The sequence below is a fragment of the Aulonocara sp. 'chitande type north' Nkhata Bay genome, linkage group LG23 (genome assembly GCF_057382095.1).
Source record: "Aulonocara sp. 'chitande type north' Nkhata Bay isolate Kocher_YH1m ecotype deep benthic linkage group LG23, A_spYH_male_GT1.1, whole genome shotgun sequence".
Classification (NCBI taxonomy): Eukaryota; Metazoa; Chordata; class Actinopteri; order Cichliformes; family Cichlidae; genus Aulonocara; species Aulonocara sp. 'chitande type north' Nkhata Bay.
This window is the reverse complement of record NC_141365.1, coordinates 23,355,577-23,461,372: the sequence shown is the minus strand read 5'-3', so window position 1 is coordinate 23,461,372 and position 105,796 is coordinate 23,355,577. Positions and strand designations below refer to the sequence as shown.

The 105,796-nt window shown below is 42.4% G+C and overlaps 3 protein-coding genes and 74 non-coding genes across 79 annotated transcripts; 3 read left to right on the top strand and 74 right to left on the bottom strand.

Moving 5' to 3' along the window:
- Positions 1 to 13,868: 13,868 nt before the first annotated feature.
- trnai-aau (transfer RNA isoleucine (anticodon AAU)) lies at positions 13,869 to 13,942 on the bottom strand. The gene has a single exon. It is a non-coding gene; the product is annotated as a tRNA-Ile (tRNA).
- Positions 13,943 to 14,437: 495 nt separating this feature from the next.
- On the bottom strand, positions 14,438 to 14,511 carry trnai-aau (transfer RNA isoleucine (anticodon AAU)). Its single transcript has one exon. It is a non-coding gene; the product is annotated as a tRNA-Ile (tRNA).
- A 464-nt stretch (positions 14,512 to 14,975) lies between these two features.
- On the bottom strand, positions 14,976 to 15,048 carry trnar-ucg (transfer RNA arginine (anticodon UCG)). Its single transcript has one exon. It is a non-coding gene; the product is annotated as a tRNA-Arg (tRNA).
- A 360-nt stretch (positions 15,049 to 15,408) lies between these two features.
- trnai-aau (transfer RNA isoleucine (anticodon AAU)) lies at positions 15,409 to 15,482 on the bottom strand. Its single transcript has one exon. It is a non-coding gene; the product is annotated as a tRNA-Ile (tRNA).
- Positions 15,483 to 15,975: 493 nt separating this feature from the next.
- On the bottom strand, positions 15,976 to 16,049 carry trnai-aau (transfer RNA isoleucine (anticodon AAU)). Its single transcript has one exon. It is a non-coding gene; the product is annotated as a tRNA-Ile (tRNA).
- Positions 16,050 to 16,513: 464 nt separating this feature from the next.
- trnar-ucg (transfer RNA arginine (anticodon UCG)) lies at positions 16,514 to 16,586 on the bottom strand. The gene has a single exon. It is a non-coding gene; the product is annotated as a tRNA-Arg (tRNA).
- Positions 16,587 to 16,946: 360 nt separating this feature from the next.
- Positions 16,947 to 17,020, bottom strand: trnai-aau (transfer RNA isoleucine (anticodon AAU)). The gene has a single exon. It is a non-coding gene; the product is annotated as a tRNA-Ile (tRNA).
- Positions 17,021 to 17,515: 495 nt separating this feature from the next.
- Positions 17,516 to 17,589, bottom strand: trnai-aau (transfer RNA isoleucine (anticodon AAU)). The gene has a single exon. It is a non-coding gene; the product is annotated as a tRNA-Ile (tRNA).
- Positions 17,590 to 18,053: 464 nt separating this feature from the next.
- On the bottom strand, positions 18,054 to 18,126 carry trnar-ucg (transfer RNA arginine (anticodon UCG)). The gene has a single exon. It is a non-coding gene; the product is annotated as a tRNA-Arg (tRNA).
- Positions 18,127 to 18,485: 359 nt separating this feature from the next.
- trnai-aau (transfer RNA isoleucine (anticodon AAU)) lies at positions 18,486 to 18,559 on the bottom strand. Its single transcript has one exon. It is a non-coding gene; the product is annotated as a tRNA-Ile (tRNA).
- Positions 18,560 to 19,052: 493 nt separating this feature from the next.
- trnai-aau (transfer RNA isoleucine (anticodon AAU)) lies at positions 19,053 to 19,126 on the bottom strand. The gene has a single exon. It is a non-coding gene; the product is annotated as a tRNA-Ile (tRNA).
- A 464-nt stretch (positions 19,127 to 19,590) lies between these two features.
- On the bottom strand, positions 19,591 to 19,663 carry trnar-ucg (transfer RNA arginine (anticodon UCG)). The gene has a single exon. It is a non-coding gene; the product is annotated as a tRNA-Arg (tRNA).
- A 340-nt stretch (positions 19,664 to 20,003) lies between these two features.
- On the bottom strand, positions 20,004 to 20,077 carry trnai-aau (transfer RNA isoleucine (anticodon AAU)). The gene has a single exon. It is a non-coding gene; the product is annotated as a tRNA-Ile (tRNA).
- A 495-nt stretch (positions 20,078 to 20,572) lies between these two features.
- Positions 20,573 to 20,646, bottom strand: trnai-aau (transfer RNA isoleucine (anticodon AAU)). The gene has a single exon. It is a non-coding gene; the product is annotated as a tRNA-Ile (tRNA).
- Positions 20,647 to 21,110: 464 nt separating this feature from the next.
- trnar-ucg (transfer RNA arginine (anticodon UCG)) lies at positions 21,111 to 21,183 on the bottom strand. Its single transcript has one exon. It is a non-coding gene; the product is annotated as a tRNA-Arg (tRNA).
- Positions 21,184 to 21,542: 359 nt separating this feature from the next.
- On the bottom strand, positions 21,543 to 21,616 carry trnai-aau (transfer RNA isoleucine (anticodon AAU)). The gene has a single exon. It is a non-coding gene; the product is annotated as a tRNA-Ile (tRNA).
- A 493-nt stretch (positions 21,617 to 22,109) lies between these two features.
- trnai-aau (transfer RNA isoleucine (anticodon AAU)) lies at positions 22,110 to 22,183 on the bottom strand. The gene has a single exon. It is a non-coding gene; the product is annotated as a tRNA-Ile (tRNA).
- A 464-nt stretch (positions 22,184 to 22,647) lies between these two features.
- trnar-ucg (transfer RNA arginine (anticodon UCG)) lies at positions 22,648 to 22,720 on the bottom strand. The gene has a single exon. It is a non-coding gene; the product is annotated as a tRNA-Arg (tRNA).
- Positions 22,721 to 23,079: 359 nt separating this feature from the next.
- On the bottom strand, positions 23,080 to 23,153 carry trnai-aau (transfer RNA isoleucine (anticodon AAU)). Its single transcript has one exon. It is a non-coding gene; the product is annotated as a tRNA-Ile (tRNA).
- A 495-nt stretch (positions 23,154 to 23,648) lies between these two features.
- trnai-aau (transfer RNA isoleucine (anticodon AAU)) lies at positions 23,649 to 23,722 on the bottom strand. Its single transcript has one exon. It is a non-coding gene; the product is annotated as a tRNA-Ile (tRNA).
- Positions 23,723 to 24,186: 464 nt separating this feature from the next.
- Positions 24,187 to 24,259, bottom strand: trnar-ucg (transfer RNA arginine (anticodon UCG)). Its single transcript has one exon. It is a non-coding gene; the product is annotated as a tRNA-Arg (tRNA).
- A 359-nt stretch (positions 24,260 to 24,618) lies between these two features.
- Positions 24,619 to 24,692, bottom strand: trnai-aau (transfer RNA isoleucine (anticodon AAU)). Its single transcript has one exon. It is a non-coding gene; the product is annotated as a tRNA-Ile (tRNA).
- Positions 24,693 to 25,172: 480 nt separating this feature from the next.
- Positions 25,173 to 25,245, bottom strand: trnar-ucg (transfer RNA arginine (anticodon UCG)). Its single transcript has one exon. It is a non-coding gene; the product is annotated as a tRNA-Arg (tRNA).
- A 359-nt stretch (positions 25,246 to 25,604) lies between these two features.
- On the bottom strand, positions 25,605 to 25,678 carry trnai-aau (transfer RNA isoleucine (anticodon AAU)). Its single transcript has one exon. It is a non-coding gene; the product is annotated as a tRNA-Ile (tRNA).
- Positions 25,679 to 26,171: 493 nt separating this feature from the next.
- On the bottom strand, positions 26,172 to 26,245 carry trnai-aau (transfer RNA isoleucine (anticodon AAU)). Its single transcript has one exon. It is a non-coding gene; the product is annotated as a tRNA-Ile (tRNA).
- Positions 26,246 to 26,709: 464 nt separating this feature from the next.
- Positions 26,710 to 26,782, bottom strand: trnar-ucg (transfer RNA arginine (anticodon UCG)). Its single transcript has one exon. It is a non-coding gene; the product is annotated as a tRNA-Arg (tRNA).
- A 359-nt stretch (positions 26,783 to 27,141) lies between these two features.
- trnai-aau (transfer RNA isoleucine (anticodon AAU)) lies at positions 27,142 to 27,215 on the bottom strand. Its single transcript has one exon. It is a non-coding gene; the product is annotated as a tRNA-Ile (tRNA).
- Positions 27,216 to 27,710: 495 nt separating this feature from the next.
- On the bottom strand, positions 27,711 to 27,784 carry trnai-aau (transfer RNA isoleucine (anticodon AAU)). Its single transcript has one exon. It is a non-coding gene; the product is annotated as a tRNA-Ile (tRNA).
- A 464-nt stretch (positions 27,785 to 28,248) lies between these two features.
- On the bottom strand, positions 28,249 to 28,321 carry trnar-ucg (transfer RNA arginine (anticodon UCG)). The gene has a single exon. It is a non-coding gene; the product is annotated as a tRNA-Arg (tRNA).
- A 359-nt stretch (positions 28,322 to 28,680) lies between these two features.
- Positions 28,681 to 28,754, bottom strand: trnai-aau (transfer RNA isoleucine (anticodon AAU)). Its single transcript has one exon. It is a non-coding gene; the product is annotated as a tRNA-Ile (tRNA).
- Positions 28,755 to 29,785: 1,031 nt separating this feature from the next.
- Positions 29,786 to 29,858, bottom strand: trnar-ucg (transfer RNA arginine (anticodon UCG)). Its single transcript has one exon. It is a non-coding gene; the product is annotated as a tRNA-Arg (tRNA).
- Positions 29,859 to 30,217: 359 nt separating this feature from the next.
- On the bottom strand, positions 30,218 to 30,291 carry trnai-aau (transfer RNA isoleucine (anticodon AAU)). Its single transcript has one exon. It is a non-coding gene; the product is annotated as a tRNA-Ile (tRNA).
- Positions 30,292 to 30,786: 495 nt separating this feature from the next.
- On the bottom strand, positions 30,787 to 30,860 carry trnai-aau (transfer RNA isoleucine (anticodon AAU)). Its single transcript has one exon. It is a non-coding gene; the product is annotated as a tRNA-Ile (tRNA).
- Positions 30,861 to 31,324: 464 nt separating this feature from the next.
- trnar-ucg (transfer RNA arginine (anticodon UCG)) lies at positions 31,325 to 31,397 on the bottom strand. Its single transcript has one exon. It is a non-coding gene; the product is annotated as a tRNA-Arg (tRNA).
- A 359-nt stretch (positions 31,398 to 31,756) lies between these two features.
- trnai-aau (transfer RNA isoleucine (anticodon AAU)) lies at positions 31,757 to 31,830 on the bottom strand. The gene has a single exon. It is a non-coding gene; the product is annotated as a tRNA-Ile (tRNA).
- Positions 31,831 to 32,323: 493 nt separating this feature from the next.
- trnai-aau (transfer RNA isoleucine (anticodon AAU)) lies at positions 32,324 to 32,397 on the bottom strand. The gene has a single exon. It is a non-coding gene; the product is annotated as a tRNA-Ile (tRNA).
- A 464-nt stretch (positions 32,398 to 32,861) lies between these two features.
- trnar-ucg (transfer RNA arginine (anticodon UCG)) lies at positions 32,862 to 32,934 on the bottom strand. The gene has a single exon. It is a non-coding gene; the product is annotated as a tRNA-Arg (tRNA).
- Positions 32,935 to 33,293: 359 nt separating this feature from the next.
- trnai-aau (transfer RNA isoleucine (anticodon AAU)) lies at positions 33,294 to 33,367 on the bottom strand. Its single transcript has one exon. It is a non-coding gene; the product is annotated as a tRNA-Ile (tRNA).
- Positions 33,368 to 33,862: 495 nt separating this feature from the next.
- On the bottom strand, positions 33,863 to 33,936 carry trnai-aau (transfer RNA isoleucine (anticodon AAU)). Its single transcript has one exon. It is a non-coding gene; the product is annotated as a tRNA-Ile (tRNA).
- A 464-nt stretch (positions 33,937 to 34,400) lies between these two features.
- trnar-ucg (transfer RNA arginine (anticodon UCG)) lies at positions 34,401 to 34,473 on the bottom strand. The gene has a single exon. It is a non-coding gene; the product is annotated as a tRNA-Arg (tRNA).
- A 359-nt stretch (positions 34,474 to 34,832) lies between these two features.
- Positions 34,833 to 34,906, bottom strand: trnai-aau (transfer RNA isoleucine (anticodon AAU)). Its single transcript has one exon. It is a non-coding gene; the product is annotated as a tRNA-Ile (tRNA).
- Positions 34,907 to 35,937: 1,031 nt separating this feature from the next.
- Positions 35,938 to 36,010, bottom strand: trnar-ucg (transfer RNA arginine (anticodon UCG)). The gene has a single exon. It is a non-coding gene; the product is annotated as a tRNA-Arg (tRNA).
- A 359-nt stretch (positions 36,011 to 36,369) lies between these two features.
- trnai-aau (transfer RNA isoleucine (anticodon AAU)) lies at positions 36,370 to 36,443 on the bottom strand. Its single transcript has one exon. It is a non-coding gene; the product is annotated as a tRNA-Ile (tRNA).
- A 480-nt stretch (positions 36,444 to 36,923) lies between these two features.
- trnar-ucg (transfer RNA arginine (anticodon UCG)) lies at positions 36,924 to 36,996 on the bottom strand. The gene has a single exon. It is a non-coding gene; the product is annotated as a tRNA-Arg (tRNA).
- Positions 36,997 to 37,355: 359 nt separating this feature from the next.
- trnai-aau (transfer RNA isoleucine (anticodon AAU)) lies at positions 37,356 to 37,429 on the bottom strand. Its single transcript has one exon. It is a non-coding gene; the product is annotated as a tRNA-Ile (tRNA).
- Positions 37,430 to 37,922: 493 nt separating this feature from the next.
- trnai-aau (transfer RNA isoleucine (anticodon AAU)) lies at positions 37,923 to 37,996 on the bottom strand. The gene has a single exon. It is a non-coding gene; the product is annotated as a tRNA-Ile (tRNA).
- Positions 37,997 to 38,460: 464 nt separating this feature from the next.
- Positions 38,461 to 38,533, bottom strand: trnar-ucg (transfer RNA arginine (anticodon UCG)). The gene has a single exon. It is a non-coding gene; the product is annotated as a tRNA-Arg (tRNA).
- Positions 38,534 to 38,892: 359 nt separating this feature from the next.
- Positions 38,893 to 38,966, bottom strand: trnai-aau (transfer RNA isoleucine (anticodon AAU)). Its single transcript has one exon. It is a non-coding gene; the product is annotated as a tRNA-Ile (tRNA).
- Positions 38,967 to 39,461: 495 nt separating this feature from the next.
- On the bottom strand, positions 39,462 to 39,535 carry trnai-aau (transfer RNA isoleucine (anticodon AAU)). The gene has a single exon. It is a non-coding gene; the product is annotated as a tRNA-Ile (tRNA).
- Positions 39,536 to 39,999: 464 nt separating this feature from the next.
- trnar-ucg (transfer RNA arginine (anticodon UCG)) lies at positions 40,000 to 40,072 on the bottom strand. The gene has a single exon. It is a non-coding gene; the product is annotated as a tRNA-Arg (tRNA).
- A 359-nt stretch (positions 40,073 to 40,431) lies between these two features.
- trnai-aau (transfer RNA isoleucine (anticodon AAU)) lies at positions 40,432 to 40,505 on the bottom strand. The gene has a single exon. It is a non-coding gene; the product is annotated as a tRNA-Ile (tRNA).
- Positions 40,506 to 41,536: 1,031 nt separating this feature from the next.
- trnar-ucg (transfer RNA arginine (anticodon UCG)) lies at positions 41,537 to 41,609 on the bottom strand. Its single transcript has one exon. It is a non-coding gene; the product is annotated as a tRNA-Arg (tRNA).
- Positions 41,610 to 41,968: 359 nt separating this feature from the next.
- Positions 41,969 to 42,042, bottom strand: trnai-aau (transfer RNA isoleucine (anticodon AAU)). The gene has a single exon. It is a non-coding gene; the product is annotated as a tRNA-Ile (tRNA).
- Positions 42,043 to 42,537: 495 nt separating this feature from the next.
- On the bottom strand, positions 42,538 to 42,611 carry trnai-aau (transfer RNA isoleucine (anticodon AAU)). The gene has a single exon. It is a non-coding gene; the product is annotated as a tRNA-Ile (tRNA).
- A 464-nt stretch (positions 42,612 to 43,075) lies between these two features.
- On the bottom strand, positions 43,076 to 43,148 carry trnar-ucg (transfer RNA arginine (anticodon UCG)). The gene has a single exon. It is a non-coding gene; the product is annotated as a tRNA-Arg (tRNA).
- A 359-nt stretch (positions 43,149 to 43,507) lies between these two features.
- On the bottom strand, positions 43,508 to 43,581 carry trnai-aau (transfer RNA isoleucine (anticodon AAU)). The gene has a single exon. It is a non-coding gene; the product is annotated as a tRNA-Ile (tRNA).
- A 1,031-nt stretch (positions 43,582 to 44,612) lies between these two features.
- trnar-ucg (transfer RNA arginine (anticodon UCG)) lies at positions 44,613 to 44,685 on the bottom strand. Its single transcript has one exon. It is a non-coding gene; the product is annotated as a tRNA-Arg (tRNA).
- A 359-nt stretch (positions 44,686 to 45,044) lies between these two features.
- trnai-aau (transfer RNA isoleucine (anticodon AAU)) lies at positions 45,045 to 45,118 on the bottom strand. The gene has a single exon. It is a non-coding gene; the product is annotated as a tRNA-Ile (tRNA).
- A 495-nt stretch (positions 45,119 to 45,613) lies between these two features.
- Positions 45,614 to 45,687, bottom strand: trnai-aau (transfer RNA isoleucine (anticodon AAU)). The gene has a single exon. It is a non-coding gene; the product is annotated as a tRNA-Ile (tRNA).
- A 464-nt stretch (positions 45,688 to 46,151) lies between these two features.
- On the bottom strand, positions 46,152 to 46,224 carry trnar-ucg (transfer RNA arginine (anticodon UCG)). Its single transcript has one exon. It is a non-coding gene; the product is annotated as a tRNA-Arg (tRNA).
- Positions 46,225 to 46,583: 359 nt separating this feature from the next.
- trnai-aau (transfer RNA isoleucine (anticodon AAU)) lies at positions 46,584 to 46,657 on the bottom strand. Its single transcript has one exon. It is a non-coding gene; the product is annotated as a tRNA-Ile (tRNA).
- A 1,031-nt stretch (positions 46,658 to 47,688) lies between these two features.
- trnar-ucg (transfer RNA arginine (anticodon UCG)) lies at positions 47,689 to 47,761 on the bottom strand. The gene has a single exon. It is a non-coding gene; the product is annotated as a tRNA-Arg (tRNA).
- Positions 47,762 to 48,120: 359 nt separating this feature from the next.
- Positions 48,121 to 48,194, bottom strand: trnai-aau (transfer RNA isoleucine (anticodon AAU)). The gene has a single exon. It is a non-coding gene; the product is annotated as a tRNA-Ile (tRNA).
- Positions 48,195 to 48,674: 480 nt separating this feature from the next.
- On the bottom strand, positions 48,675 to 48,747 carry trnar-ucg (transfer RNA arginine (anticodon UCG)). Its single transcript has one exon. It is a non-coding gene; the product is annotated as a tRNA-Arg (tRNA).
- Positions 48,748 to 49,106: 359 nt separating this feature from the next.
- Positions 49,107 to 49,180, bottom strand: trnai-aau (transfer RNA isoleucine (anticodon AAU)). The gene has a single exon. It is a non-coding gene; the product is annotated as a tRNA-Ile (tRNA).
- A 1,031-nt stretch (positions 49,181 to 50,211) lies between these two features.
- Positions 50,212 to 50,284, bottom strand: trnar-ucg (transfer RNA arginine (anticodon UCG)). The gene has a single exon. It is a non-coding gene; the product is annotated as a tRNA-Arg (tRNA).
- A 359-nt stretch (positions 50,285 to 50,643) lies between these two features.
- trnai-aau (transfer RNA isoleucine (anticodon AAU)) lies at positions 50,644 to 50,717 on the bottom strand. The gene has a single exon. It is a non-coding gene; the product is annotated as a tRNA-Ile (tRNA).
- Positions 50,718 to 51,750: 1,033 nt separating this feature from the next.
- trnar-ucg (transfer RNA arginine (anticodon UCG)) lies at positions 51,751 to 51,823 on the bottom strand. Its single transcript has one exon. It is a non-coding gene; the product is annotated as a tRNA-Arg (tRNA).
- Positions 51,824 to 52,182: 359 nt separating this feature from the next.
- On the bottom strand, positions 52,183 to 52,256 carry trnai-aau (transfer RNA isoleucine (anticodon AAU)). Its single transcript has one exon. It is a non-coding gene; the product is annotated as a tRNA-Ile (tRNA).
- Positions 52,257 to 53,289: 1,033 nt separating this feature from the next.
- trnar-ucg (transfer RNA arginine (anticodon UCG)) lies at positions 53,290 to 53,362 on the bottom strand. Its single transcript has one exon. It is a non-coding gene; the product is annotated as a tRNA-Arg (tRNA).
- Positions 53,363 to 53,721: 359 nt separating this feature from the next.
- On the bottom strand, positions 53,722 to 53,795 carry trnai-aau (transfer RNA isoleucine (anticodon AAU)). The gene has a single exon. It is a non-coding gene; the product is annotated as a tRNA-Ile (tRNA).
- A 464-nt stretch (positions 53,796 to 54,259) lies between these two features.
- On the bottom strand, positions 54,260 to 54,332 carry trnar-ucg (transfer RNA arginine (anticodon UCG)). Its single transcript has one exon. It is a non-coding gene; the product is annotated as a tRNA-Arg (tRNA).
- A 348-nt stretch (positions 54,333 to 54,680) lies between these two features.
- On the bottom strand, positions 54,681 to 54,754 carry trnai-aau (transfer RNA isoleucine (anticodon AAU)). Its single transcript has one exon. It is a non-coding gene; the product is annotated as a tRNA-Ile (tRNA).
- Positions 54,755 to 55,784: 1,030 nt separating this feature from the next.
- Positions 55,785 to 55,857, bottom strand: trnar-ucg (transfer RNA arginine (anticodon UCG)). Its single transcript has one exon. It is a non-coding gene; the product is annotated as a tRNA-Arg (tRNA).
- A 13,065-nt stretch (positions 55,858 to 68,922) lies between these two features.
- rpgrb (retinitis pigmentosa GTPase regulator b) lies at positions 68,923 to 85,993 on the top strand. Of its 3 annotated transcripts, none has more exons than XM_086282115.1 (15): positions 68,923 to 69,049; positions 71,026 to 71,151; positions 71,787 to 71,879; positions 72,581 to 72,643; positions 72,724 to 72,882; positions 73,693 to 73,842; positions 74,293 to 74,451; positions 74,643 to 74,798; positions 74,918 to 75,039; positions 75,637 to 75,828; positions 75,943 to 76,129; positions 76,636 to 76,730; positions 76,825 to 76,884; positions 77,000 to 84,903; positions 85,856 to 85,993. In XM_086282115.1, the coding sequence occupies exons 1-14, from the start codon at positions 69,019 to 69,021 to the stop codon at positions 79,046 to 79,048; spliced, it is 3,642 nt and encodes a 1,213-aa protein (XP_086138241.1). In that variant the 5' UTR covers positions 68,923 to 69,018; the 3' UTR covers positions 79,049 to 84,903; positions 85,856 to 85,993. The 3 variants fall into 3 exon arrangements, with proteins under 3 accessions (XP_086138241.1, XP_086138240.1, XP_086138243.1); XM_086282114.1 differs by having other exon boundaries at positions 74,915 to 75,039; XM_086282117.1 differs by having other exon boundaries at positions 74,915 to 75,039; positions 77,000 to 78,992; positions 85,856 to 85,986.
- LOC147301754 (uncharacterized) lies at positions 84,915 to 91,033 on the top strand. Its single transcript, XM_086282118.1, has 4 exons — positions 84,915 to 86,035; positions 86,136 to 86,181; positions 86,294 to 86,409; positions 88,866 to 91,033. Exons 1-4 carry the CDS (start codon positions 85,829 to 85,831, stop codon positions 89,076 to 89,078), a joined length of 582 nt encoding a protein of 193 aa, XP_086138244.1. The 5' UTR covers positions 84,915 to 85,828; the 3' UTR covers positions 89,079 to 91,033.
- Positions 91,034 to 97,004: 5,971 nt separating this feature from the next.
- On the top strand, positions 97,005 to 99,909 carry LOC147301753 (desmoglein-2.1-like). The gene is made up of 6 exons (XM_086283560.1): positions 97,005 to 97,021; positions 97,164 to 97,397; positions 97,488 to 97,630; positions 98,334 to 98,554; positions 99,118 to 99,351; positions 99,726 to 99,909. The coding sequence occupies exons 1-4, from the start codon at positions 97,005 to 97,007 to the stop codon at positions 98,363 to 98,365; spliced, it is 426 nt and encodes a 141-aa protein (XP_086139686.1). The 3' UTR covers positions 98,366 to 98,554; positions 99,118 to 99,351; positions 99,726 to 99,909.
- Positions 99,910 to 105,796: the final 5,887 nt, after the last annotated feature.

The following is a 105,796-nucleotide window of genomic DNA, read 5'->3' as shown; positions in this document are numbered from 1 at the left end:
TCCAGGTCTTTATGTCTTTAAGACATTCCTGCAGTTTAACTAATTGGTGTGTGTCATCTGGCTTCATGGACAGATAGAGCTGGGTGTCATCTGCATAGCAGTGTAAATGTATGCTATGTCTTCTAATGATACTGCCTAAGGGAAGCATGTATAATGTAAACAGAATTGGTCCTAGCACTGAACCCTGTGGAACTCCATAATTAACCTCAGTGTGTGAAGAGGACTCTCCATTTACATGAACAAATTGGAGTCTATTAGATAGATATGATACAAACCACTGCAGCACAGTACCTGTAATACCTACAGCATGTTCTAATCGCTCTAATAGGATATTATGGTCAACAGTATCCAACGCTGCACTGAGGTCTAGCAGGACAAGCACAGAGATAAGTCCACTGTCAGAGGCCATAAGAAGATCATTTGTAACCTTCACTAAAGCTGTTTCTGTGCTGTGCTGAGCTCTGAAACCTGACTGAAACTCTTCAAATAAACCATTCCTCTGCAGATGATCTGTTAGCTGTTTGACAACTACTCTTTCAAGGATTTTTGATATGAAAGGAAGGTTGGAGATTGGCCTATAATTAGCTAAGACTGCTGGGTCTAGAGATGGCTTTTTGAGTAAAGGTTTAACTACAGCCAGCTTGAAGGCCTGTGGTACATAGCCGATCATTAGAGATAGGTTGATCATATTTAAGATCGAAGAATTAATTAATGGCAGGACTTCTTTGAGCAGTTTTGTAGGAATGGGGTCTAAAAGACAGGTTGATGGTTTGGAGGAAGTAATTATTGAAGTTAACTCAGAAAGATCAATTGGAGAAAAAGAGTCTAACTTAATATCAATGGTACTAAGAGTAGCTGTAGATAATATTACATCTGTGGGATGATTATTGGTAATTTTTTCTCTAATGATAAAAATTTTATTTGTGAAGAAGTTCATGAAGTCATTACTAGTTAACATTAAAGGGATGGTTGGCTCAAAAGAGCTCTGACTTTTTGTCAGCCTGGCTACAGTGCTGAAGAGAAACCTGGGGTTGTTCTTATTTTCTTCAATCAGTGATGAATAGTAAGATGTTCTGGCTTTGCGGAGAGCTTTCTTATAAAGCAGCAAACTATTTCTCCAGGCTAAATGATGATCCTCTAGATTTGTGACACGCCATTTCCTCTCCAGATTACGAGTCATCTGCTTTAGGGTACGTGTTTGAGAATTATACCACGGAGTCAGGTACTTCTGATTAGAGACCTTAGTTTTCACAGGAGCTACAGTATCCAGAGTCGTACGTAGTGAGGAGGTGAAATTATTAACAAGATAATCGACCTCTGTTGGTGTAGCGTTCAGATAGCTGCTCTGCTCTGTGTTGGTACAGGACATTGGAGATGAGAACAGTGGGTGGATTATATTCTTAAACTTAGTTACAGCACTTTCAGAAAGACATCTACTTTGAGAAAGTCTACTCTTCACCGCTGTGTAATCAATTATTGTAAAAGTAAATGTTATCAGGAAATGATCAGACAGGAGAGGGTTTTCAGGAAACACTGTTAAATGTTCAGTTTCTATGCCATATGTTAAAACAAGATCTAGAGTGTGATTAAAGTGGTGGGTGGGTTCTTTTACATTTTGAGAGAAACCAATTGAGTCTAATAACAGATTAAATGCCATGTTGAGGGTGTCATTTTTAGCATCTACATGGATGTTAAAATCACCCACAATAATTATTTTATCTGAGCTCAGAACTAAATTAGATATAAAGTCTGAGAAATCAGACAGAAACTCTGTGTAAGGCCCAGGTGGACGATAGATGATAACAAGTAAGACTGGTTTCTGAGTTTTACAGCTGGGGTGGACGAGGCTAAGCATCAGGCTTTCAAATGAATTAAAAGTCTGTCTTGGTCTTTCATTAATTAATAGGCTGGTGTGAAAAATTGCTGCCACACCGCCCCCTCGGCCTGTACTTCGAGATTTCTGGTAGTTAGAATGACTCGGGGGTGTTGATTCATTTAAACTAACATAATCATCCTGCTGCAACCAGGTTTCTGTAAGGCAGAGTAAATCAATTTGTTGATCAATTATTAAGTCATGTACTAACAGAGACTTGGAGGAGAGAGACCTAATATTTAATAATCCACATTTCACTGTTTTACTCTTTGGTTCAGATGTGGATACTGTATTGTTCTTTCTTTGTAATTGTTTATGTTTAAGTTGTTTGTTGCTGGTTTTTAGTTTGTTTTTTGTCTTTTTGGAAGCTGACACAGTCTCTATGGAGATGGGTTTTTGGGGGGGTAGCAGGAGGAGAGAAGCTGCAGAGAGGCGTGTAAGACTGCAACTTTGCTTCCTGGTCCCAACTCTGGATAGTCATATTTTGGGGGGTTTAATAAATTTGTCCATGTTTCTAGAAATGAGAGCTGCTCCATCCAAAGTGGGATGGATGCCGTCTCTCCTAACAAGACCAGGTTTCCTCCAGAAGGTTTGCCAATTATCTATGAAGCCCACATCGTTTCTGGGACACCACTCAGACAGCCAGCAATTTAAGGAGAACATGCGGCTAAACATGTCACTCCTGGTCTGATTGGGGAGGGGACCAGAGAAAACTACAGAGTCCGACATTGTTTTGGCAAAGTTGCACACCGATTCAATATTGACTTTAGTGACCTCCGATTGGCGTAACCGGGTGTCATTACTGCCGACGTGAATTATGATCTTACTGAATTTACGTTTACCCTTAGCCAGCAGTTTTAAATTTACTTCAATGTTGCCTGCTCTGGCCCCTGGAAGACAATTGACTATGGTTGCCGGTGTCTCTAGCTTCACATGTCTGAGAACAGAATCGCCAATTACCAGAGTTTGACCCCCGGCGGGTGTGTCGCCGAGTGGGGAAAAACGGTTAGACACATGAACGGGTTGGTGGTGTACCTGGGGCTTCTGTTTAGGACTATGCTTCCTCCTCACCGTGACCCAGCCGCCCTCTTTCCCCAGCTGCTTGGGATCTGCCGGGGAACAGCTAGCGGGGCCTACGCTATCTTCGGCTGCACCAGCTACAGGGGCCTGGCTAGCTACGGGTGAATGAAGGGTGCGAAGCCGAGTCTCCAATTCAGTAATCCTGGCCTCCAGCGCTGCAAATATGCTACATTTGTTACAGATATCATTACTGCTAAAGGAGGCCGAGGAGTAACTAAACATCTGACACAATGAGCAAGAAACAGTGTGCGCACCGCGGATGACGTCAGTGCGCACACTGTGTCTGAGGAGGATGTGCGGAAGTGCTTCAGGAAGGTGAACGCACGCAAAGCTACTGGTCCGGACGGGATTCCCGGCCGCGTCCTCAGGTCATGCGCGGCTCAGCTGGCTGGAGTGTTCACGCACATCTTCAACCTTTCCCTCTCTCTGTCTGTAGTCCCAGCCTGCTTCAAAATGGCCACCGTCGTCCCTGTACCCAAATCCTCCACCATCTCCTCATTGAACGACTGGCGACCTGTAGCCCTGACCCCCATCGTAAGCAAATGCTTCGAGAAGCTGGTCAGGGACTTCATCTGCTCTGCACTACCCGACTCACTGGACCCTCTACAGTTCGCATACCGCCACAACAGGTCCACTGATGATGCCATAGCCCTGACACTACACACTGCCCTGTCACACCTGGAGAAGAGAGACACGTATGTGAGGATGCTGTTTGTAGATTACAGCTCAGCATTCAATACCATCGTTCCCTCGAAGCTGGACAGGAAACTGCAGGATCTAGGACTGAGCAGCTCCCTCTGCAGCTGGATCCTTAGCTTCCTGTCTGACAGACGCCAGGTGGTCAGACTGGGCAGCATCACCTCATCCCCCATCACACTGAACACTGGTGCTCCACAGGGGTGTGTACTGAGCCCTCTCCTGTACTCACTCTACACCTACGACTGCACAGCCACTAACAACTCCAACATCATTGTGAAGTTTGCGGACGACACTACAGTGGTGGGTCTTATCACCAACGGTGATGAGACAGCTTACAGGGAGGAGGTCAGCGCCCTGACCCACTGGTGTCAAGACAACCATCTCACCCTCAACGTCGCAAAGACAAAGGAGTTGATAGTGGACTTCCGGAGGTGCAGAGAAGTACACACCCCTATCACCATCAACGGCGCTGCTGTGGAGAGAGTGAGCAGCTTCCGGTTCCTTGGTTTACATCTGGCTGAGGATCTTACGTGGTCAGTACACACAAACAAAACAGTGAAGAAGGCGCAGCAGCGCCTCTTCTTTCTCAGGAGACTGAAAAGATTCGGCATGAGCCCCCGCATCCTCAGGACCTTCTATCACTGTGCCATTGAGAGCATCCTCACTGGATGCATCACCACCTGGTATGGCAACAGCACCGCCTACAACTGCAAAGCTCTCCAGCGAGTAGTGCGATGCTCTGAACGGATAATTGGAGGTGAGCTTCCCTCCCTCCAAGACATCTACAGGAAGCGGTGCCTGAGGAAAGCGGGGAGGATCATCAAGGACTCCAGTCACCCCAGCCATAAACTGTTCAGACTACTTCCATCAGGAAGGAGGTTCTGCAGCATCCGGTCCCGTACCAGCAGACTGAGAGACAGCTTTTTCCATCAGGCCATCAGACTGCTGAACACGTCATAGACACCTCAGCTTCACTACTGGAACTTCAACATTATGCACTCCACACTGTATATAAATGCCACTTGTTTTGCACATATTCAACTCTGTATATTTTATATATTTTATTATTATTATTATTATTTTATTTTATTTTATTTTTTTACTATTTAATTTGTAAAAATGTGTATACACACACACACACACACACACACACACACACACACGTAGGAAAATATTTAGTATACACATCCAGAAATGCATACACTATTATATATTGTACATATATTTATTAGTTTCAGGTTGGCCATTCTTGTATTTTGCTCGTTTATGTTGTTGTGTTTGCACATCTCTGTTGCTTGTGGGGCTCGCACACAAGAATTTCACTCGCATGTGCTGTGCCAGTGTGCCTGCACATGTGATGTGACAATAAAAAGTGATTTGATTTGATTTGAAGAAAGTGCAGGAGGGAGAGGTGAAGTAGCCATGGTGCTAATGAGTCGGCTACGAGCTAAGCTAAGCTAGCGAGACAGTACAGAGACAGTGAGTGAATACTTTGGCTATAAATTAGGTAGTGAGTACACAGAAAGTGTGCTTCGGATGAAGCACGTGAAGATTATACTATGAAAGAAGAATGTATTTAAAAGTTGTTAATTAAATTGCTAAGCAAATAAGCTACTCAGAAACACCACTGTGTTTGAGCAGGAACAGGAAGTGATACTCTACCACAGAGCGAGCGAACACCAAGTGACAGCGCCACCAAGAGCTTAGACAAATGTTGTTAGTTATAAGACAATTGATAAGTGTATTTTGTAATACTGAAGCTTAAAGGAATTTGTTCAATTCTAAACTACCATTCGCTTTAATTTTCTGCCAAAATCTCCTCTCTTTTGGCGCGAAGTGGGCAATAAGCAAACAAGAGAGGCGGGCCTTTTCTCAATTCTAAGTACGCAAGTAATTTCGAGACCGTTGAAAACGATGTGCCGGGGGTCCGCTGTTCTCGCTGGCTCTAATGATCCTCGACCTCGCTGTCTGCTATGTAGCTGGCGGGTCACAGACGTCTCCGAAAACGTTGGAGCGCCTTTGGAAATATATGATATCTTAATAAATCAAGCAGATATTTGAAGTTTACACAGCTACATTCTCGCTTGAAAATAACTTAAAAGTTTATTTTGTGACCCAGAAAGAGTAATATTTAAAAGTTTTTAGCCCCGCTCGTCTGCCATTGCCGCGTTTGAGTTTTGGACGAAATGCATTCTGGGATATTTAGCTGTACCAAGTCCACACAAGTCACCACTGATGCATGCTCGATAAAACGGGTGGAGCGAGAACACATCCGGAACTTTTTCGCGTTCTCGACTTGATGCGTACTTAGAATTGGAACAGTACTTTGACTGATGAAGTATCACAAGTACACGAGAACGCAAGTACGCACAAGTACGCATATTGAGAAAGGGTCACGAACTCGCGACAGAAAAGCCGATCAACTCCTCTTTTTTCTCTGTGGTGTGATAAATAAATATGCAGTGTATATACAGTAGATTTTTAAAATGAGCCTCTTTCGCAACAAAAAACAAAATAAAAAATCAAATCAAATAAAAAACAAAATAAAAGCGGTATCCAGTTTTTGCCACACACACAGAGTAATATACATTGTAAGTTACAATATGAAATATTAAGACATCTGATCTCATCAAGTTTAATAAAGGTTGGACAGCTGTGGATTATCAGCTGTCCTACTCTGACTTCAGACCTCAGTCCCAAGCATCCCATCTGAAATAACTGGAGTAATTGGGTAACAACAACCTGCAGGATTCAAATGTGGAGCAGCTGTCTCTTATGAAGAGTCAACACTGTGGACTAAAGATTCTGAGTCAAGTAAAGAGTTGGAGTCACTCTTGCGACTTTCAGCAGTATTGTGCAAAAGATAGGTGGTATAAAAGCAAAAACCCACTGTTTCCTGTAAACCTACAGAGACGGCTCAATGGCTCTTTTCCTCAGTATAGTTGTGAATGGAGAATGATGACAATTAACCAACCAATCACATCAGCTAGAAGCTTATTGTGATCATGTGTTTGAGTTGGCGTGAAGATGACTGTCATCACTGTGTTCATTAGTGATGGGCAGATGAAGCTTCATGAAGCACTGAAGCTTTTCATTCAATTGGTTCACCCCTGCGCAATGCGTCTTGAAGCTTCATTTGCTCTAGTAGGACATCTACTGGACGTAAAAATATTAGTTGGCATGAATTTGAAGAGTGTGGCATTTTGCACACAGCCTGTAAATGTCAACAACAAAAGGAGTGTGCAAAACATGTATATTGTAGTGATGGCAGCATACTGTGTATATTTATACTGGCAGTATGGAAAATCATTAGTTGGAAATGCTTAAAATGGAAATGATCATTTACTGTGAGGTGAGGTGTGGTTGGGGTGTGGACAGTGGTTGTGCTTTTGTAACGTTGAGGTATGGACACCCTGTTCACATTTTATTCTGTAAAAACGCATTTTCACTGCTTTTATGGCCTTTTTAGTGAGGAGAACATAGCTAGGATTTAATGATTTAACAAATCCTTTGTCCTCCACAATGCTAAATGGCTGGGAGTCCTCAATCACCATGCTAACCAGGTCTTCATCTATTTGAGATTGTTCTCCTGAGGAAAGACAATAAAGACAAAGCACAAATATAAATATCACACACGTAACTTATTACAGTTGTATAATATTGTTATATCATTTAGTAACATTACTGCATGCTATATTATCATGGCATTTGATGGCTCACCTGGTCTTGCTCCACAATCGGTGTCCCCCTTATTCTCATGCAAAGCTCTGTAGTGCCTAAGCATGGATGAGGTGTTGTTGTTATATCCCAGCTCACTGGCACATAGCAAACACTTCACCTTGTGCAAAAGTAAAGACAGCTTAACATAAATTGTATTGCACCACCACTATTATGAAAATACATCTTCTGTAGAAATTTACATATCTTGTTGGGAGGAATAAGATCAAAATGTTCCCACACAGGGGAGGACATCCTCCTCTTCTTACCTGGCTCCATTCTCTCCTGACTTTCTCTCCTCACTCTCCTAAACCTCCAAACTGTCTCCAAACTCTCACTAACCGCAACTCTCTCCATCAAACACCCACATTTTGAATGAAGTCTGAGGGGTTTATATCGCTGCCATAGCTCGCGGCAAAGTTCGAACCACTTCCTGAACCAGTCACGTCGTACAGCCGGGCGGCGAGGCTTCGGACGTCATCATTTTCAGCTCCTCCTATAAATGAAGCAAGCTTCGTTACGCGCATCGCGGAAATGCCCCCTCCATTACTCGACACAAGCTTTGAAGCCTCGATAAAGAATGTCACATCACTAGTGTTCATGCCTACAGGAGATAAAGCTGAATTCCAGCTGACAGCCTTACAAGACGTACAGAGACAGTGGTTCTCATAGATCAAACTGCAGGAGCATCAAATTTGAAATCACACTAATAAATGTCATCTTTGTTAAAACTCTGAGATCAGGGTGACTAAAACCTACAAACAACTTGCTCTTATTGCAGAGAACAATCATCATATTGCTAGTACAGGGAGTGCAGAATTATTAGGCAAGTTGTATTTTTGAGGAATAATTTTATTATTGAACAACAACCATGTTCTCAATGAACCCAAAAAACTCATTAATATCAAAGCTGAATGTTTTTGGAAGTAGTTTTTAGTTTGTTTTTAGTTTTAGCTATTTTAGGGGGATATCTGTGTGTGCAGGTGACTATTACTGTGCATAATTATTAGGCAACTGAACAAAAAACAAATATATACCCATTTCAATTATTTATTTTTACCAGTGAAACCAATATAACATCTCCACATTCACAAATATACATTTCTGACATTCAAAAACAAAACAAAAACAAATCAGTGACCAATATAGCCACCTTTCTTTGCAAGGACACTCAAAAGCCTGCCATCCATGGATTCTGTCAGTGTTTTGATCTGTTCACCATCAACATTGCGTGCAGCAGCAACCACAGCCTCCCAGACACTGTTCAGAGAGGTGTACTGTTTTCCCTCCTTGTAAATCTCACATTTGATGATGGACCACAGGTTCTCAATGGGGTTCAGATCAGGTGAACAAGGTGGCCATGTCATGAGTTTTTCTTCTTTTATACCCTTTCTTGCCAGCCACGCTGTGGAGTACTTGGACGCGTGTGATGGAGCATTGTCCTGCATGAAAATCATGTTTTTCTTGAAGGATGCAGACTTCTTCCTGTACCACTGCTTGAAGAAGGTGTCTTCCAGAAACTGGCAGTAGGACTGGGAGTTGAGCTTGACTCCATCCTCAACCCGAAAATGCCCCACAAGCTCATCTTTGATGATACCAGCCCAAACCAGTACTCCACCTCCACCTTGCTGGCGTCTGAGTCGGACTGGAGCTCTCTGCCCTTTACCAATCCAGCCGCGGGCCCATCCATCTGGCCCATCAAGACTCACTCTCATTTCATCAGTCCATAAAACCTTAGAAAAACCAGTCTTGAGATATTTCTTGGCCCAGTCTTGACGTTTCAGCTTGTTTGTCTTGTTCAGTGGTGGTCGTCTTTCAGCCTTTCTTACCTTGGCCATGTCTCTGAGTATTGCACACCTTTTTTTTTTTTACTTTTCTGAGCCTGTCAAGTCCTTCTTTTGACCCATTTTGCCAAAAGAAAGGAAGTTGCCTAATAATTATACACACCTGATATAGGGGGTTGATGTCATTAGACAACACCCCTTCTCATTACAGAGATGCACATCACCTAATATGCTTAATTGGTAGTAGGCTTTTGAGCCTATACAGCTTGGAGTAAGACAACATGCATGAAGAGGATGATGTGGACAAAATACTCATTTGCCTAATAATTCTGCACTCCCTGTATGTTTACTTAAGTGTTCGTACAGCAATGGGGATTTCTGGATGCTCAGTAGTTTATTTCCTCTTTGCATTTGAGTGAAAGCTAAAAGTTTCTGCAGGTATATGAGCTTCGAGCTCAATTTGTTCACTCCAACATGTTAACATGCTAAAGCTGGCTGTCCCACACAGCTGCTCTGAACAAGTCCTCACTGCTCTTTATACTACATGTGCTTAATACTGACTGCCAGAAAGGACTTTCTGTGAACGCTAAGTTATCACCTCAGTTCTTTCTTTGTCTCTCTAAAAGTTAGCCCTTCCCTGTGAAGCAGTCAGAGTGAACAGCAGGGTGCGTGTGTGGAGCAAGAGGATAAATTGTGTCCTAATGATTCAGAGAAGTTGAAGCAGCAGCACTGTGTGTAGAGACACTCTGACTGAGCCATGTAACTGCGAGGTGGAGTGGAAAGCAGAGCTAGCTTGCCTGTGCCTGATAGAGGAATGAAAAGAAGTACAGATGACTATTGTTGGAACTTCTCTTCTCCTCACCTCCACCACAGACTCTTCTCTCAGCTGACCTGCATGGTTCCTGCATCGACGACCCCATCAAACCTTTGAGCTTTGTGGGTTTACTGATGTTCTAGTTTAATATAGTTTCATCCTTTGTTATTTTCCATCATTTCTGAGTTTTGTTTCTAGATCAGTTCCTTGGTTGATGTTAGCCGTAATGTACTTGCGTTACATTGTAAAATAATTAAACTCGCTGAATATCATTATTTAATTTCAATAATTTATCTTCTAAACGTAGAAGTAAACTCTTTCGCTTTAACATCGTTGTAGTGCAGGTGCACGTCATTTTGCGCCAGGTTGCTGCATAGTCGTATTGTAAAGCGGAAGTTGTCGGACTCGGCTGAAGCGAGTGGCTGTTTTATGAAATGGAAATATTCCCGTATTTTCACTTTTCTGAAACAAGCAGACAAGAACATTACAGTAATATGTAAGCTATGTCCTGGGGAGAAAAAACTATCGGCCGCTGTTAATAGCATGAGTAATCTACTGAAGCGCCTGACAGTAATATGTAAAAACTATCGGACGCTGTTAATAGCATGAGTAATCTACCGAAGCGCCTGACACGAGCGCATAGACGAACACTTCTGCGTGATCCTTGTTCATCATCCATGGATAACACCGCGGCAACTCCTGCTAAGCAGGCAAAACGTGATTTTACTTCAGCAGCACAGAAAGCGTCTGAAGGTGAGCTTAAAAAATAGTTGCAGGCTACATTGTGGAAGAGATGCTACCGCTGTGTACTGTAGAGTCACCGTCTTTAAAAAATGTATTTATTATTTAAAGAGTTTAATTTCTATTGTTTGTCCACTCAAGGTTTATAGGGATTTTAAGAAGCATTTAGTTAAATTACTTATTGAGTAATTAAGTTACTTTTCAGACACAGTAATTAGATAAGTATTTTAAATACAATATTGATTAAGTAATTAGTAATTAGTGATTAATTACTTTTTTAAAGTAACTTACCCAACACTGCTAACACTTTGGCTAATGCGTCACCCAGCTTGCGACAAACCACTCACGGAGCATCGGGGACTCAGTAAGTCTACCTCGGACATAATGACTGATACAACTGCCAAGTGGATTGCAACAAACTGCAGACCTGTTAACATCATTGAGAACACGCGCTTTACATAGCTTTGGTTCCTTGTTTCAACGACTTGAAGTGCCTCCCCAAGATTGACAGAGAGAGTAGATAAATGTTTACAGAGTTTTTTGTTAACATGAATGTTCAAGATGTTCAATAAACATGTTAAGTGCGGATATTTTCCCTTTTTTCGAGTCTGTTCGCTCATGCAAAATGAAATGCAATTAATAAAGAATAAAAATGAATGACATTTAATCGTGATTAATCAAAATTAAGCCACTGTAACCATGTGATGAATCTGATTAAACATTTTAATTGTTTGAGAACACTAATTTTTTTTTGTGATCAACATTTTATTGATTTAAAACGGGGTTGGGGGGGGTGGGGGGTACAGACATATACAGCACAACTGTAAACTGCAGTAGCAAAGCAAACATTAGCAAACAAGGCATAGGGACAGCAAAGAAAAGACACAAAAACACAAAGTTAAAACCAATTATTGCCTCTTCCAGGAGATAACTCTGGATGAGAAGATTTTCCAAGCGTCAACAGTTGTGGGTCGAGCTTTATTTAATTTTGCTGTGGTATGTTCAAAACCAATAACACGGATAAGACATCGTCTCCAGAATGATTCCATACAAATGTCAGGACAGAACCATTGCTTTGTAATAGTCTTCTTTGCGGATGTAAATCCAGCGAACAACATTTTGCATTGCATTTGTTTTAAGGAGATTTCAGAGGTATCATTAAGGAAACAAAGACCAGGATTGCGAGAACACTAATTTATATTATATATTAGTATATAGGTTTTTTAAAAAGTTGTATTTCACAAGAGAGAAACTGTGCTAAAAGATCGAAGAAAAGTATTCAAATTCCCTTTGAATTTAAGCATACATCCTTTGTGTTCATTCTGCATTTACTTCATTATACTGCATAAATGTCAGTTACAAGCTTAAATATAAAGTTGAAAAAATTTAATTCCAACCAGGCAATTGCGATTAATCGCGATTAATTACAGAAAATTGCAAGATTAATTAGTTAATGTTTTTAAACTATTGACAGCACTAATTTTAATATATTTATATATTATATTATATAAATATACAATAATATAAAAATATTAAATATTAAAATGCAATTCTTTGTACACTTGCTGTATGCTGAAAAAAAATAAAAGTCTGTCTGTCTGTCTGTAACACTGAATGAACTGCTCTGAGAAAAGACCCCACTATCAGAGCAGTTCACTATCAGTTCTGTGACTGACACATCTGGACTGCTCTGCTGCTGCTCTATCGTACACAGTAGTTCCAGGCACACTGAGACTCCTCCACTCCTTCTGCTCTACACTCACACACCTGCTCCACCTGAGCTTTATGTCAAACCATTTATTCTTTTAGATATTCTGAAGCCAGAATGACTAGATTATTTGTAAATTACTGGTTGCTACAACCACAAAGTCACTGTAAATGGTAAATGGCCTGTATTTATATAGCGCTTTACTAGTCCCTAAGGACCCCAAAGCGCTTTACATATCCAGTCATCCACCCATTCACACACACATTCAAACACTCACACATAAAGAACAACTGTGCTGTTTTGTGTTGCAGTGCCACACTGTGGAATGATAGCGTTAATGTTCAATTTATACCTCAAGCTGATGTCATACTGCAGCAGGCATGTGCAGATTATATTCCTGTTTACTTTATATTTAAGTTGCAATCAATACTTTTAAGACCTTCTGCTTGCAAGACTTTCAAACGATGTGGCCATCTTCAACTAGATCCCCCAAGACATCCTAGATAATCCCACAAGTACAGTCATTGTGATCATGGTTCAGTGTGGTACAGACCAAGATATTGGTTAGTTTAACTTTACAAAAGAGTTTTATGTTGATCATGTTGTTCATTGTAAAACCTACTTGTAATGTTTTATACACTGATAGAACAGAAAGATGTTTGCAAGATAGGTTAGACTTGTAAGCCCAGCTGCACTTCAGGCCTTAGAAATTGAACACATACCTCTTCTATAGAAACAGACATGTCACAGATTGGGTCAGGAACCAAGGAAAAAACACAGAGGACACAGATGTTTAATTTCTTTTAAAAAGTGGGTGTTTATTACCCCAAAATATGAAAAATAATGAAGAAATCCAAAGCAGACCAATAAAAGAGGTCAACTCAATAAACTAAATTCAAAATAATGATTTTTGTATCGGAAAAAATATCGAACCGTGACACCAAAATATTGAACCGAAACTTCAATTTTGTGTATCGCTACACCGCTATTATATATATATGTGTGTATATGACTCACTACAACCCACAAAGGGACTTGAACCCTCAATCTTCTGATCCGAAGTCAGACGCCTTGTCCGTTAGGCCACGTGGTCTGGCAGAAGCTCCCTCTTTTCACGAACGTTCGTTGGAGTCTGGTTGAATCAACTGCTGGTGTTGGGTTGCTCACGTGGCTGGTGGATATTGCTTGATTGTTGCTTGAAATAATTGATTGTTGCTTGAAATAAGTGCATGCCACAGCATTTCTCCCATGTATCACGCTCTTAAAAATGTAGTCCTACCTGCCACATGCACAGTGGATCCACCCACTAAGCCAGAGTATTATCTGCCAATGAAGGTCATAAAGCTTACGTGGCCCGATCTGTCACCTGGAAGTTGGCAGAGGTTTTTTGTTGGATCCCACCCAATAAAAGCCACAGTCTATCATGAGACAGCACGTTGGATGGCTGTTGAATGGCCAGTATGGGGATTGAACCCATGACCTTGGCGTTATTAGCACCATGCTCTGACCAGCTGAGCTAACCAGCCTTCGAAATGTGTGTGAACCCATCCTTTTGTTGACTAATATGCCAAAAAAGAGAGGGTGGAAGAACTGTTAAGAACACAAGAGAAATGTGTGTTTACACGAAATTACTTCAACATAGTGGGAAAAAAAGAAGTCTTCTGTTGACTTACAAAAAATGCTTTAAGAAGAAATTTGCCACAAAACAATACATGGTGTGCATCTTCTAAAGTTAGGGTCGTTAGGTGAGGATATAAAGCAGCAGTTTTTGATGCAGTATGCTGTGTCAGACTTTGGAAATGAGTGATTTATCCAGAAAGTAGCTGGAAAAGTGATTTGGAGATTGTAGCTAAGCATGTAATGTATTCATTAGCGTGTCATGTGTCAGTGAATTTTGTGGTTTGCTGTCATTTGTAGTTGCGTACATCACTCACCTGGAAGTTGGCAGAGATTTTTTCTTGGATCCCACCCAAAAAAAGCCACAGTCTATCATGAGACAGTACGTTGGATGGCTGTTGGAATGGCCAGTATGGGGATTGAACCCATGACCTTGGCGTTATTAGCACCACGCTCTGACCAGCTGAGCTAACCGGCCTACAAAAGCATTCTGTTGACTGATATACCAAAAAAGAGGGTGGAAGAACTGTTAACAACACAAGAGAAATGTGTGTTTACAAGAAATTACTTCAAGCAGTACCAATGAAAGCCAACTCTTGGAAGCTCCTACTGATCAGAAGCCACCTATGCAGGTGTAGTTCCACCAACAGCCTGCTTCCAAGTCGTGATTTTTTCACCCATGTCGCTTGAGGTCATGGCATGTTATTGACTTTCTATGGTTGCTTCTAAGCCAAGACCACTGGGGCCTGGCACTGATAAGGCCAAGTTCATGGCTTCAGTCCGCAACCTGGCCATTCGAGCCTCGTTTGAGAACTCGTAGAGTCTCTGTTGAAGGACATGAAATTGACAAAAGTGTAGCAATTTTGGATGACATAAAGGATCCGAGGTTGGCCTGCTGCAATCTAACTGGGAACGCATGCCTGCTCCTCAAGGACTCACAACAAACCACGAAGGGACTTGAACCCTCAATCTTCTGATCCGAAGTCAGACGCCTTGTCCGTTAGGCCACGTGGTCTGGCAGAAGCTCCCTCTTTTCACGAACGTTCGTTGGAGTCTGGTTGAATCAACTGCTGGTGTTGGGTTGCTCACGTGGCTGGTGGATATTGCTTGATTGTTGCTTGAAATAATTGATTGTTGCTTGAAATAAGTGCATGCCACAGCATTTCTCCCATGTATCACGCTCTTAAAAATGTAGTCCTACCTGCCACATGCACAGTGGATCCACCCACTAAGCCAGAGTATTATCTGCCAATGAAGGTCATAAAGCTTACGTGGCCCGATCTGTCACCTGGAAGTTGGCAGAGGTTTTTTGTTGGATCCCACCCAATAAAATCCACATTCTATCATGAGACAGCACATATGATGGCTGCTGGAATGGCCAGTATGGGGATTGAACCCATGACCTTGGCGTTATTAGCACCACGCTCTGACCAGCTGAGCTAACCGGCCTACAAAATGTGTGTGAACCCATCCTTTTGTTGACTAATATACCAAAAAAGAGAGGGTGGAAGAACTGTTAAGAACACAAGAGAAATGTGTGTTTACAAGAAATTACTTCAACATAGTGGGAAAAAAAAGTCTTCTGTTGACTTACAAAAAATGCTTTAAGAAGAAATTTGCCACAAAACAATACATGGTGTGCGTCTTCTAAAGTTAGGGTCGTTAGGTGAGGATATAAAGCAGCAGTTTTTGATGCAGTATGCTGTGTCAGACTTTGGAAATGAGTGATTTATCCAGAAAGTAGCTGGAAAAGTGATTTGGAGATTGTAGCTAAGCATGTAATGTATTCATTAGCGTGTCATGTGTCAGTGAATTTTGTGGTTTGCTGTCATTTGTAGTTGCGTACATCACTCACCTGGAAGTTGGCAGAGGTTTTTTCTTGGATCCCACCCAAAAAAATCCACAGTCTATCATGAGACAGCACGTTGGATGGCTGTTGGAATGGCCAGTATGGGGATTGAACCCATGACCTTGGCATTATTAGCACCACGCTCTGACCAGCTGAGCTAACCGGCCTACAAAAGCATTCTGTTGACTGATATACCAAAAAAGAGGGTGGAAGAACTGTTAACAACACAAGAGAAATGTGTGTTTACAAGAAATTACTTCAAGCAGTACCAATGAAAGCCAACTCTTGGAAGCTCCTACTGATCAGAAGCCACCTATGCAGGTGTAGTTCCACCAACAGCCTGCTTCCAAGTCGTGATTTTTTCACCCATGTCGCTTGAGGTCATGGCATGTTATTGACTTTCTATGGTTGCTTCTAAGCCAAGACCACTGGGGCCTGGCACTGATAAGGCCAAGTTCATGGCTTCAGTCCGCAACCTGGCCATTCGAGCCTCGTTTGAGAACTCGTAGAGTCTCTGTTGAAGGACATGAAATTGACAAAAGTGTAGCAATTTTGGATGACATAAAGGATCCGAGGTTGGCCTGCTGCAATCCAACTGGGAACGCATGCCTGCTCCTCAAGGACTCACAACAAACCACGAAGGGACTTGAACCCTCAATCTTCTGATCCGAAGTCAGACGCCTTGTCCGTTAGGCCACGTGGTCTGGCAGAAGCTCCCTCTTTTCACGAACGTTCGTTGGAGTCTGGTTGAATCAACTGCTGGTGTTGGGTTGCTCACGTGGCTGGTGGATATTGCTTGATTGTTGCTTGAAATAATTGATTGTTGCTTGAAATAAGTGCATGCCACAGCATTTCTCCCATGTATCACGCTCTTAAAAATGTAGTCCTACCTGCCACATGCACAGTGGATCCACCCACTAAGCCAGAGTATTATCTGCCAATGAAGGTCATAAAGCTTACGTGGCCCGATCTGTCACCTGGAAGTTGGCAGAGGTTTTTTGTTGGATCCCACCCAATAAAATCCACAGTCTATCATGAGACAGCACATATGATGGCTGCTGGAATGGCCAGTATGGGGATTGAACCCATGACCTTGGCGTTATTAGCACCACGCTCTGACCAGCTGAGCTAACCGGCCTACAAAATGTGTGTGAACCCATCCTTTTGTTGACTAATATGCCAAAAAAGAGAGGGTGGAAGAACTGTTAAGAACACAAGAGAAATGTGTGTTTACACGAAATTACTTCAACATAGTGGGAAAAAAAGAAGTCTTCTGTTGACTTACAAAAAATGCTTTAAGAAGAAATTTGCCACAAAACAATACATGGTGTGCGTCTTCTAAAGTTAGGGTCGTTAGGTGAGGATATAAAGCAGCAGTTTTTGATGCAGTATGCTGTGTCAGACTTTGGAAATGAGTGATTTATCCAGAAAGTAGCTGGAAAAGTGATTTGGAGATTGTAGCTAAGCATGTAATGTATTCATTAGCGTGTCATGTGTCAGTGAATTTTGTGGTTTGCTGTCATTTGTAGTTGCGTACATCACTCACCTGGAAGTTGGCAGAGGTTTTTTCTTGGATCCCACCCAAAAAAATCCACAGTCTATCATGAGACAGCACGTTGGATGGCTGTTGGAATGGCCAGTATGGGGATTGAACCCATGACCTTGGCGTTATTAGCACCACGCTCTGACCAGCTGAGCTAACCGGCCTACAAAATCATTCTGTTGACTGATATACCAAAAAAGAGGGTGGAAGAACTGTTAACAACACAAGAGAAATGTGTGTTTACAAGAAATTACTTCAAGCAGTACCAATGAAAGCCAACTCTTGGAAGCTCCTACTGATCAGAAGCCACCTATGCAGGTGTAGTTCCACCAACAGCCTGCTTCCAAGTCGTGATTTTTTCACCCATGTCGCTTGAGGTCATGGCATGTTATTGACTTTCTATGGTTGCTTCTAAGCCAAGACCACTGGGGCCTGGCACTGATAAGGCCAAGTTCATGGCTTCAGTCCGCAACCTGGCCATTCGAGCCTCGTTTGAGAACTCGTAGAGTCTCTGTTGAAGGACATGAAATTGACAAAAGTGTAGCAATTTTGGATGACATAAAGGATCCGAGGTTGGCCTGCTGCAATCCAACTGGGAACGCATGCCTGCTCCTCAAGGACTCACAACAAACCACGAAGGGACTTGAACCCTCAATCTTCTGATCCGAAGTCAGACGCCTTGTCCGTTAGGCCACGTGGTCTGGCAGAAGCTCCCTCTTTTCACGAACGTTCGTTGGAGTCTGGTTGAATCAACTGCTGGTGTTGGGTTGCTCACGTGGCTGGTGGATATTGCTTGATTGTTGCTTGAAATAATTGATTGTTGCTTGAAATAAGTGCATGCCACAGCATTTCTCCCATGTATCACGCTCTTAAAAATGTAGTCCTACCTGCCACATGCACAGTGGATCCACCCACTAAGCCAGAGTATTATCTGCCAATGAAGGTCATAAAGCTTACGTGGCCCGATCTGTCACCTGGAAGTTGGCAGAGGTTTTTTGTTGGATCCCACCCAATAAAATCCACATTCTATCATGAGACAGCACGTTGGATGGCTGTTGAATGGCCAGTATGGGGATTGAACCCATGACCTTGGCGTTATTAGCACCACGCTCTGACCAGCTGAGCTAACCGGCCTACAAAATGTGTGTGAACCCATCCTTTTGTTGACTAATATACCAAAAAAGAGAGGGTGGAAGAACTGTTAAGAACACAAGAGAAATGTGTGTTTACAAGAAATTACTTCAACATAGTGGGAAAAAAAAGTCTTCTGTTGACTTACAAAAAATGCTTTAAGAAGAAATTTGCCACAAAACAATACATGGTGTGCGTCTTCTAAAGTTAGGGTCGTTAGGTGAGGATATAAAGCAGCAGTTTTTGATGCAGTATGCTGTGTCAGACTTTGGAAATGAGTGATTTATCCAGAAAGTAGCTGGAAAAGTGATTTGGAGATTGTAGCTAAGCATGTAATGTATTCATTAGCGTGTCATGTGTCAGTGAATTTTGTGGTTTGCTGTCATTTGTAGTTGCGTACATCACTCACCTGGAAGTTGGCAGAGGTTTTTTCTTGGATCCCACCCAAAAAAATCCACAGTCTATCATGAGACAGCACGTTGGATGGCTGTTGGAATGGCCAGTATGGGGATTGAACCCATGACCTTGGCGTTATTAGCACCACGCTCTGACCAGCTGAGCTAACCGGCCTACAAAATCATTCTGTTGACTGATATACCAAAAAAGAGGGTGGAAGAACTGTTAACAACACAAGAGAAATGTGTGTTTACAAGAAATTACTTCAAGCAGTACCAATGAAAGCCAACTCTTGGAAGCTCCTACTGATCAGAAGCCACCTATGCAGGTGTAGTTCCACCAACAGCCTGCTTCCAAGTCGTGATTTTTTCACCCATGTCGCTTGAGGTCATGGCATGTTATTGACTTTCTATGGTTGCTTCTAAGCCAAGACCACTGGGGCCTGGCACTGATAAGGCCAAGTTCATGGCTTCAGTCCGCAACCTGGCCATTCGAGCCTCGTTTGAGAACTCGTAGAGTCTCTGTTGAAGGACATGAAATTGACAAAAGTGTAGCAATTTTGGATGACATAAAGGATCCGAGGTTGGCCTGCTGCAATCCAACTGGGAACGCATGCCTGCTCCTCAAGGACTCACAACAAACCACGAAGGGACTTGAACCCTCAATCTTCTGATCCGAAGTCAGACGCCTTGTCCGTTAGGCCACGTGGTCTGGCAGAAGCTCCCTCTTTTCACGAACGTTCGTTGGAGTCTGGTTGAATCAACTGCTGGTGTTGGGTTGCTCACGTGGCTGGTGGATATTGCTTGATTGTTGCTTGAAATAAGTGCATGCCACAGCATTTCTCCCATGTATCACGCTCTTAAAAATGTAGTCCTACCTGCCACATGCACAGTGGATCCACCCACTAAGCCAGAGTATTATCTGCCAATGAAGGTCATAAAGCTTACGTGGCCCGATCTGTCACCTGGAAGTTGGCAGAGGTTTTTTGTTGGATCCCACCCAATAAAATCCACAGTCTATCATGAGACAGCACATATGATGGCTGCTGGAATGGCCAGTATGGGGATTGAACCCATGACCTTGGCGTTATTAGCACCACGCTCTGACCAGCTGAGCTAACCGGCCTACAAAATGTGTGTGAACCCATCCTTTTGTTGACTAATATGCCAAAAAAGAGAGGGTGGAAGAACTGTTAAGAACACAAGAGAAATGTGTGTTTACACGAAATTACTTCAACATAGTGGGAAAAAAAGAAGTCTTCTGTTGACTTACAAAAAATGCTTTAAGAAGAAATTTGCCACAAAACAATACATGGTGTGCGTCTTCTAAAGTTAGGGTCGTTAGGTGAGGATATAAAGCAGCAGTTTTTGATGCAGTATGCTGTGTCAGACTTTGGAAATGAGTGATTTATCCAGAAAGTAGCTGGAAAAGTGATTTGGAGATTGTAGCTAAGCATGTAATGTATTCATTAGCGTGTCATGTGTCAGTGAATTTTGTGGTTTGCTGTCATTTGTAGTTGCGTACATCACTCACCTGGAAGTTGGCAGAGGTTTTTTCTTGGATCCCACCCAAAAAAATCCACAGTCTATCATGAGACAGCACGTTGGATGGCTGTTGGAATGGCCAGTATGGGGATTGAACCCATGACCTTGGCATTATTAGCACCACGCTCTGACCAGCTGAGCTAACCGGCCTACAAAATCATTCTGTTGACTGATATACCAAAAAAGAGGGTGGAAGAACTGTTAACAACACAAGAGAAATGTGTGTTTACAAGAAATTACTTCAAGCAGTACCAATGAAAGCCAACTCTTGGAAGCTCCTACTGATCAGAAGCCACCTATGCAGGTGTAGTTCCACCAACAGCCTGCTTCCAAGTCGTGATTTTTTCACCCATGTCGCTTGAGGTCATGGCATGTTATTGACTTTCTATGGTTGCTTCTAAGCCAAGACCACTGGGGCCTGGCACTGATAAGGCCAAGTTCATGGCTTCAGTCCGCAACCTGGCCATTCGAGCCTCGTTTGAGAACTCGTAGAGTCTCTGTTGAAGGACATGAAATTGACAAAAGTGTAGCAATTTTGGATGACATAAAGGATCCGAGGTTGGCCTGCTGCAATCTAACTGGGAACGCATGCCTGCTCCTCAAGGACTCACAACAAACCACGAAGGGACTTGAACCCTCAATCTTCTGATCCGAAGTCAGACGCCTTGTCCGTTAGGCCACGTGGTCTGGCAGAAGCTCCCTCTTTTCACGAACGTTCGTTGGAGTCTGGTTGAATCAACTGCTGGTGTTGGGTTGCTCACGTGGCTGGTGGATATTGCTTGATTGTTGCTTGAAATAATTGATTGTTGCTTGAAATAAGTGCATGCCACAGCATTTCTCCCATGTATCACGCTCTTAAAAATGTAGTCGTACCTGCCACATGCACAGTGGATCCACCCACTAAGCCAGAGTATTATCTGCCAATGAAGGTCATAAAGCTTACGTGGCCCGATCTGTCACCTGGAAGTTGGCAGAGGTTTTTTGTTGGATCCCACCCAATAAAATCCACATTCTATCATGAGACAGCACGTTGGATGGCTGTTGAATGGCCAGTATGGGGATTGAACCCATGACCTTGGCGTTATTAGCACCACGCTCTGACCAGCTGAGCTAACCGGCCTACAAAATGTGTGTGAACCCATCCTTTTGTTGACTAATATGCCAAAAAAGAGAGGGTGGAAGAACTGTTAAGAACACAAGAGAAATGTGTGTTTACAAGAAATTACTTCAACATAGTGGGAAAAAAAAGTCTTCTGTTGACTTACAAAAAATGCTTTAAGAAGAAATTTGCCACAAAACAATACATGGTGTGCGTCTTCTAAAGTTAGGGTCGTTAGGTGAGGATATAAAGCAGCAGTTTTTGATGCAGTATGCTGTGTCAGACTTTGGAAATGAGTGATTTATCCAGAAAGTAGCTGGAAAAGTGATTTGGAGATTGTAGCTAAGCATGTAATGTATTCATTAGCGTGTCATGTGTCAGTGAATTTTGTGGTTTGCTGTCATTTGTAGTTGCGTACATCACTCACCTGGAAGTTGGCAGAGGTTTTTTCTTGGATCCCACCCAAAAAAATCCACAGTCTATCATGAGACAGCACGTTGGATGGCTGTTGGAATGGCCAGTATGGGGATTGAACCCATGACCTTGGCGTTATTAGCACCACGCTCTGACCAGCTGAGCTAACCGGCCTACAAAATCATTCTGTTGACTGATATACCAAAAAAGAGGGTGGAAGAACTGTTAACAACACAAGAGAAATGTGTGTTTACAAGAAATTACTTCAAGCAGTACCAATGAAAGCCAACTCTTGGAAGCTCCTACTGATCAGAAGCCACCTATGCAGGTGTAGTTCCACCAACAGCCTGCTTCCAAGTCGTGATTTTTTCACCCATGTCGCTTGAGGTCATGGCATGTTATTGACTTTCTATGGTTGCTTCTAAGCCAAGACCACTGGGGCCTGGCACTGATAAGGCCAAGTTCATGGCTTCAGTCCGCAACCTGGCCATTCGAGCCTCGTTTGAGAACTCGTAGAGTCTCTGTTGAAGGACATGAAATTGACAAAAGTGTAGCAATTTTGGATGACATAAAGGATCCGAGGTTGGCCTGCTGCAATCCAACTGGGAACGCATGCCTGCTCCTCAAGGACTCACAACAAACCACGAAGGGACTTGAACCCTCAATCTTCTGATCCGAAGTCAGACGCCTTGTCCGTTAGGCCACGTGGTCTGGCAGAAGCTCCCTCTTTTCACGAACGTTCGTTGGAGTCTGGTTGAATCAACTGCTGGTGTTGGGTTGCTCACGTGGCTGGTGGATATTGCTTGATTGTTGCTTGAAATAATTGATTGTTGCTTGAAATAAGTGCATGCCACAGCATTTCTCCCATGTATCACGCTCTTAAAAATGTAGTCCTACCTGCCACATGCACAGTGGATCCACCCACTAAGCCAGAGTATTATCTGCCAATGAAGGTCATAAAGCTTACGTGGCCCGATCTGTCACCTGGAAGTTGGCAGAGGTTTTTTGTTGGATCCCACCCAATAAAATCCACATTCTATCATGAGACAGCACGTTGGATGGCTGTTGAATGGCCAGTATGGGGATTGAACCCATGACCTTGGCGTTATTAGCACCACGCTCTGACCAGCTGAGCTAACCGGCCTACAAAATGTGTGTGAACCCATCCTTTTGTTGACTAATATACCAAAAAAGAGAGGGTGGAAGAACTGTTAAGAACACAAGAGAAATGTGTGTTTACAAGAAATTACTTCAACATAGTGGGAAAAAAAGAAGTCTTCTGTTGACTTACAAAAAATGCTTTAAGAAGAAATTTGCCACAAAACAATACATGGTGTGCGTCTTCTAAAGTTAGGGTCGTTAGGTGAGGATATAAAGCAGCAGTTTTTGATGCAGTATGCTGTGTCAGACTTTGGAAATGAGTGATTTATCCAGAAAGTAGCTGGAAAAGTGATTTGGAGATTGTAGCTAAGCATGTAATGTATTCATTAGCGTGTCATGTGTCAGTGAATTTTGTGGTTTGCTGTCATTTGTAGTTGCGTACATCACTCACCTGGAAGTTGGCAGAGGTTTTTTCTTGGATCCCACCCAAAAAAATCCACAGTCTATCATGAGACTGCACGTTGGATGGCTGTTGGAATGGCCAGTATGGGGATTGAACCCATGACCTTGGCGTTATTAGCACCACGCTCTGACCAGCTGAGCTAACCGGCCTACAAAATCATTCTGTTGACTGATATACCAAAAAAGAGGGTGGAAGAACTGTTAACAACACAAGAGAAATGTGTGTTTACAAGAAATTACTTCAAGCAGTACCAATGAAAGCCAACTCTTGGAAGCTCCTACTGATCAGAAGCCACCTATGCAGGTGTAGTTCCACCAACAGCCTGCTTCCAAGTCGTGATTTTTTCACCCATGTCGCTTGAGGTCATGGCATGTTATTGACTTTCTATGGTTGCTTCTAAGCCAAGACCACTGGGGCCTGGCACTGATAAGGCCAAGTTCATGGCTTCAGTCCGCAACCTGGCCATTCGAGCCTCGTTTGAGAACTCGTAGAGTCTCTGTTGAAGGACATGAAATTGACAAAAGTGTAGCAATTTTGGATGACATAAAGGATCCGAGGTTGGCCTGCTGCAATCTAACTGGGAACGCATGCCTGCTCCTCAAGGACTCACAACAAACCACGAAGGGACTTGAACCCTCAATCTTCTGATCCGAAGTCAGACGCCTTGTCCGTTAGGCCACGTGGTCTGGCAGAAGCTCCCTCTTTTCACGAACGTTCGTTGGAGTCTGGTTGAATCAACTGCTGGTGTTGGGTTGCTCACGTGGCTGGTGGATATTGCTTGATTGTTGCTTGAAATAATTGATTGTTGCTTGAAATAAGTGCATGCCACAGCATTTCTCCCATGTATCACGCTCTTAAAAATGTAGTCGTACCTGCCACATGCACAGTGGATCCACCCACTAAGCCAGAGTATTATCTGCCAATGAAGGTCATAAAGCTTACGTGGCCCGATCTGTCACCTGGAAGTTGGCAGAGGTTTTTTGTTGGATCCCACCCAATAAAATCCACATTCTATCATGAGACAGCACGTTGGATGGCTGTTGAATGGCCAGTATGGGGATTGAACCCATGACCTTGGCGTTATTAGCACCACGCTCTGACCAGCTGAGCTAACCGGCCTACAAAATGTGTGTGAACCCATCCTTTTGTTGACTAATATACCAAAAAAGAGAGGGTGGAAGAACTGTTAAGAACACAAGAGAAATGTGTGTTTACAAGAAATTACTTCAAGCAGTACCAATGAAAGCCAACTCTTGGAAGCTCCTACTGATCAGAAGCCACCTATGCAGGTGTAGTTCCACCAACAGCCTGCTTCCAAGTCGTGATTTTTTCACCCATGTCGCTTGAGGTCATGGCATGTTATTGACTTTCTATGGTTGCTTCTAAGCCAAGACCACTGGGGCCTGGCACTGATAAGGCCAAGTTCATGGCTTCAGTCCGCAACCTGGCCATTCGAGCCTCGTTTGAGAACTCGTAGAGTCTCTGTTGAAGGACATGAAATTGACAAAAGTGTAGCAATTTTGGATGACATAAAGGATCCGAGGTTGGCCTGCTGCAATCCAACTGGGAACGCATGCCTGCTCCTCAAGGACTCACAACAAACCACGAAGGGACTTGAACCCTCAATCTTCTGATCCGAAGTCAGACGCCTTGTCCGTTAGGCCACGTGGTCTGGCAGAAGCTCCCTCTTTTCACGAACGTTCGTTGGAGTCTGGTTGAATCAACTGCTGGTGTTGGGTTGCTCACGTGGCTGGTGGATATTGCTTGATTGTTGCTTGAAATAATTGATTGTTGCTTGAAATAAGTGCATGCCACAGCATTTCTCCCATGTATCACGCTCTTAAAAATGTAGTCGTACCTGCCACATGCACAGTGGATCCACCCACTAAGCCAGAGTATTATCTGCCAATGAAGGTCATAAAGCTTACGTGGCCCGATCTGTCATCTGGAAGTTGGCAGAGGTTTTTTGTTGGATCCCACCCAATAAAATCCACATTCTATCATGAGACAGCACGTTGGATGGCTGTTGAATGGCCAGTATGGGGATTGAACCCATGACCTTGGCGTTATTAGCACCACGCTCTGACCAGCTGAGCTAACCGGCCTACAAAATGTGTGTGAACCCATCCTTTTGTTGACTAATATACCAAAAAAGAGAGGGTGGAAGAACTGTTAAGAACACAAGAGAAATGTGTGTTTACAAGAAATTACTTCAACATAGTGGGAAAAAAAAGTCTTCTGTTGACTTACAAAAAATGCTTTAAGAAGAAATTTGCCACAAAACAATACATGGTGTGCGTCTTCTAAAGTTAGGGTCGTTAGGTGAGGATATAAAGCAGCAGTTTTTGATGCAGTATGCTGTGTCAGACTTTGGAAATGAGTGATTTATCCAGAAAGTAGCTGGAAAAGTGATTTGGAGATTGTAGCTAAGCATGTAATGTATTCATTAGCGTGTCATGTGTCAGTGAATTTTGTGGTTTGCTGTCATTTGTAGTTGCGTACATCACTCACCTGGAAGTTGGCAGAGGTTTTTTCTTGGATCCCACCCAAAAAAATCCACAGTCTATCATGAGACAGCACGTTGGATGGCTGTTGGAATGGCCAGTATGGGGATTGAACCCATGACCTTGGCATTATTAGCACCACGCTCTGACCAGCTGAGCTAACCGGCCTACAAAATCATTCTGTTGACTGATATACCAAAAAAGAGGGTGGGAGAACTGTTAACAACACAAGAGAAATGTGTGTTTACAAGAAATTACTTCAAGCAGTACCAATGAAAGCCAACTCTTGGAAGCTCCTACTGATCAGAAGCCACCTATGCAGGTGTAGTTCCACCAACAGCCTGCTTCCAAGTCGTGATTTTTTCACCCATGTCGCTTGAGGTCATGGCATGTTATTGACTTTCTATGGTTGCTTCTAAGCCAAGACCACTGGGGCCTGGCACTGATAAGGCCAAGTTCATGGCTTCAGTCCGCAACCTGGCCATTCGAGCCTCGTTTGAGAACTCGTAGAGTCTCTGTTGAAGGACATGAAATTGACAAAAGTGTAGCAATTTTGGATGACATAAAGGATCCGAGGTTGGCCTGCTGCAATCTAACTAGGAACGCATGCCTGCTCCTCAAGGACTCACAACAAACCACGAAGGGACTTGAACCCTCAATCTTCTGATCCGAAGTCAGACGCCTTGTCCGTTAGGCCACGTGGTCTGGCAGAAGCTCCCTCTTTTCACGAACGTTCGTTGGAGTCTGGTTGAATCAACTGCTGGTGTTGGGTTGCTCACGTGGCTGGTGGATATTGCTTGATTGTTGCTTGAAATAATTGATTGTTGCTTGAAATAAGTGCATGCCACAGCATTTCTCCCATGTATCACGCTCTTAAAAATGTAGTCCTACCTGCCACATGCACAGTGGATCCACCCACTAAGCCAGAGTATTATCTGCCAATGAAGGTCATAAAGCTTACGTGGCCCGATCTGTCACCTGGAAGTTGGCAGAGGTTTTTTGTTGGATCCCACCCAATAAAATCCACATTCTATCATGAGACAGCACGTTGGATGGCTGTTGAATGGCCAGTATGGGGATTGAACCCATGACCTTGGCGTTATTAGCACCACGCTCTGACCAGCTGAGCTAACCGGCCTACAAAATGTGTGTGAACCCATCCTTTTGTTGACTAATATGCCAAAAAAGAGAGGGTGGAAGAACTGTTAAGAACACAAGAGAAATGTGTGTTTACAAGAAATTACTTCAACATAGTGGGAAAAAAAGAAGTCTTCTGTTGACTTACAAAAAATGCTTTAAGAAGAAATTTGCCACAAAACAATACATGGTGTGCGTCTTCTAAAGTTAGGGTCGTTAGGTGAGGATATAAAGCAGCAGTTTTTGATGCAGTATGCTGTGTCAGACTTTGGAAATGAGTGATTTATCCAGAAAGTAGCTGGAAAAGTGATTTGGAGATTGTAGCTAAGCATGTAATGTATTCATTAGCGTGTCATGTGTCAGTGAATTTTGTGGTTTGCTGTCATTTGTAGTTGCGTACATCACTCACCTGGAAGTTGGCAGAGGTTTTTTCTTGGATCCCACCCAAAAAAATCCACAGTCTATCATGAGACAGCACGTTGGATGGCTGTTGGAATGGCCAGTATGGGGATTGAACCCATGACCTTGGCGTTATTAGCACCACGCTCTGACCAGCTGAGCTAACCGGCCTACAAAGGCATTCTGTTGACTGATATACCAAAAAAGAGGGTGGAAGAACTGTTAACAACACAAGAGAAATGTGTGTTTACAAGAAATTACTTCAAGCAGTACCAATGAAAGCCAACTCTTGGAAGCTCCTACTGATCAGAAGCCACCTATGCAGGTGTAGTTCCACCAACAGCCTGCTTCCAAGTCGTGATTTTTTCACCCATGTCGCTTGAGGTCATGGCATGTTATTGACTTTCTATGGTTGCTTCTAAGCCAAGACCACTGGGGCCTGGCACTGATAAGGCCAAGTTCATGGCTTCAGTCCGCAACCTGGCCATTCGAGCCTCGTTTGAGAACTCGTAGAGTCTCTGTTGAAGGACATGAAATTGACAAAAGTGTAGCAATTTTGGATGACATAAAGGATCCGAGGTTGGCCTGCTGCAATCCAACTGGGAACGCATGCCTGCTCCTCAAGGACTCACAACAAACCACGAAGGGACTTGAACCCTCAATCTTCTGATCCGAAGTCAGACGCCTTGTCCGTTAGGCCACGTGGTCTGGCAGAAGCTCCCTCTTTTCACGAATGTTCGTTGGAGTCTGGTTGAATCAACTGCTGGTGTTGGGTTGCTCACGTGGCTGGTGGATATTGCTTGATTGTTGCTTGAAATAATTGATTGTTGCTTGAAATAAGTGCATGCCACAGCATTTCTCCCATGTATCACGCTCTTAAAAATGTAGTCGTACCTGCCACATGCACAGTGGATCCACCCACTAAGCCAGAGTATTATCTGCCAATGAAGGTCATAAAGCTTACGTGGCCCGATCTGTCATCTGGAAGTTGGCAGAGGTTTTTTGTTGGATCCCACCCAATAAAATCCACATTCTATCATGAGACAGCACGTTGGATGGCTGTTGAATGGCCAGTATGGGGATTGAACCCATGACCTTGGCGTTATTAGCACCACGCTCTGACCAGCTGAGCTAACCGGCCTACAAAATGTGTGTGAACCCATCCTTTTGTTGACTAATATACCAAAAAAGAGAGGGTGGAAGAACTGTTAAGAACACAAGAGAAATGTGTGTTTACAAGAAATTACTTCAACATAGTGGGAAAAAAAAGTCTTCTGTTGACTTACAAAAAATGCTTTAAGAAGAAATTTGCCACAAAACAATACATGGTGTGCGTCTTCTAAAGTTAGGGTCGTTAGGTGAGGATATAAAGCAGCAGTTTTTGATGCAGTATGCTGTGTCAGACTTTGGAAATGAGTGATTTATCCAGAAAGTAGCTGGAAAAGTGATTTGGAGATTGTAGCTAAGCATGTAATGTATTCATTAGCGTGTCATGTGTCAGTGAATTTTGTGGTTTGCTGTCATTTGTAGTTGCGTACATCACTCACCTGGAAGTTGGCAGAGGTTTTTTCTTGGATCCCACCCAAAAAAATCCACAGTCTATCATGAGACAGCACGTTGGATGGCTGTTGGAATGGCCATTATGGGGATTGAACCCATGACCTTGGCATTATTAGCACCACGCTCTGACCAGCTGAGCTAACCGGCCTACAAAATCATTCTGTTGACTGATATACCAAAAAAGAGGGTGGAAGAACTGTTAACAACACAAGAGAAATGTGTGTTTACAAGAAATTACTTCAAGCAGTACCAATGAAAGCCAACTCTTGGAAGCTCCTACTGATCAGAAGCCACCTATGCAGGTGTAGTTCCACCAACAGCCTGCTTCCAAGTCGTGATTTTTTCACCCATGTCGCTTGAGGTCATGGCATGTTATTGACTTTCTATGGTTGCTTCTAAGCCAAGACCACTGGGGCCTGGCACTGATAAGGCCAAGTTCATGGCTTCAGTCCGCAACCTGGCCATTCGAGCCTCGTTTGAGAACTCGTAGAGTCTCTGTTGAAGGACATGAAATTGACAAAAGTGTAGCAATTTTGGATGACATAAAGGATCCGAGGTTGGCCTGCTGCAATCTAACTGGGAACGCATGCCTGCTCCTCAAGGACTCACAACAAACCACGAAGGGACTTGAACCCTCAATCTTCTGATCCGAAGTCAGACGCCTTGTCCGTTAGGCCACGTGGTCTGGCAGAAGCTCCCTCTTTTCACGAACGTTCGTTGGAGTCTGGTTGAATCAACTGCTGGTGTTGGGTTGCTCACGTGGCTGGTGGATATTGCTTGATTGTTGCTTGAAATAATTGATTGTTGCTTGAAATAAGTGCATGCCACAGCATTTCTCCCATGTATCACGCTCTTAAAAATGTAGTCCTACCTGCCACATGCACAGTGGATCCACCCACTAAGCCAGAGTATTATCTGCCAATGAAGGTCATAAAGCTTACGTGGCCCGATCTGTCACCTGGAAGTTGGCAGAGGTTTTTTGTTGGATCCCACCCAATAAAATCCACATTCTATCATGAGACAGCACGTTGGATGGCTGTTGAATGGCCAGTATGGGGATTGAACCCATGACCTTGGCGTTATTAGCACCACGCTCTGACCAGCTGAGCTAACCGGCCTACAAAATGTGTGTGAACCCATCCTTTTGTTGACTAATATGCCAAAAAAGAGAGGGTGGAAGAACTGTTAAGAACACAAGAGAAATGTGTGTTTACAAGAAATTACTTCAACATAGTGGGAAAAAAAGAAGTCTTCTGTTGACTTACAAAAAATGCTTTAAGAAGAAATTTGCCACAAAACAATACATGGTGTGCGTCTTCTAAAGTTAGGGTCGTTAGGTGAGGATATAAAGCAGCAGTTTTTGATGCAGTATGCTGTGTCAGACTTTGGAAATGAGTGATTTATCCAGAAAGTAGCTGGAAAAGTGATTTGGAGATTGTAGCTAAGCATGTAATGTATTCATTAGCGTGTCATGTGTCAGTGAATTTTGTGGTTTGCTGTCATTTGTAGTTGCGTACATCACTCACCTGGAAGTTGGCAGAGGTTTTTTCTTGGATCCCACCCAAAAAAATCCACAGTCTATCATGAGACAGCACGTTGGATGGCTGTTGGAATGGCCAGTATGGGGATTGAACCCATGACCTTGGCGTTATTAGCACCACGCTCTGACCAGCTGAGCTAACCGGCCTACAAAGGCATTCTGTTGACTGATATACCAAAAAAGAGGGTGGAAGAACTGTTAACAACACAAGAGAAATGTGTGTTTACAAGAAATTACTTCAAGCAGTACCAATGAAAGCCAACTCTTGGAAGCTCCTACTGATCAGAAGCCACCTATGCAGGTGTAGTTCCACCAACAGCCTGCTTCCAAGTCGTGATTTTTTCACCCATGTCGCTTGAGGTCATGGCATGTTATTGACTTTCTATGGTTGCTTCTAAGCCAAGACCACTGGGGCCTGGCACTGATAAGGCCAAGTTCATGGCTTCAGTCCGCAACCTGGCCATTCGAGCCTCGTTTGAGAACTCGTAGAGTCTCTGTTGAAGGACATGAAATTGACAAAAGTGTAGCAATTTTGGATGACATAAAGGATCCGAGGTTGGCCTGCTGCAATCTAACTGGGAACGCATGCCTGCTCCTCAAGGACTCACAACAAACCACGAAGGGACTTGAACCCTCAATCTTCTGATCCGAAGTCAGACGCCTTGTCCGTTAGGCCACGTGGTCTGGCAGAAGCTCCCTCTTTTCACGAACGTTCGTTGGAGTCTGGTTGAATCAACTGCTGGTGTTGGGTTGCTCACGTGGCTGGTGGATATTGCTTGATTGTTGCTTGAAATAATTGATTGTTGCTTGAAATAAGTGCATGCCACAGCATTTCTCCCATGTATCACGCTCTTAAAAATGTAGTCGTACCTGCCACATGCACAGTGGATCCACCCACTAAGCCAGAGTATTATCTGCCAATGAAGGTCATAAAGCTTACGTGGCCCGATCTGTCACCTGGAAGTTGGCAGAGGTTTTTTGTTGGATCCCACCCAATAAAATCCACATTCTATCATGAGACAGCACGTTGGATGGCTGTTGAATGGCCAGTATGGGGATTGAACCCATGACCTTGGCGTTATTAGCACCACGCTCTGACCAGCTGAGCTAACCGGCCTACAAAATGTGTGTGAACCCATCCTTTTGTTGACTAATATACCAAAAAAGAGAGGGTGGAAGAACTGTTAAGAACACAAGAGAAATGTGTGTTTACAAGAAATTACTTCAACATAGTGGGAAAAAAAAGTCTTCTGTTGACTTACAAAAAATGCTTTAAGAAGAAATTTGCCACAAAACAATACATGGTGTGCGTCTTCTAAAGTTAGGGTCGTTAGGTGAGGATATAAAGCAGCAGTTTTTGATGCAGTATGCTGTGTCAGACTTTGGAAATGAGTGATTTATCCAGAAAGTAGCTGGAAAAGTGATTTGGAGATTGTAGCTAAGCATGTAATGTATTCATTAGCGTGTCATGTGTCAGTGAATTTTGTGGTTTGCTGTCATTTGTAGTTGCGTACATCACTCACCTGGAAGTTGGCAGAGGTTTTTTCTTGGATCCCACCCAAAAAAATCCACAGTCTATCATGAGACAGCACGTTGGATGGCTGTTGGAATGGCCAGTATGGGGATTGAACCCATGACCTTGGCGTTATTAGCACCACGCTCTGACCAGCTGAGCTAACCGGCCTACAAAATCATTCTGTTGACTGATATACCAAAAAAGAGGGTGGAAGAACTGTTAACAACACAAGAGAAATGTGTGTTTACAAGAAATTACTTCAAGCAGTACCAATGAAAGCCAACTCTTGGAAGCTCCTACTGATCAGAAGCCACCTATGCAGGTGTAGTTCCACCAACAGCCTGCTTCCAAGTCGTGATTTTTTCACCCATGTCGCTTGAGGTCATGGCATGTTATTGACTTTCTATGGTTGCTTCTAAGCCAAGACCACTGGGGCCTGGCACTGATAAGGCCAAGTTCATGGCTTCAGTCCGCAACCTGGCCATTCGAGCCTCGTTTGAGAACTCGTAGAGTCTCTGTTGAAGGACATGAAATTGACAAAAGTGTAGCAATTTTGGATGACATAAAGGATCCGAGGTTGGCCTGCTGCAATCTAACTGGGAACGCATGCCTGCTCCTCAAGGACTCACAACAAACCACGAAGGGACTTGAACCCTCAATCTTCTGATCCGAAGTCAGACGCCTTGTCCGTTAGGCCACGTGGTCTGGCAGAAGCTCCCTCTTTTCACGAACGTTCGTTGGAGTCTGGTTGAATCAACTGCTGGTGTTGGGTTGCTCACGTGGCTGGTGGATATTGCTTGATTGTTGCTTGAAATAATTGATTGTTGCTTGAAATAAGTGCATGCCACAGCATTTCTCCCATGTATCACGCTCTTAAAAATGTAGTCGTACCTGCCACATGCACAGTGGATCCACCCACTAAGCCAGAGTATTATCTGCCAATGAAGGTCATAAAGCTTACGTGGCCCGATCTGTCACCTGGAAGTTGGCAGAGGTTTTTTGTTGGATCCCACCCAATAAAATCCACATTCTATCATGAGACAGCACGTTGGATGGCTGTTGAATGGCCAGTATGGGGATTGAACCCATGACCTTGGCGTTATTAGCACCACGCTCTGACCAGCTGAGCTAACCGGCCTACAAAATGTGTGTGAACCCATCCTTTTGTTGACTAATATGCCAAAAAAGAGAGGGTGGAAGAACTGTTAAGAACACAAGAGAAATGTGTGTTTACACGAAATTACTTCAACATAGTGGGAAAAAAAGAAGTCTTCTGTTGACTTACAAAAAATGCTTTAAGAAGAAATTTGCCACAAAACAATACATGGTGTGCGTCTTCTAAAGTTAGGGTCGTTAGGTGAGGATATAAAGCAGCAGTTTTTGATGCAGTATGCTGTGTCAGACTTTGGAAATGAGTGATTTATCCAGAAAGTAGCTGGAAAAGTGATTTGGAGATTGTAGCTAAGCATGTAATGTATTCATTAGCGTGTCATGTGTCAGTGAATTTTGTGGTTTGCTGTCATTTGTAGTTGCGTACATCACTCACCTGGAAGTTGGCAGAGGTTTTTTCTTGGATCCCACCCAAAAAAATCCACAGTCTATCATGAGACAGCACGTTGGATGGCTGTTGGAATGGCCAGTATGGGGATTGAACCCATGACCTTGGCATTATTAGCACCACGCTCTGACCAGCTGAGCTAACCGGCCTACAAAATCATTCTGTTGACTGATATACCAAAAAAGAGGGTGGAAGAACTGTTAACAACACAAGAGAAATGTGTGTTTACAAGAAATTACTTCAAGCAGTACCAATGAAAGCCAACTCTTGGAAGCTCCTACTGATCAGAAGCCACCTATGCAGGTGTAGTTCCACCAACAGCCTGCTTCCAAGTCGTGATTTTTTCACCCATGTCGCTTGAGGTCATGGCATGTTATTGACTTTCTATGGTTGCTTCTAAGCCAAGACCACTGGGGCCTGGCACTGATAAGGCCAAGTTCATGGCTTCAGTCCGCAACCTGGCCATTCGAGCCTCGTTTGAGAACTCGTAGAGTCTCTGTTGAAGGACATGAAATTGACAAAAGTGTAGCAATTTTGGATGACATAAAGGATCCGAGGTTGGCCTGCTGCAATCTAACTGGGAACGCATGCCTGCTCCTCAAGGACTCACAACAAACCACGAAGGGACTTGAACCCTCAATCTTCTGATCCGAAGTCAGACGCCTTGTCCGTTAGGCCACGTGGTCTGGCAGAAGCTCCCTCTTTTCACGAACGTTCGTTGGAGTCTGGTTGAATCAACTGCTGGTGTTGGGTTGCTCACGTGGCTGGTGGATATTGCTTGATTGTTGCTTGAAATAATTGATTGTTGCTTGAAATAAGTGCATGCCACAGCATTTCTCCCATGTATCACGCTCTTAAAAATGTAGTCCTACCTGCCACATGCACAGTGGATCCACCCACTAAGCCAGAGTATTATCTGCCAATGAAGGTCATAAAGCTTACGTGGCCCGATCTGTCACCTGGAAGTTGGCAGAGGTTTTTTGTTGGATCCCACCCAATAAAATCCACATTCTATCATGAGACAGCACGTTGGATGGCTGTTGAATGGCCAGTATGGGGATTGAACCCATGACCTTGGCGTTATTAGCACCACGCTCTGACCAGCTGAGCTAACCGGCCTACAAAATGTGTGTGAACCCATCCTTTTGTTGACTAATATACCAAAAAAGAGAGGGTGGAAGAACTGTTAAGAACACAAGAGAAATGTGTGTTTACAAGAAATTACTTCAACATAGTGGGAAAAAAAAGTCTTCTGTTGACTTACAAAAAATGCTTTAAGAAGAAATTTGCCACAAAACAATACATGGTGTGCGTCTTCTAAAGTTAGGGTCGTTAGGTGAGGATATAAAGCAGCAGTTTTTGATGCAGTATGCTGTGTCAGACTTTGGAAATGAGTGATTTATCCAGAAAGTAGCTGGAAAAGTGATTTGGAGATTGTAGCTAAGCATGTAATGTATTCATTAGCGTGTCATGTGTCAGTGAATTTTGTGGTTTGCTGTCATTTGTAGTTGCGTACATCACTCACCTGGAAGTTGGCAGAGGTTTTTTCTTGGATCCCACCCAAAAAAATCCACAGTCTATCATGAGACTGCACGTTGGATGGCTGTTGGAATGGCCAGTATGGGGATTGAACTCATGACCTTGGCGTTATTAGCACCACGCTCTGACCAGCTGAGCTAACCGGCCTACAAAGGCATTCTGTTGACTGATATACCAAAAAAGAGGGTGGAAGAACTGTTAACAACACAAGAGAAATGTGTGTTTACAAGAAATTACTTCAAGCAGTACCAATGAAAGCCAACTCTTGGAAGCTCCTACTGATCAGAAGCCACCTATGCAGGTGTAGTTCCACCAACAGCCTGCTTCCAAGTCGTGATTTTTTCACCCATGTCGCTTGAGGTCATGGCATGTTATTGACTTTCTATGGTTGCTTCTAAGCCAAGACCACTGGGGCCTGGCACTGATAAGGCCAAGTTCATGGCTTCAGTCCGCAACCTGGCCATTCGAGCCTCGTTTGAGAACTCGTAGAGTCTCTGTTGAAGGACATGAAATTGACAAAAGTGTAGCAATTTTGGATGACATAAAGGATCCGAGGTTGGCCTGCTGCAATCTAACTGGGAACGCATGCCTGCTCCTCAAGGACTCACAACAAACCACGAAGGGACTTGAACCCTCAATCTTCTGATCCGAAGTCAGACGCCTTGTCCGTTAGGCCACGTGGTCTGGCAGAAGCTCCCTCTTTTCACGAACGTTCGTTGGAGTCTGGTTGAATCAACTGCTGGTGTTGGGTTGCTCACGTGGCTGGTGGATATTGCTTGATTGTTGCTTGAAATAATTGATTGTTGCTTGAAATAAGTGCATGCCACAGCATTTCTCCCATGTATCACGCTCTTAAAAATGTAGTCCTACCTGCCACATGCACAGTGGATCCACCCACTAAGCCAGAGTATTATCTGCCAATGAAGGTCATAAAGCTTACGTGGCCCGATCTGTCACCTGGAAGTTGGCAGAGGTTTTTTGTTGGATCCCACCCAATAAAATCCACATTCTATCATGAGACAGCACGTTGGATGGCTGTTGAATGGCCAGTATGGGGATTGAACCCATGACCTTGGCGTTATTAGCACCACGCTCTGACCAGCTGAGCTAACCGGCCTACAAAATGTGCGTGAACCCATCCTTTTGTTGACTAATATGCCAAAAAAGAGAGGGTGGAAGAACTGTTAAGAACACAAGAGAAATGTGTGTTTACAAGAAATTACTTCAAGCAGTACCAATGAAAGCCAACTCTTGGAAGCTCCTACTGATCAGAAGCCACCTATGCAGGTGTAGTTCCACCAACAGCCTGCTTCCAAGTCGTGATTTTTTCACCCATGTCGCTTGAGGTCATGGCATGTTATTGACTTTCTATGGTTGCTTCTAAGCCAAGACCACTGGGGCCTGGCACTGATAAGGCCAAGTTCATGGCTTCAGTCCGCAACCTGGCCATTCGAGCCTCGTTTGAGAACTCGTAGAGTCTCTGTTGAAGGACATGAAATTGACAAAAGTGTAGCAATTTTGGATGACATAAAGGATCCGAGGTTGGCCTGCTGCAATCCAACTGGGAACGCATGCCTGCTCCTCAAGGACTCACAACAAACCACGAAGGGACTTGAACCCTCAATCTTCTGATCCGAAGTCAGACGCCTTGTCCGTTAGGCCACGTGGTCTGGCAGAAGCTCCCTCTTTTCACGAACGTTCGTTGGAGTCTGGTTGAATCAACTGCTGGTGTTGGGTTGCTCACGTGGCTGGTGGATATTGCTTGATTGTTGCTTGAAATAATTGATTGTTGCTTGAAATAAGTGCATGCCACAGCATTTCTCCCATGTATCACGCTCTTAAAAATGTAGTCGTACCTGCCACATGCACAGTGGATCCACCCACTAAGCCAGAGTATTATCTGCCAATGAAGGTCATAAAGCTTACGTGGCCCGATCTGTCATCTGGAAGTTGGCAGAGGTTTTTTGTTGGATCCCACCCAATAAAATCCACATTCTATCATGAGACAGCACGTTGGATGGCTGTTGAATGGCCAGTATGGGGATTGAACCCATGACCTTGGCGTTATTAGCACCACGCTCTGACCAGCTGAGCTAACCGGCCTACAAAATGTGTGTGAACCCATCCTTTTGTTGACTAATATACCAAAAAAGAGAGGGTGGAAGAACTGTTAAGAACACAAGAGAAATGTGTGTTTACAAGAAATTACTTCAACATAGTGGGAAAAAAAAGTCTTCTGTTGACTTACAAAAAATGCTTTAAGAAGAAATTTGCCACAAAACAATACATGGTGTGCGTCTTCTAAAGTTAGGGTCGTTAGGTGAGGATATAAAGCAGCAGTTTTTGATGCAGTATGCTGTGTCAGACTTTGGAAATGAGTGATTTATCCAGAAAGTAGCTGGAAAAGTGATTTGGAGATTGTAGCTAAGCATGTAATGTATTCATTAGCGTGTCATGTGTCAGTGAATTTTGTGGTTTGCTGTCATTTGTAGTTGCGTACATCACTCACCTGGAAGTTGGCAGAGGTTTTTTCTTGGATCCCACCCAAAAAAATCCACAGTCTATCATGAGACAGCACGTTGGATGGCTGTTGGAATGGCCAGTATGGGGATTGAACCCATGACCTTGGCATTATTAGCACCACGCTCTGACCAGCTGAGCTAACCGGCCTACAAAATCATTCTGTTGACTGATATACCAAAAAAGAGGGTGGGAGAACTGTTAACAACACAAGAGAAATGTGTGTTTACAAGAAATTACTTCAAGCAGTACCAATGAAAGCCAACTCTTGGAAGCTCCTACTGATCAGAAGCCACCTATGCAGGTGTAGTTCCACCAACAGCCTGCTTCCAAGTCGTGATTTTTTCACCCATGTCGCTTGAGGTCATGGCATGTTATTGACTTTCTATGGTTGCTTCTAAGCCAAGACCACTGGGGCCTGGCACTGATAAGGCCAAGTTCATGGCTTCAGTCCGCAACCTGGCCATTCGAGCCTCGTTTGAGAACTCGTAGAGTCTCTGTTGAAGGACATGAAATTGACAAAAGTGTAGCAATTTTGGATGACATAAAGGATCCGAGGTTGGCCTGCTGCAATCTAACTAGGAACGCATGCCTGCTCCTCAAGGACTCACAACAAACCACGAAGGGACTTGAACCCTCAATCTTCTGATCCGAAGTCAGACGCCTTGTCCGTTAGGCCACGTGGTCTGGCAGAAGCTCCCTCTTTTCACGAACGTTCGTTGGAGTCTGGTTGAATCAACTGCTGGTGTTGGGTTGCTCACGTGGCTGGTGGATATTGCTTGATTGTTGCTTGAAATAATTGATTGTTGCTTGAAATAAGTGCATGCCACAGCATTTCTCCCATGTATCACGCTCTTAAAAATGTAGTCCTACCTGCCACATGCACAGTGGATCCACCCACTAAGCCAGAGTATTATCTGCCAATGAAGGTCATAAAGCTTACGTGGCCCGATCTGTCACCTGGAAGTTGGCAGAGGTTTTTTGTTGGATCCCACCCAATAAAATCCACATTCTATCATGAGACAGCACGTTGGATGGCTGTTGAATGGCCAGTATGGGGATTGAACCCATGACCTTGGCGTTATTAGCACCACGCTCTGACCAGCTGAGCTAACCGGCCTACAAAATGTGTGTGAACCCATCCTTTTGTTGACTAATATGCCAAAAAAGAGAGGGTGGAAGAACTGTTAAGAACACAAGAGAAATGTGTGTTTACAAGAAATTACTTCAACATAGTGGGAAAAAAAGAAGTCTTCTGTTGACTTACAAAAAATGCTTTAAGAAGAAATTTGCCACAAAACAATACATGGTGTGCGTCTTCTAAAGTTAGGGTCGTTAGGTGAGGATATAAAGCAGCAGTTTTTGATGCAGTATGCTGTGTCAGACTTTGGAAATGAGTGATTTATCCAGAAAGTAGCTGGAAAAGTGATTTGGAGATTGTAGCTAAGCATGTAATGTATTCATTAGCGTGTCATGTGTCAGTGAATTTTGTGGTTTGCTGTCATTTGTAGTTGCGTACATCACTCACCTGGAAGTTGGCAGAGGTTTTTTCTTGGATCCCACCCAAAAAAATCCACAGTCTATCATGAGACAGCACGTTGGATGGCTGTTGGAATGGCCAGTATGGGGATTGAACCCATGACCTTGGCGTTATTAGCACCACGCTCTGACCAGCTGAGCTAACCGGCCTACAAAGGCATTCTGTTGACTGATATACCAAAAAAGAGGGTGGAAGAACTGTTAACAACACAAGAGAAATGTGTGTTTACAAGAAATTACTTCAAGCAGTACCAATGAAAGCCAACTCTTGGAAGCTCCTACTGATCAGAAGCCACCTATGCAGGTGTAGTTCCACCAACAGCCTGCTTCCAAGTCGTGATTTTTTCACCCATGTCGCTTGAGGTCATGGCATGTTATTGACTTTCTATGGTTGCTTCTAAGCCAAGACCACTGGGGCCTGGCACTGATAAGGCCAAGTTCATGGCTTCAGTCCGCAACCTGGCCATTCGAGCCTCGTTTGAGAACTCGTAGAGTCTCTGTTGAAGGACATGAAATTGACAAAAGTGTAGCAATTTTGGATGACATAAAGGATCCGAGGTTGGCCTGCTGCAATCCAACTGGGAACGCATGCCTGCTCCTCAAGGACTCACAACAAACCACGAAGGGACTTGAACCCTCAATCTTCTGATCCGAAGTCAGACGCCTTGTCCGTTAGGCCACGTGGTCTGGCAGAAGCTCCCTCTTTTCACGAATGTTCGTTGGAGTCTGGTTGAATCAACTGCTGGTGTTGGGTTGCTCACGTGGCTGGTGGATATTGCTTGATTGTTGCTTGAAATAATTGATTGTTGCTTGAAATAAGTGCATGCCACAGCATTTCTCCCATGTATCACGCTCTTAAAAATGTAGTCGTACCTGCCACATGCACAGTGGATCCACCCACTAAGCCAGAGTATTATCTGCCAATGAAGGTCATAAAGCTTACGTGGCCCGATCTGTCATCTGGAAGTTGGCAGAGGTTTTTTGTTGGATCCCACCCAATAAAATCCACATTCTATCATGAGACAGCACGTTGGATGGCTGTTGAATGGCCAGTATGGGGATTGAACCCATGACCTTGGCGTTATTAGCACCACGCTCTGACCAGCTGAGCTAACCGGCCTACAAAATGTGTGTGAACCCATCCTTTTGTTGACTAATATACCAAAAAAGAGAGGGTGGAAGAACTGTTAAGAACACAAGAGAAATGTGTGTTTACAAGAAATTACTTCAACATAGTGGGAAAAAAAAGTCTTCTGTTGACTTACAAAAAATGCTTTAAGAAGAAATTTGCCACAAAACAATACATGGTGTGCGTCTTCTAAAGTTAGGGTCGTTAGGTGAGGATATAAAGCAGCAGTTTTTGATGCAGTATGCTGTGTCAGACTTTGGAAATGAGTGATTTATCCAGAAAGTAGCTGGAAAAGTGATTTGGAGATTGTAGCTAAGCATGTAATGTATTCATTAGCGTGTCATGTGTCAGTGAATTTTGTGGTTTGCTGTCATTTGTAGTTGCGTACATCACTCACCTGGAAGTTGGCAGAGGTTTTTTCTTGGATCCCACCCAAAAAAATCCACAGTCTATCATGAGACAGCACGTTGGATGGCTGTTGGAATGGCCATTATGGGGATTGAACCCATGACCTTGGCATTATTAGCACCACGCTCTGACCAGCTGAGCTAACCGGCCTACAAAATCATTCTGTTGACTGATATACCAAAAAAGAGGGTGGAAGAACTGTTAACAACACAAGAGAAATGTGTGTTTACAAGAAATTACTTCAAGCAGTACCAATGAAAGCCAACTCTTGGAAGCTCCTACTGATCAGAAGCCACCTATGCAGGTGTAGTTCCACCAACAGCCTGCTTCCAAGTCGTGATTTTTTCACCCATGTCGCTTGAGGTCATGGCATGTTATTGACTTTCTATGGTTGCTTCTAAGCCAAGACCACTGGGGCCTGGCACTGATAAGGCCAAGTTCATGGCTTCAGTCCGCAACCTGGCCATTCGAGCCTCGTTTGAGAACTCGTAGAGTCTCTGTTGAAGGACATGAAATTGACAAAAGTGTAGCAATTTTGGATGACATAAAGGATCCGAGGTTGGCCTGCTGCAATCTAACTGGGAACGCATGCCTGCTCCTCAAGGACTCACAACAAACCACGAAGGGACTTGAACCCTCAATCTTCTGATCCGAAGTCAGACGCCTTGTCCGTTAGGCCACGTGGTCTGGCAGAAGCTCCCTCTTTTCACGAACGTTCGTTGGAGTCTGGTTGAATCAACTGCTGGTGTTGGGTTGCTCACGTGGCTGGTGGATATTGCTTGATTGTTGCTTGAAATAATTGATTGTTGCTTGAAATAAGTGCATGCCACAGCATTTCTCCCATGTATCACGCTCTTAAAAATGTAGTCCTACCTGCCACATGCACAGTGGATCCACCCACTAAGCCAGAGTATTATCTGCCAATGAAGGTCATAAAGCTTACGTGGCCCGATCTGTCACCTGGAAGTTGGCAGAGGTTTTTTGTTGGATCCCACCCAATAAAATCCACATTCTATCATGAGACAGCACGTTGGATGGCTGTTGAATGGCCAGTATGGGGATTGAACCCATGACCTTGGCGTTATTAGCACCACGCTCTGACCAGCTGAGCTAACCGGCCTACAAAATGTGTGTGAACCCATCCTTTTGTTGACTAATATGCCAAAAAAGAGAGGGTGGAAGAACTGTTAAGAACACAAGAGAAATGTGTGTTTACAAGAAATTACTTCAACATAGTGGGAAAAAAAGAAGTCTTCTGTTGACTTACAAAAAATGCTTTAAGAAGAAATTTGCCACAAAACAATACATGGTGTGCGTCTTCTAAAGTTAGGGTCGTTAGGTGAGGATATAAAGCAGCAGTTTTTGATGCAGTATGCTGTGTCAGACTTTGGAAATGAGTGATTTATCCAGAAAGTAGCTGGAAAAGTGATTTGGAGATTGTAGCTAAGCATGTAATGTATTCATTAGCGTGTCATGTGTCAGTGAATTTTGTGGTTTGCTGTCATTTGTAGTTGCGTACATCACTCACCTGGAAGTTGGCAGAGGTTTTTTCTTGGATCCCACCCAAAAAAATCCACAGTCTATCATGAGACAGCACGTTGGATGGCTGTTGGAATGGCCAGTATGGGGATTGAACCCATGACCTTGGCGTTATTAGCACCACGCTCTGACCAGCTGAGCTAACCGGCCTACAAAGGCATTCTGTTGACTGATATACCAAAAAAGAGGGTGGAAGAACTGTTAACAACACAAGAGAAATGTGTGTTTACAAGAAATTACTTCAAGCAGTACCAATGAAAGCCAACTCTTGGAAGCTCCTACTGATCAGAAGCCACCTATGCAGGTGTAGTTCCACCAACAGCCTGCTTCCAAGTCGTGATTTTTTCACCCATGTCGCTTGAGGTCATGGCATGTTATTGACTTTCTATGGTTGCTTCTAAGCCAAGACCACTGGGGCCTGGCACTGATAAGGCCAAGTTCATGGCTTCAGTCCGCAACCTGGCCATTCGAGCCTCGTTTGAGAACTCGTAGAGTCTCTGTTGAAGGACATGAAATTGACAAAAGTGTAGCAATTTTGGATGACATAAAGGATCCGAGGTTGGCCTGCTGCAATCCAACTGGGAACGCATGCCTGCTCCTCAAGGACTCACAACAAACCACGAAGGGACTTGAACCCTCAATCTTCTGATCCGAAGTCAGACGCCTTGTCCATTAGGCCACGTGGTCTGGCAGAAGCTCCCTCTTTTCACGAATGTTCGTTGGAGTCTGGTTGAATCAACTGCTGGTGTTGGGTTGCTCACGTGGCTGGTGGATATTGCTTGATTGTTGCTTGAAATAATTGATTGTTGCTTGAAATAAGTGCATGCCACAGCATTTCTCCCATGTATCACGCTCTTAAAAATGTAGTCGTACCTGCCACATGCACAGTGGATCCACCCACTAAGCCAGAGTATTATCTGCCAATGAAGGTCATAAAGCTTACGTGGCCCGATCTGTCATCTGGAAGTTGGCAGAGGTTTTTTGTTGGATCCCACCCAATAAAATCCACATTCTATCATGAGACAGCACGTTGGATGGCTGTTGAATGGCCAGTATGGGGATTGAACCCATGACCTTGGCGTTATTAGCACCACGCTCTGACCAGCTGAGCTAACCGGCCTACAAAATGTGTGTGAACCCATCCTTTTGTTGACTAATATACCAAAAAAGAGAGGGTGGAAGAACTGTTAAGAACACAAGAGAAATGTGTGTTTACAAGAAATTACTTCAACATAGTGGGAAAAAAAAGTCTTCTGTTGACTTACAAAAAATGCTTTAAGAAGAAATTTGCCACAAAACAATACATGGTGTGCGTCTTCTAAAGTTAGGGTCGTTAGGTGAGGATATAAAGCAGCAGTTTTTGATGCAGTATGCTGTGTCAGACTTTGGAAATGAGTGATTTATCCAGAAAGTAGCTGGAAAAGTGATTTGGAGATTGTAGCTAAGCATGTAATGTATTCATTAGCGTGTCATGTGTCAGTGAATTTTGTGGTTTGCTGTCATTTGTAGTTGCGTACATCACTCACCTGGAAGTTGGCAGAGGTTTTTTCTTGGATCCCACCCAAAAAAATCCACAGTCTATCATGAGACAGCACGTTGGATGGCTGTTGGAATGGCCAGTATGGGGATTGAACCCATGACCTTGGCATTATTAGCACCACGCTCTGACCAGCTGAGCTAACCGGCCTACAAAATCATTCTGTTGACTGATATACCAAAAAAGAGGGTGGAAGAACTGTTAACAACACAAGAGAAATGTGTGTTTACAAGAAATTACTTCAAGCAGTACCAATGAAAGCCAACTCTTGGAAGCTCCTACTGATCAGAAGCCACCTATGCAGGTGTAGTTCCACCAACAGCCTGCTTCCAAGTCGTGATTTTTTCACCCATGTCGCTTGAGGTCATGGCATGTTATTGACTTTCTATGGTTGCTTCTAAGCCAAGACCACTGGGGCCTGGCACTGATAAGGCCAAGTTCATGGCTTCAGTCCGCAACCTGGCCATTCGAGCCTCGTTTGAGAACTCGTAGAGTCTCTGTTGAAGGACATGAAATTGACAAAAGTGTAGCAATTTTGGATGACATAAAGGATCCGAGGTTGGCCTGCTGCAATCTAACTGGGAACGCATGCCTGCTCCTCAAGGACTCACAACAAACCACGAAGGGACTTGAACCCTCAATCTTCTGATCCGAAGTCAGACGCCTTGTCCGTTAGGCCACGTGGTCTGGCAGAAGCTCCCTCTTTTCACGAACGTTCGTTGGAGTCTGGTTGAATCAACTGCTGGTGTTGGGTTGCTCACGTGGCTGGTGGATATTGCTTGATTGTTGCTTGAAATAATTGATTGTTGCTTGAAATAAGTGCATGCCACAGCATTTCTCCCATGTATCACGCTCTTAAAAATGTAGTCCTACCTGCCACATGCACAGTGGATCCACCCACTAAGCCAGAGTATTATCTGCCAATGAAGGTCATAAAGCTTACGTGGCCCGATCTGTCACCTGGAAGTTGGCAGAGGTTTTTTGTTGGATCCCACCCAATAAAATCCACATTCTATCATGAGACAGCACGTTGGATGGCTGTTGAATGGCCAGTATGGGGATTGAACCCATGACCTTGGCGTTATTAGCACCACGCTCTGACCAGCTGAGCTAACCGGCCTACAAAATGTGTGTGAACCCATCCTTTTGTTGACTAATATGCCAAAAAAGAGAGGGTGGAAGAACTGTTAAGAACACAAGAGAAATGTGTGTTTACAAGAAATTACTTCAACATAGTGGGAAAAAAAGAAGTCTTCTGTTGACTTACAAAAAATGCTTTAAGAAGAAATTTGCCACAAAACAATACATGGTGTGCGTCTTCTAAAGTTAGGGTCGTTAGGTGAGGATATAAAGCAGCAGTTTTTGATGCAGTATGCTGTGTCAGACTTTGGAAATGAGTGATTTATCCAGAAAGTAGCTGGAAAAGTGATTTGGAGATTGTAGCTAAGCATGTAATGTATTCATTAGCGTGTCATGTGTCAGTGAATTTTGTGGTTTGCTGTCATTTGTAGTTGCGTACATCACTCACCTGGAAGTTGGCAGAGGTTTTTTCTTGGATCCCACCCAAAAAAATCCACAGTCTATCATGAGACAGCACGTTGGATGGCTGTTGGAATGGCCAGTATGGGGATTGAACCCATGACCTTGGCGTTATTAGCACCACGCTCTGACCAGCTGAGCTAACCGGCCTACAAAGGCATTCTGTTGACTGATATACCAAAAAAGAGGGTGGAAGAACTGTTAACAACACAAGAGAAATGTGTGTTTACAAGAAATTACTTCAAGCAGTACCAATGAAAGCCAACTCTTGGAAGCTCCTACTGATCAGAAGCCACCTATGCAGGTGTAGTTCCACCAACAGCCTGCTTCCAAGTCGTGATTTTTTCACCCATGTCGCTTGAGGTCATGGCATGTTATTGACTTTCTATGGTTGCTTCTAAGCCAAGACCACTGGGGCCTGGCACTGATAAGGCCAAGTTCATGGCTTCAGTCCGCAACCTGGCCATTCGAGCCTCGTTTGAGAACTCGTAGAGTCTCTGTTGAAGGACATGAAATTGACAAAAGTGTAGCAATTTTGGATGACATAAAGGATCCGAGGTTGGCCTGCTGCAATCCAACTGGGAACGCATGCCTGCTCCTCAAGGACTCACAACAAACCACGAAGGGACTTGAACCCTCAATCTTCTGATCCGAAGTCAGACGCCTTGTCCGTTAGGCCACGTGGTCTGGCAGAAGCTCCCTCTTTTCACGAATGTTCGTTGGAGTCTGGTTGAATCAACTGCTGGTGTTGGGTTGCTCACGTGGCTGGTGGATATTGCTTGATTGTTGCTTGAAATAATTGATTGTTGCTTGAAATAAGTGCATGCCACAGCATTTCTCCCATGTATCACGCTCTTAAAAATGTAGTCGTACCTGTCACATGCACAGTGGATCCACCCACTAAGCCAGAGTATTATCTGCCAATGAAGGTCATAAAGCTTACGTGGCCCGATCTGTCATCTGGAAGTTGGCAGAGGTTTTTTGTTGGATCCCACCCAATAAAATCCACATTCTATCATGAGACAGCACGTTGGATGGCTGTTGAATGGCCAGTATGGGGATTGAACCCATGACCTTGGCGTTATTAGCACCACGCTCTGACCAGCTGAGCTAACCGGCCTACAAAATGTGTGTGAACCCATCCTTTTGTTGACTAATATACCAAAAAAGAGAGGGTGGAAGAACTGTTAAGAACACAAGAGAAATGTGTGTTTACAAGAAATTACTTCAACATAGTGGGAAAAAAAAGTCTTCTGTTGACTTACAAAAAATGCTTTAAGAAGAAATTTGCCACAAAACAATACATGGTGTGCGTCTTCTAAAGTTAGGGTCGTTAGGTGAGGATATAAAGCAGCAGTTTTTGATGCAGTATGCTGTGTCAGACTTTGGAAATGAGTGATTTATCCAGAAAGTAGCTGGAAAAGTGATTTGGAGATTGTAGCTAAGCATGTAATGTATTCATTAGCGTGTCATGTGTCAGTGAATTTTGTGGTTTGCTGTCATTTGTAGTTGCGTACATCACTCACCTGGAAGTTGGCAGAGGTTTTTTCTTGGATCCCACCCAAAAAAATCCACAGTCTATCATGAGACAGCACGTTGGATGGCTGTTGGAATGGCCAGTATGGGGATTGAACCCATGACCTTGGCATTATTAGCACCACGCTCTGACCAGCTGAGCTAACCGGCCTACAAAATCATTCTGTTGACTGATATACCAAAAAAGAGGGTGGAAGAACTGTTAACAACACAAGAGAAATGTGTGTTTACAAGAAATTACTTCAAGCAGTACCAATGAAAGCCAACTCTTGGAAGCTCCTACTGATCAGAAGCCACCTATGCAGGTGTAGTTCCACCAACAGCCTGCTTCCAAGTCGTGATTTTTTCACCCATGTCGCTTGAGGTCATGGCATGTTATTGACTTTCTATGGTTGCTTCTAAGCCAAGACCACTGGGGCCTGGCACTGATAAGGCCAAGTTCATGGCTTCAGTCCGCAACCTGGCCATTCGAGCCTCGTTTGAGAACTCGTAGAGTCTCTGTTGAAGGACATGAAATTGACAAAAGTGTAGCAATTTTGGATGACATAAAGGATCCGAGGTTGGCCTGCTGCAATCTAACTGGGAACGCATGCCTGCTCCTCAAGGACTCACAACAAACCACGAAGGGACTTGAACCCTCAATCTTCTGATCCGAAGTCAGACGCCTTGTCCGTTAGGCCACGTGGTCTGGCAGAAGCTCCCTCTTTTCACGAACGTTCGTTGGAGTCTGGTTGAATCAACTGCTGGTGTTGGGTTGCTCACGTGGCTGGTGGATATTGCTTGATTGTTGCTTGAAATAATTGATTGTTGCTTGAAATAAGTGCATGCCACAGCATTTCTCCCATGTATCACGCTCTTAAAAATGTAGTCCTACCTGCCACATGCACAGTGGATCCACCCACTAAGCCAGAGTATTATCTGCCAATGAAGGTCATAAAGCTTACGTGGCCCGATCTGTCACCTGGAAGTTGGCAGAGGTTTTTTGTTGGATCCCACCCAATAAAATCCACATTCTATCATGAGACAGCACGTTGGATGGCTGTTGAATGGCCAGTATGGGGATTGAACCCATGACCTTGGCGTTATTAGCACCACGCTCTGACCAGCTGAGCTAACCGGCCTACAAAATGTGTGTGAACCCATCCTTTTGTTGACTAATATGCCAAAAAAGAGAGGGTGGAAGAACTGTTAAGAACACAAGAGAAATGTGTGTTTACAAGAAATTACTTCAAGCAGTACCAATGAAAGCCAACTCTTGGAAGCTCCTACTGATCAGAAGCCACCTATGCAGGTGTAGTTCCACCAACAGCCTGCTTCCAAGTCGTGATTTTTTCACCCATGTCGCTTGAGGTCATGGCATGTTATTGACTTTCTATGGTTGCTTCTAAGCCAAGACCACTGGGGCCTGGCACTGATAAGGCCAAGTTCATGGCTTCAGTCCGCAACCTGGCCATTCGAGCCTCGTTTGAGAACTCGTAGAGTCTCTGTTGAAGGACATGAAATTGACAAAAGTGTAGCAATTTTGGATGACATAAAGGATCCGAGGTTGGCCTGCTGCAATCCAACTGGGAACGCATGCCTGCTCCTCAAGGACTCACAACAAACCACGAAGGGACTTGAACCCTCAATCTTCTGATCCGAAGTCAGACGCCTTGTCCGTTAGGCCACGTGGTCTGGCAGAAGCTCCCTCTTTTCACGAACGTTCGTTGGAGTCTGGTTGAATCAACTGCTGGTGTTGGGTTGCTCACGTGGCTGGTGGATATTGCTTGATTGTTGCTTGAAATAATTGATTGTTGCTTGAAATAAGTGCATGCCACAGCATTTCTCCCATGTATCACGCTCTTAAAAATGTAGTCGTACCTGCCACATGCACAGTGGATCCACCCACTAAGCCAGAGTATTATCTGCCAATGAAGGTCATAAAGCTTACGTGGCCCGATCTGTCATCTGGAAGTTGGCAGAGGTTTTTTGTTGGATCCCACCCAATAAAATCCACATTCTATCATGAGACAGCACGTTGGATGGCTGTTGAATGGCCAGTATGGGGATTGAACCCATGACCTTGGCGTTATTAGCACCACGCTCTGACCAGCTGAGCTAACCGGCCTACAAAATGTGTGTGAACCCATCCTTTTGTTGACTAATATACCAAAAAAGAGAGGGTGGAAGAACTGTTAAGAACACAAGAGAAATGTGTGTTTACAAGAAATTACTTCAACATAGTGGGAAAAAAAAGTCTTCTGTTGACTTACAAAAAATGCTTTAAGAAGAAATTTGCCACAAAACAATACATGGTGTGCGTCTTCTAAAGTTAGGGTCGTTAGGTGAGGATATAAAGCAGCAGTTTTTGATGCAGTATGCTGTGTCAGACTTTGGAAATGAGTGATTTATCCAGAAAGTAGCTGGAAAAGTGATTTGGAGATTGTAGCTAAGCATGTAATGTATTCATTAGCGTGTCATGTGTCAGTGAATTTTGTGGTTTGCTGTCATTTGTAGTTGCGTACATCACTCACCTGGAAGTTGGCAGAGGTTTTTTCTTGGATCCCACCCAAAAAAATCCACAGTCTATCATGAGACAGCACGTTGGATGGCTGTTGGAATGGCCAGTATGGGGATTGAACCCATGACCTTGGCATTATTAGCACCACGCTCTGACCAGCTGAGCTAACCGGCCTACAAAATCATTCTGTTGACTGATATACCAAAAAAGAGGGTGGAAGAACTGTTAACAACACAAGAGAAATGTGTGTTTACAAGAAATTACTTCAAGCAGTACCAATGAAAGCCAACTCTTGGAAGCTCCTACTGATCAGAAGCCACCTATGCAGGTGTAGTTCCACCAACAGCCTGCTTCCAAGTCGTGATTTTTTCACCCATGTCGCTTGAGGTCATGGCATGTTATTGACTTTCTATGGTTGCTTCTAAGCCAAGACCACTGGGGCCTGGCACTGATAAGGCCAAGTTCATGGCTTCAGTCCGCAACCTGGCCATTCGAGCCTCGTTTGAGAACTCGTAGAGTCTCTGTTGAAGGACATGAAATTGACAAAAGTGTAGCAATTTTGGATGACATAAAGGATCCGAGGTTGGCCTGCTGCAATCTAACTGGGAACGCATGCCTGCTCCTCAAGGACTCACAACAAACCACGAAGGGACTTGAACCCTCAATCTTCTGATCCGAAGTCAGACGCCTTGTCCGTTAGGCCACGTGGTCTGGCAGAAGCTCCCTCTTTTCACGAACGTTCGTTGGAGTCTGGTTGAATCAACTGCTGGTGTTGGGTTGCTCACGTGGCTGGTGGATATTGCTTGATTGTTGCTTGAAATAATTGATTGTTGCTTGAAATAAGTGCATGCCACAGCATTTCTCCCATGTATCACGCTCTTAAAAATGTAGTCCTACCTGCCACATGCACAGTGGATCCACCCACTAAGCCAGAGTATTATCTGCCAATGAAGGTCATAAAGCTTACGTGGCCCGATCTGTCACCTGGAAGTTGGCAGAGGTTTTTTGTTGGATCCCACCCAATAAAATCCACATTCTATCATGAGACAGCACGTTGGATGGCTGTTGAATGGCCAGTATGGGGATTGAACCCATGACCTTGGCGTTATTAGCACCACGCTCTGACCAGCTGAGCTAACCGGCCTACAAAATGTGTGTGAACCCATCCTTTTGTTGACTAATATGCCAAAAAAGAGAGGGTGGAAGAACTGTTAAGAACACAAGAGAAATGTGTGTTTACACGAAATTACTTCAACATAGTGGGAAAAAAAGAAGTCTTCTGTTGACTTACAAAAAATGCTTTAAGAAGAAATTTGCCACAAAACAATACATGGTGTGCGTCTTCTAAAGTTAGGGTCGTTAGGTGAGGATATAAAGCAGCAGTTTTTGATGCAGTATGCTGTGTCAGACTTTGGAAATGAGTGATTTATCCAGAAAGTAGCTGGAAAAGTGATTTGGAGATTGTAGCTAAGCATGTAATGTATTCATTAGCGTGTCATGTGTCAGTGAATTTTGTGGTTTGCTGTCATTTGTAGTTGCGTACATCACTCACCTGGAAGTTGGCAGAGGTTTTTTCTTGGATCCCACCCAAAAAAATCCACAGTCTATCATGAGACAGCACGTTGGATGGCTGTTGGAATGGCCAGTATGGGGATTGAACCCATGACCTTGGCATTATTAGCACCACGCTCTGACCAGCTGAGCTAACCGGCCTACAAAATCTTTCTGTTGACTGATATACCAAAAAAGAGGGTGGAAGAACTGTTAACAACACAAGAGAAATGTGTGTTTACAAGAAATTACTTCAAGCAGTACCAATGAAAGCCAACTCTTGGAAGCTCCTACTGATCAGAAGCCACCTATGCAGGTGTAGTTCCACCAACAGCCTGCTTCCAAGTCGTGATTTTTTCACCCATGTCGCTTGAGGTCATGGCATGTTATTGACTTTCTATGGTTGCTTCTAAGCCAAGACCACTGGGGCCTGGCACTGATAAGGCCAAGTTCATGGCTTCAGTCCGCAACCTGGCCATTCGAGCCTCGTTTGAGAACTCGTAGAGTCTCTGTTGAAGGACATGAAATTGACAAAAGTGTAGCAATTTTGGATGACATAAAGGATCCGAGGTTGGCCTGCTGCAATCTAACTGGGAACGCATGCCTGCTCCTCAAGGACTCACAACAAACCACGAAGGGACTTGAACCCTCAATCTTCTGATCCGAAGTCAGACGCCTTGTCCGTTAGGCCACGTGGTCTGGAAGAAGCTCCCTCTTTTCACGAACGTTCGTTGGAGTCTGGTTGAATCAACTGCTGGTGTTGGGTTGCTCACGTGGCTGGTGGATATTGCTTGATTGTTGCTTGAAATAATTGATTGTTGCTTGAAATAAGTGCATGCCACAGCATTTCTCCCATGTATCACGCTCTTAAAAATGTAGTCGTACCTGCCACATGCACAGTGGATCCACCCACTAAGCCAGAGTATTATCTGCCAATGAAGGTCATAAAGCTTACGTGGCCCGATCTGTCACCTGGAAGTTGGCAGAGGTTTTTTGTTGGATCCCACCCAATAAAATCCACATTCTATCATGAGACAGCACGTTGGATGGCTGTTGAATGGCCAGTATGGGGATTGAACCCATGACCTTGGCGTTATTAGCACCACGCTCTGACCAGCTGAGCTAACCGGCCTACAAAATGTGTGTGAACCCATCCTTTTGTTGACTAATATGCCAAAAAAGAGAGGGTGGAAGAACTGTTAAGAACACAAGAGAAATGTGTGTTTACACGAAATTACTTCAACATAGTGGGAAAAAAAGAAGTCTTCTGTTGACTTACAAAAAATGCTTTAAGAAGAAATTTGCCACAAAACAATACATGGTGTGCGTCTTCTAAAGTTAGGGTCGTTAGGTGAGGATATAAAGCAGCAGTTTTTGATGCAGTATGCTGTGTCAGACTTTGGAAATGAGTGATTTATCCAGAAAGTAGCTGGAAAAGTGATTTGGAGATTGTAGCTAAGCATGTAATGTATTCATTAGCGTGTCATGTGTCAGTGAATTTTGTGGTTTGCTGTCATTTGTAGTTGCGTACATCACTCACCTGGAAGTTGGCAGAGGTTTTTTCTTGGATCCCACCCAAAAAAATCCACAGTCTATCATGAGACAGCACGTTGGATGGCTGTTGGAATGGCCAGTATGGGGATTGAACCCATGACCTTGGCATTATTAGCACCACGCTCTGACCAGCTGAGCTAACCGGCCTACAAAATCTTTCTGTTGACTGATATACCAAAAAAGAGGGTGGAAGAACTGTTAACAACACAAGAGAAATGTGTGTTTACAAGAAATTACTTCAAGCAGTACCAATGAAAGCCAACTCTTGGAAGCTCCTACTGATCAGAAGCCACCTATGCAGGTGTAGTTCCACCAACAGCCTGCTTCCAAGTCGTGATTTTTTCACCCATGTCGCTTGAGGTCATGGCATGTTATTGACTTTCTATGGTTGCTTCTAAGCCAAGACCACTGGGGCCTGGCACTGATAAGGCCAAGTTCATGGCTTCAGTCCGCAACCTGGCCATTCGAGCCTCGTTTGAGAACTCGTAGAGTCTCTGTTGAAGGACATGAAATTGACAAAAGTGTAGCAATTTTGGATGACATAAAGGATCCGAGGTTGGCCTGCTGCAATCCAACTGGGAACGCATGCCTGCTCCTCAAGGACTCACAACAAACCACGAAGGGACTTGAACCCTCAATCTTCTGATCCGAAGTCAGACGCCTTGTCCGTTAGGCCACGTGGTCTGGCAGAAGCTCCCTCTTTTCACGAACGTTCGTTGGAGTCTGGTTGAATCAACTGCTGGTGTTGGGTTGCTCACGTGGCTGGTGGATATTGCTTGATTGTTGCTTGAAATAATTGATTGTTGCTTGAAATAAGTGCATGCCACAGCATTTCTCCCATGTATCACGCTCTTAAAAATGTAGTCCTACCTGCCACATGCACAGTGGATCCACCCACTAAGCCAGAGTATTATCTGCCAATGAAGGTCATAAAGCTTACGTGGCCCGATCTGTCACCTGGAAGTTGGCAGAGGTTTTTTGTTGGATCCCACCCAATAAAATCCACATTCTATCATGAGACAGCACGTTGGATGGCTGTTGAATGGCCAGTATGGGGATTGAACCCATGACCTTGGCGTTATTAGCACCACGCTCTGACCAGCTGAGCTAACCGGCCTACAAAATCATTCTGTTGACTGATATACCAAAAAAGAGGGTGGAAGAACTGTTAACAACACAAGAGAAATGTGTGTTTACAAGAAATTACTTCAAGCAGTACCAATGAAAGCCAACTCTTGGAAGCTCCTACTGATCAGAAGCCACCTATGCAGGTGTAGTTCCACCAACAGCCTGCTTCCAAGTCGTGATTTTTTCACCCATGTCGCTTGAGGTCATGGCATGTTATTGACTTTCTATGGTTGCTTCTAAGCCAAGACCACTGGGGCCTGGCACTGATAAGGCCAAGTTCATGGCTTCAGTCCGCAACCTGGCCATTCGAGCCTCGTTTGAGAACTCGTAGAGTCTCTGTTGAAGGACATGAAATTGACAAAAGTGTAGCAATTTTGGATGACATAAAGGATCCGAGGTTGGCCTGCTGCAATCTAACTGGGAACGCATGCCTGCTCCTCAAGGACTCACAACAAACCACGAAGGGACTTGAACCCTCAATCTTCTGATCCGAAGTCAGACGCCTTGTCCGTTAGGCCACGTGGTCTGGCAGAAGCTCCCTCTTTTCACGAACGTTCGTTGGAGTCTGGTTGAATCAACTGCTGGTGTTGGGTTGCTCACGTGGCTGGTGGATATTGCTTGATTGTTGCTTGAAATAATTGATTGTTGCTTGAAATAAGTGCATGCCACAGCATTTCTCCCATGTATCACGCTCTTCCTACCTGCCACATGCACAGTGGATCCACCCACTAAGCCAGAGTATTATCTGCCAATGAAGGTCATAAAGCTTACGTGGCCCGATCTGTCACCTGGAAGTTGGCAGAGGTTTTTTGTTGGATCCCACCCAATAAAATCCACATTCTATCATGAGACAGCACGTTGGATGGCTGTTGAATGGCCAGTATGGGGATTGAACCCATGACCTTGGCGTTATTAGCACCACGCTCTGACCAGCTGAGCTAACCGGCCTACAAAATGTGTGTGAACCCATCCTTTTGTTGACTAATATACCAAAAAAGAGAGGGTGGAAGAACTGTTAAGAACACAAGAGAAATGTGTGTTTACAAGAAATTACTTCAACATAGTGGGAAAAAAAAGTCTTCTGTTGACTTACAAAAAATGCTTTAAGAAGAAATTTGCCACAAAACAATACATGGTGTGCGTCTTCTAAAGTTAGGGTCGTTAGGTGAGGATATAAAGCAGCAGTTTTTGATGCAGTATGCTGTGTCAGACTTTGGAAATGAGTGATTTATCCAGAAAGTAGCTGGAAAAGTGATTTGGAGATTGTAGCTAAGCATGTAATGTATTCATTAGCGTGTCATGTGTCAGTGAATTTTGTGGTTTGCTGTCATTTGTAGTTGCGTACATCACTCACCTGGAAGTTGGCAGAGGTTTTTTCTTGGATCCCACCCAAAAAAATCTACAGTCTATCATGAGACAGTACGTTGGATGGCTGTTGAATGGGCAGTATGGGGATTGAACCCATGACCTTGGCGTTATTAGCACCACGCTCTGACCAGCTGAGCTAACCAGCCTACAAAATCATTCTGTTGACTGATATACCAAAAAAGAGGGTGGAAGAACTGTTAACAACACAAGAGAAATGTGTGTTTACAAGAAATTACTTCAAGCAGTACCAATGAAAGCCAACTCTTGGAAGCTCCTACTGATCAGAAGCCACCTATGCAGGTGTAGTTCCACCAACAGCCTGCTTCCAAGTCATGATTTTTTCACCCATGTCGCTTGAGGTCATGGCATGTTATTGACTTTCTATGGTTGCTTCTAAGCCAAGACCACTGGGGCCTGGCACTGATAAGGCCAAGTTCATGGCTTCAGTCCGCAACCTGGCCATTCGAGCCTCGTTTGAGAACTCGTAGAGTCTCTGTTGAAGGACATGAAATTGACAAAAGTGTAGCAATTTTGGATGACATAAAGGATCCGAGGTTGGCCTGCTGGAATCCAACTGGGAATGCATGCCTGCTCCTCAAGGACTCACAAGAAACCACGAAGGGACTTGAACCCTCAATCTTCTGATCCGAAGTCAGACGCCTTGTCCGTTAGGCCACGTGGTCAGGCAGAAGTTCCCACTTTTCACGAACGTTCGTTGGAGTCTGTTTGAGTGAACTGCTGGTGTTGGATTGCTCACGTGGCTGGTGGATATTGCTTGATTGTTGCTTGAAATAATTGATTGTTGCTTGAAATAAGTGCATGCCACAGCATTTCTCCCATGTATCACGCTCTTAAAAACGTAGTCCTACCTGCCACATGCACAGTGGATCCACCTATTGAGCCAGAGCATCATCTGCCAATGACGGTCATAAAGCTTACGTGGCCCGATCTCTCACTGATAAGGCCAAATTCATGGCTTCCCTAACCTGGCCTTTCGAGCCTCGTTTGAGAACTCGTAGAGTCTCTTTTGAAGGACACACCCAGGGTCTGCAGTCTTAAAGGCTGCATTTCAAGACCGATTACTTCACAGCGACGCGATGAAGGCTGTCCCAATTCAAAGGCTGCTCTAAATGCGGCCCTCAAATGCGTCTTTCATTTCCCTGAATTTCAAGGATGGGTCGGTGTAGCCTTCATGGTCCAACATATCTCAGACTTCATAGTGCGGCGGTTGTTGGGATAATTTTTCCAAAAAAAATGGCGAAAGCCGAGCGGCCGGAGAGTAAACTTTCATAAGTAAGTACTGAATATTATGTCACTTTTTTATGCGCAAATGTTTAATAATGAAGAACATTAAAACATTACTGTTGGCCACATGTCGGCAAAGTTATGTGACATTAGCGAAATTTGTACATTTTTAAAGTAAAGGTTTTAAAGCCTTTACTTCAAAATATACGCCGTTCAATAGTCGGTCTTAATCTTACAAAGAATGTGCTGATTTTATGGATAATTAAAGGCTGTATCCCAATTCAGGGACTGCAGCCTTAAAGGTTGCATTTTAAGGCCGATTACGTCACAGTGGCGCGCCGAAGGCTGTCCCAATTCAAAGGCTGCTCGAAATGTGGCCCTCAAATGCGTCCTTCATTTCCCTGAATTTTATGGCTGTGGCAGTGTAGACTTCGTGGTCCCATATATCCCACAATTCATAGCGTGGATAATTCTGCCGCAGACGGCAGAAGCAGAGCGGCCGAAGAGTAAATTAAGTACTGAATATTATGTCACTCATTTATGTGCAAATGTTTAATAATGAGGAACATTATAACATTACTGTTGGCCACATGTCAGCAAAGTTATTTGCCATTAGTGATGTTTGTACGTTCAGCTTTTACTTGCTTTTAAAACCTTAATCTTACAAAGAATGTGATGATTTCGTGGATAATTAAAGTCAGTCATATATCCACAAACACAACAAGCTGTAAGTCAGTGATGCTGCTCGGTTTGCAGTCCTGAATATCACGGCACAAGCAGGATTCACTGCACTGTTAATGTTAGCTATGTTTTATTGCTGCCTCTGTTCGGTGGTGTCGAGCAAAACGGACTTTAACATGTGTTTGAACGAGTTGACAGTTCACTCATTAAGCTGAATGAAAGATGCTTTAATCACAGCAGTCACACATGTGTCCACTGTACCATCTGGGAACTCTTCTTGTTTAGCACTCGTAATAACACAAACACTAAATCCTCCTTCTCTTGTGCTGTTTTGTAGCAGTGTAAACACCTGAGACTGTCACCTGTCTGTCTGTCCTGCACTCTTTCTCTCTCTTTTTCTTTCTCTCTGATTGTGTAACAAAAGTATGAACATGTATTTATAAGTTACACTTGTGTTTGAATCCTGCAGCTTATCACACATTTGATTTCCATGTGTGACAACTGCAAGTGTGCAGAGTGAGGACAGACTGAGGGACCCACTGCTGCACATCATCTGTGAGGCTTTGCACCCCTGATGATCCACCAGGACAAACTCAGCAGTGTGTGAGGAAGAGGAGGAGGAAGAGCCAGCAGCAGCTGACAGATGGAGAGAATAGACGGACTGTTCCCTGTTTGTGAAGGACTGCTAGAAAAGTTTCACATAACTAATTGTCTGTCCTGAACCAGTCTTATTAGGTAATGTTCAAACAATTTTATCATTCCATCATTCCGGTGTTTTCAGTGTGGGAGAAAGTACTCAGGGCCTTCAAGTTACACACTATGAAAGGCAGCAACAAGTTTAACATTCAGAAACCTAAAGTATGTATCAGCAGCAGAATGGACCTAAAAATTTGTATTTGTATGTTTTAGCAGAAGTCAGCCAGTTTAAGGCTCTGATATCTATTCTGTATGACTTAAAGCAGTTATGACATAGTATGATTTTCTCACCCAATAAAGGAATATTTAATATATCGGTCTATTATTCATTCTATCAGAAACAGTTTTTACAGCTCGTACATTTTCTTTTTATACATATATGTAAGCAATGAGCCAAATTTAGTTATGCCAACATACTGAAGGAACAACATTTGTCTCTTATATATGATACACCTATATATTAGGGGTGCAACGATACACAAAATTCACTGTTCGGTTCGATACTTTGGTGTCACGGTTTGATATTTTTTCGATACAAAAAAAATGTTCATGCCTTTTTAATTTGTCATTTATTAAAATGATAAATATATATTTTAACTCAAAAGTACAGTTTTTAAATTTAACCTTAACCCTTGTGCGCATTTTTTATTTTGACAGCGAATGCGCACCTGCGGACCACTTATGTGCAGCCCTGGTTATTTAGCTCGTCATATTGCAGCCACAGAAATGATTTTGTCCATGAAACCATAAATCTGCACTTTCTTTTTGCCTTATAGTCTCATTTGTCATAACTTCTCCGTTTTGTGGTAAGCTTTTCTTTGGCTGTCACTTCTTCACCCTGACCTGTCTTATTTGGCTCAGCAGAACTGAAATATATATCCTGCTGCTTTTACACACGCACTCACATAAGCTCAGCGATTCTCTGCGCGATCAACCTCTCACATGTTTAAGCTTGCTGCGGGAGATTTCACTTGTCATGTTTGCATAGTAAGCTAACGATTAATAAGACGATGTCAGAGGAATTGGTGCACAATCATCACTCACAGATCAGTGCTGTCGCTCTCTATACACAGTTCGCACGATTGCAAAGTGAAAGCAAAAAAACAAGCGCAAATTCAAAAGCGATTTCAATATGTCACATATTGACAGTGGCTCACCGATGCCAATGACATAATTACCCAGCTACATTTCTGAAAGAATGCAAAAGCATTGACATATATTTTTCCTTCCTACAATAGCCCGACGGGCAGGGAAGAGATAGATTTTGGTAGCCCGACTGAAAAAATCGCTAGCCCCAGGACGTCGGGCTAGCGATATTGCAAGCCCTGTATCTGATTGAGGAATCACTCATCTTTGGAAAAGAGAGTTTATTACAGAGAAATGTCTCTTTCCAAAATAAAAGCTATACTATCCGCTTCTTCTGGGCTATATTCTCAGCAGCATAAGGAGAATCATGTGCTAACAGCTGTCTAAATGACTCGGCTAAAGTTAGTAGCATGCTTGTTGTTTTTGTCTTTGCACTAGGATGATGTCGGCGTAAATGTGCAGTCATATTCGTTGTGTTCCCACTAGTGCTTTCAGGTTAATCTCGTTGAAATGACGTTAACGCTACAACACGGCAAATCTCCGTTAACGAGCTACCGCCGATCGCTCCGTGCATGGGGCTAGACGGCCAACACGTTAACGAGCTAACTGCGCTAACACACTAGTTCCCACCCATGTAATTGAGCATTGCATGGCACATCCAACATACTGTTTTACTTTAGCCCATGACTCGCTTACCTTCAGGGTCATACGTCACATGAAAACCAAAATAATTCCAAACGCCAGATCTGAATGAGGTTCAATTTGCCATGTTGCAAGGAGAGCTTAACTTCTGTCTCGCTAGCTTGCCCTGCGCTCTTCCTTCTGACGATGCTGTCTGTGTTGAGCGCTCAGTGGATCTGCGCTCGACAGTGCAGCCTAGGCAGAGTAGTCGAACGCAGATTCACTGAGCGCTCAACACAGACAGCATCGTCAGAAGGAAAGTTGATAAAATAAATTACAAATGTTGTATTGTTCGATACATATGCGTACCGAACCGAAAGCACTGTATCGAACGGTTCAATATCGATACGAATATCGTTGCACCCCTACTATATATGCACTGTCAAAGATACTTGTCTTTGAGTGAAGATTTAAGGTGATAAGACATATAAATAACTGCGACTTGAATCTGTACTGAAGCTCAGTATTTGACACAGTTCATGTTCACTGCTGTAATAGCTAATAATGATTAATATAAATCAAATCAAATCAAATCACTTTTATTGTCACATCACATGTGCAGGTACATTGGTACAGTACATGTGAGTGAAATTCTTGTGTGCGAGCTTCACAAGCAACAGAGTTGTGCAAAATACAATAATGTAAACAAGCAAAATACATGAATGGCCACATCTTAAACTAATAAATATATTGTAACGTTCACAAGAACCAGACGGTTGGGGTCTCAGTTTGTCCGTTTATTCGGCACATAAGCCAGCGGGTTGTTAACTCAGGGGGAAGCGCTCTCGAACTACACCTCTCTTCAGCCTGGCACACACACAGAACAACCAGGTCCCCCCACCCCTTCCTGTACACCACCCTCACTACTTCCTGCAGCCCAACCAAACATGAATCTTAAAGGAACAACAACAGTGTGCAGAGAAAACCAACATGTCACTGTCCAGTAACACTTAACCATCGTTACACTGCCCCCCCAGCAATAAGTTCCTCGTCCCCGAGGGAACGACACAGTCTCTGAGGCGGGGCGGTAGCCTACATTCCCTCCTTGACCTCCTGAGCCCCTGAGGAGGACGCGGAGCTTCGGGGCTTTGGGGTGAAGAGTCCGAGGGGGGGGAACGCAGCCCCGGTCGGGGGCCCCTCTGAGCAGGGTCATGGACGCTCTGTACACGTCCCTCTGGAAAGGAGGGGAGGGACTGTCCTCTGTAGGGGGCCATCCGGTCTCTGTGCAGCGCTACTATCCTCCCCCTAGGAGGCAGCTGCACCCTGTAAACAACCTCCCCCACTCGCTCTAGGACGCTGCAAGGCCCCACCCAGCTGCTATCCAGTTTAGGACACCGTCCCTTCTTCCTCTTTGGGCTGTAGACCCACACCAGCTCCCCAGCACGGAAGTGCCTCCCTTTAGTGGTGATGTCGTAATTCCTCTTTTGGCGCAGGCCTGCCTTCGCCAGCTGCTCTCGGGCGTAGGAATGTGCAGAATCCAGCCGGTCCTGCAGCTTCCTTGCATAGTCCCGGCCCGGTGGTGCCTCTGGCGCGTCCGGGGGTTTCCCAAAAGCCAACTCTGCAGGAGTTCTCAGCTCTCTCCCTAACATGAGCAGGGCAGGCGTACATTGGGTGGAGTCCTGCACTGCCGACCTGTAGGCCATGAGGGTAAGGGGAAGATGGTAATCCCAGTCCCGTTGGTGTTCTGAGGTAAGGATGGCTAGCTGCTGGACCAGCGTCCTGTTAAACCTTTCCACCAGCCCATCGCTTTGGGGGTGAAGTGGGGTGGTGCGGGTCTTCTTAATCCCAAGGCGTTCACACATGGCAGCAAATACCTTGGACTCAAAGTTACGCCCCTGGTCACTGTGGAGGGTCTCTGCTGTCCCAAAGCGGCTGAACATCCCCTCCACTAATACATCAGCGACAGTCTCAGCCTCCTGATCTGGGATGGCGTATGCTTCCGGCCACTTGGTAAAATAGTCCATGGCCACAAGAACATAGCGGTTTCCTCTGTCTGTGCGAGGAAATGGGCCCATGACATCCACAGCTACTCGCTCCATTGGAGCTCCTGCTGGTTGCTGCTGAAGCTGAGCCCGGGACTGGTCTTGTGGCCCTTTGTGTGAGGAACATGCATCACAGCTGCGGCAAAAGTCCTCCACATCCCTCCGCTGTTGACCCCAGTAATAGCCCTGGCGGAGGCGGCGAAGAGTCTTGGAGACCCCAAAGTGGCCAGAGCCAGTGCTCCCATGGCAGGCTCCCAGCACAGCTGACCTCAGCGACCTTGGCACCACAACCTGCCACCTCTCCTCCCCCGTGGCAGGATCCTTCCAGGCACGCTCCAACACCCCCTCCTTCAGCCTGAGAGCTGCAAACTTGGCCCACAGCCCCCTGGTACAGATGGAAAACCCAGTGACCTCATCCCAAAGGGGTTGCTCCCCCTTCTCCAGCCACTGCAGGACCGGCAGCAGGTCTGTGTCTTGTTCCTGCCGTGCCCTCCACTCCGCTGCATCCACCACCAGAAGAACCCTGCAGGCGAGCTGTGCTGCTCCGTCTATTGTCGTGAGTTCCCGCTCTATTTCCTCTCGCTTCTCACAGTAACGGCAGCCAGCTGCAGCACATGGGCGGCGAGAGAGGGCGTCTGCGTTAGAATGGTGCGTCCCTGCTCTGTGCTCCACGGTGAAATTGAAGGCTTGGAGCTCCTCCAGCCAGCGAGCCACCTGTCCCTCTGGCTCCCTGAAAGACATCAGCCACTGAAGGGCAGCATGATCAGTTCTGACAACAAATGCTGTGCCGCACAGGTAGTATTTAAAGTGTCTCACCCCCGCCACCACAGCCAACAGCTCTCGTCGTGTGACACAGTAGCGCTGCTCGCTCCTGTTCAGGACCCGGCTGAAGTACGCCACCACCTTCTCCCCTTCCGGTCCAACCTGCGACAACACCGCTCCCAGCCCCACATTACTTGCGTCAGTGTCCAGGACAAAAGGCAGGGCGGGGTCAGGGGGGGCAAGGACTGGGGACTCTGTCAGCGATCTGCGGAGGGTGTCAAACGCCTGCTGACAGTCCTGGATCCAGATGAAGTCACGGTCCTTCTGCAGCAGGTGGAAGAGTGGTGCGGCTATGGAGGAAAAGCCCTTCACAAACCTCCTGTAATAAGATGCCAGTCCTAGGAAGCTTTTGAGCTGTTTCTGGTCTGCTGGTGTGGGCCACTCGGTAATGGTGTGAATTTTTTCCTCCAAAGTGCTGATGCCCTCACGACCCAGCTTGTGGCCCAGAAACTCCACCTCCCTCCTCATGAAGTGGCACTTGTCGGGATGCAGCTTCAGGCCTGCAGCCGCCACCCTCTCCAACACTTGTCTCAGGGCATCCAGGGCAGCATCAAAGGAGCTCCCGTGCACTAGAAGATCATCCAGGTAAACCAGACACCGTTGCCGTGGGACGCCAGCCAGCACACTGTCCACGAGCCTCTCGAAGGTCGCAGGAGCGTTGCAAAGGCCAAAACTCAGGACTTTGAACTGCCATAGTCCCCTGTTAGTGCAGAAGGCTGTCTTCGGTCTGGATTCCGGGGACAGTGGCACCTGCCAGTAGCCACTCCGCAGGTCCAGGGTGGAAAACCAGGAGGACCCGGCTACTAAGTCGAGGGACTCATCAATCCTGGGAAGGGGGTAAGAGTCTTTCTTCGTCACTTTGTTGAGTGGTCTGTAGTCCACACAGAAACGCATCCTAGGACTTTTTTTCTTAGGCACCATCACCACCGCGGAGGCCCACGGGCTATCAGATGGTTCTATGATGCCCGCCTTCATCATTTCACACAGCTCCCTGTCTGCAGCCTCCTGATGAGCCAGGGGCAGGCGGCGGGGGCGCACTTTAATAGGCTGGGCATCCCCGGTCTCAATGACGTGCTCTACCAAGTGTGTCAAGCCAACATCACTTTCTTTCAGGGCAAAAATGTCACTAAACTCTTTTAGTACCTGCCATAGACTCTCTTGCTGCTGTGGAGTCAGCCCCTCACAGTTCTTTGACCAGATACTCCTCACTGCTGAGAGCCTCTCCTCCTCCTCCTCCTCCGCTCGCTGTTCTGCTGGCGGGTCTGCAGGGGTCTCTGCGGTGGAGGTGGACGCCGCGGCAGATGCTGTGCAGACCGGGGGAGGAATAAGCGGCACCTTCTTCCCATCAGGGAGTACGAGGAGGCCTTTGCCTAAGTCCAGTACACCACCAATGGCTCGTAAAAAATCAGGCGTCCTGCACGTCAGCCACCCAGGCAGCATAAGACACACCGAGGTCCCCCCACCTTGAACTGGAACACTCCCTTCCCTCTCATTGGGGCCAGATCACCGGTCACAGTCTTAAGTTGCACGTTAGTCGGTTGTACAGCAGCTCCGGTTGGGACAATATCGGGTCGGACCAGCGTTGCATTGGATCCCGTGTCCAGCAGGGCCGTACAGGACACCCCCGCAATCGTCACTGGAACATGGCAAAAGCCGCCAACCTGGGTCCAGCCCACAGTGATGGCCGCACCGGGTGGAGGTGGCGGTGGTGTGGGGATGTCGTTCTCCCAGGCCCGTGTACTCCCGCCTACACGGGCCCGTGGGCGTTTCCCTGAACCGCTGCAAGCTTGGGGCACTGCCTGATGAGGTGTCCGACTTGTCCACATCCCCAGCAGCTCTGAAGTGCTCCGACCAGAGCATTATAATCTCCCCTCTGCTCCTCGGTCAGCAGCAGCAGGCATGCAGCTGCATCCTCACACAGGCACAAAGCCAATTGGAGAGCTTTATGTTCCTCAGACCAGCCAGCTGCAACAGCTAACAGCTCGAACTGTGCGATAAACACTTCCCATGGCGTCTTGCCGCTGAACTTAGGCGTTTTTATATTCGCTGCAGCTTGCTGGGCGCCGCCATGTTTGTTTACATCACGTGACGGCGCGCCAAGCGAGGTCGACTCCTTCCCGCCGGAATCGCGGCCGCTGTGCGAACAGTTCCCGAGCCTAGTCAAACCTGGAGAAAATCCAGCCTCGGCAGACAGCCGCAGCGCCGTTTCCCTCACTCCATGGGCGGGCGAGCGCGGACGAACCTCCCTCTCCTCCCTCTCCTCCGTCTCCTTCTTAATCCTGCCCGGCAACATCCTCGTCACGTAACGGCAAGCGTCGCCGGCAACAGGGTCTCGGGCGTTCTGGGGTTCTTTTTTCTTTCTTCACTTCTGACACCAATGTAACGTTCACAAGAACCAGACGGTTGGGGTCTCAGTTTGTCCGTTTATTCGGCACATAAGCCAGCGGGTTGTTAACTCAGGGGGAAGCGCTCTCGAACTACACCTCTCTTCAGCCTGGCACACACACAGAACAACCAGGTCCCCCCACCCCTTCCTGTACACCACCCTCACTACTTCCTGCAGCCCAACCAAACATGAATCTTAAAGGAACAACAACAGTGTGCAGAGAAAACCAACATGTCACTGTCCAGTAACACTTAACCATCGTTACAATATGTACAATATATAATAGTATATGCATTTCTGAATGTGTATACTAAATATTTTTCTACGTGTGTGTGTGTGTGTGTGTGTACACATATTTTACAAATTAAATAGAGTAAACAATAAATAAATATATAAAAATATACAGAGTTGAGACATGTGCAAAACAGTGGCATTACTGTACAGTATGGAGTGCATAATGTTGAAGTTCCAGTAGTGAAGGTGAGGTGTCTATGACGTGTTCAGCAGTCTGATGGCCTGGTGGAAGAAGCTGTCTCTCAGTCTGCTGGTACGGGACCGGATGCTGCAGAACCTCCTTCCTGATGGAAGTAGTCTGAACAGTTTATGGCTGGGGTGACTGGAGTCCTTGATGATCCTCCCCGCTTTCCTCAGGCACCGCTTCCTGTAGATGTCTTGGAGGGAGGGAAGCTCACCTCCAATTATCCGTTCAGAGCACCGCATTACTCGCTGGAGAGCTTTGCAGTTGTAGGCAGTTGTAACTATAATATTGGCCATATTATATTTACATTACCAAAATGATATTACCTTAGTCTCATGAACAAAATTAGCTAATTGTTATTTACTAGCTAATCTTAAAATGACCGTTCAGTACAGAAATGAAGGCCAAAAATCATGTTTTACAGTCCTGTGGTCTCAGCCTCAGATACTTATCAAATCAAGAAACAAACAAACAAATGAACAAAATATCTTCTCCTTCATTTCTGTCAAACAAAGTTGCATGACACGTTTCCAGCGGTTAGTATCAATGGTTACTAGGCAACCTGGGCAGCACGACGGAACCTAGACCGTCCCATACAGCCCATGAGTTTGCAACAAACTTGCCGTTTATTTTGCAAATCGAGCTCAATACTGCCCCTAGCGTCCTGGAGCACTTCCGTTGTGTTTTGGTTTTTGCATATGTTTTGAATTTTGTAAGTGTTATAGAGTTTGTAAGTGTTTTGGAGTTTGTACATGCTTTGTCTATAGGGGCCACCGTAGTTTTTTACTACTTGCTACTTGCTTTACTACTTGCTCATGTAAGTTTGAGACTAGGGTTGCCAACCGTCCCTTAAAATACGGAATCGTCCCGTATTTCGAAACAAAAGTACACGTCCCGTATTGAGCTAATAAGGGACGCACTTTGTCCCGTAATACAGTGAGAACCAAAAGTAGTCTATAAATGTTTATGGAATTAAAGCCTTGTTTGAAAACATAATTCCCAGCCCCTCTCCTGCTTTGTGACCAATGAGCTGACAGCACACTTATGACAATTCGAGTATGACAATTCAGATTACCGCTCATCTCATTGGTCGAGGAAAGGTCGCTTTCGGAGAAAATACCGGAAGACAACAGGTGACCACAACAAGAAGCATGGCCAACAGGGAAACAAACGCCGACACTGCGGTGCAAGTCTCGGACGACAGTACACCTAAAGCTGGGCAGACACTGCGTGATTTTTTCAGTCACGTTATTCAGCTCCTGCTCAAACTGCACGATTGACTCACAGGGGTTAGAAGTTCATAGGTCACGATGTACTCTCACACTGTACCGCCCGATGCTCTGATGCGACCTGAGTGCTCACACTGTGCTGCTGTTGTGCCAAAGTAGTTACCCCCGCCATAAAATGAAGGTTATAACAGAAAATCTGTCGCTCTCTCTCTCTGTCTTTCACTCACACAGACACACCACCACCATCAACTTTGCTAAATTGCTAATGAAAAACATTGATCGGGCAGCTGTGATTAAGCAGCAGTGTAAATCCAACTATTTTCACGGTTGTTGTGGTCGTGATAATTTTGTGAGGCCACATCGAAAAGGCTCGGATGAGCTTTCCAAAGTTCTACAAGTTGTGCCTCCATCGCTTGTGTCCAGATCACACGCTGCACTGCCGTGCTGCTCCGTCTTTTTCACCGACGTTTACGTGTTTGCGCGCGAGCAGCTGCGGTGACACCCTCACGAGCGATTGATGATCGGGAACTGGTCGTGAGGTGTTAATCACTTCTCGTTACCCAACGTATACTACATGACGCACGATGAAGGCCAAAATCGGTCCGATCACTCAAAAATCGGCTCAAAATGGGCCTAAAACCGCACAGTGTAAGCCCAGCATTAGAGCAGCAATGTTTGTTTCCCTCAGAGAAAGGGAAGAATGGGAAAAGGAAAACACCTGGCTGGAAAAAGTTAATATGGGCATGTGCAGTGAATATCAGCGCTATGTGGCCAGAAGTGTGATAATATAATTTATTTTGTGTAATAAACAACTGCAAGGATAGATGATTACAACAAATAGATGACTAATACATAAAAGTAATACATAGGTGAATAATGATGATGAGTTATGATGCGTAATCATGGGAACAAGTGGGTTTACAAACAGGAGCAGCTGATTAGCATTAGAAAAGCTGAAATAATACCTCAACTGAAGCCAATTGTACTAAATGCACTAAATAGAATAGAATAGAATTCAACTTTATTGTCATTGCACATGCACAGGTACAGGGCAACGAAATGCAGTTTGCATCCATCCAGAAGTGCTTTAGTGATATAGATATATTACAATATATATTAGCAATAATATAGATATGTGAGTATATTACAGAAATGGGTCTATTATGGTATGTTATAATGTACACGGTATGAAGTATGTTGTGAATATTCTATAACTATAAGTATGTACAGGCTATGAACAGGATATAAATATGAAAAACTATACAGAATATGAAATAAATAACTTTACAGAATCTGGGATATACAGCTATACAGAAATGGGAACTATGCAAGTTGTAAACAGTTGTAGGATTAAAGATTATCGAATGTACAGAATGATTATTTACACAGAGCTATACAGTAGTGCAGTTAAGATAAGTGAGGGTGTAGATAGTTTCTACAGAGGCTATATAAAGTGCTAGTGGTTGTGAGTGGTGGTTCACTCCATGTTATTATTGTGTTTGAGGGTACAGTTGTCCATTGTGGGTGTGTGTATGTTCAGTCCATGAGTTTAACGTGGGTCAGATGTCAGGAGGCAGAGTTCAGGAGTCTGACAGCTGTGGGGAAGAAGCTGTTCCGGTACCTGGTGGTCTTAGTCCGGAGGCTCCTGTGGCGCCTCCCAGAGGGCAGGAGGGTGAAGAGTCCATGTGATGGGTGACTGGGGTCTTTGATGATTTTCCCAGCCCTTTTCAGACACCGCTTCCTGTAGATGTCTTTTATGGCAGGAAGTGGTGCTCCGGCGATGCGCTGGGCAGTTTTCACGACCCTCTGCAACGCCTTCCGGTCCGAGGCAGAGCAGTTCCCGTACCAGACTGTTATACAGTTGGTCAGGATGCTCTCGATGGTGCAGCGATAGAAGTTCACCAGGATGTCTGAGGACAGGTGGTTCTTCCTCAGAGTCCTCAAGAAGAAGAGGCGCTGGTGAGCCTTCTTGACCAGCTTGGCACTGTTACAAGAATATTTTTCTTTCTATTGTTTTCTATTATTTTAAGTTAAGCAGGACAGAGTTCTTTTAAAGAAAGATTTACTTATATTCTCAAAAGTTAAGCATGACAGGCTTCTGTTTAAGAAAGAGACCTGTTTTACTGTGTTAATGTTGTCATTTTGAGCTAAAAATAAATAGCTAAATGATCATTTGTTTCACATGTGTTGATATCACAAAGAATAGAATATGCATCTACTTAAATCAACTTCAAGTCAAATGGTTAAAAAAAATAATTTCACACACAAAAAAAGAGCTAGAAAATTCACCACACTGGGAAGGGTGAAGACAACTGGGTCGCCCGGTCCTGGCCACGAGGTGTCCCTTATTTATTTTTCAGGGAGTTGGCAACCCTATTTGAGACCCCTGCTATAAATAATGAGACACATGAAATGGCTCTGTTTCTTTAAGAGTCACGTGTGTTCCTTCGTAGCCTAGGAGAAGTTTTGTTTACTTCCGGGTTGTTCGAGTCGAAAATAACAGAAGGGTACCAACACGCCCACAGGCGCGGATCAAAGCGGATTAAAGTACCGCAGAGATGGCAGGCGAAGCTGAAGATGACATTCCGGGTAAATATCAGTCATTGTCGCCTCTTCTGGCTCTCAGAGAACCGTTTGTATTGTAAAATATTCTTTAACTGTAATGTTCACCTTCGGCTAGCTTCAGGCTAACGGAAAGTTAACCTCATGATATTGCATTTCTCCTCCCGTTATTCTGTTTTACTCTACACGAGTGCTTTAGCTATTAAGGTCAAATAGTTTTTATGAATTTTTTCCTCATCATTCCTCACTTTGAATCACTTTGATAGTGATTAATTATCAAGTATCTTTTTTCCCCTGTCCTGATATTTTCATATTTTATTGTCGATGCCAATGTTCAACTCTACCACATGTCAAAGGTGTTTTTTTTTGTAGTCAGTTGCATTTACGCTCAAACAGTAAAAGGAGAGGTAAAAATAAAAACGGTCTTACTATGGTAAATGGTAAATGGCCTGCATTTGTATAGCGCTTTTCTAGTCCCTAAGGACCCCAAAGCGCTTCATACTACATTCAGTCATTCACCCATTCACACACACATTCACACACTGGCGATGGCAAGCTACATTGTAGCCACAGCTGCCCTGGGGCGCACTGACATAGATTGTTTTAATTTCATGAAAGTGCTTCTTATGCATATCCGTGTCTATAATAACACTAAAGCAATAAAGCAATAGCAAACAATGCATAATTTTTTATATTTTGATACAAAATACATTTTGTTTTCTCCCCCCTTTTTGTATTATTGTGTTTCTTTTACTCTGTTTTCTTTGATGAAGGAATAAAGTAAGTAAGTAATAAATGACCCCATCCAAAGAACATTTTTACAAAATCTGTAACCCTTTAAAAACGTTTATGTCATTTTTTTTCAGTAACAAATAATGCCAAGTATTCAGATCTGCAGCACTCAAATTTGAACGTTTTCCTCCTCTTCTTTTTTATGCAGACTAGATCTTTTCCAAGTGGAAAAATATGTTATTCCTGAATACATATTTTGGCGTAGACTTCTTGTTTGAGAAGACAAGACATTTGAAGACTTCACATTGTGTTAACTTGACTCTTTGGCTAATTTTTAATTAATGTGAAAAAAATGTAACCAAAATGATGCTAGTTAAATGGTAAAAACTACTAAATAAACATTTTGAGTTAGTTTAGTGTCTTAGTTTTGGTTTATTTGTTGGGATTATGCAAAACTTTAAAATATCCAAGATGCAAGCAACAAGTATGCACATAGCCATAAACCACGTAAACAAAAATATATACTGTAAGTTACTATGAGAAGAGAACTGAAATGAGAAGATTGTCTCAAAATGTTAGCTTAATAACTTGAAATTTCGAGTCAGGTATGAAAAACACAATTTTGAGTCATTAATTAAAAATTTTCAAATACTAACCTCAAAATTTGAATTATGCATAGCAAAAGCAGTTTCTGTTTTTTAGTGGAGGACACAAGCCTCTATAGACTGTCCACACGTGTCCACGTGTGGACATGTTCAGGATCTGAAAATTGAAGTCAAGACGTAGAGTGCATCAAACCTCCTTTCTTTTTAATGGCCATCTAGGCGGTAATGCTTGTAGTTATAAATCAAAGCTTCCTTATAAAGGAGTCTATGAGAAAATGAACCTGCTCCTCCCTTGATTTCTTACCTCAGTAAACACTTTTCTGATGAATTCTCTGAGCTCCAATGCTTACTTAATTTGGTAAATTATGGTCATTATCAGAATCAGAAAGGAGGATGAAGCAAGTTAGGACCTTAATTTTGACTGACAAGTTGAAATCATATGAGCACGCTGTGTCCTTTGGTGTCACAGTCAGATCGTTCCACAGCAAATTACGTCTGGATGGAAAAAAAAATTACTCAGCTTGAGGTTTCACTAACACTAGACTGACATCAAGGTGGCTCCATCCATCCATCTTTTATATAAAGGGCTGAAACATCACATTTGGTGTGGTTAAACTTGAAAATTAATCCAAGTTGGTGATTGGTTTTTTTGGTCTCTTCTTACAGAATCGGGGGCAGTTTTCACTTTTGGAAAGAGCAAGTTCGCTGACAACATTCCAAGTAAATTTTGGCTTAAAAATGACATCCCACTCAGAATAGCGTGCGGCGATGAGCACACCGCCTTAATAACAGGTGAGAGCCCCTCCTATGTTCCAGGTAATACTCATTTACGTGTTTGTACACTGCTGACAAACGTGAAAGCTGGAAATACTGTTTTGATTTAGTTTCACTTGCGCTGTCCTCTTAAAATATGTCTGCTCTAACATATCAGAACTGATATGTTTTCTCGGTTTTGTTTAGATGTACAAAAATTAGATTTATTAAAAAAAAAAAAAAGATAAATACATTAACCTCCATTTTAAGATTTGGATTATTTTTTAATGTTGTGCTTTACAATATTAACCTACTGTCATTTTTAAAATACAAAAGTATTTTTACTCTTTACTTTTGTTTGTATCTACATGTTTACAAAAAATATATATTGTATCAGTCAAGTAAGTCAAAATTTCAATACATTTCTTCAATTTAAATTTTAGTTTAATTTCATGGTTATCTTTTGGAGGGGATTTTTACAATTACGTACAATTACTTAATTTGAGGAAAAGCTTTCTTTATTATCCAAATTAGATTTTCAGCTTTTTTCTCTTATCTTTTTTTATTATTTTGTTTTGTGACTGTAACTGAATCCAGCCCCGTGTCACTTTAAAATGAATCCTGCTGAAACATCACAGAGTCCCTTTCAGGAGATTTTCTCTGTGTCTTCACAGAAAATGGGAAGCTCTTCCTGTTTGGTAGCAACAACTGGGGCCAGCTCGGCCTTGGCTCCAAAGTGACTGTCAACAAACCCACCTGTGTCAAAGGTTGGTCTTTATGGCACCTTCTCACTGTTTCAGTTCTAAAAAAAAAAGTTATAGAGGATGAGTAGTGCCACTGAAAGCTGCTTTCAGCCAGTTTAAACAGGCAGTGAGGAGGGAGTCCCTGAAGAGGAGGAGACAAAGCCTTCAAATAAAGTGTGACTTTGTTGTAAATATAATCTCAGTCTAGAGGGCTAATAATCTGCTTAAATCTGGAGGGACATTAGCTGAGAAACAGTAAGTGCCACTCCTCAGATACAGAGAAAAGGATGTGTCCTGTATGAGGTTTGTTTAAGTGTGAATTTAATCTGAAAATTACTTTAAAAAGAAAGGATCATTCTTACTGGAAATAGTTGTTCAATACAGAAAATCTAAATGTAATAAATAATCCTAGAAATTAAACTCAAGTCTGATTAATTCTATTTTCTGGTGATTTTAGTTTTTTGGTCATTAGTAGATGGAGGGAGCTGGGCCTCAAAATTTATGCAATGTCTATGTTGGAAAAGTTCTATATAATATTAAAAATGACCACAAGTCTTTAATAAATTTTATAACAGTTTGGAATTATTGTATTTTGCATTGAATTGTACTGAGAACACTTTGTTTTTCTTCATGAATCTTTTCTAAAGTTATCAAAAGATGATGAGGTAAGCTGCGCTCTCCAGATTACCGTTCCCATAGTTTTAAATTTCTTTGTGATGTTTCAGCCCTGAAGTCTGAGAAAGTTCAACTGGTGGCTTGCGGGAGAAACCACACGCTTATCTGCACAGGTCAGTGTTTAGTGTTCACAGCTGTTTTCTTTCAAGTGCTGATGAATATTAAACACGCTTGTGTTGATGTGTGTCTGTAGCCCAAGGGAAGGTGTATGCCTCAGGTGGGAACAGCGAGGGTCAGCTGGGGCTTGGAGACTGTGATGAGAGGACTTCCTTCAAGAGACTTGATTTTTTTGATTCACAAGGACCAATCAAGATGCTTGCTGCGGGTTCGAACACCTCAGCAGCTCTCACCGGTAAGATCCACACAACACTGTAATTCAGCTGTTAGCTCTGATCACAGCTAATCAGAGCTTAACTGCCAGTAAACATTAAGGGAAGTCATATAATAAATGTAAATTAAATGTTAGTTAATTTTCATTTTAAGGTTTTTGATCATTTTTGATGTATATTTCATAATTGTGCCTACATCTACACTAAGATATGCAGTTTTTGTATTGTTTTATTCATTGTATATGTATTTTATCTTACTTTATTTAATTGTAAATTATATTTTTGCTATTTTTTGTTAGTGTAATGAGATTAAAAACATTAAAATTTTTAATGTATGTTTTTTTTACCTTGGAATTTAATTATATAAATATATATTGAAGATTAAATGAAATTAAAATTAAATATATACATATATCATACATATTGTACTACTGGATGTTCGATTTTATTTTTTAGACTTTGCTCATAAATTAGATTTAAAGTAAAAAAATATCTAAAAACATTATTGATTTAAAATTATTTTTTTAAACATTCATGTTTTTATATTTTTTGTATTTTGTTTAAATTTGAATTTCATCTGTATATTCTGTATTTTCTGCAGCATCTAAAAAAAAAAAAAAAAGATAATTTCATGAAATTCATTTGTAATTAAATTATAGTTATTCTGTTATCAAATGAAAAATTTGGTTAACAAAATTGAAGTAAAAAGATTCCTTATGTTTTAGAAAATGTTGCAAGTTTAAAACTGAAGTGTAGAAGAGAGAACAAAGTGTCGTTAACAGATAAATGTGTTCCCAAAATAAACGTAATCTCTTTATTTATTTCTTTTCCAGCGAGTGGTAAACTCTTTATGTGGGGTGATAACACAGAGGGTCAGATTGGTTTGGGTAAGGAGAGTCAGGTGTCATCACCCCAGGAAGTCAGTGTAGGCCGACCAATCAGCTGGGTCTCCTGCGGGTACTACCATTCAGCTTTAGTGACAGGTGAGTAGAGATAGGTCCCAAATAACCATTCATCACTTTGCAGTGAGCCTGCAAATCGCACATGGTTACAGATAGCATAAGGAACATGGGTGACAGTGGCTAAAATATAAAAGAATAATTCTCACACGTGTGTATTTATACTAATGTAAAAATCAGAACAATAAAAGGTTTTTGTTAATGCAAGTTAATTGGCAAAAGTATCTTATTTCCATAGATTTTCATTCACCATATTATTTTATAATTTAAAAAATCAAAACTCCATTGTTCATTTAAATTTAGGTGTTTTGATTTTTGCATATAAATATTATTATAGAATTTAACATATTTTAAAATCAAGTGACACTTTTTTAAAAAGTTTTTTTAAGTTTAACCAGAATTTTGTTTCCCCTATTCGTTCTGGACCTAAAACCAGTGGATAGCTCTGAGTATTTCCTATTTTTGTTTTCCAAGTGGATGGCGCTCTGTACACATTTGGCGAGCGGGACAGCGGAAAACTGGGTTTGGGCACCCACCAGCTTCCAGGGCACCGAGTGCCTCAGCTGGTGAAGAGCATCAAGGAGCCAGTGACGCAGGTGGCCTGTGGGGGTGGACATACAGTGGCACTCGCAGGTAAATGTCTGATGACAGCAAATAAGACATGTTATTTATTTATTTCCTTTAAATAACTAACTGAGAATAATATTCTCAGTTGGTTTCCCCCTTCCTTCAATCTTACTAAAAAGTTACAGAATGCTCTCAAACAGGGGAATAAAATACTGCAGCATGCTGCAAACGCCTCTGATTGTGTTGGTTTCTTTCAGAGGGAAGTGTGTACACGTTCGGCCTCGGTCAGTTCGGACAGCTCGGCCATGGGACATTCATCTTTGAGTCCCGGGTGCCGCGTTTGGTTGAGCACTTCAAGAAGGGACGAGCCTGTCAGGTGGCCTGTGGAGAAAACCACACCGCTGTCATTACAGGTAAATCTCAGCTCGGTTCATTAATGCCGAGCTTCTCATTGACAACAGAGTTGAACAGAAGAGGTTCTTCACGGATCTGATGTCAGAAATTTTAATCTTTTTTTTTTTTTTTTTAGAAGACGGGTTGCTATACACGTTTGGAGATGGCAGACATGGAAAACTTGGTCTGGGGGAAGAAAACTTCACTAACCAGTTTAAACCAACGCTGTGCCTGCGATTCCTGAAGTATAATGTTCAGGGAGTAAGTGTTTCATACAGACAGGTTTACATTTGTTCATGCAGTAGAACTTAAAATAATGTATAGGAATTATTTAATTAGGCTTGGAGATACTTCATAAGTTTAAAGGCAATGTAATTTTATTGTCGCATTTCTTATATCTTTTTAATTTTTTGTCTTCACTTTTTACATTAAAAAAAATTATGTTCGTTTTTCAATTTTTATTCATAATTGCATATATAACATAAAATATATAAAATTTTAAATGAGTTTTACCTTTTAAAATTTTTTTATTTTTTTGTAAAGCACTTTGAGTGCTCAGAGTAGAAAGTGCAATATAATAACCATTCCATTTGTCTTTTTTTTTTACCTTTTATACTCTTTAAATACATAATTTAAAAAATTATGTATATTTGTGTCAGTTTTGTGTCAATTTTTAAAATGTGTTATTATTTTTTTAATTACAAAAATCCTAAATACATACATATATAAAAATATAAAATTCATTTTATATTTTAAAAACATTTATTTATTTATAATCATATATATTTTCTATTTTTGTGCATTTCTGGGTGACTTTCATGCATGCAAATACTTTAATTTGGTTGCTGACGTGTCCAGGCGATGTGCGGCGGATGTCACATGGTGGTGCTGGCTCGGCCGAGGGCCCGGGGAACCGGTGAGGTCACGCTGGAGGATGACGATGTGACGGAAAATTTCCTGGAGAAACCATATGTGGAACTGCTGGGTAACACAGTTGACTCATCTACGCTGCAGAGGAGCCTCTCAGCCCGGGTTCGCAGGAGGGAGAGGGTGGGTATGAGGACAATGAACGTGACACTTTTTATAGTTTATCTGCAGATAACAGTTCGTTTCTAAAGAAGTTCATGGGTTAATATCGCTCATTGGCTAAACCCTCTGATTCAGGAGCGATCTCCAGACCAGTTTGGCACCATGTTCCGCACGCTGCCTGCCATGACACCAGGTAACCTCCTCCCGCCACTGACAGCCTCCAGCCAGACCATACCACCACGACTGGCTCCGCCTGAGGTGATCCACGGAAAGGTGCTCAATGGCACTTACCAGCACAGGAACGAGGAGTCGACCCACCAGGGTACCTACTTCATCTGCACCGCCATTGCCTCATCCTCTTTCTGTTACATCAAAGTTTTGGAAAATATTATTTGCATTTTTGTTAGACTTTGGGGAGGTTGTTGTCTTTTTTTTTTGTCTCCTTGAGTCACATCTCTGATAAATCCTATCCCTTTGGCTTCCTCAAGATCCCTTATTCATTTTTATGAAAACAGACACCTGTACGGTATATGTTTCTAAGACCTAGAAGCACTAAGATGAAGTTGGGAAAAATGAGAATGTGAGCTCTGTATTTTTGACATTTGACAATTGGTGTTCATGTCGTTCATGCCCTTTCCCTGAAAGTTAAATGAGTTTCTCTTGATCTCAGGGTTTTCTGCAGATTTGAAATCTGTAAATAAAGAGGTCAGATTCTCAAAATCTTGATTTTTTTTAAAAACATCTTACGTATTTGTTCATCTTTGTCACTATGTGATATTACCTGTATCTGGAAAGCTGCTGCTGAAGATAATGCTGTCCTGTTTTCAGAGCTGGCAGGTGGGGAGACAGACAGTGTTGTGGAAAGTCTGACAGACACTGACAGCGTGAGAGGTCTTGGAGAAACCAGAGACTTCCTCAACATGGTAAGAGATCAATGACATCATCTTAAATGTTGCTCAGAAAAAAAGACAAATATAACATTTTGCTGCTGATTTCATCTCTGCTCCTTCCTGACAGACTCATGTGATGAAGATAGACCCCAGTGATAAAACCCTCACGCTGTCTCCAGTTCAAAAGGTAACTCAAACTCTTACTTTGTGTGCTATGTCCTTTGATGTTTCTGCATGTCTCTTCCTCTCTAATGCATGCCTCTTTTTTCCATCCTTTTCTTGCTTTCTTGCACCGAGGATAGAGGAAGGGTAAGAATGGTAAGGCTATAAAAGAACAGAGTCAAAGAAAGCAGAGAAAGCTCTCAAAGCAGAGCAGTTTCTCTTCCACTTCGCTGTCTTGTAAGAGTGAGGCTGCCTCTCCCCTCCGGGTGTTACCCACTGAACTCCTGAGGAGTCGTAGCACTCGTACTCAGGGCCCGCAGAGCCCCCAGAGACATCAGAAAAGCAACCAGAACAAGGTGAATCTGATCTTGGCTGTAGAGGAGTTGCAGGAGAGGCCCAGTAAAAACAAACCTACAAGCATCAGGGACATAAATAAGGCAGCATCCAAAGAGCAACAAATGCAAGTTCACAGTAAAAGCCAGGTGATAGGGGTTCACAGGAAGCTGGCAGCAGACTCAAAACAAAGTCCAGAAACTATGAAGAAAAGTTTAGATTTCAACTCTAAATCTGCTAAAGTTGAGAAAGTGAAGTCTAAGCCTGTGAGGGTTAAAAGCAAACCCACAGGAATCAGTTCACCAGGTAAACTCAGTCATACAGACTCAGCAAGCTTTCACCTGAGTGACACTTTGGATGAAGAGAGCATAGTGGGCTCTCAGCAGGTTTCTGAGGTGAAAAAAATCCCCAAATCTAAAGAGAAGAAAACAGATTTGTCTAAGAAAAACAAGAATGAAAAAAACATGAAAGAAGCTCAAATCAAAAAAGGGTCAGAGGTTCAGGAAAAGTCAACAGATCTCAGCCTGCTTGTTGGAGCTGCTTCGCTCGCTGCAGGAGCAGCTTTGATCCAAGCTGGAAGACGATTAAGCTCCACATCCCTTTCTGAGAACAGTTGTGCTGTACTTAAAGAGGGTGTGACTAAATCACTGAGTGAGGAATCTGAATCTTACGCTGCCAATTTTAGCCACAGATCTGCTGTCAGCATCAACATCATACCCGCACCTGAAAGTCCTGAAATGAGGACAATCTCAGATCAAAGTGAACAGCAGATGGACTCTGCCGCAATCAAAGAGGAAGAGGAGGATAATGACGAAGAGGGTGAAGAGGAAGAAGGGCAGACAGATGCAAAAGTAAGCGAGGAAGAGGAGGATGTTAGTCACATTATTAAGAAAGTGGCAGAGAACACTGAGGATGAAAAAGAGAGTGACACTCTTCACTCTGGAGAGAAGTCAGACAGCGATGTAGATGAGGAGGAGGATGAGAGCAATGTTGTGGTAGAAGATGAAGAAGAGGAGGAGGAAAAGAGTGGAGTAACAGAAAGTGAAAGCAAAACAGAGACTGAAGAGAAAGACAGAAACGGAGGTGATGTAGAAGAAGAGGAGTCGGAGGAAGAGGAAAGTGAGGAAGGGTCAAGTCACGAAACAGAGAGCAAACGTGGAGATACTGAAAGTGACTTGGAAGAAGGGGACGAGGAAGAAGAAGGGAGTTTGGAGAGTGAGGGTGAAGAAGATGAGGTTGAAAGTGAGTCTGTGAGGTCTTCAGAGAGAGAAGAAAGTGAGGAAGAGAGGGAGACCGAAGAAGGAGAAGATGAAAAAGAGGAGGAAGAAAAAAGTAGTGCTGAAGAAGTAGAAGAGAGTAGTGAAGAGGAAAACAGTGAAATTGAGGAAGAAGAGGAGGCGGAGGAACAAAGTGAGGAAAAGGAGGAAGAGACAGAGGATGAGGAGGAGGAAGAAGAAAAAGAAGAGGATGAACAAAGTGAGGAGAAGGAGGAAGAGACAGAGGATGAAGAGGAGGCAGAAGAAAAAGAAGAGGAAGAAAGTGAGGAAAAGGAGGAAGAGACAGAGGATGAGGAGGAGGAAGAAGAAGGAGAAGAGGAGGAAGAAAGTGAGGAAAAGGAGGCTGAAGCGGAAGATGAGGAGGACCAGAGTGAGGAAGAAGAAGACGAGGAAGAGAAGGAAGATGAAGAAGAAGAAGAGGAGAAGGTTGTCAAAAAGAAAAGGTCTGCTGAAGTGAAAAGACAAAGTGCTAAATCAGCAACTAGAAGCAAACTAAGGTTAGGGGTCAAAGGTCAGGCGGCAGGTGAGTCAGAGGAGTTCTGGGATGATGTTTTACCTCAATACCTCAATCTGAAATAATAAGGGCCCTTATATCAATATTATTGATTTATTGAATAACAGGAAATGGACACGATCAAAGTCTGAAAAGTAAAAAAAATAAATAAATATTGTTATAAAAATGGCCATACTAGAAAAGCTTGATACAGGTCACATTACTTTTTCTGTATAAATAGTTAAAACTACATTGTATTCAGTTTTGTATGAGATTACTCAGTTAATTAATTAACATAACCAAAACAATGTCAGGAGAATAAATTGTATATTTTTATATAAAGTTTTGTCATCTGCAAAGAAAATCACTAAAATACATTTATGTAAGAGAAGGGAAGACAAAGTGGATTAGCCAGACAGTTAAGCCAGTTATATTTTTAAAATGTCCAGTAATAGATCTTTGTAGATGTATGAAACATTAGACATTTAAAGTCAATATCACATAGTTTACATTAGTGAATTAGCATGTAATATTGACCCTTTCGAAATGCACGACAAGCAGTGTGGATGTGACTGAACAATAGAAGGCAGGTAGCTTAAAAGATCAAGTATCCATGCTAATGCTGGTGAAATAAGGATTCAATGTCTTGGTTAAAATTGCCTTGCAGGCAGTACTTAAATGCAAAAGCACAACAGATGTGGATTTCACATAATTATTTTTGTTTTTCAGTATTTAATTTTTTATTGACCTTATTTTTTCCTAGTAAGATATTATTCTTTCTCTTTTTGCACCTGGAGACTATCTGAGCTTTCATGTTCTACACAAATTTCCATGTGTTTATCATCTATCTTTTGTGTTTGCCAAAACTACTTAAGTAGAATTTTCAGGTATCTGTACTTGAATCAAGTTGTTGTTTTTTTTTCAGATAACTTTTTATCTTTACTCCCTACATTTTTAAACAAATATCTGTACTTTCTATTCCTTACATTTTCAGAACGTCACTGTGCGCCTTCAAACATCAAACCGATTTGAGGCTAAACAATAACACATGAGAGGAAATCCAATTTGTAATCACCAGAGCATGCGCCATAGTGAGGGGTTTAAGTTCGGGCCTGTGGTTTATTTGGAGCAACACCAGGACGAGTGCAGGTGTCCATGAGTTGTGGTTGCATTATTTCTGCATCTAGGTAGTGCTATAAAGGAGGGGTAATTTCAAATGCAGCATTTCTACCAGTAAACATCAGCAAACACAAACTGTTTGTGTCTACAGTTTGTCACAGTGTGTTGTTAGCCAAAGGTCCAGACACTGTATTTCACAGGGAGAGAAAAGAAAGAGCTAACTTCACTAAATGATGGAAATAGATAAGGAAGACAGGAGGTTATATTTATAAGTACGGACTGCTCAGTGGTATTTGGTAATTTTTTTTCATATTGTGAAGCATGCTGCAAAGCAAACTAAGCTAGATTATCTGTGTTAGTTAAAGGTTGCATTAAAATAATCTAGTGCAGGATAAGCTGGTTAGCGTTCAGTAAGGTGATGTTATGAATTTGAAGTTAAGTTGATGAAGTTTAGATTCATTCACTGAATTCCACCTCTATATTGTTTAGTATAGAGACAGCATAAACAGTGCTGACAGCAGAGAACAGCAGGGCAACTCATAAAATATCTTCTTACATTTGTTGAATTCAGTTCTCCACAGAGAGCAGTAAACCTCAGAGCAGTAGCCCAGATCAGTTGATCACAGCCTGTACACTCAGAAAATATACTGGAGCCCACAATAGAAATTGTGATTCTTTTCCCCACACTGAGCCAATTAGGGCTGCTCGATTATGGCAAAAATGATAATCACGATTATTTTCACTGAAATTAAGATCTCGATTATTTGACGATATTTATTTAACAATAACAATGTATTGAATAATGACTTTAAAGATTGTCAAAAAATAATATAAAATAGTGTGCAAATACTGATAACAGTGCAAATGTTTGCAATATAAAAAATTAATGAAAAATGAGTTCTGACTCCGCGAACCCATAATGTTTCCACACCACTGAAGTTTTTTTTACCTCTCTTTTCAACCAACGGCAGTCACTCTCCTCTCCAAATAACTTCTGCTTAGCTTTCCGAGCTTCCCTCGGGTCCTCTTAATCAGCGGTCCCCAACCCCCGGGCCTCGGACCGGTACCGGTCCGTGAGTCGTTTGGTATGAGAGAGTTGAGGCTCAGGTGTGAAATGTATAGTTTTCAGGGTTTTTATCGGTTTTCAGCGTTATTTTGTTATTGTTTTTATCGTTTACTCGGTTTTCCTTGGTCTTTTCACATGTGTTATGAATAAATCTTCTTTTTTTTGGTACCGGTACTAGTTTTATTTTGTTGTATTTATCCGCGACACCTTAAAGGCCGGTCTGTGAAAATATTGCTGGGCATAAACCGGCCCGTGGCGCAAAAAAGGTTGGGGACCGCTGCTCTTAATTGTTGTGACACGTGTTCGAAATGCAGAGACGTGCGCTCGATTTGCCACACGGAGCAGCGCGAGAGTAAAGCACGAGGGAGGGGCTAATAATCGGCTCAGTCATTTTTAATGATCGTTGAAAGCCCAGATCGTAATCGTGATTACAATTCGATTAATTGAGCAGCCCTAGAGCCAATGCAACCTATTTTAGGGTTTCACTACCTACTGAATCCCACTTTCACCCCTGAGTGTACTCATTTTCTGCTTAGAGGCAAAGTCATTTTGTACAATGGAAGCAAAAGAAAATAGAGCTATTTTTGTTTCCTTCTTTTTCTCTGCTTATTTTCTCATTTTCAATTAAGATTTAAACTAAAGTTTGCATTCTCATTTATTAATATTTTATTATTACATTAATACAGCACAAGCTTCAGTTAGCTTTGCACAAAAATCGCTAGTAGAAACGTCCTTCAAAGAGGTACTTTTTACTTTCTTACTTTGAATACATTCATAGCCAGTACTTTTTCACTTTTACTTCAGTAAAGAAGTTAAATCAGTACTTAAGTACAGAATGTTTGTCCTTTTTCCACCTCTGGAATACACAAGCTTCTTTGTGTTTATCTGAATTTTATGTTTTCATTCTGAAACAGCTGGAACATTTGCATGTACTGTGCCTTTCCCTCTTACATGTTAACCACACCATCTTTTTGATTTCATATATTATGAATGTGTTTCTTTATAGCTTTCTGAACCCTTTCTCTCATAACGTTGTGTTGTTTTGGGCTGCTTTTGTATTTCCATCCAGCCTTTTGCTTTTGGTTTACAGCAATGCTTACTCATGTTTGTCTTAAGTATTGATTTAAATGCTTTTTGGTTTACTTATATTTCCTTGGAAGCCTTTTCTTTTTGCTTCTGCTTCTGCTCAGTTATGCATGGCTCTTGCAACCAGAACTCTCTGAATTTCCAGTATTATGACTAATAGAGTACCCAAATATTCTTCAAACCTTCAGCCTTAATCTTTGTCTTGCTCAAATTTAAATATTTTATCTGGAATTATTTATGTTGCTATTTCTATTAATTTGTATTTGTAATAAATATTTGTGTTGCATTACAATGTGTTTTTTTTTTAATGTATTATGACATAGGACATTTGTTAAAGTAGGTCTTAATGATACTTAATAGTCACAATTGTTTGTGTACATTCACTACTAAACAAGATTGTATTAGTTATTTAGACCAGGCTGACATCTGCTTCTGCTTCCATCTCATACGTAATTGCATGCCAAAATCTTTCATTTTTGTAAATGTAAGTTTCTTCTGAGAAATTAAAAAAAAAACTCTCAAAAAAACAATCTCAGTGGAAAAAAGGCAAAATTCAATGAATGTTAACCATTAGACTGTTGTATTTATTGTATCCAGTATGTCTTGCCCTGTTATATTTTGATATACCTTTATTAGTCCCACAAGGGGAAATTTCATAAGGCTGCCGACCTATTGCACGCAATGGCGGCGCCATCTTACCCTCCGACCATACATACATTACACAAAACATCACATGGGGAAGACAGGTCAGAGAGGTATAACAATGGAAAATGCACCACATGAGGAAAGATAAGGAGAAAAAAATAACTCCCCCCAGACTAACACCTCTGCACATAGCACATGAAAAAACTCTTAATACACCAAAGAAACACATGACAAGCAACAGGGGTGGGTAAAGGGGTGAGAGACAGCCGATTTAGACAGTACATCCGGGCCTGCAGCCTGTGCACTGGCCTCCCTGATCCACTGTCAGCATCGGATTAAGCGTCGAAGGCGTTTGGAAAGGGAGGGGGGATGAGTGTGTGCATATCAGTGTATATGTATGTGTGTGCGTGTCCACAGTTCAGCTGAGACAGTGTCCTTCGCCCTGCTAGGCTAAGTAAACAGTCTTCCAGCCAACCCAGGTGGTCTTGCATGGAATGGGAAGGAACAGACTAAACACAGTCGTTATCAGGGTGTTTTTGATCGGCTCCAGCCTTGAGACCGCAGCTGGCACCAAAGGGGTATCCGCATGAAGTGATGGTGGTTTTTACTTTAGTGCGAACAGGTCATATGAATTTCAAAGCAGTTCTACAGTCCAACACTGGTCTCTCAATCTCCTGTTGGAGAGCCGCGAGCTTCGTCATACTTGCGTTCTGTGATGTTGTCATTTCTTGTGCTCCACGAGCCGATTCTGAGAACTCGCGGCAGTGTGCCTCCCCGAGATGTCATCCAATTTGCGCCCAGAGATGTTATTCCAAGCTAGCCCTTCCGAGATGTATCCAGTCTGCAGTCAGAGATCTTATCCTGAGTATTCACAGCAGCCGTAGCCTCTCCAAGATCTTATCCGTGCTGCACTCAATGAGCCCATTTTGAGAAACTCACGCCTCTCCCATCGTTCCAATCCCAGCGGGCAGCCTTGTGGGGGTTTGAACAGCCGGTTCCGCTTCCTTAATTCTTCGATAAGTCAGGGCCATATAATGCCATATAATGCCTGGAAAAGACTACAGCGAATCATGTGGCTTTTTTCTTTCTCTTTCTCTTGTTTTTAAGGCACTACACAGCTCTCCAGCTGACACAGCTGATAAATAGGATGGTATCGTGAACCTTAATTGATACTACGATATACTATTAAGTATATTGTGTTTGAGTGTTATTTAAAATCTATTTTAAATAACACTCAAACATTTTTTAAAATTAATTAATTTTTTTGAAGGACGTCTTTCTACTGAAACACATTTTATAAGATTTTCGGTGGAAATAGTAGTGGTTATAAACAGGTTCTTTGTGGGACACCATGTTCATTACATGCAAGTTAGGTTAAGGACAATCACGTATGCAGATAATACCTGATTAGCAGGGTCAGTGGGAGTTTTATAGTATATTCTTTGAAAGATAATAAATAAATAAAATTAGTTTAGAAGAAAGTCACTCAAGTACTTTGAATACACATCGAATATTTAATTTATTTTATTTAATCTCTCACTACTTTATTCTTTTTTCAAATTTTGGGGGGATTCAAGCAGTATATCATTAAATAGACAAAAATTGAAAAACAACTGTCATGACTCTGCAGGGCACAAAAGCCCATCGGGCTATATGATAACCCGACAGGCGAGGCTGAGATAGATTTTGGTCGCCCGACCAGAGATATCTGTAGCTCCGGGACGTCGGGCTAGCGATTTTGCAAGCCCCGAAGAGGAAGATTTTTTTTTTCTTTGGGAGGTAGCTGAGACCAAGAGCTGAGCTAATGAAGAGGAAACATTTGACTTTATGATGCAAATATTTAACTGAATTATAAGAAAATCTGCCTTTTTCAGCCTCAACTGTCAAAAATATCACAGTGGACACTGACAAACTCACAAACTCACTTTGTCAGTAAGGTGCCAGACTAGCATATTTCAGAAAATGATGATGTGAGGAAAATCTGTTCCTCTGTTTCAGTGTCTGGTGTGTTCGGGATAAGATAAGGTTTGACCTGTTTCGTCTAGTGATGATGCTGTTTTAGTGTAGAGTAATACGTCTAATTCTAGCATCACTATAGTCTTTTCCAATCATTCCTTGCTTGTCAGTTAATTCAGCTGGCAGAGCTTATATTTTATTCTGTATAGTAAAAACATTAGCATCAAACTAGAAAGTGCATATTTTTCATGTCCTTTACTTGTTCTTTATTTTAAAGAACAAAGGAAAGGACAAGAACTGAAAAAAATGCTTTCCATTCATTGCAAATCGAAAGCAGTTTTTTTTTCTTCAACTTAAATAAACTCATGCCTTTGTCTTGTTGTTATTGGAATCTGCTAATATTAACCAAGCAAGGCCTCAGTCACACAGACCTAGAGACTGGATTTGTAGCCACAGGTCCTGAAAAAAGGTGAATTCCACTACTAGGTGGTGAGTGGTATCTAGAGGTTGCTGGCAGTGTTGGATCAAAAACCTTGTGATTGCTTTTGTCACTTGTGAGTTATGGTGATCACCAGTAATTTCCAGGGAAGATGCCAAGTTGTGTGCAAACACTTGCAAACCAGTCCCAAAGCAATAGTAAAACTGTAAAAAAAAAAAAAAAGTATTACATAAACCAGATAGCGAGACCGTTGCCATGGTAAAGCACAACTTTTTTCCTTTGAAGGTGAATGGTCTGCATTTCTGGTTTGTGTCACACACTTGACAGTTTCACTACCACTCATCAAATAGTTGGTGAGTGACCAATTAATGTCTTCTTTAGTGTCTTCCTTGCAATCTGCAGGTGATCTGCTAGCAGCTAAAACAATGACAAGGGTGTTTTCATGGTAGCACATACTGACTTTTCCGTAGCAACCAGAAGTTGTGAGAGAATCACAGACAAATCTCTAGGCCTATGTGGCTGAGGCTTAAAACTGCTTATGACTAAATATTTTTCATGTCCTTAATGCTCCTGTTTTTGCAGGACTTGACAAAAGGGTTTGCTGAGACATGGACCAAAGGCGAGGAACAAGGTCAAGAGGAAGAAGAAGGAGAGGAGGAAGATGATAAGGTTGATGATGATGACGAGTTGGAGGAAGACGAGGAGGAGAATGACACACTGTTGTCCTCGACAGAGAAACCAGTAGAAGAGACCCAGAGTTGTGTAAATAAGTAGCACTAAGTTGAATATCGGGCATCTTTGGTTTTTGTTGGTTATTTGTGATTAAGATGGATTAACATGTGAAATGTGATCTTCCCTGAAGCCCAAAGAGGTGAAAGAAGAGCATGTGCCTGATGGACAGCAAAGAGGTGACTGATTTTATCCTTAGTCAGCTGCATGTTTGATGAAAAATCTAAGTAAAGACGGTTAAAAAGAAATTAAAAAGACAAGACAGATAACAATAATGTCTGGTATTACCAGCAGCTGAAATCAGTGAGCAGCCCAATATCAAAGAAGAAAAGACACATGAATATACCACATCAGCCAACGGGGAGGTAGATGGAAACTCCAAAAACCAGCCGGGCTCCAACAAAAAGGTACAATAACTGTGAACATTGGATATATTCTTTGTACTGTGCCTTCAAAACACTCTCAGAAAATAAACTTTATTTTGCCTGTATGGGCACAACACTCCTCACTATGGGATTACCTCTATGGTGCTGTTTTTTTATGTGTTTTTAACATTCATTGTTTGAATTTCAAGCGACAGTTATAGTGGGGCAAAAAAGTATTTAGTCGGCCACCGATTGTGCAAGTTCCCCCACCTAAAATGATGACAGAGGTCAGTAATTTGCACCAGAGGTACACTTCAACTGTGAGAGACAGAATGTGAAAAAAAAAATCCATGAATCCACATGGTAGGATTTGTAAAGAATTTATTCGTAAACCAGGGTGGAAAATAAGTATTTGGTCAGTAACAAAAATACAACTCAATACTTTGTAACATAACCTTTGTTGGCAATAACAGAGGTCAAACGTTTACTATAGGTCTTTACCAGGTTTGCACACACAGTAGCTGGTATTTTGACCCATTCCTCCATGCAGATCTTCTCGAGAGCAGTGATGTTTTGGGGCTGTCGCCGAGCAACACGGACTTTCAACTCCCGCCACAGATTTTCTATGGGGTTGAGGTCTGGAGACTGGCTAGGCCACTCCAGGACTTTCAAATGCTTCTTACGGAGCCACTCCTTTGTTGCCCGGGCGGTGTGTTTTGGATCATTGTCATGTTGGAAGACCCAGCCTCGTTTCATCTTCAAAGTTCTCACTGATGGAAGGAGGTTTTGGCTCAAAATCTCACGATACATGGCCCCATTCATTCTGTCCTTAACACGGATCAGTCGTCCTGTCCCCTTGGCAGAAAAACAGCCCCATAGCATGATGTTTCCACCCCCATGCTTCACAGTAGGTATGGTGTTCTTGGGATGCAACTCAGTATTCTTCGTCCTCCAAACACGACGAGTTGAGTTTATAGCAAAAAGTTCTACTTTGGTTTCATCTGACCACATGACATTCTCCCAATCCTCTGCTGTATCATCCATGTGCTCTCTGGCAAACTTCAGACGGGCCTGGACATGCACTGGCTTCAGCAGCGGAACACGTCTGGCACTGCGGGATTTGATTCCCTGCCGTTGTAGTGTGTTACTGATGGTGACCTTTGTTACTTTGGTCCCAGCTCTCTGCAGGTCATTCACCAGGTCCCCCCGTGAGGTTCTGGGATCTTTGCTCACCGTTCTCATGATCATTTTGACCCCACGGGATGAGATCTTGCGTGGAGCCCCAGATCGAGGGAGATTATCAGTGGTCTTGTATGTCTTCCATTTTCTGATGATTGCTCCCACAGTTGATTTTTTCACACCAAGCTGCTTGCCTATTGTAGATTCACTCTTCCCAGTCTGGTGCAGGTCTACAATACTTTTCCTGGTGTCCTTCGAAAGCTCTTTGGTCTTGGCCATGGCGGAGTTTGGAGTCTGACTGTTTGAGGCTGTGGACAGGTGTCTTTTATACAGATGATGAGTTCAAACACGTGCCATTCATACAGGTAACGAGTGGGGGACAGAAAAGCTTCTTACAGGAGACGTTACAGGTCTGTGAGAGCCAGAGATTTTCCTTGTTTGAGGTGACCAAATACTTATTTTCCACCCTAATTTACGAATAAATTCTTTACAAATCCTACCATGTGGATTCATGGATTTTTTTTTCACATTCTGTCTCTCACAGTTGAAGTGTACCTCTGGTGCAAATTACTGACCTCTGTCATCATTTTAAGTGGGGGAACTTGCACAATCGGTGGCTGACTAAATACTTTTTTGCCCCACTGTATAACCTTTGTGTAAAAAACACACCTTTTCAAAGCACTAAGGACTGTGTGAGAAAGCCAGAAAAAATCCACACAGGGCAGGAAAGCAAAGGTTCCACATAGGTTCAGTCCAAAACCATGTTGTTGTGAGGAGACAGTCATTAAACTGTCTCCTGCCATTGAAACCTAGAAGACACTGCACAAATATCATTTTTTAGTGGTTGGGAACATAAAACATATATATCTTTCTAGTCCTTGAAAAGTTTTATGGCATTACCTTAAGGTCTAATCAGCCTTAGAGCATACATTAGTGTAAATTGTACCTGTGTCTCACTGTATAGTTTTAAAAATTATAGAAGAAAGTAAACACACAAGGAAAGAAAAGACAAAAAATCAAATGTGAAATGTTTAAACTATCAGCTGAACAGATGTGCAGATGAAAGTAGTATGAAAACGCCGGGTTAGAGTTCTGAATCCCATTTTTAAAAACCTCAGTATGTTGACCAGTGTTAACTTTGACAGCAAATTTTGATTTAGTTTTATTTTTAGTCTTTTCACTAAAACGTAGTTTAGTTTCAATCATAATATAGACATTCAAATTCTTTTAATTTTAGTCTTTGCATAATCCTTAACCTACTTTACATGTGATAAACAGAAAGGTAATTAGAGTTAATTATCTCATCTTTGCCCTCGCAGCTCTCGCTCTTTAGACGACTTTCGTCCTCCAGGCCCAAGCAGACAAATGACAGAGATCAAACCTCAGTGCAGGGCCTTGCCAGCGGAGACCAAGCTATCCAGGGAGAACCTCCATCTCCGGCTGCTGCCATCAGTGCTGTGACTCACCAAGGTCGAGCTCCGCAGCAGTCTGGCTCCAGAGGACCTCGCTCTGGAGCCTGCACTGTGCTATAATTCCATGAAAAAAACTCTCAGATGGCCTCAGTAATCAGAAGAAGAGCAGAGTGTGAACAAGCTAATTAGCTGCAGATTCCCTCAGTGATGCACAGCATCATCAGCAAATACACTAATCAGAACAGACACAAACAGAGAAACTGAATCCTTCCTTCTTATAAACAGTACAAACTTACCACAAACTCATTTTGACTGAAGTCTTCTATTCTGGAAGGTTCTAAGCAAAAGATTGTGGCTGCTCATTAATCCTGGGCACACAGAGGGTAATACAACATCAAACATCCTTCGAAACCTCAAGGAAGCACATTGTTCAGCCAAGAAAACACACAAAAACTTTGCATTTGTTAAAGGATTACTCAACTGTCAGAGACTATAATATGGCTAGGAAAGGTTTTTATTTTTCTGTAAATTATCCTGTCACACCTGAAAACCCTGACACCGCGCTGACTCCAAACAGCAGTGGAAAGAAAAAGTAGAAATTTTGATATGATCCATGTTAGGAAAAAAACACATCTGAATGTTTGTCCAGCCTCAGTCACACAGGTCTGAAGATTGATTGTTGATCCCCTGGTAATCTCTGGTTGCTAGGGAAAAATGAGTGAGTGGTTGCTGGAGGTTCCTGCTAGCCACTTGGAGAAATCAATTGCAAAGAAGGTGCTGCACTAAAAACTTCATCCTGATGTCTTAGGTTGCTAGCATATTGCCGTGGTCGCCTGTAGTTTGCATGGAAAATGCTAACCTATGGGTGACTGTGGCAAGCTGCTTGCAGCCAAACAATTGCAAAGAGATTTTTGGTGCAACACTGTATACGTCTTTGTGATCGCTTTCATATCCATCAACCTTTTGACAACTGGTCAAGGAATACTCATGGTTCTCTAGTGATCAGTGGTTGCCAGGGTGTCACTAATTAGTCTAAATGTCTGTATGACTGGGGTTAGACCTCCTCTAATGGAGTATGGGACCACTTGGTGGCTCCTCAAAGACTCTTAAAGTGGACCTTTTTTCAGATTTTTCTGTTCTTGGCTCTGTGTGATGTCATACGGAGTGGATATCCTTAATATGGTCATCTGTGAGCAAAGAAACTCCACCTACCTGTGGTGAAAACTGTTTGGGAGGGGAGAAAAGCAACCCCTAGTATCTGATAAATAAGGATTATTTTGAACTGTGAATCATGCAAAGCTGCTCTAACAGAGTCGAAGAATAAAAGTTTGGAGGTTCAAGTAATAGAAAAAGGTCAACTTTAAAATGAATTAAAACCACTAAAAACCTTCAAACGGACCTGAGAGTAATGCTTCATAGATGGAGCAGAAGGCAGCTTCTGAGTGATGTATTTTTTTTCTCTTTTCCTAAAAAACAGAAGAAAAAAACACAACTGACTGACTAATCTCTTTATCATATTTTGTGTTTTTTTTGCTAGTTATCAAATGTTTCTGTAAAAGTTTTAAAGGTTTTCCAACCCTTTGATTCCACTTTATTTCCTGTCAATCTAACTCTTTCCGCACTGAAGAGTTTACCTGGAGTATTCCTTTACGTTCTTGTGTTTTACTTTCTGTCCCATGCTTTGGAGTCAGCAGCTGGACGTCCCAGTGAATGTTTTTGTTTTCCTCTCCTGAGCCTGTGTGTGTGTGTGTGTGTGTGTGTGTGTGTGTGTGTGTGTGTGTGTGTAAATAAGATTATTTATTGCTCATCCTGGAGCACATTTGCACTTTTAATATAAAGGTTTCTTAGAGATGCATTACTTTTACATTCTGATCCAATAATCTCATTTAATCTCTTGCTTATGTTGATTTTTTTTTTTAAGTTTGGATTTTTGTGATAATAAAGAATTTTATATAAAGCGACAAAACAGTCTCAGTTTCCCTCCTTTTGTTTTTGTTTCAGTGGGAACATTTGTTGTTTACAAGCACTGTTTTTCATTTATTATTATTTATTATTATTTATTAAGCAGCACTGAAATACTTTTGAAACTCGATGAAAAGAAAATGGATGAAAATGTGAAGTTTGCAAAAGAGGTTAAATGGTAAAAAGCATCTGAGCAGGTGTACATAACAACGTGGCTGGCGAGTTACGATAAAGTGTACGGATAGTCGATCTGCGTCATTTAAAGAGGTAATATCATGACAAGGAGTTATGAGGAGTGAGGACAGGGTTGAACTCGGAGTGAGGTGTTTTTTTTAAGGCTGATATCTGGTAGTAAAAAAAGGGTGAGACAAAATTCAAAACAAATTTTAAACTTGTTTATTTATTCATTATTATATAGCGTTAGCATTGGGAACATGTTTCATGCAGTAAAAGATAACGATAAAACCACAGATCTACACTGATTTGCTATCAAAATCGACAGTGTACTGCACTTACGCCTCACTCTTCATCAAACTTTTTTATTTCCTGATTCAAACCAGCAATGATCAGATAACAAGCATGTCACGCTGGCTGCTCTGAAAAGGACCCACTACTAGTTTGATTTCACTAGAAGAAAGACATTACCTGTGGATTGTGTGTGTGTGTCTCCTCATTTAGCAGACACGCTACAGGGACTCAATAATCTTCATTTGATCTGGACCAGGACTTTTCTCCAGACATGACTGAGGTTTCTATGATGGGTTTTGTGCTTCTTTTGTTTGTGGTGAGTCAACAAAGAATTTTATGTCTTTACAAACTGAACTTTGTTATTTACTTATTACTTATTTATTTTTTAATGGGCTTGATCGGCTTTTTCAGCTAAATTTCTCCCAGACTGAAGAAAGAAGATAAATGGGGCTATTTAATAACATGTGGTTTAGCAGTTTTAGCAGCACCAGAATCACTTCAAACATAAACGAAACTTTAATACTCCTTTTGGAAGAAAACAGGTGGCCTCGATTAGTATTTATTCTCGTGACTGTCTTTATTTAGCTGTAATTATGCCTAGGATGGTGAATACTATATTAGAAGAAAACAAAACACCTCTGTGAGATCAGAAATTCTAGAAAAAGCTGTAAAACAGACTTCAAAGTCTTTTCCCTTCACTTCAAGTATCCTATTGCAACAACACCAAGAAAAGCCAATTGGAATGTGAATTTCACTAAAATTAAATTTGACTGAAACTCCTCAGATGGAAAAAGTAAAACCCAAGACAATTTTCAGGGAAAAATGTTTTTATGTCATGTGTCAGGAAGAGATCCAGAGAGTGATAAAAAACAATGAGAGAAGCCTCACATTTACTGAGTCAAATAATCGATTAAATGCATTTTTGAGGCTGTCATTTTCTATATCTGTATGTATGTTAAAATCACAATAATTATTTTACCAGAACTGAGCAGATAAAAAGTCTGAGAAATCAGACAGTAGAAACTGAGTAAGAGACAAGAGGACAAAAGATAACAACTAAAACTGCTTGTTGACTTTTCTAATTTACTAAGAGCCAGGCTTTCAAACGAATTAAAACGTTGGCTGGGTTTGGTTAATTAATAAGCTGGAGTGGAAGACTGTTGAGGTCAAAAGTCCTCACTGAACATGGTGGATCCTCTTCAGGCAAGTATTACCCAGTATTTCCCAGTATTACCTCGAACCCAAATGTTGAGTTTGCTTAATCCACTGCATCCTGTTTGTCTCCAGTCGCCAGTGTTGGTCAAGTTACTTGAAAAAAGTAATCAGTAACTAATTACTGATTACTTCCCCAAAAAAGTAATCCCGTTACTTTACTGATTACTTTTTTCAAAAGTAATTAATTACTTAGTTACTTAGTTACTTTTTAAAAACACGATTTACAACCTGAATAGGTGATAAACCGATAGAGCTTTCAGCCCAATTCTACTTTTTCTACATAATCCATCATACAAATTATAATCAAATGGAAAAGTCTCTTTTTAAAACTTGTTTTATTAGTTTTAATCTTTTAACTTCATGCATCAAGCAAAAATTTAATTATATGCAACATTCTCTTGACTTGAATAAATTAGTTTAACATTTAAACCTATTTTCTACACATTCCAGCACATAAAATAAAATATTTTTGTGTTTACACTCACTCTTTCAAATAGATGCAAGTAAAACACAGCAGAAAATAAATAAAGTCAAAGACTCAGCGGTCCTGTTGCTCTATTTTCACCTGTAAAGCAGGACTGCGGTAGGCGGAGGTTTACCCTGGTGCAGGTATGCCGCGGTCAGTTGAAGAATCCGCGAGTTTCTCTGTGAGTTTCCCATTACATCATAGCACACTCGGTGCTTGCTTGGAAGTTTAGGTTTTTTTTGCTGTAAAAAGAAGTTTTCTTCCCATGCACGATGGACGCTAATGTTTTTGTCACTTTTTATGGAATCAAACTCAAAGTAAGGTCAGTACTTCCACGCTTTAATCGCTGCATGCTCATACTCTCTCCCACAATCGATATGTTATCCATTGTTGATCTGCAACACAGCTGTTGTCACTAACGGCCAGTGTTGGGACTAACGCGTTATTAAGTAACGCGTTACAGTAACTACGTTATTATTGTGGTAACGAGCACGGTAATTAGTTATTATGCCAAAACCAGGAACGCGTTACTCGTTACTGGGATTTAGATAGGGTCGTTACTCGTTACTTCGTGTGGTGGCTATCGCGGAGTTTCGACAGATTCAGTAACATTAGCAAGTGGTGGAGGCCAGCAGGTGGATGAAGGAAAGGGGACGCAGAAGGAAAAGAGACCCGAGGCGGCCGCCGGTCCAAGTGTGAACTGAACTTCAGGTAAGAAGTTATGACCTGCAGTCTCTCTGGGTCAGATATGAACCGAGTTTAGGTGGAGTTTATTTTCGTTATTCTGACTTTTTCCATACTGCGTGCTAGCTAGCATGACGGAGTTTCTATACAGCTGGGTGGTGCTATGAAGTTAATGATGTTGAACTTTATTTTGTTCATAAGTTATTAGAGTTGCCAACCGTCCCGTCTGGTATTCAGAGAAAATATTACGCGTTTCGTATTGAGGTGAAAAGGAACAGTTTGTCCCGTAATTCAGCTACAATGAAAAAGACACAAAGCTGGAGTTATTCTGTGTCTTTGCTGCACAGCTGCCTCTTCTTTCATTCTCCCCCCTCCCTCTCCCGTTTCTACTTCAATCATGAAAACTGATCAATGATCAGCTGATCGTCTCTCTTGTTTGTTTATCGCCCACTTTGCGCCGAAAGAGGAAACCAGCGGATGTCGCGCTAAACAACAGCAGCACTTTTAATCTTGATCAGCTGTTGTTAGAATTTATTTAATATTAACTTCTAGTATCAGCTGATGTTTGCTGGAGCCACAGCTGTAAAAAAAAGCTGCTGGTCATGATATCGTTTGGTTATCTGGTGAGAGGGAAACATGAAGATGAAACCAGGAGATGTCCTTACTGGATCATCAGAGCTGAACAGGTGATGGAGAAACAGGTTTACCTTTTAGGTGACATGAATGAGTTGAAGGGAAGTTATGAACTGTTTCTGAGAGACAAATAACCCCAGGATCCTTTTTTTATGTAGCTGACAGCTGGTAACTGTGCAGGGGCGGGTCTAGCAAAGTGTTGCCAGGGGGGCATGTAGGGCATTAACAGGGAATGGGGGGCACAAAGAAATACTTTTCTTTCTTATTCTCATTTAAAATGTCTAGCTTTTAAAAAATAATTATCTGAATCTTACAACAAACAATTGATAGATTGAAGCATATATACCATCAGAACAGTGTACATCACAGTCACAACAGTGTTTGTTTTCATTCAAAGGCTTTATGATTTTTCCTATAATGGTGGGCCGGTCTCTAGTCAAAATGCCCGGGACGATTTATTTGTCCCAGTCCAGCCCTGTATGCAGCTCATCTGCAGTCTGGTGTTACCTACATCTTCCTATTCAGAAGGCAGAATTTCAAGTTCTGAGTACAATCGAAAGCACCACGACTGCAGTTTTTGTGTTGGATGTAAAAGGCGCACGTGCCGCTGTGACGTAGGCTAGAATCATGGCAGCAGTCAATGACGGTCCAGGCGTGGGATTTCTCTCGTGAAAATATGCACATTATCTTTTCCTTTCTATTGGTAGGTGGCACAGTGCACTTGTGGCAAGTAAGCAAGCTAGAAGACTGGCAAAGTTATGGAAGCAATACATTAACAAGAGAATTCTGAGTAAAACCAAAGTTACTTTCCCTAGTAACTAGTTACTTTGAAAGTAACGAGTAACTTGAAGTAACTGAGTTACTTTTGAGAGAAGTAACTAGTAATGTAACTAAGTTACTATTTTAAAGTAACTTACCCAACACTGCTAATGGCGCACTCGCTTACGTCACTGTCGTGAGACATTCTTGAAAAAAATCACGGTTTTAGTAACGCAGTAACGCAGTGTTCCTACGGGAAAGTAACGGTAATCTAATTACCGTTTTTGCAATAGTAATCCCTTACTTTACTCGTTACTTGAAAAAAGTAATCAGATTACCGCGTTACTGCCCATCTCTGCCAGTCGCACAAGCAAACCAAGCTTCTTATGTTTTATGGCTCTCTTAAAGTTAAGATTAAGCTTCTATAATTTGTCATTGTGAAACATACTGTGATATTTATTAAAAACCACTTAAAAAATTAGTCTCCTTTAAGACTAAAGGAATAAAAAAAAAAAAAAAAAAAAACTCAATACAGAAACCAAAACACATGAAAACAGAAAAACAAACTGTTGTCCAGGGCAGGAATAATGCGAATGAGTAAGGGAACTAACTAGAAATACAAACTCAATAAACTAAGCAGCAGCTTGAACCTAAATAAAAAGAAAGTAGTAAGAACTCAGTATTTAAAAAAATGAAACCAGTAGAAAGGTTGAAAGGAACAATGGCCCTTAGGAACGCACCAAAAGAAGCCAAGCCAATACAATTGATCATGTACTGTTAGTGCATCAGCAACAACAAAACTTAAGGTTTTGTTGTGTCTCTGCTTCCTGCACCAAAAATGGTGAAAGAGAAACATGAATTATGTCTCAGCTTTGATTTATGCTCTTTTATTTATAAACACCAACAATCATAGGACCCCAATTTGGTGCTTTTGCTTTGCCTGTGAGTGTAACAATGCTCTGATTGTTTTCTAAGATATTTAGAAAATGTGGCTTTCAGAAATGACAGCTTCTGATGTATAGTGTTTGTGAAAGCTGTGACATGCTCAGATAATCATTGGTTTTAATCAGGAAGTAACAGAGTTTGAGGAAATCCTGATAAAGACTTAGGCGCTGGTTCACTGCTAATTTTTGCTGTCAGCTTTGGCAATAAATTAGTTTGATGGTTAGTTTGAAAGCTGGCAATTATTCTTGGATGATTATGCTTTCAGAGACCAAAATTGTTACTAAAATACTTGACATCATTGTAAAGAACACCATCTTATTAGAAGACTTGTATATTTCACATTTCTGCAGCTTTAATTTATAAAAGTGCTAAGGGTACTAACCAACTTCAAGTGCAGTCCAGTGGCACAAAGTTTTTTCAGTGTCAGTTCAGCTTTTTTGCTAAAGAAAAAGTGATGCGACATGTTCATGAGCATGTTTTTTAGAAACATAACAATGCGAGTGTGAATGAGAGGGGAAGGTTGCAAGAGTGAAGATACAAAGAGTGGTGGTAGTAAAGGTGGACAAGTTTACATCCACGTTTTTTCCTTACACATGTAACACAACATGAATCCTGAAGATGTTAAATTTGACAGCAAATTTTGATTTAGTTTTAGTCTTGACTAAAACATTTTTTTTTTTTTTTTTTTACTATTTAGGCATCTAAATAATTTTAGTTTTGGTCAACTACATATCACATGAATATAGTAGACTAAATCTGAAGCTGATTCAGTGACTAAAACATAAAGCGTAAAAGTTTGTTTGTATTACCGATGCGAGTGGCTCCACACGGTTTACAAACCACTTAATAATTAATAAACCACTTTAATAATTTAACTATGGACAGATATCAAACATAATAAGATTTTCCTGATAATGCATTATCAGGGATCGTAACCTCTAGTCCCTCATATGCATTTCACTTATGTTCTTCTTGTCTGCCATGTCACAGGCTGTGAATTGTGAGAATCTGCAAAACGGTGAACTAGAGTTAGCTGTAAAAAACTAGAACCCACCGTTTGATGGAAGTTTTAGAAGTGGAGCAAGTGGTGCCAGGGGGTCAAGAGATGCAGGACCTGGTTCTAGAGTAAAAATTAAAATCTATCCCATCAAAATCAGTGTAAAGAATCAGCTTGAGGGGCCACGTTTTGATCCCAAGGTCAAAGCTATTCCCATCTCAGAGGGAGGAACCTTCTACAACAATGCCGAGGTTATTAGTAGCTATCCTGCAATAGATGAAGACACTGGAAAAGTAGCTGAGAATGTCAGGTCAGTGCTTAGATAAGAAACATGAACTATATTGTCATCTTCTCTTCCTATGTAAAATGATAACTGGCTTGTGGGCTCTTTCTGATGTAGGTATGCCAAAGTCTCAGACCCTGAAAACTGGCTGACTATTGACTCAAAGACAGCTGAGATCAAACTCAACAAGAGACCTGATAGGGAGTCTCCATACCTGATCAATGGGACATATTTTGCCAAAGTACTCTGCATTACAGAAGGTACAGAATGAAAGTGTCGTGGTCCTGAGTCTGGTGACTCAGTGTTTTGTGTTTCTTTATTATGATCTTGTTTATTCTAATTGTGTTTTCCATTAAGATTTGCCATCTGCTAGGTTTCTGTTCTGTCTGCCCTGGTCCCACTTTTCTGTGTTCCCTCTGTCTGTCCATTATGTTATTATGTCTGCTCATGAGTCTGCGTCTGTTAAGTTCTGTGTCTCGTCTGGATCTCTGTGTCTGTCATGTACTTCCTGTTTTACTTTGTAGGTCTGTACCTTATGTCAGTGCGTTCAGCTTTGTCCTCTCCCTGTCACGTCAGTGTAATCTGCGTCAGCTGTGTCGCCCAGCTGTTTCCTCTTAGCTCTGTTCATCTCTGGTATTTAGTGTCTGCGTCTTCCCCTGCTCGTTATTGCGTCGTACCCTCACTTTCACTGTGTGTTCTGCTTGCCAGCCTGCCTGCCTGTTAAGTTTGTTCCGTATTCCCAGTTTAGTTAGTTTTTTGTTCCGTATCTTTCCAGCAATAAAGCTGAGTATTTTGAGTTAAGTTTGCCTCCGTGAGTTCTGCATTTTGGGTCCCTTCTTCTTGCCTGCCTGCACATAGTCATGATAGAAAGTCCTGGAACTTGTCTCTGAAGAAAGGAAAGATCAGTGGAAATGAAGTTAAACTGGTGACTAATATATTAACATCTCTGTTTTCACATCACAGACATGCCTAGTAAAACAGCACTGGTACCATAGCCATCCAGGTTGAAGATTTGAATGACCACTGCCCCATCCTGACCAGTAATACCTATATTATATGCACCAGAGAGAATACTGTTATTCTGAATGCCAATGATGAGGATGCATATCCTAATGGACCTCCTTTTAAATTTGAGATCATCCCAGAAGGCACCAAAGGACAATGGAAAGTGGAGCATCTCAATGGTGAGGAGATGACTTCCAATCATTTAAAATATATCTAGTTAAAAAATACAATTTAATAAATAAATACGAAAAAAAAAGCATAGAAAATGAACCTTGAGCTAGTTGTGTCAACTTTGTTTTCATCTTTCAGAATTCATTTTATTACCGAGTAATAGGTCATGTTTTTAAACTAGCAGCAAGCTAGTCAAACTTGAGAAAGTTCAGAATCTGTCATAAATCAGAGAAATTTCAAATTTGCACTCAGTTGCAGACACATGAAAATAGGCAAAGTAAACTGAAAACAGATCTTCATTCTGGCTGATGAAAAGTCCAAAGTCACTTGAGTAATTAAACAAAATCACAAACTTGCTAGAAACATGCAGGAAAGGTTAACAGGTACTGGGACAAACACTGAGGGGGAGAACTTGTATTGTGCACTATACATACACGAGGATAAAATCCATTTGCATTTTTGTTTTTTGTTTTTTATCAGCATTTTACTTGTATGTTTTGAGCTGTACTTTAAGAGTGGTGCACATTAATAATTCTGTACATGTTCCACATTTCTGTTTGATTTCTGACAGACACTGCAGCTATTTTGCGGGCTCAGGAGTCCGTGGGGCCTGGTATCTACATGGTGGAATTAGTGGTAAAAGATCAGCAGGGACATTTCTGTCCAGAACCACAAAAAATGACAGTTCAAATTTGCAGCTGTGAGGATGGAGTCATATGTGGAAACAATCAGCCAATCAAAGGAGCACGATTAGGATCTGGAGGGATTGGGACACTAGTACAGGGCCCATTGCTGGTGCTGCTATGTAAGTAAGATAACTTTAGTGGATAATTTTGATGAAGCAAAAATTTTAAGTGAGTTTTTGAAATTTCAGATCCACTGATTGGATTATACATTTAAATGTAAACGTGAGAGTCCATGCTTGCTTTTAAGTAATTAAAAGCAATCCTGGCATTCCTTTCAAATTTATAAAGAACCATTCTGAGACCAGAATATAAAAAATAATAATAAAATAATTATTTTTCAGTAATAGCTAAAATATAAACACTGGTGTCATTTCACTCTAACTCTAAAAATCTTAATGGAGTCAGTGTTAATCAAAGTCTTGTTTGAAGCATCACTGCAGTCGTCTCCAAATTTTTGAAGGCTTAAGTTTGACTAAAACCTTTTTCTTTGCAGTTGGTCCTCTGCTGCTGATATCCTGTCACTGTAGACGTGCTGCAAGAGATTTGCCCACAACGAATACTGTCAAGGTTAAAAATCGAGCTGAGGCTCAACAAGAGGAATTGACGCTGGAATAAGTCTGCCTGACAATTTTCTTATACACTGTTAAACTCAGGTCAGTAATCTGAAGCTAACCTTGTGATGCTGAATTTTTTACAGTTTAATATAAAATTGAAATCCAGTTTGAGTTTTTCAGTTTTTAAAGGTATCTTTAAAAACATGACTCTGTTTGTGATTTTTTTAGAAGACTTTAGAAGACTTGTTTCGATATGACTATGAGTCTGGGGATTTTCTGCTGACGATGTTAGTGGAGGCAAGAAAATCCTTTAGAACAACAATGAGCTGACTCCTCTTTTTCAGTTTTAGCCCTTGATTCCTGTTTTTAATTTTTACCTATTATATTCAAGTTTGTGTTTCTGTTGAGGTTTTTCCTCTTCCAATGTTTTAATGTTTATTGTGCTTTATTTCTGTATTTTTTATTCCTGTTTTGATTTCTCTTATTATTCTGATAATATTTAGTTTCCTGTTGTTCATGGTTCATTGTTTCTAGTTTAAAGTTTATGTTTGAAAAGAGTAGTAGTAGTGACTGTCTTCACCATGTTTCTGTTTGTGCTTCCATGTGTCTTGTTTGTGTGTTTGGATCTTGGTCCTTTTGTGTTTCCTTGTCTTGCATATCATGTTAAGTTTTCTGTAACTGTCTTCTTTGGTTATTTCCATTTTACTTTGAAGGGATCTGTTTTCTTTCATGTATCACCCTGACACCCTCAGCATCAAGTTTAGTGAGTTTCCAACATGTTGTCCCCTTCACACAAACGGTCAAATGGAATATAAACTACACTTAAGAAGACACAAAACAAGGCTATACAACAGTATATCAGAACCAGCAGATGCCCTCAGTACAACGGCCACACAATGTGACTCATTATTCAGTTTATTAACTTGGTATTCACAGTTCTCATATATACACAACATGATGTTCAGCACAGTTAATTTCTTCTACTTTCATCTATTGCATTCCCCTGCAATACTGGTCATCACTGGTTTTGTTTTCTTATATTAACTTCCATGACTATTCATGGATTTATTCTTAGACTACGACAGCAATTGGCCTACTACTCAATAGTCAATATCTCATAAAAGCAAGTCTTTTAACTCCTAAACTATTGTTAGTGCAGCCTGAGTTTCATCCAGATTATCAAACAAACACACTCTGCTTTAATGTCAAGGCAAAAATCAAGACTGATTGTTGGTATTTGTTGATAATCATTAAGTAAAGCTGTGCATGTAGGTAAAGCTGATGTAACTAAAGAAAAAGGTGAAAAACAAATCCATGAAATAAAACTCCTATTTACTGCGCAAAAATAAATAAATAAATAAAATGTGATCAAACCAATGAATATCATCATGAATATGCTTTTTTTTGTAAAGTCTTATTATCCAATTATGTCAGGGCTCAATGGCCCGTGAAAAAGGATCGGACTTGCGCGCAGAACAAAAAGCAGAGGCTGAGTGCCTTTTAACAGAAATTTATTTTATTAGAGTCTTTGACAAAGAAAGCTAAGCTAAAAGTAAATGCAACAGCGAGCAATGACAAGGTAACATGAGAAAGGCCAGAACACAAGCTGAGTCAGGTCACAGGAATAGCAGGGTCAGGAATGGGGCGATGAAAGCTATAGCGGACAGCAACACTGAAACAAAGGAGATAATAATCAGAGTGGTCTGCGGTGTAGTGAATGAATCCAAGATTTCAAAGCTAAGAGGTTTTACATGGCGCAGGTGGAGATTAACTGGAGAAGGAAGTGAACTAGATCTGGGTGAGTACAGAGTGTGGGTGCGCAACGAGGCAGGCAGAGTTTTACCAGCAGCAGCAGCAGACCAGAATCCTGAGGTGTGACTACAACGAGAATTGGAAGATCTATCCAGGTGCCGACTAGAGAAAAGGAAGAGAGGGTTAAGCAAAACACACTGAGGAACACAAGACAAAAATGTGAGGCAGGGAACTGACTATTGTAAGCAGACAATCTGGTGAAGGTTCATTTTGAGCGCTGGTCATAAATACTGCTGGAGTATTTGCCACAGGTGAGGAGCAGGGAGGAGTGAGGAGGACTCCACCCAGGGGAGGAGAGCCGATGCTGTGGAAAATTACTCAGACTCACCCAGATCAGTAAGCTCTTCTTCAGTTATACTTTAACTACACAACCACTATTACAACAATATCAGAACATTTATTCACTTTGGCTGTGGTGAATCAGCATTTCTTCCAGTTCTACAAACATATCACTTGAATCATAAAATACAATGTACTGTAAATTAACCATTCATATAAAGCCTGTGGCGTAATCTATATTGATTGTATATGCATGCGTCACTAGGTGGCAGTACTTGCCCACAAAATAGAAAATGGTTTGGCATGGAAAACACGAAGAGCGTTGTTAAAAATATGTTGCTCGCTTGAGCAGGAGTCTTCATTCAAGAACCAACACAACAAAGCCCATTACTGAACCAAAGACAGACTGAAAGTGTCCATAAACCTGATTAACATACTGTCACAAACATGGTTTAGGCTTCATGAGCATAGCTATTATAATTGAAACTCACTTTACCCACTGGCAACATCATGAGCTGTTTATTAGTAGGATTTATTCTGCAGCACTTGCCTCTACAGCGGTTTGCATTGCTCCTGAGCACTATGAGCCAGTTAGTGGCATGGAATAGTACATATAAATAACCACTGTATCAGTGATGAAAAACCGGTTGGCAGATAAGTGCCATTATCTGCTGGAGGTTTCTTTCTGCTAAAAGGGAGCTTTTCCTTCCCACTTCCCACAAAGTGGGAATATGATTGTTGGGGTTCTTCTTTGTATTATTATATGGTCTTTCTCTTACAATATAAAGCGCCTTGAGGCAACTGCTGTTGTGATTTGGCTCTATATAAATAAAATTAATGGAAATTGAATTGAAAAAATGTAATTAAAGACGTAATATAAAAAATACTGAGATGTTCAATATTTCTTTAAACTTATTTAACATAAAAGTCCCCACAACCTACAAGTTGTCTTTCTATCCTTTTGAGTTTTTAACTATGATTATAATCCATGTTTTTCTCTTAAACACACATTTCCAGCCTCTAAAATCTGCACATGCACAAACCATCTCAGTCTCGCCTCTTTGGGTCAGGTTTGCTTTGCTAATGCTTCGCGCCGCAAACTGCTTCTCCAATACTTGCGACACACAATTTGCTCTCAATTGCGCTATTCAATGTTGGTAGGGGGGGTGGGGGGCAGGTCTTATTTTATTTTTTATTTTTTTGCTTCATATGGTAGCCATTATTGCTGCATTGCAGAATGCAGATATTTAAGATATCAGAGTGAGATATTCGTGGTATTTCTCCGCTCCTGTCAGTTTATTTGGAATGCCAGATGACGATGTGATCAAAATGTACAGATTTTCAAGCCTGTAGCGGTCCTAGCCCACCCCCACCCACACATAAAACATACACACACACACACACACACACACACACATATATATATATGAAGAGAGAGAGTATTCATAGTATGCAAACGGCTAACAAACAGCCATCACAATGAGAACTGCACAAATCAACAGCTGACAATGATTAATTAATATTGTGCTGAACACAGTCCAAAAGATTCAATAAGCTACATCAGTGTCTACTGTTTAACAAACGTTCTAACAAACATAAACTGAAGTTTTCACTATCCCTATTAATGAATGTTATCTTGTTGTATCTGTTGTGTCCACTGCTATCTTCTATGCTGTTGCATGCTGGGGCAGCAGGTTGAGGGTCATAGATGCCAACAGACTAAATAAACTGATCCACAAGGCCAGTAATGGTGTGGGGATGGCGAGAGTGAGATTGCCAAAAAGCACCACTGAACGACACAGGAAATCATTCCTGCCTGTGGCCATCTCCCTGTACAACTCCATCTAACACACTGTAATAGTTACACCCTTTTTATACACGCTCTTTTCTACTCTGTAATATTCTTGTCCATTTTCTCAATATTTCTTTATAATCACCTCCGTTAATCCTTGATATTCATAACTGAGTGATCTGTATACATTAGTGCTATTTCTTAAATGTGTCAAATCTGTAACATACTGTATTGTTTGGAGTTTAGTCTGTTACTGTTATTTTTACAATTTCTTCTTGGAGCAACTGTGACCCACATAATTTCCTTAGGGATTAATAAAGTATTCTGATTCTGATTGTTTCAGGATGACCCTCCATTATGAGACATCTGCTTACCTGTATCTTTTGCTCTTTTCTCCTCCTCTTCTTTTCTCTTTTTTCTAAACTGAGCACCTGATGGCTTTGAACTTTTCTTGTCCATCTTCCATTTGTTTTTTTGCACTACAGTATGAACACTCATCCCCCAACCGGAGGATCACCACAACATAACCTAAAGTTCACAGATTCACTTTGTCTAAGGTGTATTTCTGGGATTTCACATAACCCAGGATTCAAATCATGAATTAATAATGGGCTTGGATTTACAATATTAATGAATGAAATGAATGAATGAAATGTGCTCTATTTGGAAGCAGCCAATTTTAAATTATAAATTTTAAATTGTTATTGATCCCTTTACCCCTAGTCATAAAGTATATATTTATTTTCTTACTCTTCTTATTTTTATTGTTTGTTTACTTGCACTGTTGTAATTGGAGCCTCGTCGTTTCATCTGTCTATATACTGGACTGTATGTAGCGGAGATGACAATAAGGTTTACTTTGACTTCAGCAGTGAGCAGGCGCACCGAGGGCTCTCGCGCTCACTTTTCGCGTATACAGGGAGTGCAGAATTATTAGGCAAATGAGTATTTTGTCCACATCATCCTCTTCATGCATGTTGTCTTACTCCAAGCTGTATAGGCTCGAAAGCCTACTACCAATTAAGCATATTAGGTGATGGGCATCTCTGTAATGAGAAGGGGTGTGGTCTAATGACATCAACACCCTATATCAGGTGTGCATAATTATTAGGCAACTTCCTTTCCTTTGGCAAAATGGGTCAAAAGAAGGACTTGACAGGCTCAGAAAAGTCAAAAATAGTGAGATATCTTGCAGAGGGATGCAGCAGTCTCAAAATTGCAAAGCTTCTGAAGCGTGATCATCGAACAATCAAGCGTTTCATTCAAAATAGTCAACAGGGTCGCAAGAAGCGTGTGGAAAAACCAAGGCGCAAAATAACTGCCCATGAACTGAGAAAAGTCAAGCGTGCAGCTGCCAAGATGCCACTTGCCACCAGTTTGGCCATATTTCAGAGCTGCAACATCACTGGAGTGCCCAAAAGCACAAGGTGTGCAATACTCAGAGACATGGCCAAGGTAAGAAAGGCTGAAAGACGACCACCACTGAACAAGACACACAAGTTGAAACGTCAAGACTGGGCCAAGAAATATCTCAAGACTGGTTTTTCTAATGTTTTATGGACTGATGAAATGAGAGTGAGTCTTGATGGGCCAGGTGGATGGGCCCGTGGCTGGATTGGTAAAGGGCAGAGAGCTCCAGTCCGACTCAGACGCCAGCAAGGTGGAGGTGGAGTACTGGTTTGGGCTGGTATCATCAAAGATGAGCTTGTGGGGCCTTTTCGGGTTGAGGATGGAGTCAAGCTCAACTCCCAGTCCTACTGCCAGTTTCTGGAAGACACCTTCTTCAAGCAGTGGTACAGGAAGAAGTCTGCATCCTTCAAGAAAAACATGATTTTCATGCAGGACAATGCTCCATCACACGCGTCCAAGTACTCCACAGCGTGGCTGGCAAGAAAGGGTATAAAAGAAGAAAAACTAATGACATGGCCTCCTTGTTCACCTGATCTGAACCCCATTGAGAACCTGTGGTCCATCATCAAATGTGAGATTTACAAGGAGGGAAAACAGTACACCTCTCTGAACAGTGTCTGGGAGGCTGTGGTTGCTGCTGCACGCAATGTTGATGGAACAGATCAAAACACTGACAGAATCCATGGATGGCAGGCTTTTGAGTGTCCTTGCAAAGAA

What these genes read in the sequence shown, in the direction of transcription:
- rpgrb (XM_086282114.1), top strand. Translation starts at nt 69,019, where the DNA reads ATGGCAGGCGAAGCTGAAGATGACATTCCGG. An exon ending in GCACACCGCCTTAATAACAG is followed by an intron (nt 71,152 to 71,786) that starts GTGAGAGCCCCT and finishes GTGTCTTCACAG; the next exon opens with AAAATGGGAAGCTCTTCCTG. An exon ending in CAAACCCACCTGTGTCAAAG is followed by an intron (nt 71,880 to 72,580) that starts GTTGGTCTTTAT and finishes GTGATGTTTCAG; the next exon opens with CCCTGAAGTCTGAGAAAGTT.
- LOC147301754 (XM_086282118.1), top strand. Translation starts at nt 85,829, where the DNA reads ATGTCCTTAATGCTCCTGTTTTTGCAGGACTTGACAAAAGGGTTTGCT. An exon ending in TAGAAGAGACCCAGAGTTGT is followed by an intron (nt 86,036 to 86,135) that starts GTAAATAAGTAG and finishes TCTTCCCTGAAG; the next exon opens with CCCAAAGAGGTGAAAGAAGA. An exon ending in GCCTGATGGACAGCAAAGAG is followed by an intron (nt 86,182 to 86,293) that starts GTGACTGATTTT and finishes TGGTATTACCAG; the next exon opens with CAGCTGAAATCAGTGAGCAG.
- LOC147301753 (XM_086283560.1), top strand. An exon ending in AAAGTAGCTGAGAATGTCAG is followed by an intron (nt 97,398 to 97,487) that starts GTCAGTGCTTAG and finishes TTTCTGATGTAG; the next exon opens with GTATGCCAAAGTCTCAGACC. An exon ending in AGTACTCTGCATTACAGAAG is followed by an intron (nt 97,631 to 98,333) that starts GTACAGAATGAA and finishes TTCACATCACAG; the next exon opens with ACATGCCTAGTAAAACAGCA.